Source organism: Microchirus variegatus (assembly GCF_963457635.1).
Source record: "Microchirus variegatus genome assembly, chromosome: 9".
NCBI lineage: Eukaryota > Metazoa > Chordata > Actinopteri > Pleuronectiformes > Soleidae > Microchirus > Microchirus variegatus.
In genome coordinates, this window is record NC_139810.1 from 16,861,178 (window position 1) to 17,005,356 (window position 144,179).

General features: G+C 40.3%; 8 protein-coding genes across 10 annotated transcripts; 6 read left to right on the forward strand and 2 right to left on the reverse strand.

The window, feature by feature from the left end:
• Window positions 1–215: 215 nt before the first annotated feature.
• Window positions 216–31,542, forward strand: mgll (monoglyceride lipase; the record flags this gene model as incomplete). Its single annotated transcript, XM_083894522.1, has 8 exons — window positions 216–343; window positions 6,127–6,259; window positions 15,751–15,857; window positions 20,134–20,270; window positions 27,360–27,470; window positions 27,746–27,835; window positions 30,396–30,611; window positions 31,432–31,542. Exons 2-8 carry the CDS (start codon window positions 6,138–6,140, stop codon window positions 31,540–31,542), a joined length of 894 nt encoding a protein of 297 aa, XP_083750648.1. The 5' UTR covers window positions 216–343; window positions 6,127–6,137.
• An 8,017-nt stretch (window positions 31,543–39,559) lies between these two features.
• On the forward strand, window positions 39,560–76,019 carry prkar2aa (protein kinase, cAMP-dependent, regulatory, type II, alpha A). Of its 2 annotated transcripts, none has more exons than XM_083894498.1 (11): window positions 39,560–39,627; window positions 41,894–42,169; window positions 63,505–63,540; window positions 68,106–68,242; window positions 68,616–68,722; window positions 71,575–71,716; window positions 72,058–72,159; window positions 72,260–72,334; window positions 72,499–72,564; window positions 72,946–73,084; window positions 74,795–76,019. In XM_083894498.1, exons 2-11 carry the CDS (start codon window positions 41,926–41,928, stop codon window positions 74,917–74,919), a joined length of 1,173 nt encoding a protein of 390 aa, XP_083750624.1. In that variant the 5' UTR covers window positions 39,560–39,627; window positions 41,894–41,925; the 3' UTR covers window positions 74,920–76,019. The 2 variants fall into 2 exon arrangements, with proteins under 2 accessions (XP_083750624.1, XP_083750623.1); XM_083894497.1 differs by lacking the exon at window positions 39,560–39,627 and adding an exon at window positions 40,265–40,863.
• Window positions 76,020–78,773: 2,754 nt separating this feature from the next.
• Window positions 78,774–80,221, forward strand: naa80 (N-alpha-acetyltransferase 80, NatH catalytic subunit; the record flags this gene model as incomplete). Its single annotated transcript, XM_083895444.1, has 2 exons — window positions 78,774–78,785; window positions 79,379–80,221. The coding sequence occupies 2 exons, from the start codon at window positions 78,774–78,776 to the stop codon at window positions 80,219–80,221; spliced, it is 855 nt and encodes a 284-aa protein (XP_083751570.1).
• Window positions 80,222–81,001: 780 nt separating this feature from the next.
• On the forward strand, window positions 81,002–85,138 carry hyal3 (hyaluronidase 3; the record flags this gene model as incomplete). The annotated part of the gene is made up of 6 exons (XM_083895445.1): window positions 81,002–81,271; window positions 82,472–82,907; window positions 83,125–83,266; window positions 83,370–83,496; window positions 84,530–84,619; window positions 84,851–85,138. 6 exons carry the CDS (start codon window positions 81,002–81,004, stop codon window positions 85,136–85,138), a joined length of 1,353 nt encoding a protein of 450 aa, XP_083751571.1.
• Window positions 85,139–85,208: 70 nt separating this feature from the next.
• Window positions 85,209–88,732, reverse strand: LOC310931400 (uncharacterized protein). 2 transcript variants are annotated; one of them, XM_083894537.1, is made up of 4 exons: window positions 88,418–88,732; window positions 87,808–87,965; window positions 85,988–86,206; window positions 85,209–85,872 (listed from the first exon to the last, which is right to left on the reverse strand). In XM_083894537.1, the coding sequence occupies exons 2-4, from the start codon at window positions 87,941–87,943 to the stop codon at window positions 85,733–85,735; spliced, it is 495 nt and encodes a 164-aa protein (XP_083750663.1). In that variant the 5' UTR covers window positions 87,944–87,965; window positions 88,418–88,732; the 3' UTR covers window positions 85,209–85,732. The 2 variants fall into 2 exon arrangements, with proteins under 2 accessions (XP_083750663.1, XP_083750662.1); XM_083894536.1 differs by having other exon boundaries at window positions 87,808–87,979.
• Window positions 88,733–91,234: 2,502 nt separating this feature from the next.
• amt (aminomethyltransferase) lies at window positions 91,235–98,493 on the forward strand. The gene is made up of 9 exons (XM_083895232.1): window positions 91,235–91,433; window positions 93,684–93,851; window positions 93,946–94,026; window positions 94,155–94,286; window positions 94,408–94,486; window positions 95,037–95,182; window positions 95,291–95,471; window positions 96,108–96,263; window positions 96,436–98,493. Exons 1-9 carry the CDS (start codon window positions 91,284–91,286, stop codon window positions 96,609–96,611), a joined length of 1,269 nt encoding a protein of 422 aa, XP_083751358.1. The 5' UTR covers window positions 91,235–91,283; the 3' UTR covers window positions 96,612–98,493.
• Window positions 98,494–99,097: 604 nt separating this feature from the next.
• On the reverse strand, window positions 99,098–110,078 carry ifrd2 (interferon-related developmental regulator 2). Its single transcript, XM_083895373.1, has 13 exons — window positions 109,588–110,078; window positions 108,279–108,335; window positions 105,440–105,559; window positions 105,043–105,127; window positions 104,786–104,910; window positions 104,522–104,679; window positions 104,372–104,425; window positions 103,558–103,736; window positions 103,354–103,462; window positions 102,861–102,995; window positions 102,639–102,767; window positions 102,081–102,170; window positions 99,098–101,221 (listed from the first exon to the last, which is right to left on the reverse strand). The coding sequence occupies exons 1-13, from the start codon at window positions 109,628–109,630 to the stop codon at window positions 101,141–101,143; spliced, it is 1,365 nt and encodes a 454-aa protein (XP_083751499.1). The 5' UTR covers window positions 109,631–110,078; the 3' UTR covers window positions 99,098–101,140.
• Window positions 110,079–110,857: 779 nt separating this feature from the next.
• On the forward strand, window positions 110,858–119,500 carry LOC310932357 (acylamino-acid-releasing enzyme). Its single transcript, XM_083895664.1, has 21 exons — window positions 110,858–111,186; window positions 112,387–112,522; window positions 112,860–112,935; window positions 113,020–113,095; window positions 113,192–113,292; window positions 113,373–113,507; window positions 113,627–113,718; window positions 113,873–113,910; window positions 114,001–114,122; window positions 114,212–114,272; window positions 114,630–114,724; window positions 115,123–115,174; window positions 115,945–116,048; window positions 116,710–116,842; window positions 116,934–117,017; window positions 117,096–117,176; window positions 118,098–118,186; window positions 118,405–118,598; window positions 118,688–118,790; window positions 119,142–119,248; window positions 119,365–119,500. Exons 1-21 carry the CDS (start codon window positions 111,069–111,071, stop codon window positions 119,462–119,464), a joined length of 2,097 nt encoding a protein of 698 aa, XP_083751790.1. The 5' UTR covers window positions 110,858–111,068; the 3' UTR covers window positions 119,465–119,500.
• The last annotated feature ends 24,679 nt before the right edge of the window (window positions 119,501–144,179 follow it).

Below are 144,179 nucleotides of genomic sequence, written 5' to 3' on the forward strand. Positions count from 1 at the left end.
AGACATGGGCTGATTATAGTATTTTGTTTGTTTGTAAATGAATGGAAGTCAACGCAGTGTCCTAGGAATGAATAGCTGCGCAATGTGTGTGTGGTGTCCGTGTATGTGTGTGTGAGGGGGGGGGGGGGGGTTGAGGGTGAGGGGTGTATGAGTGAACACTCATTTAGTTTCTGCTCAAACGTCTCTGGCTGCATTCTTCTCTTGGCGGTGGTGAGAGCAAAACCTCGGCTCTCATTAAGAGAGACCTACAGAGAGAGAGAGAGAGAGAGAGAGAGAGAGAGAGAGAGAGAGATTGCGGAGTCCGAGAAGAAGCTGGAACTTGACTGTGGAAGCTCCTGCTCAGGTTGGACAGATAATCTTAATCCTAATTCTTCAAATACTTGTGCGTGTATGAGTTAAAGAGCGTCTCTGTGTTATCCTGCGTGCGGACAGGGTTGGTTTATTTAGTTTGCACCGTTGTTGTCATCATAATAATAATATTCCTCCAGCATTTTGCTTCCATTCAGAAGAACTTTTCTTTCATGTAACCATGATCTTCGCACGCGCAGCATGTGCGTATCTTGCGTTATTCCAGCGCGTGCTCGTCTGCAGAGACGCAGGCTTTGGTTCCACATGCGGTTTATTTCCTCTCTTCTGGGAAACATGTCAGTGAACCATGCTGTGGCATCCTTGTCTCCAGCTGTCCGCGGGCTCCTCTGCGTGTCTTTACTGTGTGTGTGTGTGTGTGTGTGTGTGTGTGTGTGTGTGTGTGTGTGTGTGTGTGTGTGTGTGTGTGTGTGTGTGTGTGTGTGTGTGAATGTTTGATGGCAGCACAGATGAAAACAAACAAAGCCATGTTTCCCCGCACACATGGACCGCGCAGGAGCAGTTTGCCACAATGATCCCTGCGCGTGCTATAGCGGTTGTTTATGCTCATGTGTGATGATGATGATGATGATGCTTCATGGGTTATTCTGTGAGCAGCTGACATGAATGAGAGAGAGAGAGAAGAAGAAGAAGGACACCGCTGTGTCAATAATAAACATCAACAGCAGTAATAACAGATAGTTAAGACATGAAGCACTCATCACCTCCTGGTTTTCCTCGGCTGCCATTTAGCTGATTGATTCATTCATTTAATCGACGGATTATCGAGGACTATAAATACTGAAGCGCGAGCTTTTCAGGTCACTCGACCTGAAAGCTGACACCGAAACCCAAGGACACACACACACACACACACAGGTTTGCACAGCTATTCTTTTCAGGACACTGCGATAACACAATACCCAGTAATTATTGAACTTTAGCCTATATTCACAATTCCAATCCTAGCCCAGAACCCAGACCTAGTTCTAATCAGGTTCTCATTCAGCCTCATTAGGACCAGGTTTTGGTTTCTTGACAAGATCTTATTCTAACCCTAAAAAGTCTTAAAGCCTTTTTAGGGGTGTCAGAATGTGAGGACCAGCCAAAATGTCCTCACTTTCATGTGTATTTATAAATGTGTTGGTCCTTGCAAAGGTACCTATACAAGAACACACACACACACACACACCATTACTACTACTGCTATTTTTTACCTCACTCACAAACCCTCCTCAGAGAGAGAAAGAGATCGTTCGTTAGGACTTGGGGATACTTAACCTTTATTTAACCAGGTTAATCCCATACTGAAACAGTTTTTCCCAAATAAGGATGATCTGGCCAAGATGGGCATGCAGCAGCAGCACATAAAAACACAAATAAAGTTACACAATTAAAACAAATAATAAAAAAAAAGACAAATAAATAAACAAGGTATGAGTACATGTGATGGAGTCAGCCTCAAATACTCAAGTCAGTTGGATTTAAAAGCACTCAATGAAATCAATTTTGTCATTTTCCAATCATGTTCCATGGTGCAGAATGGACAGAAAGCAACAAAAGAAAAAGAGTAAGGGGCAGTACTTTGCAGTGCAATCGGGTCACAAATATCCACATGGTAATAAAGAATCACCTTGTGGATAAAGGTGTACCAGCGGCTGAGCCTTCACGGTCATTCCTCACACTCACAGTGACAGCTTGTAATGAACCCCCGATGAATCGTGAGTCCACCATATGAAGACAGTGAGCAGGGACATTCTTCTTCAAAAGATCACCATTGTCCTTTTTTAAACACCATTTATCATGGAAATAGAAACCACAATTTCAGTTTCAACAAGTGGCTCGAAAGTGAGGGGGTCGTCAATTCAGATATTTATACATGTTTACCACCTCCAGAGTGGCAACTGAAGGGATTATGCACTGAGTAAGAAGTGCATTTCTTGTGTTTTGTTTTACCACAATTAATTCATGCAGCTCGAATGGTTTGGGATTGTGAGTGAGGAGAGGTCAGGAGAGTGGGAAGCTGAGGTTAATAGTCTCGGACACTGTCGGGCTCTTCTGACCTCTGAAATAGGGTTCGGGTATCGCTTCCATTTTAAACTGCATGTGTTGTTGTGCTCTTTAATTTGTATTTGTTTTTCTGTTATCACTGGAAGGCCACGCACTAGCCCTACATACTGTAGATGTGGCACAGTGCATAATATCCTGCTGTAATGCAATGTGCAAACCATTAGGTATTTTCTCACACGATGGATTATTGAGCGCTACTTCCAGCCCAAACCCCTGAGACTATAAATCTCTGACAGTACAGGATTCATAAATGCTCTAATGAAAGTGCAGTCATGATTATAAATTTGATTTGGATTAGTTTGTGTGTGTGTGCGTGCATGTTTATTTCTGTTACCTCTTTAGGTCATTGCCTGGCTTGACCACTGAGTTATTCAGGACTAGCAGTCCTAATGAGGCAGAAGCTCATTCCTGACGCTTTTGAACCTGTTTTGATGTGCGGTTGTATGAGGTATTGACGACACATTACCAACCCAGCTGCTTCCGTGGATCTACACCTTTTTAAGTCTATAGTTTAGGAACAAGTTTGCCACTTTGACTCAATGTCATTAGAGAAAATCAGCATTTTTCACCTCATAGAGCAGGGGTTCTCAAAGTTTTGATACCCAAGGGCCAATTTAGGAACCCAACATTGGACTGAGGGCCGCCAAAGGAAAAAAAATAGAAAGAAATCCCATTTATAATAAATTTCAATGACCAGGTTGCAGTTCTACAGTTTACACTTATTGGTTTGTATCCAGTAATGTCCAATAAACAATTAACAAGCTTAGTAGCTCCTGGATAAAAACTATCAACTGTAATTCATTGCGGGCCGCCAGAAATGTTGCTGCCATTGGCCCGCGGGCCGCACTTTGAGAACCAATGTCATAGAGACACAGGAGCTGCTGGTCTACTGCTGCCTCCTTAGGTAAAATTATGTCACTTTATCGAATATATCGGCATATCGAATTATAAATCTTCTAGAATAAACAGCTGATGTGTTTGTTTTGTTCATTATTATTTCTTTTTTCAGATCTTTTACTCATATACCTTGGATTAATAGACTGAAACACAGTGAAGAGCAGTGTGGGGCTTTTATTTTCTTTGAAGAACGTGACTTTGATGTCGACTTGTTGACAGTTTTATTTAGTGCTGGGCACACGTTAACGCCGGCTACGCTAACGAACATGACGCGATTCCACGACAACTGACCGGAAAGAAGACACGCGTGAGGTCATGTTTACGTGACTCTCGATTGTTAAAATTAGTCTCTAAAATAACGCAGTTTTTCGTGCTGAGGCACCGGAGTCCAGGCACTGTTTACCAGTTAGCTCCGTTAGCTCTATTAGCTCCTTTAGCGTGGTTTCGCGCACACCTACAGTCGAACTGGAGCGGTCTGTTATATTAAAGGAAAAGAGCAGTGCTACAAATAACCAGAGTACCTGTGTACTGCGTATGTGTGCCTCTGTTTTTAAAGTTTAGCGTTACTTTCGGGAGTCACGCAAACATGACGTAACGCACGTCTTTTTCTAGTCCGTCGTCATGGAAATGTGTTACGCTGGTAAAGCCATTAATGTTCCCAGTACTAGTTTTATTACTTTCTTTCAGTCCCAACTTCCTCTCTTGTTGTGGGAATGAGCCGTGTATCTCAGATCCTGGAAATTAGTGGAAGAAAAAACAAAATATTTTATGGGTGAAGGGGCCCTTTAAAAGCTCTTGTGCCCCTTGATGTAAAATCACTGATTTTCTTGTCAAGCTTTCGTGTGGAAAGTGTGCAGTTTACAAACTTTATTTATACAGGTTATCCCATTGAAACGGAGACCTGCCAAGGACAACAACACGTGGATAAACAGATTAAAATATTAGGAGCAGGACCGAGTTCCTAAATATGGAACAGTGACTCTGAAAGATTTTGAATCTCTAATCTTTAGGGTGAATTCCAATTCCTTGCTTAACCCCCAATCTTAACCCTCAATCTCAAAAATGCACACTCCCACTAGTGCAAGTGCTGTCCCGTTTCTCAGAAAAATTAAGTTGAGGGCCAAGTTTAAGGGCTGTATCGCCCTCAATATTGAGATTTTCCGAGACCACCCTTGGGAGCAAGGGCTACCCAGAATGCATTGCGTGTTTTGCCATAACAAAGATGGCGCCGAAAGCAGCAAAACAAGTACGCTACAATTGTTAATAGAGATATAAAAAATTATGAAAACCATTGTATTATCTTAGTTTAGGCACATATGGCACATATGGATTACTGACGTCATTGTTGCGGACAATCGATCGTTTGCTATCGTTTACTTTTCAATAAGCCGTGGCGTGTGCGGTAACTGTCAGCTGAATATGTCCGTGGTTGTGGTATTTGTATGAGTATCATCTTATAACTGACAACCTAATAACTTGACTGACAAACGGATCGTAATAAATAATTGTGACGTAAATGTGTTCTTCTTCTTCTTCTTTTTTGGAGTTGACAGACTGGACGCAGCTTTCGCGTTATTCTGCCCCTCGCAGTCTGAAGACGTATCTGCATTTAAGGGGTGTCCCATTTCTAAGTGACAAAATAACCCTCAAGATTAAGGGTTGAGCTTGAGGGTTAAGATAGGAATTGGAATTGGCCCTTAGACTCTGCTGCAGCTTGTTCCAGGTTGAGGGGGCAGAGTAGGAAAATGCCTTTTTGCCAAGCTGTGTGTGGACAGAGGGGACAGTAAAGCCCTGGGAACGTAAGCTATGACTGACCTGAGTGTGTAACGTGTACAGTAGGAGGATAAATATGTAGGCAACGGGGCCAAGGGTAGATTTATCAATAAAATGATACCAATGCAAGAGATCTGTTGGAGTGGTCATGTTTGTTTGTGTTGTCTTTTCATTCGGTGACACAATGGAACACGCTTTGATCTTGTAGTTACATTACAGTCCTTTGATATGATCTTACACCTGTCAGACGAGAAATCAGAAAGAAGTGTACATGCGGCGTGTTGCCTCTCACAAAGGGAACGGAAGTGATAGAAGACAAGGTAGACGGAGATGAGTGCTATTATGCAGATGCTGGAGTGCTGGAGAGGATTAAGCCACATGCTGAGGAGCATCAAAAAGAAAGAAGGTAAAGGCAGATAGAGGAGGAGTAGAGACAAAAGAATCAAGAAGTAATGGACACTTTACATTCCTAAAAAGGCAGTAATGCAACATTACAGGTGCCAAGGATGGTTGTGGTGGTGTTTTATGACAGTTGGCATCGGTGATTATTGCATTACTGCTCTTTTCTCACATCAGTCATCCATTACTTCTCTTTTCTTTCCACCTTATTCGTTGTTAAGTTATGTTAAGGCTTTAACTGGGTAAGTTTAGAGTAATGGTAATGGTTTATTAAGGTTATTGAAAAAGGGTTTAGTTCAAAAACTCTGTCTGTGTGCTTGTGTGTGTGTTAGAGAGAGAGAGCGAGAGAGAGACCTTGTGTATCACTGGCCATATGGTCTCGTGACGTAACGCTCTGGCAACCGCTTGTGTGTGTATGTGTGTACGCGCTTGCGAGCGAGCATGTGTGTGTAGCCGAGGATTATGTCCGACATATCTAAGATTCACACATTTGCATCTCAAATCAATGCAGATTAAATAGACGTCAACAGCACAGAATGGAGCGAGTGACTGTCGCCGCCTGCCTGCTCGTCGCCGGCTTCAGCTGTTACCTCGGCGGCGGCGGCAACGTGTTTTTATCGCTGTTTCGTTTCTCTGTTTCAGAGCCGTCATCCATGCCGGAGCCGGGAGTGCGGCGGAGCCCGCAGGGAGTTCCGTACGCCGAACTACCGCACTTCGTCAACGCAGACGGACTGCACCTGTTCTGCCGCTACTGGGAGCCCGTCAGTCAGCCAAGGTGAGTGGAGAACAGAGCGGAGATATCAGCTGTGTGTGTGTGTGTGTGTGTGTGTGTGTGTGTGTGTGTGTGTGTACTCGTTTTGGTTCCCCTTTAGGACCTTTAGGATAAACCCTACTTTTCAGGACTATAGGTTAAAGCTGCAGTGTGCAACTTTTGTAAAAAAAAAAATTTGGGGGGGGTTATTATTCTGCGATTGTCTTGAGATCAGGTGATCTGCTGAGCTCTAACAAATGTGTGCATTATTATGATTATGGTCTGTTGATCATGTGACCAGTGGTAGGGCGTAGAGTTTAAGATTCTCTGCCCAAGCCCGACCTGGCTCGATATTTCCCGCCACTATCCTCGGGCCGGGCCCTTGATCACAAGCCCTTGATCAAGTATTTGTGTTTTTTCTCCCTCGTCGTGTTCGCGTGGTATGTTATAGCACGTCGTATTGTGTGAAGGTGTAAAAACCTGCAGCCGTGAACGCGTCATTTAAAAACCAGGAAGTGTATCGTCATTAGCAACATAATGCGTTCATGGAAGCGGATCTCAGTGGCTCTGTTGTTGTTGTAAATTAGACTGTGGCAGCAGGTACAACAAGCTCCTGCTGTGGGGAGGACGTGGACGTTTATTTACGTAAAGCGTACATTTTTTACGGCTCACATATTTAAAAAAAATGTCGGGTTTAAATCGGGCTCGGGCTCGTAATTACGGTTAATGTGTCGGGCCGGGTTGGGCTCCGACACAACGTGCACGGGATCGGGTCGGATTTTTTGGGCCCGATCTAAGCTAGGGCTAATCTAGGGCGCGTGGAGGTACCAGCCTGTAAAAGTCCAGCTGGAATATTTTTGCACTCCCAAAAGTTTTTGTCTTTTTTTGAATCCTCTTCTTCTCTGGTGCTCCACAGCAGTCGATATAATACTATATTTAGCCTGACATTTATCTGTCAAATGAAACTGACAACTTACTGGTCACTCAATGCCATGATCGGAAACAGCTTTTCAGGTAAATCGCTGCAAAGTATGATGTTTTCACACTATTTTTTTCATGGTTATGGTAAACGTTCCACGTAGCACGCTACAGTAACATCGGTATGCGTCATATATCAGATTTAACTTCTGTCTGTCTAGCCTTGCCTGGTGAGTGTCATAACTTTACCGTATCTCTGGGAGTTTAAAACAGTACGAGTTTTCCTTGTTCCCAAGTAGTTGCAGTCCTGTCAGCCTACTTCTGTTCTGTTTAAATAGTATATTACTAGTTATCTAAATCTTCATATGGGTGCATGCAAAGTAAAATCAACCAATTTAGAAGTGTGGCCTATCATCACACAAACAGCACCACATTTTTTTACATACTACCAGGAAACAACAACAAAATGTCATTAGAAATGAAAACATAATCTTCTTCTTTCTTGTTCAATGACCTAAACTAAATTCATGAATAACATGTTAACAATGTTAATCTCTTTGTATGCATTAGTGGCTCATATTGGGTCGTGACCCCATTAAGAAAAAAACAAACACCAAATACGTTACAATGCACAGTTCGTTTTGTTCTGGGTCTTAAAAGTACCTTAAACCTAACAAAATAATGAACCAATATAGGTTTTTGGCAGTGCTAACATCACTCTCCTCATACTCAAAACCCTTGTGTCTTTTGGATGTTCCTTTTAGTTGACTGTGACTGTACTGCACTGCAGAAAGATGTAGATGTTGTCCTACATTTCTTCTCAACCAAAGGCTGCCTTTCTGTCGTGTTTCCACTTTCTCTCCTCGTGTTGTTGATGCACACACGTCACTTTCAGCCGATGTAACACTGGTGCGTTCAGGGTCTTTTTCTAGCATGGGAATTTACATGCTCGCCGCGCGGCGCATTAATCGTTTTTTTTTCCCCGATTTTAATGTTTTTATGATCGCGAGAAGCCAAAATCGTGGTCACTCTATGCATTACGGTGAAACTCAGTAACAACGGGTAAACGTACATTACTATGGGGTATATGGAGTGGGGGTTGTGACGACCGTGCATGACAATAGGTGATAAGTGGCGACACTCCCCTGGAAGCAGTGGTTGTGTGTTTACCTGGGTCCCATTCACATGTAAATGACCAGGCACAAAACCGAGCGTTCTGAAAAAGTTATTGAACTGCTATTGTGCTTCATCCTTATGATATTTTGACTAAAGCATGACACAGACATGTTCATCAGGGCACCAGGACCTAGTTTAACTTGGGTTAATAGGGTATAATATGGGACCTTTAAAAGCATCACATTTTCCACAGGCTGCCCTGTTTGTGCACTTCTGGCAGGTTTTAGTGCAAAGAACCGAATACAGATGTCATGCTTAACTCGCTTACAAACCACATTGTTCCTGTGCACCGAGGCTGAGAGCACAGAAGGGGAAAGATGTGACACAAACACCCACAAAACATCTGGTGTCAAGATATTGCCCATTAAAATGCAAGGTTCACAAAATCAGAACATCCTCTCACACTGTATATGATATATTTGTAGTTTTTACACGGTGTGTGTCTAGGGCTCTGTGTGTATTGGCAAGAATCTGGCGATATGATATATAGCCCGATACAGGAGTGACGATACGATATGTTTTGATACACTGGGATAATATGGTGATATTGTTTGATTTGTTTCAACCCAAAAATATCAATTTTAAAACTGTTGGACAACCACTGTGAAGATAATACAGAGCTTCAAAGAAACTACATTATAATGACATGAAATTAGAGCTGCAACAATTATTCAATCGATGTGATCGATTACTAAATTAATCATCAACTGTTCTCTCTCATTTTTCAGCTTCTTAAATGTGTTTATTTTCTGGTTTCTTTGCTCCATATTACAAAGAAACCATAAAACTAAATAAAACACCAAAGATGTACATCATTAATTAAGAAAATGATAAAGCGATTGATCGATTATGAAAATAATTGCAAGTTGCAGCCCTACATCGTATAGATATTTTACCCCATGTGTATCTCTTTGATGCAACTGAATTTCTATACCTAATGTACTCTCCTGATAATGTGGAACCAACATGTGACCATATTTTTGCCCACAATGCCACTGATGATTGAGGCCACACAGAAGCCCTTTTCCAAGCCTTTGCCACCCACGTAAAAAAAAAAAAAAAAAAAAATGTATGCATCTACCTGCTCACACTCTGCAAAGTATATGTTTTAAAAATAAAAAAAAACTGAAAGGTTATGTCTTAAAATAGCTGCATATATCTCTCTGCTGTGAGCCCAGGCTTTGTATCGCTTATATAAGAGCTTTTTTTTCCCCATCGTAGGCAAGTCGGTGACTTTGTAAAAAAAAAAAAACACATGCTGTCATGTCGTGTGGTAATGTCTATTACAGAGAGACATGCTGTACTACATGTTGTATGTTTCATGATGTTTTTTAAGCAGTGTTCATTGTCACACATTGTAAAGATTTCTCCAATAATGGAGCACAATCCCAGTCAAAAAGTCTCTGCAGCTGCATTGAGATATTCTCCACTAAAGAGAATATGGGTTATTTTCATGTTGATTTTACTGACTTACATGACAATGATATTTTAAACATCACAACAAGTCATCGAGTCAGTTGTGCATCATCATACATCCTATGTGAAAGTCATTTCTCATATACACACTTTCTACCCACCCAGTTAGTTAAGTAATCCAACACAATGTGTCACAGCAAGTCAGAAATCTATCTGAAAACATCTGATGGCTCATGGAGAAGAATTTATCATTATATAAGTGGCGATTAGTCATTGGCTGGAATTTTAAATATTCTTCATTCTAGATCGTTTCAGGGGAAAAAGAAGATTTATAGTTTGCATTTGTTTGACAAGGTTTCAACTACTGAGATTTACTGTGTTCAGCTGCGGTAATAATACAATAGCCTGCAGCTAAAACTGACAGACATTTCAAAGGTTATTATGACGTATGATAACGTAATGTGGGACAATAGAGTGAAGATGCCAGTCTAGAGTTGCAGATAATAATGTCAATGTTTTTTATGAGGTGACTGCAGAATGTTACAGTCAAACCCTCTGGAAAATCTGGTTAAACGAAACTGTTAAAGCCTAATCTCAGTAGTAGTTAGCCATTCATTTACTGAACTTCCTTCACCAGTGGTGAGTCAGACAGTTAATGTGTGCGGAATGTTTGTTTAGCAGAAAAGGGGAAATTCCACAAACCGTTTAATCTGAAATCACACAGTGAGCTTGAAGAGAATGCAAAGTATGTTCTCAATGACCTGCATGTGAAACAGTGGTTGAAAGCTTTGTTTCATTAAGGGCAATTTTAACATGAAAACTAGTTCAATTTGTTTGTTTGTTAGAGTAAATTTGGTCTATTTTTGATTTGTTTTGTTCACACTTGTTTTTCTATTTTCATTTTATTTTTATATACACAGTCAATTCTGAGCTAATAGGACCAAAATGTGCCAAATGTGATATGGTCATTCACTTTGCACATGGTTTTTAGCATGGCTGAGGACAAATATGGATTGTTCATCCATCTATAAATGCAAGGGCCTTCTGTCCATCTGTTGATTGCATAACACCTCTTGATACTTGGGAGGTGAAATGCCATTTAAGGTACATATTGAACAGGCACATCATACATATATACATATATATATATATATGGATGGATGGCAGAGTATGAGCTGGGCTGAAAGGTCACCAGAATCAGGAAGTAGGTGAAAGGTGGAGGGGGGTAATGACTGACATTCCTCCAATAAACATCTGACTGAGGCTTTGAACCCACTTTGAGACCTGCATACCAACCATAATGCACTGCTTATAACTGACAGCATGTGTATGGATCGTGCTGTAGTCGATGTTTTTGCTGATGGTGTCTGGATGAGTCTCGTTCCCTCTATGTTTCTGTGGTGCGACTAGTTTACTTAATTTCCTAGCTGCTCGCTGACGCTGTATCGTCTCATCAGTCGATGATACTTTGCAAAGTAAAAGCTTTGCAATTGTTCGTGGTTTGGCCTCGGGCCAAAATGTAATAGAGTAATGCAGTGTATAAAATATTATGGCCACTTCCAGGTGGCAACTGTGATCATTTACTATAAGTTAATGTGAAAAAGGAAAAGGAAAAAAACATGTTATGGTAGTCCTCAATGCTTTGAATAATGATGTAGTTATAATCCCAGCATTCACGTGTATTAACGATTAGCAAAGATGAAATATAATTAGATTTTGCCTGAGGGGAGATTATAATGTTTTGACACCAGCGACAACATGCATCAACAGAAATATAGTTACATCAGAGGACAAAGTTCCGCAAAGTTTGAATTCAGGAAAAGTAGCATCCCCAGAGGCAGTTTCATTCAATTTCCACGACAAGCAGATGTTTTTGTGACATTTGATGGAACGCCATCACAGGCTTTCATTCTGCAGCAAAGAAAAAATATTTGGTTTTATGTTTCAGGCGTACTAGCTGGTAGAATGAGCCAGGATCTTCTGAGTGTGACTCGGGAATATTGTCATTATAGTCTGTCACTTCTCTTCTGTGTTCCTTTTGCATTTTCACACATGTGCTGTCCCCCATCTGCCGTCTGTCTGCCTCCATTTCATCCCATCACACAGCAATATACTCTGCGTCTTTCTCATGTATTTTCCCACCACTGACTCACACACCTATTATTCAGGGTTCCCAAGTTGTCCTTAAAAGTTTTTGAGAATACACATGGGTCATTGAAAGTTATTGAATTTAGTGCAGAAAAGAAGTGATGTTGATATTTAGGTCCCTCACCACCCATGTCCCCTTGTTTATTACGACGACACCTACTATTTCATGCGCACTGCATTGCTTGATGTACATAGACTCGGCCTACGCAGAACAAACGTCAAGTCGTAATTACTTGCAGTGTGATGTGAGATTCCATGCAGAACATTGAGCGAGTAAGGTTAAGCACCAGGACTCCCTGGAAGAAGAGATCTTCTATCTCAACGGGACTTTCCTGGCTAAATAAAGGATAAATTAAAATAAAGTCAGTGAGAGCAAAATGTGTGATGCCTGAAAAATGCAAATTCCAAGATCTCTCGCTCAAAGAAAATTACGAAGACTGGCTTGCCCAAGATGCTAAATGCAGAGTGTGCTGCAAATCAATTAAATTGAATCCCAGGGGCGAAATAGCTCTTTAAAGTTAATAGTTTCCCTACCATCTTAAACTGTGGCAGCACATTCAGTCCTTGAATTTGAGGAATTAGTTCTTTAAAATCCTTGAAAAGTCCTTGAATTTGATGCCAACGAAGGCAACCAAGGCTCAGACACCATCTCATTTCCCACCTGTCACATTGCTCTTTGCTATCATGTCTATTTTGTTTTGCTCCAAATCCTGGCACCAGGGAGTTCACAGATTCTTACAAAATCCGGAGGTGTCTGAAACAGTATTATGTCTCTCTTGAAATAAATAGAATACAAATACTGTACTGTGTTATGGCTTCACATGCCCTGTCAGGATACTGTTATACAAAACAAGGGTTGCAGCGTGAAACTACATTGTGTTGCTTTAAAGCATGTTTTCATGTAATTTACTTTAAAGGGGATTGGCTTTCCTCTCATAAGTTCCCAATAACACAACTGTGTAAACATACTCTACTGAGGCCCCACAAACCTGGACTCAAACACAGAAGCACACAGAGTCTAAATCCACTAATCAGATTAACATGCCAGTGTTTGGTCCTTTTGTTTTGTTCTTTTGCTCCTGTTTTTCCCAGGTGTCACAATCAAAAATAGGTGCTACTAGAATAGAATAGAAGGGTTTCAAAGCCTTGTTTACTTGTAATTCAAGTGAGAGGACAGAGGGTTTTAGGTATTTATTTGCAGACTTGAGTTAAGTTGAGTTAAGTGCTTGCATACATTCTTTGGACTTTATCTGTAAATTGTACATGTAGAATGTGGCATTTGTGAGGAGAATTGTGATTCAGCAGCATAGCATTGAGGGGATTAGGGGATTGGCTTTGTTTTGGGCCTGTGCTTGTTTGAAGTATCTGTGAGTATGGCCAGAGGGAGGACCAAACTCTCACTCACTGAGTGTTTTAATAAGGCTAGTTACAAGCCGTGTTGTTCCAGTGACTGAAACAGTGTGGGAGACAAGAGGATCTCCAGTTCCCATGAGAGAGAGTGAAGAGAGATAAAAATAAGAAAAAAAAATTAAGTATTTCTGCTCTGGAACGTTCAGTTACGCCCAAAATAATGAACATACCGTACTGTTCTGTCACGTTAGCTCCGGTTGTGTGCATTTGTCCACTCAACAGTTTAGTTTGATGTCTCGGTTAAGTCGAGAAATGCTAAATTGTGCCGGTCTATTTATGCAACACTTGTTCCAAGCGAATGCCTCTTGAGTCTCACCAGACCACACTCCTCAGATGAGTGGAAAGTGGCTCTACAGGACTGAGCCAACATACTGCCGCCGATGCCTGAATGTTGTCTCTGGTCCGCAGATGCCTGCAGCTGAATGAATGCAGACATCTGTGAAGATGAGCTCTGTCGATAATTAAAACCCTTTCCGAGTTTCAGAAAATGCCGACTTTATATCTCCTGCAGTTACTGCCAACAGGCATTTTGGATGGATGGAGACAATGTCGCATTACAGAGCTGTTCACTGTACAGTCTTCTTCACAGTTGAACCCTGATTAGCCCCCATTAAACCCCTGCTGCACCCCTGACATGCACAAAGACACTCTTTCACATACATGCACACTTGCACATACACACCCGCGTGCACATACACACACACACTCACTGAGCTAACAAGTACGGGCAAGGTCTTATCCCATGGCAATGGCTTTGTAAAAGAAGGCAAGGAGCTGCAAGGGAAAGTGCTAATGTGATGTGCTAATGAAGCCTGATGAGCAGCCACACCAACACCACCACCACCACCACCATGCTCTCTGCCTTGCACTCTCACTCACTTTCTCCCCTGTTTTCCCTCCATTCCTCTTTTTCTCTACTGCTGAATACATTTGGACTAATTGTCTGCGGCTGATGACTGAAGCTTTTACAGGCTTCTCAGCACTGCTGCTAATTAGAAAAACAAGTCTGCAGAACATGCACTGATAGAAGAAGTGGAACATTAAAAAACCTCGTCTCGGAGCCGCCAGAGGCAATAATTCACAAAAGGTGACAAAAAGACAAGACGTTTAACTTTTGTAATGAAGGATATCACTTGTTGAGCTTTTCTGTCCCTGTCGTCATCTGTTTGCCCTGACTGGACTTTAATTTAAATGAAATTATAATGTACTAACAAATTATAAGCTTTTTTTTCATATTGACTTAATGAAAAGAGCATGTTTCCCTGTTTGTGTTTGCTTTACCTTTAGAGCATAGTTAACAAACAATGAATTAGTGTGTGATGGGATTGATGAGGTGCATAAAAGCAAAGTTAGACAAAGTCTTCATTGGAAGTCATCATCATCATCATCATCATCATCCGAAAATGTAATTTCCTGTGTTGCATAACAGAGAATTGACACACCATCACACCACTGTTTGCTCAGTCTGCTTCACTCTTTGCAGTGCAGTACACAAGACACTCATTTGATTGAATCAGTATTGTAATATATATAATGTGCACCACTTATGGCGTTTTCCACTATACACTTCTGGCAAGGCTCGGCTCAACTCTACATATGTTGTTTTTTTTTTTTCTTTTCCATGCTCTGACGAGGTTTCAAAGTGAGCTGAGGCGACACTAAATGTGATGTCAACAGACTGCCGGCCACTGGCAGAGTCATGAGCACGAAGACCGACACGAGTTCAGTTAAAAGAGACATATTATGCAACATCAACTTTTTAATCATTTTAATACTTATATTTGGGACTCTGGAGGTCCTATGAGTAGTGGCCTAGTGGATGGTGGCCTCTGTCAACCAAAGCCCTTACCTTGAGTTTAATCAATGAATTATACGAGTCATGTGTGTAAGCAACAATTCCAAGCTCAATGGATAAAGTTGTCATCCACAAAGTTGTAGTCTGATAAAGCAGCTGTAAACAAGTTTGTAAGATGTTGGACTTACAAACTTGTTTCCTTGCAGCTTTCTGTCCTGAATGTACTATGAATCGCTGTTTTAAGTATCTGGACATGTTCAGTTATGTTGCATAATTTTTGAAGCATAGATTCCAATATTTCGTCAGTAGTGAATACAGAGAATAAAGAGAGCGGGGATGTTTTTCTGGGTCACAATCGGTTTTGCTGAAATCCCTCAGTGTCTGTTTTAAGTCGAGCCGGCAGTGTTGTGTGCTGAAGCAGACAGACTGACAGATGGATGGATGCTGCTGTTTTTTTTGAAAACACAGGCTGTCTCGCTCTCTTTCTGTCCTATACTCAGGGACCAGCAAATTAAGGAAGCGCAGTACCACACCCCATGTCGAAATCGTTTGTGTATTCCTTGTGTCCTGGAGATAAAGAGATAAATCCCAGCCTAATGTAGGCATGAATAAACATTCATGCATAATGTTTGTTTCTCATGTCTCCTCTCAGGGCCCTGGTGTTTATTATCCATGGAACCGCGGAGCACTGTGGGCCGTATGACGAGATCGCACAGAGACTGAAGGAACTGTGCCTGCTGGTATTTGCACACGACCATGGTGAGTCACAAACGCATACCTTGCATCCCATCAATTCTTGCATACATTTACACCTACACTCAAGGTGGCGCCTGTATTCATCAGAGGTTCGCAGACAAAATTGCTTGTGCAGAGAAGAGCCATCGTTGCCCCCACACTGTCCGATAACAGTCTTTCTTTGGTAATTATTGAGTGAATTAAGTCTGTCACACACAATTATACTGGATGCAGTTGTTCTTTTGTTTATTGTTCTCCTGTAATTATTGTATGTGTGTGTGTGTGTGTGTGTGTGTGTGTGTGTGTGTGTGTGTGTGTGTGTGTGTGTGTGTGTGAGAGAGAGAGAGAGTGAGAGGGTGTGTGTGGGTGGCATGCTTGGCTGTTGGTTGTGAGTTTGAATGGAACCTCTGGTTGAGGTTTCAGTGAAAGCACAGGATGAACTGGTTCTGAGCTCAGACAAGAAACACCAGTCGTACACTAAGGGCACATGAAAGAGGTACAGTGTCTCCTGTCAGCTTCAAAGGCTCAGACACCAAACCCAGCCAAAGATCACTAAGACAAGAATAGAAACAGCTTCATACCACTTTTTATATCCAATACCAATACTGATATCACCACCTTCAGTATTTACTAATATTGATATCAGTCTAATAGTGTATTTTTACCCATTTTTTGTGCCACAAAGCGAATAACCAGCCACTTTAGGAACAGTAAGTGTGTCTCAATAGTGTGTCCGCCTCACTCATGTCCGATATTTAGTGGCTGGGTCACATGGCGGGAGAGTGGAGAGTGGATTGTTGCCTCACCGTAAAGAAGGTCATGACCTTTCTGTGCATGTTCTCCTTGGCGATTAATGAGTGAGTGAAATGATATCGATCCCTAGACAATAACTTCAATTGAACTGAGGGATCTTGCCATTAAAGCTCACATAGAGTGGTCCTGTTGCACATATAGTTATGGAGGTCTACTTACATACATTAACTTGTTTTTATGGTCAAAAACCTCCTAGTTGCTGCAAACGAGGCGATAGAAATCTTTCAGACATAAATCTCACACCCAGAAGACAGAGTGTGTTGTGATTGGCCAGCCAGTGTAGAGCCTTCTTCACGACTCCCCGCCGCAGTCCCTTTTATGACTTTGACCCAGAGTCAGAAGACACTGTCGCTCGTGAAACACCTCCACAACGGACGTTATTCTTCTTCTGCGGTTCAATGTGCGCAACCGGATGTGCCCGGACTAGTGCCCGGAGCAGGACGATCTGCTGTTCAGGAGAACTGCTGTTTACGTAACCAGACCGGGTTTTTTCAGAGATCCCGCTGAGCCCGAGATTACAATAAAACACAGCGTTCTCAGCAATGGCTGAACTGTTTGTTTCAAAACTTCAGGGCTTCATAAACAAGGTAATGACACAGATACACACTAAAAAACAGCGTTAATTGGAACTTCCGCTTTAAAAGTTTGAAATATCGTTTTCTGCAACTGAAAAAAAGAGTCAGTCGCTTTTTTAATCCAATGGAATTGGACGGAATGTAATGTAGTTTTGTAAGAACACCCATAGGATAGTGTTTACACAACTTCAGGAATAACTCACAGTACAGTCCTTTTTGCTTTATGACCATATTTTGGCACAACAATCCCATCAGCCTCAGCCTGAGATGTAATGAGCAGAAATAGGGAACATTATAAATCTTTTTTTCTGGCGTCAGCACATTAGTATTGCCTTAAGCCAAATACATACAATTCCACACAGTCTCATAGAGCTCCTGAAGAAGCATGATTGGAAGGCCTTCGTCGTCTTTTTCGTGTGGGGAAAATGTTATCTATAAACCTGCCTTTGCTTCACCATTTATTGTTTTCCCCCCAACAACATCTTCACTTCGGGAAGAAATGTAGTGATGGACTCAATAATGACAGGGGAGAAAGAAAGAAGGAAAAAGAGGGGGAAAAAGGCACAACACAACCTGGTGACCTTGTAGTAATGAAGTCAATGAAAGCCTGTGTCTTCACAGTCGAGCTCAGAGGCTTAGCTCTGTCGTTGTACTCTGCAGTTTTTAGATACAACAGGAATGTGTGAACCCACCATGTGACTGTGCCACTGAGTCCGCTGTAAAAGAGCAGCCGTTAAAGTCTCACAGAGGAGAGACACGGCGTGAGAACACAAATAAATGACGCATCACCTCGCGTCGTGAAAATATTTATTCAGGTAGTGATTTCAATGAAGAATTGATCGAGATAATAATAATAAAGGAGGGACGTGAATTATGAGTGAACGACTGAGGCTGCACACAGATACGCCATTTGTTCAGCGGCTCACTGTAAAATGTCAAACTGCTAAATAGAAAATACTGAACTGGAACAAGTCCCTGCAGATACCACTGAGTGTCTCATCTATCTTTCTGACACACATGCAAACACACACACACGCACAGAGAGAGCTTTTGATTGAGTTCAGCAGTCAAGATCTTTAACGTGTTCTTCTTATGTCACATTTTTTTTCTTTCTAATTATAGAATTTTGAATTCCTTCTCATTCATAGCCTGTTCAGACCAGAGGTTTCATTCATCTGGTACTACACTGCACTGGCAAAAAAAAACACACAAAAACACTTACAGATGGATTGTGGTAATTATTATTTTAAATATAAATGTTATATCAAGTAAATAGAAAGTTTACACAATGCTGATTAAGCCTATTAACTCCTTAAGATATTTGCTGCACACAGGAATGAATAGAATGCAATGAAATATTGCTGTGCTTCTCCGGGCCAGTGCAGCAGTAAGTATAAATACCATAAATAAGAATAAAATACAATGTATTCTATTCTACTTCCCACTCATAAATAGAACAAAGTGATTTCCTCCGTCAAGTCTGATAGTATTGCTTGACGGAGACCAAACAGATGCAGAACAATAAGAAAACAACAAAAAAAAAATGACATACTCAATTCATACAAATTATTTTCAAAGAAAGAAAAAAACATACATCAGAACGTGGTGAAAACAACGTAATATATTTTTGTGAGGTAGGCTTCAAAGCCAATTTATTAGGTACACATTGGTCACCTGATGTAGTGGAGCCTGGTGTTGTTTTCTACTGCTGCAGACCATGTGCTTGAAGTTTTGCATGAAGAGATGATCTTCTGCATACCTTGGGCACACGTGGTTATTTGCGTGACTGTTGCTTTGCTGTTCCTCTCTAATCAGCCTGGCCTATTTTCCTCTGACTTAAACAACAAGGCACATTCTCTGTATTCCCTGTAAACTAAATGGTGGTGCGTGGAAATCCCAGTAGATCAGTTTTTTCAAATGCTCAGACCACCACATCTGGCACCAACAACCATGCCACGTTCAAAGTCTCTGCATGTGTGTGTGTGAGATTTATTGCAACAGTAGAAGAAGTTGACTGAGTGGCGTGTGGGGTTATCGATCTGACATGTAGAGGGGAGGATGTATGGGGTGCATCGATGTGAAGTTTGCAGCTCTCCCATCACTCACTGCTGCTGTGATTGTGTATTGATTCCCACTTTGTCACAATTTCACGACTGATGAGCAGACGAATGTGTAGGATGAAAGACATGCTACCACATAGTTTCCGAACACACACACACACACACACTCGCACACCCCTAAGGTGGGAGCGGCGCATATGGCCAATGTTTTTGAGCTCACATGTGATATTGATTTAGTGGTCACCATGGAAACCAGCCTCACCTCTCAGCCACTGCCACAGAAAGCAGTATGTCACTGGTTGGTACATAATATATATATATATAGAATATGCATATTTGTGTTGCTTGTTGTCTCCATCTGTCAGCCACCTTATTTTTCCTGTCATCCTGTTAATCCAGCCTTCTCTACAATTCTGTTTGTCATCTTTCATGTTCTTTCTTCTTCCTCCTCTTCGTTTCCCCTCTATCATTTTCCTCTCTCATCCTGATTCTTCATTGTCCTCCTCTCCATGTGTCTTTAAGACTTTCCTCACTTCTCATCTCTTTTTCCTTTCTGTGTTCTCATCCCCACTTCCTATGCATTCTTCCTCCGTCATCATCTCCCATGTCTCTGCTTCCATTTGTCTCTCTCCGGTTTTTCAATCGCCTTTCAAAGTTAAAATGAAGACAATGCATCAGTCTGTCCACTGCGATGAAGGGATGATCAATTTTGTCAACTGTTGAGAAGTAATTAGCACTGTTTCTGTTGCAGTGTGAGAAAGAAGAGCTTTGACTAACAACTTTTGAAAAAAGAAAAAAAAAAAATCACATCGCTCATTCACTCTTGCTCTCATTTTCTCATTTCCCGCACAGTTGGCCACGGTCAGAGTGAAGGAGAGAGGATGAGCATCAAAGACTTCCAGGTTTACATCAGAGACTCCCTGCAGCACATTGACTTGATGAAATCCCGCTACCCCAACCTACCAGTCTTCCTCGTGGGTCACTCCATGGTAGGATATTCTAGATTTGACTTGAAGTATTTTTAATAGCAAACTTTTAACTTTTAGCTTTTAACGTAACAAAGTATTTGTACTTCGTTATATTACAACACTGCTGCCGAGAAATTACACAGACGAAAAGAAATTGATGTTTTCTAATGAATCCGTTCATATTTGGTTTAATGCTTAACAGCAACTAGTCAACGAATGGTTAATCATTAACATCCCTCGTTGGTGCAAGAAGCAAATATTACTACAATAACAGATGGGGCATGACACATTGTTGATCTTGCTGTGCTCTGTTTATTTACATCTTCAAAGTTCCACCTACTGCTTATATTGGTCCACCCAATATTTGCTTAACATCAAGTGTGCTTTTCATTTTACCACAAATATTCCAATACATTTAAATGGAAACCCAGCTATTGACTTTGTTTGGCTTGGCTGTATAGGACCAGATATTATTTATCCACGATGGACAAAGTTCATAACGCCTCTGCAGGACGTCCGTTCAATAATGTCCGATGTTGACCTTTTACACAGTAACTCCGATTGTGTTTAACCTCCAGCTGCTGGTGGCGATCACTGTAAATATCCAGCAGAGAAGGTGCAGGTTCAGTGACCTGCTGAAGGGCAATGGGGCTGTATTTGTTGACGGAGAAGATTACGTGTCCCCTCACAGCATAGAAACAGCCCAGGAATCCGTTTAATGTCCCGAGTAAATATAACCCTAACGGCCTGTGTTATTCACTTTGTGAATTCTTGATATTCTTGATATAAAATGAGTGAGCGCTGTCCCAAGTTATAAAAAGTAAGGTTCAGTAACATCCAGGAGTGCATTGTAGTGGTAACCTGGAAATGTTGCAAGGAGAAATGTGCATGTTCACCCATGTCTTGCTTTCCCACTAATGCTGACGGGAGCCTCAAATGATAATAACCCAGTAATTTGACTTTCGGAGTGAATGCCGATTTAATGCATACTTACTGATCAAAAATCCATTTAAACTTGCAATTAAATGGGGTTTTGTGGAGTTTAATACAACATGGACACAAAAAGCAATTTAAAGGGGACAAAATTAACTTTTTAATAATTGAAATACTTACATTTGGTACTCTGGAGGCCCTATGTGTAGGCAAAGTGTGGAAAAAAGATGACTTTTTTTGTTGTCCGCCTCAGTCTAAGTACGGGAGATAAAACACGCGATGTCGACTTCCGCACTCGTTGCTACGTCACAATGAGACATTCCTGGAATTGTTGTCTCGCGGAGCTCCGCTTTGTCCCTAAAAATGCGAGAGGGCAGACTAAGAGGGCAAAAGTGTTCTATTCTTGGTTGCACAGTGCAGCACAGAGTTCTACACAAACTTCCAGCCTCAGAGGATTATTTTATGTGTCCAGTGGATACATGTTATATATATGACGGCAATGCGACGACTAGAGTCGGCAAATGATGGCTTTTCCAAATGTTAGCTGCCGGAAGCCTCAGTGATGCTTACGTAGTTTCCTGTGTCTCATTTGCATTTAACGAGACAGGCACTCAAAACCGAGCGTTCTGAACAGGGCTGTTTTGGCAGGGTGATTGAACTGCTGTGGTGCTTCAATTTGTGCTCAGTGATCCACTGTCCAGTTAACAGAGCAAACAGCAGTAATCAGATACTTCATGAGAATGGTTCTTCTCAGTGTTTGCAGGTTGAATCCATATACAAGCCTTCAGCTCCACCTTTGCTAGTCCTAAAGATTTCAGGCTAAACCCCAATACACAGTTTCGTATTCTATTATCTCACAGCTGGAAGAGCCGTTTTTAAACCAGAGAACACAGAGGAGACGAGACGTCCAGATTCATTACAGGCGTGGGGAGTGTTGTTATCTCGCAGCACAGTAGTTGTTCTGTGGGCGTGGTGGCTTCAACTGAAACGATTTGTGGGGAAAATACACACACTATATGTATATGTCGAGGAAAAGTTAGTAGCAAAAGCTTGATGCACTGAATATACATTAGAGACAGACTTGTTTATGTGTAACCTCGTATAGTAAGGCTTCATTTATAAATGTTTGACATGAGTGTATGTCTTCATTAATGTTTCTAAACAATGTTATCATACCCTGTGGCTCAGTAAGACAAACTTATGAGAAATTCCCTTTTATGGGGAATGTTCTCCCGCAGCGGAACATTAACTTTAGCGTTGTATTTATTTGAACGCTCATTTTTGGCTGTTGCATCATGTGCAACTGTTGGGGAAAAGTGCTCCAATCCTTTTATGGATGTTGTCTTTCCATACAGTTCCGTCTCCCGTTGTGTTCAAAACAAACTGAGGATGTAGGAACACAGACGTAAATAGTTTTGAGTAAACTTAATTGCCGGACCCCAGGTGGAGGACAAGCATGTGTTTAAATATGGTCTAAATATTAGGGCAATGCTCTCTGAGCTTACAGTGGCACCTTCCTTTTTGTCCTGTCTTCTTCTGTATTTATTTTTTCATACCCTTTGCTGGCATCACTTATTATAAGTATCAACCTGTCTTTCCTCTACACTACTTAACTGTTTTCTTATCTGTCTCCTCTTGTTTTGATTTGAATCCTCTCTTTCGTCACTCTTGTTTACTTTTATTACATTTTCCTTGCCTAACCTTGTCATGGAAACGGACCAAAAAGTGCAGGAAGCCCAACCCAAAGCAAATGTCATGTTGCTCTGTTTTTACAGCCATCGTTTCCCAGTGTTATGACTCCTCATCCTGTTTCTATTACGCTGTTCTTGTATGGATATCTATTTAATTGGCCCAGGAAAAGCACACACACACACACCACAGACACAATGGGAACCACCTGTGGTGGGTGTTACGTCCTTGCTCCAAAGATAATATCCTGAGGAGAGTGTGGTGCAGTTAGCCATGAAGAGGGATGCTTAGTAGTTTGTTTGATCATATTTAGTAAAAAAAAAAAATCTTCTAACACACTGGTTAAAAACAGTGGCCTTTAGCACTGACAATGGTTATTGCAGTCCCAGTAGAAGACAAAGAAAACCAGTAAATAAGACACTTATACCAAGCGACAGGTGGAGATTGGACGTGAAATATAAACAGCAGTATCGTTTGTCGTCGCCTTCTTTTGTATCATGTAACCAAACATGCTTTTTCACATGCCTGTACTTAAGAACAAGTCAAAAGCACTTTAGTGTTTTCATTTCATTATTTTTTATACTCTCTTCTGCACTGTGCAAACATTTCATGTGTCTACTCTACTAACCATACACCTATCAATCTATCTGACAGCTTTATTGACAGTATCAACAAGCCTTTAAAATACACACCTTTTTTTTTTTTTGAAATGCACGCCATTTCATGTTTAAGATGCCTATATGAGCTTCTTCACTTCTCACATGGCTTTGGTGCAGCACAGAGAGATGCTTGTTTAATGATTAGCTCTCTGTTCCTGTGTTTTATTCACTATATAGGCTCTTCACATGGCTATAAGGTCCGTATAATGGCAGCACTTTTGCTCCTCGGGCAGTTTATGTCAGCTGAAGTCCACCCAAAAATACAATACCAGCATTCATCCTCTCAGTCCCAGTTCAGAGAAAGTGTAAGAAGGTCTTTGATGAGCTTCTTAAATAGCTTCTCTGTTCCACTCCTCCTTCTGTCTCCTCGCTCTCCCTTCTTCCACATTCACGCTCATCCTTCCGTCATTCGATGAGACGTGCGTATGTGTCTGGGTGTGTGTGTTTTTTTCCCAGAATGTACCTTTTGTCCAGATAACATTCAGTGATCCTGATAAATGTAGTGTGTTCAACCAATCATCAAGCAGTTTGGGCAGAGGAAATGTCACCATTTGATTGAGCAACATTTGAGTGACACATCATGGATGTTGAGTATGTTTTCCCCCGGCTCAGTGTGTTTTGTAAGGACATATGCATGCAAGCCGCGCTGTGTGAGTGTGTTCCTGTGTCTTTAGAAAGTGCATTTTTCTGTTGGGGAAGGTTTTGTCTTCCCCCTACTCAGTGCCTCCTTTCACACAGCAAAACTGTCATTGGCCCCAGACTAATGAATATTCACACAAGTGACAAAGGAAGCTCACATAGGCAACGCTGAAGCCAATTAGTCTCTAGAACGAGAGAGAGGAGGATAGATTGACCCATGGAGAATCACTGTGTGTTTGTGTGTATTTTGTTACCTCCTCTGGACCTGTTTGGCATTAACGATGACCTTGCCAGGACCAGTAGTCCTCATGGAGAGCCAAAACCTGGTCCTAATGAGGCTGAACCTCATTTCTGAGGAGCTGGTTGAGTTTATATGGAATTAGATGTGGGTCAATAGTTTCAGACACTTTTTAAAGGGGACATATTATGGAAAACCAACTTTTGAATCACTTTAATATTTATATTTGGGACTCTGGAGGCCCTATAAGTAGGCAAAGTGTGACATCAGACTGATAAATTCCTGGAATTGTTGTCCTGCTGAGAATTCTACACAAACTTCCAGCCTCAGAGGATTTACGTGTGGATACATTTTATATATGACGGCAAATGATCGCTTTTCCAAATGCTAACTGCTGCTAGCTGCTGGAGCCTCAGTGACGCTGACTCCTCAGGGCTGGGCTGAGCTGTTTTGGCAGGGTGATTGAACTGCTGTGGTGCTTCATCCTTATGGTATTTTGACCAAAGCATGTAACAGACATGTTCATTAGGACACCAGGAACTAGGTTAACTTGGAGAAATAATGTATTATATCAGTCCTTTAAGAAGCTGTCCGTCTGGAACTCGTTCTCCCAAGTTTTCCCCGTCGACATCTGACAAAATAATTCTAAGTATTTTGGTGCCGCGGGGTTCTTCTAATAACTCCTCCAAACAAGAACGATGGCACGACCGACTGACTCGCCTTAAGGCCCTTTTAATTTCTCAACTTCGCAGGGTGAACACAGTGAAATAATATTTTCAGGTGGAAAATAATAGGGAAAACACACTCGAGGCTATTTATAAAAATGTATCTGTATACAAGCAAGTAATGAGCAACAGTTCTCCAATAACTCTAAATGTAACCGCAAATGCAGGTATTAGTTTCTCTGTAACCAACACAAACACTGCCTACTGAGGCTCTTAGAAGCCCCCATCTTACATCTCATTTATTAAAAATAAATGAGATTATATGAAATTATATATTTTAAAGCTATTTACTCAGTTCCAGGACCAGGGATGAGAAACTAGTCTAGGCTGTCCAAATAAATGGAAGTGAATGCAGTGTCTTAAGAAGACTACCTGGGCAAACCTGTGTATGTGTGTGTGTGTGTGTGTGCTCACATGCCTGTGGTGCACACAGGCTTCACAAGCACTTGCACCTGTCGCAGGAAAGCGATTTCACACCAGAACAAGTTAACCGTGGTAAATGGATTAGTACATTGGCCGTCTCGGAACACCCAATTGTTATGACCTTACCGCAAACGATTTTAATCACAATCACAAACGGCACCATGGGTGAGGCATAATGACAGTAGACACTGTGCCCCATGAGCTACGTGTTCACATTTCTCTCCCTCCCAGTGTGTGTAGGACGACAGAAAACAAAAGAACAGGGTGTAAACTCGGGCCCATCTGAACAAAAGATTTATTGTTTTGTGTTTGTCTTGACCTCTGAGGAGTTTTCCCACTGCTCCTTGCATCAGAATCTCACACTTTGTTCAGCCCTGCCCCAGCCCTGAAGAAAAAACACTCTCGCTCTTCTGTTCTGTTAATCATGCATTTTATCTCTTAAACCTGTTTTATAAGTTTATATTAAGACACATCTCTCAGAGCTATTGTGTGACACACACACTGACCCAGCTACACATGATTACGTGGCAGACTTAAAATCGCACGTCTGGGTGGCAACTCTACACTTAAAGGAACAACAACAGACGGCAGCACATGAGAGCCAGTGGATGCAATGCAGGGTTCACAGTGTGTTGAGTGTCGGGCAGAGGCTTCACTCTAAAGAACAAACTCTGTTGACTGCTACTCTTGCTGTGTGTCTTTGGTCTGAACAGTTGATTTGTCTGCTTCTCCCCTCAAGCTTCCCACATCAGAAATCTAGACATTCAAATAAAAAAGAAATTTCAATTTACCAAGAGGCAATGTCTAAACTAGGGCTGTCAATCCTCCCCTCAAATCATATTCAAATTTGTAATGCATCTTATGTTAAATATTTGAATAATCAAATTTTTTTCATCATTTTTCTGCTTTTTATTACATCCTTACACCGTTACCAGCTTATTAATGGGCAATACCTCCTGCATCCACTAGAGGGCACTTCAATCTCATCGATTATGTAACATTTGCAACAAGTTTTACCAACACATGGCCAGAAATGTATAATAAATATATATAAATAGATAAGATATAACGCCAGAAATATTCAAGTGATGCTGTTTAATGAAGAAGCTGATAGAGCTCATGAAGAAGCTCAAAGACAAGCAGGTCATTTTATTACCACTCCACTATTAACACATGGATTAAGTAAGTAAATAAATTCAATCATATCAAAAACAAAAACAGAAGTGCTTATGGCTGCAGCATTTAAAACAGCAAAGTTTCAAACAACACTGGTTTATTGTCTGTACGTTAATGCGTTGAATGGAGGTGTGCGTTCATGTTGCTCGTAGTCGAGTGGTACTTTAACGATTTACAGTATAACTTGACTGTTTCTCTGGAAGTAATCTTCCCGGTTCTCCCGATGGAAATCCAAAATTTTTCCACACGACGCTTTTTAAGTTTTCAGGAGTTATGCTTTCCAGCGCTGCGTCTGTTGGAGCGCTGCTCCCCGCCATCTTGTAAACACAATGCCAAACCGCAAATCAACGTCGTGCGGTGGCCCGAACGTCACGAGGCACAACGTTGATTTGCGTGGTTGCTATGTGTGGTTGCTTAGGCAGAAGTTCGAATGTCAGTTTCCAAACTCGAATCTTCTCATTTTTTTGGAAAAATTCGAATTGTGTTCGAATAGCGAAGTTGGTTTTGACAGCCCTAGTCTAAACCCTTGAAAAACTTAAACATGTCAGATAGATTCTTCTCCTTGTCATTTGATTACTTCTCCTAAACAAAGCACACATTGTTTTTGTTGTTGTTTTTTCTCACACAGGGCGGTGCTGTCGCCATCCTGACTGCCTGTGAGAGGCCCAATGATTTTGCCGGAGTGGCTCTTATCGCACCGCTGATCAAAATGAACCCAGAATCAGCCACGCCGTTCAAGGTGTGACATAACGACACTGTGTACACTGCTATCCATTCTAATCACCAAAATCTGTCATGTGACTTATCTCTGCCTCATATACCCTTTTTCCTATTCTTCTGGTTATTATTATTAATATCATTATACTGTGTGTTTGATATTTAAGAATGGATTGTGCCCACTTAAAACCGAATGACTGTTACAGTAATTAGTTGCTGATTACAAAAATAGAGAGCCTCTACTGGGAGGCGCTGATGAGAAGATTAATTTTCCTTTGTTTTTTTTGCCGTTTGCAGGTTTTTCTGGCGAAGGTCCTGAACCACATGCTTCCCAGCCTCCCACTCGGCAGCATCAATTCCAAATGGCTCTCAAGGGACAAGTCAAAGGTGAGAGACAATTGTTGTGCGTGCGTTTGAGTTGTATTTGTAATCTGTGAATGAAATATCAGGTGTGGGCGTCGCACGCAAAGTGTGCAAATGCGTGCGAAAATGTTCTGGACAGTCCCAGGATGAGTGACCACCGCATGACCCCTGTTTCAAACTTAGTGTTTGTTTGTATGTATGTTTGCATGTGTTTTTTTAAAAACAGGTGCCCTTCATTCTTCATTTTTGTTTTGATAATGTTCAGCTGTGTTCATGCATATGACATGAATTTCCAGCTCAGCTCCTACACTAAGGCTAAAATACACTGTGTACAGTGGTGTAGTGTGGTCTACTGTAGTGGGTTTACTGTCAGCACAGGTTGCCAAACCAGCAGTACAATAACCTACAGAAAGAACATGCATATGATGAAGTTTATTATATTTAGTGTTTATAATGAAATCGACTGTCCACCCTACTCTTTATTTGCAAAAACAAATTACATGAGTATAATTTCTGTCAAAAAACAGAGCTGATATGTATAAATGGCCATTTTTAAGTTATACCGAAATCCTGGCCTTTACGTTACACAAAAAATATGCCCTATTAAACTGCCATTTTTGATCTCACTTCAATTAGAGCATAATTTGTGCATTTTATTGTATCAGGATGTCAATTATCGTGAAAAACATGTGCATATTATGGTGGCATCATGACACAAACCTGGCATTTAAATGGTTAAAATCTTAATTAAAAAAAAATATATATATATATTTTATTTAAAAATATATTTTTTTGTTTGTGCAGCAGGATGAGTGTGAGTATTTGACACTGCACAACATCTGTGTTGCTTCTAACCATTGACAGATCCTAGTCTGTAATAATACAAACCAAAACATTTTATTTTTCTTGTAGTATATATAAAAAAATAAAGTAAGATTTTCTGATTTTTCCTCTAAAAACATGGTGGCATCATGATCAAAATCTTGTTTAAAAAAACAAAACAATTATTAGCATTTGATATGTAGGTGGAAACAAAATCAGCTCAATGAAAATAGAATATACTAATGTATAATATTGTTTACTTTTAAAGTGGTAGTAATATTAGACCCGGCCCTTAGAGTTAATGTGCAGTGTGTGCTTGGTCATTATGTTTATACTGAGTCACACTTAACATTACATTTCAGTAATAACATGTTAATGATAATAGGGACGTAATATGACGACACTATCGTCTTTCCTATGTAATGTCCAGGTAATAGCTTTGTTAGTAATAGTGCATTAAAACTAAACACAAACAGGTGAAATAGGAATTTCTAGATGGTTATTTCTCATGGTTATTTGAAACTAAACGTGTTTGTGGTGCGTTCAGTAAGGGAATTCCAACTTAGTTATATTGTAATGATCACTTTTGTTTTCCAAGCATTTTCATGTTTTTAAATATACTCAGGTTATTGTAGTTGTGTTTGTGTGTGGTGTCATTGTGTGCACATCCTGTAACAAAAAAGGTACAACCTGTAACCATATGATCTCATCCTGCTCCCCCCGCCTCCTACGCTGTGTTGGAGGAAATGGTGTCGTCACATCTCTCAGGTGCAAAAGATTCAGTCGATTAGAAGAGCAAAGTCATAGCAGTAGCATAAACGATGACAGGGTTTTGTCCAAACTAACGCTGGTTATGTCATGTTTTAGTTACAACTCGACATGAAACCAGTAGTCCAGAAGACACTGGGGAAAACATTCTGGAGTTCATTTATGGCTGAGCACGTGAAGTGTTTTGTAGACAAAAGGTTTATGGGTGACCTTTAAAGTCTCTCTGTGACATGATATTTATGGCGGTGTTTGTGGACGTGTTGTCGCCAGCGCATTCGGAATTCAAAGCACGGCAGTAAATGGTGGTCGGAGAGAAGCTGCTTCTGTTGGAGTGGGCCATCAGCCGTGTTTACATACAACATGAATGTAGTGTATGTGGGCGAGTGTGTGACTTATGTTAACGCTCATATGGAACTTGAACAGTTTTACTGTTTTAATGTCAAAGGAATGGGGTGCGTCCTCTTCAGTGCAGCTCTGATCCACTGCTTGTTTCAATGTCCCCATCAGCTGTGTCTCTTTCATTTTTATTTCCTTGTTCCTTGAAGCCATCCCCCCCCCCCCCCCCGCCATCCATTATTCAGACTTATCACATGTGCAAACTCTCGTGGTTTTCCCATGATACTTGTCTTTCTCATGAACTTTCTGTCTGTGGTGGAACCAGCACTTCCCTATTTGGGTTCAACGTCAGCATTTGCTGTGTTTTACTGATGTAGTCATTTAAGTAACCTCACACAAAACCACTTAAGAACTTAAGCCCCTATAAATATCCAAAAGTATGTAGTTGATGTGGTTAAAAGAAAAAAACCCGCAGAAATGTTTGAAAATGGACAGTTTTAACCTTTCTCTTTTGAAGTCGCGTTCTGTTTTGAGGTTCTTGAGATGACGTAGAGGAGCTGCATAAACCTTGAAAGCTCACATCAAAGTTAAAGGAAAAGTGGGGTTATACTTAAGAACCATCTCTCCATACATCTCATGTCCGTCTATCTGCTGCCAGGTGGAAGCGTACGACGCAGATGAGCTGAACTACCGCGGCGGGATGCAGGTGTCGTTCGGCATCCAGCTGATGAGGGCTGTGGCTCGCATCGATAAGGAGATCCCGTCCATCGGCTGGCCCTTCTTGCTCTTGCACGGCGACGCCGACAAGCTGTGCGACTTCAGGGGCTCCATGGTAATGTTCGAGAATGCAGTCAGCACAGACAAGAAGATCAAGGTTTGATTATGACAATATTTATTTTTGTTCTAAAATCACATGTTGTATTATTGCCTTATATATTTCCACACTGTTCCTTTTTCCCCTTCTCCGTTTCCTTCACACAGAGTCAGCAGAGTAGGTAACGGTGTGACTTGACTGTTCAGGAAGTTGCCACATTTTTAGTCAGAAACATTGATGCTTATGTGGCTGGCTGATAGTCCAACAATGTGGAACTGGAAACACAGTTTAATACTAGGGGTGTATTGGTTCTGAACCGAAACCCGAAAACTTATTCTATCGTCCCGAACCTCGGTTCACTCAGAATAACTTCCCGAACCTCGGTGGCGCTCGTCCTCTGCCTCAGCTTCAAGGCGCCGTGTCTCTCTCACAGTGCTGTGTAAAATCTCAATATTTAAGCAAAACCTGACGCTGTATTTCAGCCCAGTGACTTTGTCAGACGGCGTCTGTGCTCCGGTCATGGAGGAAGTACTGAACAAATACTTTTAATGAACTGATTCTGATGATTCAGTAAACATTACATTCAGAAAACAACTGCTTTACAAGTCACTCGTCCCTAGTTTGTGTGTATCGCATGTAAAACGGCCGTGCTGTGATGACTATTATATTGAATGAAAAACCAAGCAAACCGTGTCGAGGCGAGGCGAGGCGGTACTACCTATTGGAAAAGCGCCATAAGTGTCTTACATATAGCACCTTTAAAGTATTTAGTACTTACGTATATAAGAGAACATGATTTACTGTGTATTTGGTGCTAGATACAGAGCTGCATTCTGTCTCTCTGACTCTTTCTCTGTCTCTCTCACTTATTGTATCTCAGGTCTTTGAGGGAGCCTACCATGCCCTCCACCACGAACTCCCAGAGGTGGCCCAGTCTGTGCTGAAGGAGGTGACCAGCTGGATCTCAGAACATCTCCCGCAGCGCTTTTAAAATTGTAAACTTTTACATTGGGGCTTTTAAACAGACCTGAATTCCTCAGTATACAAAATATGTAGGCTACTGACGGCAGTCTCTGGGCATATAGTTGAAATTAGAGATTGCCAGCCCCCCTCTGTGTAGACTACCTGTCAATCAGCCCACTGATTTAAAGTGGATCATGGGTCCCAAAAACCACTTGTATTGTAGATACTCAGTAGCGGTGTCGGTTTGCCTGCAAAACTTACAACTATTAATCTCAGCATGGGGGATTTTATTTGCTCCCCATTACGTCATCTCCATTATCATTCCTTTCATTATCTCCAGAGCAGTAGTGTGTAGACATTTCAGGGTGCAAGGGCTCAAGTGAGAAAGGGCACTCCCCCCCCCCCCTTACAGTTATGAACTGGAAACATAAAGTTACAGCAGCAAATCTTGTACTCACACATTTATTTATTTCAATGAGCATACACTCAGGCAGATGCTTAATAAGCCTAGTCAACAATTTTCTAAAGATTTCTGTACAAAAAAATGACTGAAATTGCAATTGAGCATTTTCACACACGTTTTATTGAGAGTTGATGCTGCAGGCCATGTAAAAAAGTAAAAACTATAACATTAGAAAAGTAAATGAATAAAGATGTATTTTTCAAAAGGGCCCTTTACTTGGTCAGAGGGCAAAGGGGCGCAGAGGCTTAAACACCACCTGGGTTCAATCTGTGCACATGCTCGCTCCATGGTGAAGTGATGTTTAAGCTACAGTTCCAAAAGTGCAATAATGAGGGCTTATTTTGAATGTTACTACCTTTTGTTCATCCTGCATCTCCAGACAGATTAGCGGGCAGGAACAAGGTCAGGATTAACCCTCTGGTGGAGGTTAATTACTTGATAAAATGGCTTCTCCTGCTCTTCAAAGAGTAATAGAAAAACAGTGTAGTAGAAGAGACTTTGATCTCTTTGAAACTTTCTTCTCTGCATGAGACCATCTCCTCTGTCGCAGTTTAAAGGTCCAGTGTGTAAGCATTAGTGACATCTAGTGGTGAGACCAGGGATTGTAACAAACTGGAAGACATTTCCACTCACCCATTACCTTTTCCAAGCTCGTCACAGAAATACAGTAGCCTTCTTTCACGTTTGCTTAGATGGTGACATCTGTAAAGCAAAGCCCTAAAGTACATACAGAGGCTTTTTCTAAGGCTAGAAAAAACAGAAATGTTTTATTTTTTTTGAAAGCAATCAAACACTGCCAATAAACCTTCCTAAATTGTACACACTGGACCTTTAAAAACGTAAAAATTGAGTGGCATTGTCGGAATAATAATATTCAATTAGCACATTCCGTGTGTTTTGCAATGAGAAATATTCAGTTCTTTTTACATCACACACAGTGAGGAGAACTTCCCCCGCCACCACCTTGACTGAATGATCGGTGGACACATGTCCTTCTTGATGATTTTCTTAATTGAGTGGAGACGCACTAAACGAGTTAAGCTGTTTCGTGTCTTCATCTCTGCAGTTTGGAGTCAGCGGGAGAAAGCGGAGGTCAAGAGGCCACAGTTTTTTTTTTCCTCTCTGTGGCATGTGACCTTTTAGGTCACCATTGACCTCACTGTTCAGGGGTTGAGAGCGTAACTTCATTAATCTCAGGCTGCAGGACTTGCACCACAGCCGGGAAACAAGAGGGATCAACTTCGCTCACATATAGCATCTGTCTCTTGGTGGACACTTTTAACCAGTTCACTTCCTCATAATAAGGCTGATTGACCGCAGTGGGAATCTGGCCTCTGTCTCTCTCTCTGTGTGTGTGTGTGTGTGTGTGTGTGTGATGTTCGAAAGAATAGAGTACAAAAGAGCAGGAAGTGGGAACATTTGGCTTTGAAATGCCCTTGAGGACTGCGCCTAAACGCCACAGCTACTCCATATGTTATGTATTATTTTATCAGGTTTTAAAGAATTATACCGGGACAGTGCTACCGTTGGTTGAATGTGTAGTTTTCTGAGCGTAAAATTAGAAAACTCCTAATTAAAATCTACTCTCAGGCTAAAGTCTTTGAGTAAAAATAGTGTGAGGCATTTCTCAAACCTTTAAATCTCACCTGCAGCAGGAGTGTTAAAGCTACAGTAAATTAAACCCTGGCTTCAAACAAAACGCAGCAATAATGTCACAGTAGCCTCACTATAAGCTATACAGACACACACCGAGCTTTATATTGTCGGGAAGCCTACTGTAACTAGCAGGTACTGCAACGACGTGTGCTTTAACTTTTTACGTTAACGTTTGTCCACAGCCAACATTGAACACGACTGTGGCAATTTATGACACCGGACGCTCGAAATATGTGTGTCCTATAGATAATACATCCAGTGTTCGGTTCTGGGGAACAGATTTAACTGTGCCACACTACTCATGTTTTAGGTTTTTATCACTCTGAGTTCAAAGGGACTCATGCAGAGAGCGAAGGGAAGGCACAGTATCCACGGTGACCATTCCTCTCTGTAACCATGACAGCTAACTGGCATCGAGGGATTTTTTTTTTTTTTTTTTTTTTTTCCATCTTATATGTGTCGTAACCAGGGTGATCACTCTGAGACTTTTTTTTTTTTTTTTCCCGCTTGCTGTTGTGAGCAGTGCTCTTTGTTGTGTCCATCTCAGAGGCCCTTGTTCTACAACAGAACTTACACTGTCAGCCACCCACACTGTCCCCAGTGGCCAATTATCAGAACTGCAACAGCTCAAATTGCTTCTTTTGCTTTTTTTGGCCTGTTGTTTTTCTGGTTCTTGAGGACTTGAGCACCCACTAGTCGAAAATAGGGGACACACCTCTTATCCCCCCCCTGCCACTGACTCAGCTAAGCAAGTTTACAGTGATTTTTTTTTTGTTGTTTTTATCCAGGTTGCAACAAATGCATCAAAAATTACGAATAACAGCACATTAACAGACCATGAAAGGAACATATGAGGATGTAAGCTCCCTCTTCTCCTTTTTCTCGGGCATTACGAGACATTTTGACAGATCAGGTCATGTTGCCATCGGCGCAGTACACACGGAGATGTAATGTATTCTTCACCCGCACTGAGAGTCACAGACAATTCAAACACAATCCACTCCTGATTGTACTGCGGCACAGCACAGCACAGCACAGCACAGCACAGCACACGTAGAGGCTATACAATCCCAGTTGTATTCATCTTTCTAATAGCACCCCCGCTGCACTGCAGGCTCTAACCTGACAGGAGCCTATAGAGCAGAATATTTCAAAAGTCCCACCTGTCAGACTACACAAGTGCATATTACTTCCACGGTTAGTGATGCGGGTGGTGGAGATGGAGTGAGAGGAGATTAGAGAGAAAGACAAGAGGGAGGCCTCCAGTAACCATGGTAGCAGACCCCCCCCCAGCCCCCCACACCCCATCCAACGCAAAATTAACCTGTGAAAACTGTATTTGTTACCGGTGCAGGATGAACAGCAGACGCTGCTGCTGCTGCCGCTGCTGCCGCTGCTGCTGCTGCTGCTGCTGCTGCTGCTCTTCTTTCAGAGCTGCTTGTTCATTTGCTCCTCTCAGGATTTTTGCTTTTGTGTGAGCGTTGAGATGAACAGCATCTGCTCACAGTCAACAACACAAGGTGCAGACGCTCACTGAATTCAAATGAGGCCAGTTCCCGCTGTTCGCAATGAACATTTCCCATCAAGCAAAGAAGCATTTCTTTTTAGATTTTTAAGGCCAAATTTGTCTTTTCTAATAACTTAATGTATTTTTGCCGACATAGATTACTTGTCCTGATTAAGAAGTGGTTGGGGAAGTCGTAGGAAATTAGGAGGCCGCCTCTTCACTTTAGTTCACCTTGTAAAGCCACGTAGTCCTCTCTGCATGCCTATATGTTTTCCTATTGGCATGAATATTCACACGTCATTTGTGTGCATGTTTGCCATATGGAGTGAGAGCCATGTGGAAAATGCAGTGTGCTCTTTCGTGTGTTTTGTTTTTTCAGGACAGAAGGGCCTTTTTTTTTTTTATGTCTGTTTTGTCATTTTGACTTTATGACTGTTTATAAATAGGGTCAGTATATATGACGCAGGACTAAGGGTCACAGACCAGGGATTAAAGTGTACTGATGTCAGTGGTCACACGATCAGTAAGAATTGGAATTGAAGTCCTCTCTAAAGTGCTGTAAATAAAATAAATGTATTAATCAGATACATGAATTAATTCAAAATGGCCTACACTAAAAACTGTCTAATTGCATTTTGGAACAACCCCCTAATTCAAACCTGCTTTTTTTTTGTTGACTTTATTTGTAATTACTGGTCTGCTTTATTACTGAACATTATTATAAGACACTGTACAATAGCATTGCATTCCTAAAAACACTTGATGGAAATATAAAGGTCTTTTATTTATCTTGTCTAAAGTATGTATAAGAGTTATTTTAAGTATGGGCTACTATGGCACTTTTTATACCATAAACCAGACACCTGTGTCATTTTTACTGTTGTTCAGCCACATGAAGATTCATAACACTTTTTTAAGAACTGGTGTCAGCTTGTACTCGTGTATGATCAGGAATCCCACAAATGAATGACTATGTTTCTGATTATGGTTTTGCAGAGAAAGATATTTTACTACTGTTTGTTTAAAATTGCTCGAGTCTCATTGCAGTTTGTCAGTGAACGATAAATGTTGAAGAAGAAGAAAAAACAAACCTGTTATTGAAATGTTTTTTGTTGTTGTTTTTAACAAACATGTTGTTATTTCTATACAATGGTGTTGTACTTTCCCAGTAATTTGCCTTAGAATTAAATAGATATGACTTCCAGTTGTATCTCTTTGAGTTTCTGATAAAAACCTAATAGCAAAAACAGTTTGATCAAAAACACTGTTTATTTCTGAAAACTAAATTGCAAGTTTCAGGTTGTCTCCTAAAAGCAGCTCAGTAATAAAATGCCACGGATTAATTTCATTCAAATTAAAATCCACATTGTTATGAAAAAAATTGAGGTGCATGTTTGTCTTTTGTGGCTTTGTGTTGTCTGTGCACTATTACTGTGACAGGTGTGTGTGTGTGTGCGTGTGTGTGTTCGTACTTTAGTACCTTGCCTGAACACTGACCTTGTCCTGGACCAGTTGTTCCTCACGGAGACTGAAACCTGGTTCTAATGAGGCAGAACCTCATTTCTGAGGAACTGACTGAAGTTAAGGGCTAAGATTTGAGTTGTTGTTAAGGGATGAAAACGTTAGTTCAGGCTGTCCAAATGAATCAAAGTCGGTCCAGTGTCCTTGATTTGTGTATACGAGTCCATCAAATCAACGATCTAAGCAGGTTTTGGTAAAAAAAAAAAAAAAAAACTTTTCAGGCTTAAATACAAGTTAAATAAAGTGTTGTTTGATGTTATGCAGAAACACAAACGTCTTTAAATTTAGATGGTTTTTTATCCTACATTATTTTCCCCTCAATGGTTTCCAACAGAAAACAACATAGATATGGGTTTCTGGGTCATAACTGTTGCATTTCCAACTTTCTGAGTCGATCCAGATGTGATGAAAAGGCATAAATTGGACATTTTTATTTTTAGAACGCTATGAAAATTCACTTTTCAAGGCTGAAGCCAGAGCACTAAGCCAAGTTAAGTTTTCACAGAGCGCTTTAACGTTGTCCAGTTGGAATTATCTTTTTGTGGTCATTTCTTGTCAAGATCCCCGTCTTGGTCGTGGTCTTTTCAAATCAGCTGTGGAGGGAAAACCCAGCCGTGTGATGTAAAACCGGGACAGATGGATGGTGACATTTTGAGAACGTTGATGCTCATCCTAGCAAAACATACCGTACAAATGTGATTAATTTTTTGATTTTTCAACACACCATTGAATCATAAAACAGTATCAATGTCACTCTCAAGAGGAGAGTTGATGTTTTCAGGCAGCATCACATTCTTGAGTCTTGTAAAGTAAATGTTTTTTTATATACATATATTTTACTGAATACTAAATGATAATTGATAGAAATGGTCTCGTGCTGATCAAGTGGCAAATCCAACTAAACATTAATACAAAACTCATCACACTCTCCTAGTGACATCATAATGTATATAACATAATACAATAATGGACCTACTGTACTTCTGAATCTGAAAAAACTGCTTATTAGAAAGTGCAGTTTTTTTGTCAACAATCTCTTGCAGAATAAACAATATGACTGTTTAATTGTACATCCTGACTGGAATGATTTCACATCTTAGCTTCAACATTCAGTTTATTGTTGGAATGGAACTTTTGACCATTCAGAAAGCACAACAATAAGCTAAGATCACTGTGTTAAGAATACTCTATGGTGGGGGAATCCAACTTCTTTGTGTCGACGAAAGCAAGCTCTATATGCAATATACAGAACACAAACAACCCGTTTGTTTTCATATAAAGTCATTAATTTATGTATCATAAAGTGCCATGCATTTATTATTATTTTCTTGGTTCTGTCAGTGAAGGATGGGTTTATTTATTTCCTAATTAATTTAATTCCATTCTAATCGTTGGGCTTATTGTTATGCTTTATAAGGCCAGTAGATGGCGATGTTGCTTCACAGAAACCATTGAAGACGCACTGGTTTCTATGAATGTAGTTTCTACAGCAGCATCCCAGCACAGAGGAAAACCAGGCATGAATAAAAAAGTCCAATCAGTGGGGTCCTGCTCTCACAAAAAAAGGTGCAATAGTTTACTCATTTGAACTATTGCAGAAAATATCACTCTATCACTAAAATCATACATGATTAACATACTGTGTTAATGTTTTGGTTGTGTTTTCGTCTGTACTGTGTGTGTGGAATGTTGTAGTCAGTTTTACACATGTATATTTGTTTAAAATTATTAAATGTCCTGAGGAGCGGCCTTTTTGGCTCCCTACATTGCAGATTAAAGCACAAATTAGAGAATATTCAGGATGAAATGCAACAGGGTTTCAAAGCCAGGCATACTGTAAGCTACAATGCTCCAAATTATAGTTTTTTTCCCCCTTGAGTAAATCTGTCTTCACTCATCCTCCTCCTCATGCGTCCTTATGTCAGGAACTGTCTCAGGTGGAGACTGTTGGAGAGTGTGGTTAATTAAACATGTACAGTACACACATACATCCACAGATTTTTCACTCTGTAACTATTGCTGCATCTGCTTTCCCTGCTCTATCTCCATCTCTCTCTCTGGAAATGTAGGCTATCAGTTCACCTTTGTCCTTGACACATTTGTTGGCATTTGCTCGAATCACATTGTAGTCAGTCTCAAAGGAGGATGGGATCTGGTGGCAAGGAAAGACCATTTTACATGTGGATTATTTTCCTCGTGGTCAATAAGGCTCTCACTGCCGCTTGTTTGTGTTCCTGTGGGTCCAGGAAATTGTTCCACAATAAAACGTGTTCCCGTGGGGGTTATCCTGACACAAGGCTTATTTTTGATTAACATACAGCAGTGATTATTCATGACCAGGGAGAAGCTTGACTACACCAGTTTAATCCACCATCCTCTGACATGTGAGATTCTAATGTATCACAACTATTTATGCAGTTTATTTTTAGCAGGTTGTGTTCATATTAAGTTTAGACTTGAATCTGTGACAAGAAATCAATTTTTTTATTGCACTTTTTTTTTTTTTCCTGAAGTGTCTTCTTCCAGCAGAGGGAGCCACATGGTCTGTTTTCCTGTGTTTGGTTGGATTTACAGACCTCGACCTGCAGCCAATCAGAAATCGGTTGGAGGAATTTAATCTGGGCTCGCTGTGACCATGGCAACGGCTTTACCTCTGTGACAGCGCGAGAATGGAAATGAAAGAGAGATGCTCCACGGGCTGTGATAGTGCTTAGCAAACCTCTACATCCACCCTCAGTGAGTGTGTTACACTTCAGCTGTTTGTTTGTTTGTTTCCTGACCTTAGACTGTTAAGTAGAAACACATGTTGTAATGCACTGATGCAGCATGTGCAACAAAAAAAAGTACTACAAAGGACAACATCATAGTGTCCTGTCTTTACCTTAACAGACTTGCAAATAGCTTTGAAGGTGTGGACAGAAGGAGCGGACAGATGACAGATGAACTGTGGGTTAAAAACAAACGAGGTAAATACTCATTTTTGGACTCATTTAATAGATTCAAGTCATTGAATCTGTGTTCCAGCTTTGACAGCCCTCGGGATACTGCAACAGGGCCTCAGACGTGGTTATACTCATTCTCAAATTAAACAAATTGAATTAAACACATATTCTTTGTATTGGTTAAGAACATAACTTAAAAGATATTGAAGATCTAGTGTGCAAGAATAAAAAAACACATCACACTCAACACTCTTTTCCACGTGCATCAGAGAACCACAGTGACAGTTGCATGCATAATTAGTGGCAATAGGGACAAAATGTTTTAAGTTACACGTTTACGTGAATGTACAAATGTGGGCGTGGCTCTTGGTAATTTTGCATATTTTTTAGGGAATATAAACTTGACAAGGCCACCTCTGTGGGTGTGGCCCTTCTTTGGCTGCACTAATAAGGCTTGTGTCCCCGTTCCCGTCTTTATTTGCATAACCACATCCAATTGGCTGAGGTATTCTAAACTTCTACTGTGATTGGCCAACGCTTCCATCAATCAATGTTAAGCGCTTTCAGCTCACTGACCACGCCTCCATGTGCTTGCCAGTACCAGTGGTTCATTCGTGCGTAACCAAGTGTAGGGTGTCTCCTCAGAAGGGAGGAAGAGTGTTTCAAAGATAATTTTACAGGCTACTCTAGTTGTAATTAACTTGTTACTAACATACATAAAATAGGCGTTTTCAGTCCGTACTTCTGGCTGTACTACCCAGTGGTGTGCCACTGCGTGGTTAACGCCGGAGTCAGCGTTTGTCACCTAGCAGCAGCTGGATTACTTGTGTTCTGATGAGAGGGGGAGTCGCGAGACACTTGCTTAAAGACAACAGGCAGTTGCTATCTAGTACTTAGCTAATTAGCCTGTCAGCTAGCCTGCTCTCCCCACAGCCTCAGCAAGTCCCACCCTCCCTCACCGAGTGCGTGGACGTCGGAGAGGCTGCAGCGTTGAAGTCGAGTGTTTATTCCCTCCCCTTGTCAACTTATTCAGCATCGTCGTACAGCTGGTTGACTGGAAAAACGAGTAGTCTGCGCGTTTGCTAACAGACGCTAACGTACATTTGTTGGATTTACGTTGTACCAATGTATTGTGTGGAGGGATACGGTTGGTATACTGGCAAATAGACTGGCGAGAAAGAAGCGACGAAGTAAGGGATAACAAGGAAGACACCAAGAAGGAGGGGACTGGCTAATTTAGCCGGGGAGACAGAACCGCACGTAAGTGACACACTGTTAAAATTCTTAAATTAGCTTAACACGCGACTTACCGGTGCTGTTCAGCTAACTATGGTTGCATGTCAGCGTTTATCCGTGGCTTAGCTCCTGCAGCCAATGCGAACGCACTCAACATACAGTAAGTTAACGGGTAATGCATCGTTGAAGGTGGCACACAAGCTAGCAAGATAGCCACTGTCGTTTCGGCTTAAATGAGATTGCTCTTGACGCGTACCTTGGTGATTATTTATTAGAATACTTTCACCCAGATCTGTAAGCTATGTCGAGTTTTCAGGTCATCTGTCTAAGATCAGCAAGCTCGGTAAAGCAGCTAGACGACACGACTCTTAGCCAATTAGCTGCTTAGCTAGCTAGATTCAACCGGCCACCCACTTAAGTTGACAGCTCAGTTTCTGACGATGCCAAGCGGTGATGTTATTGACACTACAAATGGATGCAACGTACTATCTATCCAGCCCACAGAAAGCTGTTTGGCTCATATCTGCTGTGTGCAGTTGTGGTGTCGGTGCGTTCATTGGTTCATCATTAGATAAAGTAGAAGCACAGAAACACTGTCACATCACTCCTTGATAAAAGTCACTTCATTTCCCTGCTTACACTGTAAATACATCCATCGGGACTTGCAGATGTGACACTCACTTATTTTGGGTCGCCAGATAAAGTTAAAACTATATAAATGATATAAAATCATATTTGTTGAACATTTGTAGCTTGAAAATAGCTCATATCATCGAGATGATACATATGGACTTATATAAGTCAAGCTTCAGTATTGCTAGAATTTAGTAGCCTATGTTTCCCCCCATTTCATGACACAGTTACATCTCTGTTGGTACTGACAGCTGTCATTAGTCAGGTCACCTACCGTACACTCGCAGTACTGGCTAAGTAAAGGTCGGAGTCAAACTTTGAGAGTTTCAACTAGGCAGTTCATATTCACGTCACAGCCCTTGTATCATAACGCAGAAATGACTCTGTACCAAAGCAGTTCTTTCTCTCCTTCAACTGATAGATTGCAAACACTGCCACTGAGCCAACACAGCCATGAGTATTGAGATACCAGTGGGGTTGACAGAACTGCTGCAAGGCTACACTGTGGAGGTGCTTCGACAAAGGCCGTCGGACCTGGTGGAGTTTGCAGTACAGTACTTCACCCGTTTGCGGGACACCAGAAATCAGGATGGGGCTGGTGGGAAGATGGGGAAAGGAGTGATGTTTGATGGGGAGCCAATGCAAACAGAGTCTAATGGAGAAGATGACGAAGATGATGACGATTCTGACTTTGAACGTAAGTAGATGTTTGGTTGACATGATCATCACATCTGCTGTTGTGTTGGACATTTTCTGTCTTTGTTCATGATACTTGAAAGAATGAGACTCGGTTCATATGCGTCTGTGTTTAGTATAGCGAGGGTGTTACATGGGAATGAAAGAATGTGAAAATGTGTACTGGAACTTGTCACTATAATATTGTCAGAAATTGTATCATCAGATTTTGGTGTGTGTGACAGAGACCAAATTTGCATACTCACATTTGTGCTAAAAATCCAATAGAGCAGGGAGTTTATTAAGGCAGCACTTATCGTCTACTCATTTAATCTAAGACTACATCCATACTATGTTTCCTTTGAAAACAGTTTAGATGGTCATTTCAGAGGTAATCTGTATTCATACTAACACACCCGAAACCATATCTACTGACCAATCAGGTAGACTGTGCATACATACTTTAACAGTATGTTCTCTGGAAGAAAAAAAATCATGATGAAACCTGTGTCTGTTTTTCCTATACTGCACAACATAACCTTTCAATCCATACAGTCAGTGTTTCATTCAGCAGAGTGTTTCAGTTCTGTTTGACTGAAGTGGCTTCAGTGATCAGCGCTACTGAAAACAGCATCCTTCAATAGTTGATGAAAACAATGTAATTTTGTTTGGAAGCTGCGTTTTTCCAATTCTTAGACATTTTGTACCATATTTCCTTTTTTTAATAATTTATTTTTGGACTGCATTGATTGCAATACATAAACTCTTGGAAACAAAACAAGCAAAGCACCTTTTGCTGTGTTCATCAGAGTAGCAGATGTCAGAATACTGACGTTCTGCGATATATTGTTTGATCTGTAGATTTAGAGTAGTGCACAGTGAAGTCTGCCAGCTTGATACCAGCACCGGCACTTTTTCTGCCATCATGGTGCTGAAAACAAACTGAGTCATGTGACGTCTGGAGCTTTATATCACATTAAAGTGTGGTGGTGCCAGGAGCTGTTAACTTGTGAATGGGGTTTTAAAGTATAGGGTTCACTCGATGAGTTGTTTTATTGTAATGACATACCTGAAAGTCATAGATTTATATTTTATGCTCAGTTGATGTACAGTGCACGTAATCTTTTCAAGCTTGCGGCAGAGTTTCACAATGTCTTTTATTGATAAGCATAATCCAATCCGTTTTAGTAATGTAACGATTATAACTTCAATGTATGTCTCCTCCTGTCATTGTTCTTCGCAGATACTTAGCTCTGGTTAGTTTCCAAATACTAAGATATCATTGTATATTTTGGAATTCATCTGGCTTGTTTCTTGGGAATCAAGTAGTGCTTTTAAATTTGTTCTGGTTTTACACTTAATTGGTTTCAGGTGAACCACATTCTTTGTGACCGATATGCCTATATTAATCTCACCTTGGGCTGCTATATCATCGGTTTGAGTTTTTCTTTTAAAAATGAAAAAAATGAAAATAATCGACATATTAATCTATCCTCTCACAAGTGGTATTTGGTTCCCATCAAACAGCTGTGACCTCAGCTGAGTGAGCTGTGTGCATGTTTTTGGCAGTGCGTGTACCTACCTGCATGCTTGTGAAAGCAAGCAGTTGTGCTATAAATGATTTCACATCATTCAAACTCCAGCTCGTTTACAGCATAAAGCAATTCTTCCTTGTACATTTTGTTTAGTGATCACTTGTTGGGTATTTTTATGCTTAATTGGAGGTGGCAAAAAAAGACAAAGACGTGTTATTGTTGTAACCTTTGCCTGAATGCTGTAGGTCACACACACATGACATCCATGACATTAGATTATCCAGTCAGGCTCATGTAGACTGTCCTGAGGCATTTGTTTGTGATGGGAAGAACATAGGCCTGTGTCGTCAAAGACATCATGTGCTCCTTGCTGACTACTGTTGTAGCCTAGAGGTATAAAGAGTACTGGAATGAGAACACAAAGACAGCTCCAAAGCTGTTGAGACTTAAGCAGAAAATACTAAAATAACTTAAACAGGATTGCAGAACAGACATGGATATTCTTGGATATATTTTCCATCTGTGACATAACCAGTGTGTTTTCATCTGTTCTATACTATGCTGATCAGGACATTATACATTCATAGTGAATTTGGCCACTAATGGCAAATACTTTATGCTATTCATTCGAAGATTTTCGGATATTCCCCATCCCAGCCCACACAAACACGATACATTTTTTTTACACTAACTATTATTACATGAGGATAACTCATCTGTGATGCCTCTACTGCTGCTCCACTCGGCTGGAAATTGCAGCTAAATTGACAAGTGAGTTTGCAGAGTTGTTTCTTACTTTTTATTCCATGGTGGTAGAACCAAAATACTTCCACATACTGTTTTGCAGATGCTTTGTTGATTGTCCAATCAGAAGGACGGTTTAGTTCGCTTGTGTCCGCTATTTGAAGGAACATTAACACCATTGTCTTATTTTTCTGATGGATTAAAGTGGTAAGGTGTTCAACTAAGTTTAATGGGCTTTTAGGCTGTATATTTTTTCACCATGCCTCAGGCACACTGTTCAATATTTTATAAAAAAAAACCTTTCATAACTTTGAAGTAGAAGGTCTTCAGATTGTACTGACCAAATCTGAAGTCAGTGTGATAGATCCTTGAGGCGGAGTTCTCAAAAGTTCAAGGCAAAGTGAGCTCTCTGTTACTCTCTCACCCAGATATGCCAAATTTCCCACTGTTTGATTTAATCTGAATCGGTATTTGGTTGCACTGACATGCTTTGGTTGTTGTCCTTATTCTGGTCCCAATAATAGGCCTCTACGGCTTTACTTTGATACATTCTTTTTCAGGTTTGAAAAATAATTTGGCTGCAACATACAGTAGATTCACTAAAACATAGACTGCTTTTGTCATGTTGTGACTCACTGGAAAATAGACACATGACAAACATTGGGTATTTACTTCTTAATTCAGGAAAACGCCTGTTGCCTAACATAAATACAATCAGTGCCCATAGTATATGAATGTCTTACAGATTTGTTTTCTGTTATCAGGCTACCTAGTTTTGAGGATTCACTAATTTGTGCTCAACCATTTGCGGTATTTGTCACTGTGTATTGAGTGTAGCTGCTAAACTCCTAACCAGATACGTACTCCCAACCAGATAACTACTTGTGTATTTCCAAAATATGGTATTCTACTTTACATGCCTTGTTTCCCTGACTCTTGCAGCCTAAATCCACAGTCGGATCACCACACAAGGCTAAGCTGCTCAACAAAAGCAAGCATTGTGTTCAATACAAACTGTTGTACCTGCATCTTATCTGGTTGTGACAGGCAAAAGATTTTTAAGTAACCCTTTCTGTGTTGAGGCTAAACTTCTGTAAGTCAGACATTCTCCCCCCTCCCCCCCGAGGACCACCCTACAAAATTATATATATATTTTGGGACCCCATCATATATTTCACATGAAATAATCTTACTTTAAATGGTATGATTAATAGAAAGTTTCCTTGGCTGTTTCATATTACAAATGAATGAAATGGAAATGATATACTGCTCGTTGTACTCTGATACCTTTTGTAAAGTTTGAAAACCAACCAAAGAAAAAGTAGACCGAAAACCAACTCTTAATTTATAGCTCATGTTTTGCTGACCAGTTAATTGAGACTAAAGCATTTATGCTGCCAAGACTAGTAACTGAGTGCTAAATATCAGGTTCACCTGCTGTTTTTGAATGATTTGGTCAGGGAATCCAAATGAAATGTGGCTTTATTAAAAAAAGTGGCATAAAAAGGTCTTCCTAAATTGTCTTTTTGTCCCTTTAGAGCTTGTTTGTGGAGTGTCCTTATGAGAGAAACATAAAATGAATAGATGCGTTTTACTGGAACGAGTGGGGCTTTTTTTAATAAAATATGCATCAAGGGATATAGGGAGGAGTCCCAGTGATGATAATAGAGATGAATTGGAAGGAAGGCAGCAGGGCTAAAGCTGAAGATAAATTAAAAAAGTGATTGATAAAAAAAAAAAGAAGCCTCAAAATAGGGAAAAGGCCTGAACAACATTTGATGGCAGTCATGTGAACACATGACAGCTTCATGTGTCCTGGTTTTTTGGACAGATGAATAAGACATTTCAGCTACCATTTATTCATTCAAAAATTCTGACATTTATGTCAGTGTTATCTTCTCTGTGAAGGAGTGAGTCTATATTTTCAAAATCCTTTCTGTGTGTTGTGTTGATCATTTTAAACCACCTGTAGAGATCTTGGTAAAAATATCAACAAAAGCTTTCTAAGTGTTTTTGTTGTGGAAACCCATTAAACCAGATGGTTATCCAGATGGTCAGTATTCATTGTGGATGAAAATTCTTTTGTTGATGTTAAACACAAGTCCAGTGTTAAATGAATACAAGCAAAACCAACCATGTCCTTGGAAAATGATCATGATATACAACTTCCTATGCTAGTTGTGTTTTCACGTGGTAGAAGTGTTACATGTACTGACAGATGTCAGTGTCATCTTCTCAAATCTTTAAGGGCCCACTGTACTAACAAGTTAATGTCTACAATAACAGATACTGTGTTTGTTGCTTGTTTGTAAAGTCTGCGACTTAATGATGCTTTCACAATATCTGTGAAATTCTCTTTCTGTCTCCTCCCTTGCCATGTTAACCACTCCTAATTACTGTTCTGCTTTCACCCCTAATATTCTGTTTCCCTCCTGTTTCTGAATTTTCCTTTACCTCTGATACAGTAGTGGTTATAGTAAGGCTCTATATGTTTGGTATATGGAGGAACTCATGATTGTCATGTCATCCGTAGAAAGGGCAAAGACATCTTTTGTATTTCGCTTTCATCATTATTTCTTCTCTGTTCTGATGTTATTGTACTCTACTCTAATCCACATTAGCGTTGTTAAGTTCTTCACTCTGGAGGTTTGGTTTGTGGCATTTTCCTTTTTGTTGTTTGATAAATGGACATTCATTTGACTCCCAATGTGCCGAAGATTACTGTAGTAAGCAGAGCTGAGATGTTTCTATTGATTATCATGCTTTTGTGTGTTTGTGGGTGTGCTCTATGTATTACGTATGTTGCAGGGATCTTAATCCAAAGTCCCCACAAGTAAATCACCACATCATCAAGTGGAGAACAGGTGGCGTATTTGTACATGCACAGGGTTTCCCCCAGAAATCCTGCTCAGCCCCGTGGTAGGGCCTCTCGGGCAGCCCACCTGCGGCCCACTGTGTTTTTGGGAAAAAAATTTCCCAAAGAAATTTGAAATTATGACTATTATGTGTTGTTGTAAAACATTTATTAACAATACTTAAACACCAACTATAGAGTGTTACAAAAAGACACACTCTTGAAATTAAAATAAATAATATACATTTTTTTTCACTTAAATTAAATACTAATTAAGTAATTGGCCATTGAATCTTACAACAAGCCATGCAATGGTCACATTTAAAAATAAAATAACTCGCCATAAATAAAAAAAATGGTAGTGGCCCCTCATCTGCCTCATCTATTGCAGAAAAACGGCCCTTTTATATCTGCACACCGTCCCTGTGTTGTTCTCTTCTCCCTCTCCTGCGCCGTTCGTCGCTCCTGCGCTTCTGCGTATCCAAGCGAGCTCTCCGTATCCAACATAGACTGGATCCTTTCTCTATGTGTTTTATCCCCACATACAAATAATGATATTTATGACGAGGATCACGATTACATGGGGGCGAGTCTGGCAGGGGAGCAAGTAAAGCTTATAATGCACTGGGGGAAACCCTGCATGCATATTTTTATCATTGATTTTTACAACAAAAATAATATATTTTGTGTACAAAATGAATCTATACAATCGCACTATTTTGATTACATTATACAATTCTGAATACATGCGTCTGTCTGTATGGGTATGTGTCTGTGGCTGGTCTTCGTGTAGTGTTGTTCAACAGGTGACCTGATTAGCAGGCGACAGTGCGTTTCGCTGTGTGCCTGTAGCCTGCAGACAAATCTAATACAGCCTGGTTTACCTACAGTACTAAATGGAAAAGCCTTCAGACAGCTTATACAACTCATCTGTCTCTCCGTCTATTCTGTTTGTATTTAGCACTAACAGAAAATGTGTGTGACCCTCTTTTCCTTTTTTTCTTCCTCTGTTTACCAGAGCACCAGTAGGCCTGTCTGTTTCTCTCCCCGTTGTTCATCCTCTGTGTTTGTCTTTTGTTTTTACGTCATTCCCCTGTAAGTCAGTCTGCTGGTTTGTCTACTCTCCTGCCTACCAGCCTTCTGTCATCCTCCTTTGTCTGCCTTATCTTTTTGAGTTTCTTTTTCTTAAGTTCTTGGTAGCCTTATCTCTCAACCTTTCTGTGTATCTGGTTCTACTTGTCCCTCTTTGTCCTTTTGTCCTAATTTTAATATACCCTTTTCCTGTTCGGCATGATTCTCAATGTGATTTGGGTATTTCTTGTATGTCTTTGAATCTCGTTTAATGTATCAGGTGATCCTATTAAAATCATTGTAATTACTAGAGGGACAAGCGTATTGGGCAGCTTAAATACCAGATGAAACAATGTAATTGAGGAAACGTAATGACCAATTCTTAGGCACACTTTAAGTCACAATGACACTTTTGAGACTCGGCACAGAGGAAGCAACGCACGTGTTTGGACTTCCTGATCAATTTCGATAAAACTAAAATTCTACAAAATAGCCGATACAATTGAGAAATTGGTCTCAGGCTCTCAGACCTCTCTGTGTGTCCTATCCATGAACTCAAATTATCATGTATTGATCCCAAATGCATTACCCCATGTCACATGTATTTCAGAGAATCTCTGTGCATGTTATGAGTCGCATCTAAAACCATATATAATAAAATGCTTACTTTGTATCTACCTGCAAAGTGACAAACGCACATTAATCAGCGCAAATTGTGCATTCAAAGTCTGAACATCTTGTAGTTACCTTTTATCTGTGGGGACATGTCTGTGTATCCACTGTGACTTTTTTGTGGTTAATGAAACCAATAGATACAGAGCAGAATATTCATTTGTTTATTATGACTCCATCAGGCAGTCTGGTCTTTTGTAAGAGTACAGAGACGGTGGAGGAAAAGAAAAAAAAAGTACAAGAACATAATGAATTGGGCAGAAAAATAACAAAAAGGCTTGAGGACAATCATGAGAGATGGGTAGCTTGGCTACAGTATAACAGAACAGACTATGGTACAACCTAGTTTTGCACTTTGGTGCTTCCTCATTCTCTCTCTTTTAGCCATCTTTCATGGCAGTGCAGAGATGAGGAAATGGAGGGGTTTTGGCAGGGCTTTAGCAGTGGCTGTAAGTCTTCCTCTAATGCTCCTGTTTGGAGTTCACATGCCTCTTTGCTCCAATAAACACACACTCTTGTGCTCATGATGATTCTGACTGAGTGAGTGAGTCTGTAGTTCTTAATTTGTTTTATTTGTGTAGGTAAAACCTTATCTCCACATACTTATACTTATCTCATTTGTGCAACTTTGACGTTAATGTGTTTAACGTCAATGATTAGCCTCAAAGCATTGCAAAATTGGGGGATATTAAAGGAGACCCTCAATGTTCCTGGCCCCAAATTGACCCCCATTCCCATCTGTTCAGAGGAACGGGGAGGAGGGGGGAAAACAGGGATATTTATGGTTTTGATGAGGAGAGAGTTGGGCTAAAATTGTGTCCAACTCTCAACAATGAGGATAAAACAGACCTTATACAGTAGTTCTCTGTAACTATTTCACTATTGTTCAAATATTGGTTGTAAAAGTGTTAATGTCAGTACTAGCAGCAGAAATGTGCCCATGTTTTAATGTTTTCTCTGGAGAAAGGAATGGAGGGGTGGCATTGCATGGAATATGAGCAAAGCTAGGTAGGGAGAGGAAATGCAAAAAAAGAATGAGGAGGAGGAATAGATAACCGCTAGTGGATGTAGGAAACAGTCTTTCAGCAATCCGTATGTCTCCACATAACAAGGGCTGTAAAAGTTTGAGATCAGTCGACAAGAGGTGTTTACATATACTTAATTGTATAATATTCTCTGCCTTACAAAAAAACACCACAGTATCTCAGTGTTAAAGAAAGTGGGGAAAATGCTTCTGTTTCAAAGGATAGTGGGTTCTCCCTTGGCCTGTTCCTCACCCTCCCACAAAGTTTCCCATCTGTTTCATTAGTTTTGCAGTCCTGATGAAAGACATTTGGACTGACAAACAAACAAATGGCACCAAGAGCATAACCAGCTTGGTAGAAGTAGTGAAGGCTGAGTTCCATTTAGTTGCATTGTACAGAGTCGTAATGTTATCAGTAAGACCTGTACTTTTCCTTTGATGGCATGCCAAAATGTGTGCTGTGAAAAAAAGCCATACTTCACTCTCATTTGGAGGTTTCACAGATCTGTCAGTGTAGCTACTTTACAACACATGTCAAAGATCTTCACTTGTGATTTATCTTCAATTCTGGCATTTTAAAATATCATCTACTCTTTGAAACCCCTGTAATAAATTGTGTGTAATATATACAGTACCCCGTAGTATATTCGCCCATCCGCCTGTCAGTCTTTTTATATAATTCATCATTCATTTATCCAGTTTCTTCTGAACCTCCGCTGTCATTTCCTCAACCCATGGTCTCACTTGCTCTTCCTTTGTTGGTCTTGATGTACGGGCCTATCTCATTAGACAAGATGGCTGAGAGGAAGAAGGGTTTATTATTGTGGTTTAACAGACTCGGCTTTGGCACGATAAGAAAGAAAGAATTAACAAGAGGGAGAAGTGAAAAAGAAGGTAAGTGTTAAGGAAGGAGGAAGAGATTGATGGAGAGAGAAAGTATTGGGTTAGAACCTACATTAAACACCTGCCTTAATATTGATTTGAGCTGCTGAGTTTGTCTGCCCTTTCAGTCACTTCAGCAAACAGAGTGCACATATCATTTAGGGATTTTCTTAAAAAATATTAGCATCTTTCAATCTTTAAATCTTTCCCAGCCTGCACTAATATCCACTAGGGCTGTAACGATACACAAACTCACGATTCGATTTGTATCACGATTTTTGACCCACGATTCGATACATTCCACAATTTTTTTTAATTTAAAAAACATTTTATTTAAACAACATTTAATTATATAGCAACTTAATGTAACATTTAATAATATTTTGGAACACTGTGAACAGATTTGAACATAAATAAAAAAATAACCAAAGATTTCTCTCTTTTCTGTAACAAAATAATACTCTTGAGAAATACAAAGTAATGATCAATCAGATTGGGATTTGTCCCCAAAGCATGCTGGGAAGTGTAGTTCTTCATTAGAAGCATGGATGATTAGAAGCAGTTTTGTTCCGGTGGAAATAACTTGTTTTGATAAACAGCAAAGGTAAGACAACATTTCTGCTTGTATTTCTTGAAAGTCAGTTGTTGTTTTGCTCTTATTTTGGGGCTGGATCCGTGAATCTTGTTCGTAGAGTGATACAAATCTGTGAATTCTCCGCTGTTTACATAATCACGCTGACGCTCCGGTGCCGATTTTCATTGTGTGCGCTGGAACGGGTTTTTTCCGCTCCTGCGGGTTTCCATCGGTGTTTTAACTGTGTTTGGTGAACATAAGAAAGGTTTATATGAGCTTTTTAGCATGTCTGTGTTTGTTAAAGTTAGACATGGTTTTATGACGCTTTTGTCGCTGCATCTGACGCTGTTCTGGTAGCGGGGACATCAGTAAAGAAGAGATTAACGCGATTAAAAAAACACAACACATTAATGATGACTGTAATTAATTCATCACAATTAAAACGATAATTTGACACCCCTAATAAAAAATAAGTTTGTTAAAGGCGTGTCGCGATTCTGCCTTCTCACATCGCGACACAGGTTCGTGGCTCTGAGTATCGCGATTTCGATTTCGATACGCATATCGTTACAGCCCTAATATCCACCTGTCTGTCAAACAACCAGCCAAATCACTCAATCCAGCTGAGGTCATCCATGGCCTCAAGTGTTTGCAAAACACCACAAGGTTCTGGATTTTTGGGTAAAGACAAAAGTATAGTATACAGTATTGTAGGGTTAATGAAATGTTATGTAGGGCTGCATCAATTAATAGATGCCAAACCAAATGTTTTGATAACGGCCTCATTAGCCTGAGTGAGTTTTTTATAAAATAGAAATCTATCTGATTTAATGCCTAATTGATCATGAAAATAATCAACAGATTAGATTAATTTGAAAATAACTGTGAGCTCTAATATTTCGAGTGACTTAGTTATGTATGTATTACCTCAATACGTTGATATTGTTTGACCTCACCTCAGACTATTAGGACAAATGAATGTTTATGTACGCTTATGATCATGGAGAGTGAACAACAGTGTTTCCAGACTTCAGCCAGTATGTGTTTTTAGAAAGGGATGATGGTTGGTTTCCTGCCAAATTGGCTCTTGGAGTAGACAGCTGAACAGACAAAAGAGCAGCATTGTAGCTGGTGGTTGTATCACACTATGTCTCAGACATCATTCTGACTTGTGAACTGAACAGTAGAGCACACGTGAAAGTGGATTGTATTTTATAAATGCTGCACCATATCTGCAGCTTCTTTTTTGCCTGGACATAAGATGGTTGCTTGCTTCCACAGAATTCATTCATACACATGGTTTAGGTTGTTCATTGCACCGAACATCCTGCTTAACATGTACACACAGAAAATCATGACTGAAAACAAAGTCCAACTGGAGGCAATGCAAGGCTGTACATCTGTCATTTAATGTTGTATCATGTGTGTATCATGTGTGTATCATGTGGATTGTGATTGGGCTCTCCACATGGCTCTAAATATTTTTTTACTGGCTACCTTGTGGTGAAGACGGTAGAAAAGTTGCAGAAGAAAAATATTAATTTGGTGAACTTTCATATCATATTGGCACATCTATAGTAACCACATTTGTTAGCCTTGAATTTGCCATCAGCTTCAGCCTTGGTTGTTGGTGATAGTGACAGTGATCGGCCGTGGCCTTGCCAAAACATGACTCTGATAAAGAAAGTCTGGAGGTCACTGTTAGTTCACAGCCCTCCTCTCAAACAAGTATCTTATCAGGATATTTACATGGCCTTTCATATCTCTCTGTCTTTGTATTGCAGTTCTGATAATGTGTTTGTGCAACTCTCTTGTTTATTTTTTCAAGTTCTTAAAGGGCAGCTGCACTGTTTACCATCTGTCACAGAAAAATAAAGTTGTCATTGGAGAGAGAGGTTGGATTGACCTTCCTTCCTTCCTTTTACCTTACGTACCAGCTGTGTTACTTGAAATCAGGCATGAATACACTAGGACTGACCTGATCACTCGACTTGGGTATCTGGTGAAACATCAAATGTTTTTGTCAAATGTCTGTTCTCCCTGCTATCAGATTCAAAATAAGGAATTGCAATGCTACATTCTTCATTTACATGGCATAAATAGTAGTGCCCACAAGCTTTTAGTCAAATCGTAATGCATTCAATGACCTCAGTCTAAACAACCATTTTTTTTTTTACTGTAAATAGTCACGTAATTGGTGACCAGATTGGCCGTGTTTACTGTACACCCCAGTGATTTGATGAGAGTACGACCCACCATCCTGCTCACAGACTGGCCATTGATGTTTTTCCACAGTTTAACATTTACCACCACTCAGGTCTTCTTTGGGTCACATATTTTGCTGTATTTAAGTGTTGTGGGAAGCCAAAATGAATGAACTGTGTCATCCTAAGGCGGTCATTTGGCAGCCTCACACTTTAGACCCAGATGTTTTGGTTAGTCGGTTTAAGTCAGTGCTACATTTTGATTTGAAAAATGGCATTTTCAGTTAAAATCTATCACCATCCAGATGAGTAAGTAATCTGCATCTGTACTGGCACACCTAAAAATGCATATCACCTGACCATTCGATACACTGTGCTGTAATATACTCAGAAAAAGCCATTGCTAAATATGCATGTGTGTGTAATTGTGTAGCTGCTGTAATTAACATCACACTGCAGGTGTTAGTAAATACACCAGGTATTTTTTTAGATAAGAAGTGTCGACTGTATCTTTAACATTAGATTCTACCGCAGCCATCCTTACTCACTTGTAGTGCCCCCAAAGGTGTGTGCAGTGTTTCCCAGTTATTACCCAGACGTTGGTGGCCAACCACAGTCCGATGTGTCCAGCCCCATTTTTGTAATCGTCCTAATATTTTTCACTTCTCATAAAAATCAAAGATCTCCTATACAGTTAATTGTAGTGCTGTGTGCTCTTTGTCTTACTGCTGACTTTATAGGCTTTGTATTCAACAGTGGGCAAGTTATGTTATTTATCTGTTTAATAGTGTCTTAACTTATTTTTTGAACATAGTAAATGTAGTATGCAGTTAGTAAATTCAAAGTAATGTCTTCAGCCAGGCTGAGTTACTTCTACATTGTTTATACCCTCCTTAAAGTGATGTACAGTGTGTATGTGTGTACTTGTATTCATTACCTTTTCTGGCATAAACATTGACCCTGTGAGGACCGGTATTCATGAAGACTCAAAACCCCTTAGGAAGTTTAGGGCTATGGTTTGAGCTGTAGTTGGTGTTAGGTGTTGATGGTTAAGGGGAGGGATAATGCTCTGTTTAGGCTGTCCAATGTAATGGATGTAATTTTCTTCCCACAAAAAATAGCTGTGAAAACCTGTGTGTGTTTGTTTGACAAAATCTGTTTTAACCATGTATAACATCAATAATTAAAATAGTCATAATGTCTTCCCCTATTTGTAACAGTGTTGAAGCAAACACATTGATAAATATAAGAGATGGCTGCTCGTCTGACTTAAAGGGTTAATTGGCATCAGCAAACCTGATGACACTGGGAAAGGGTTAATAGCAATGCAGCTATAAGCAGGACAGGGCTATATCCTTTTAAGGGCCTAAGTCTTGTGGAAAGTTGAGTGAGAGAGGGAAAGAGAGAGGGAGAGCTGTGAGACACAGGGAATGAGAGTGAGACGGATATTGGGCAAATGGAGAGAACAAGAGACAGTTTTGTGGGAGGCAAATAGAGAAAGTTAGATAATGGGAAAGGTAAAGAGAGTGACGAGGGAGTTACATGGTGGGAAACAAGGGCTGAAATAGTGCAGAGCGTGAGAATAATAATGAAGAGAGGAAACTCGATGACATGGTAGAGGGGAGGCATAGGCTGATTAGAGAGACCACATTCTTTGGCGAGGATAGAGAGGGAAAAAATGAGTTTTGCTCAAATGGAGAACAAATATATACAGTGGTTATAGCAAATAAAATGCAAACATAAAACTGTACAGGGGGAGGAAAGGGACAAACAAAGAGTAGATAAGGGAGTCCTAGTACTACTACTAGGCAACACACTTGTTGCGAGAGAAAGGCTGCATGATGGAGGAAAATTAAAGACAGGCGGGGTCAAAAGTATGACATGAAACAATCAATTGGAGAGACACGCTGTTATTTGATTCGCTGTTGGATACCTGCTATTAATCTGTCACAGAGACAGCTTAAAGTGTGTTTGTGGGTATGCCTTTTGTGTATTTTGGTATATGTAAAGTGCAGACATTATTTACAGTATATCCTTGTTAAGATATATATTCTCCCCAGTTTGATGATGTTGTGAAATCTTTGTAGCTCTGTTTACAACTTCAGTGTAATAAATTGTACATTCTCACTACCATAAATCATAGAGCTGGGAAACTGTTTATTGTAACGGGAAGATTGGTAATTTAACTTCTATGTACTGTATATCACACTCGTGTCTTATGCTCCACGTATGCTTGTGTGTCCTTGAGTGAAAGAGAAATCTCTATTTGAAAGCACACAGCAGGAAGGCATAACCCTGTAACCTTGTAACATGTTAACCAATTCTAAAACTTGACTCTACCAGTTTGTCTTGTTAGCCTTCTATGCATAACCGATGTGTGTAATTATGGGAGACGTATTGTACTTCAGTGTCCTAAATAGGGTTGGTATCGTTTGTTTCTTTCCAATAGGTGTTTCACTGATAAAACACTGCTTGTGCTGAAACAGTACCTGAATAGGTACATTTTAACTACAACACAAATATCAACAATTTTAAAGGGTGACTGTTTATTTTTTAAGAAAATGTGAACTTAAAATGGGATAATAGCCTATATTAACACCTTAATACAATAATATATTGATGTTGTGGATCACGGTCTTGCAGTTGAATGAATTCTGCCGAGATGCTTATGTTAAAAGCTTGTATTAATTTACTGTCTGTCTGTCTGTCTGTCTGTCTGTCTGTCTGTCTGTCTGTCTGTCTGTCTGTCTGTCTGTCGTTACATAACTCTTCGGTCTGTTGTTTTATATGGCGGGGACACCACAGTATAGATAATTATCTGAAAACCCTTGTCATTTATTCCTTAGCTGATTGTCATATGATACAAGTAGATGCTGGCATGAAACAGCCAAAACTAATCATACACTCTACCATACACATAAAGGTGAAATCCACTGCAAAATTGCTGTTATCCAAAGTACTCTCGGACTGTTCAGCATTTTGAATGTGGGCTCAGCTCACTTTCTAAGGCCCCAATTTGCCTAAGGCAATAATTGACATGTTTGACTGTGATTATTTGTGTTTGGTGTGACGCATGGTTACCAGCAGACATAGTACGTCAGCAGCCTTGATACCTGCCTTGCACTACATATTTTGCCAAGGTGATTCAAGAGATGTCACCAGGTGTATTATCTGTCTTCTCTCTCCACTGCGATGATTATAAGAATTATTTTTCTTTACCGTTTGCTAAAGAAAATAATCCATAACATTAACCCTTTTTTCATGTGAATCTTCTACAGTCGTCACACAGCGTACAGTATGTAACTGTGAATTACATGTCTTTGATGAGATTTCTGTATTGGACTTATTGTATTGAAGCTGTAGAGCTGTGAGTTAGTGCTGCTTGGATCAGCATTTCATTGCACATTGTCTCTGACTGACATACAAGTCATGTCTTCTCTGGAAAACACAGGAGTCAGGTTTATGTCTGTTCCTGTGTGTAGGTCTGGGAAGTGAAGAAACAAAGTAAAAGAAAATTGAAGCACATGTTAAAAAGATAATAGGTAACAGATTATGATGAGGGGAAAATGGTATTTACTTGGCAAAAGGTTCAGCATTGTAATCAGTTTGCTGGAAATGCAAAATTCAAAAAAGTATAAATGCTGTTGTTTTAAACGGGTTAAAAGTTGTATCTTTCCACATTCAGCTACTTGTGTATGTATACAATAATATTTATATAATAATACAATGATTCTGCTACAGAATCCTTTCTCCTCCCTAATAATGAGCTACATGTGTGCATTCTGAAGGCATGATTCTGGAGGGATTTCTTTGTATACGTGGGTGTGTAGGAGGATACTGGAGCTGATGATGTGCTTTATTGTGTCAGCTTTCTAGCTGGAGTTGTGCATGTATTGTATTTTGTGTGTGCGAGAGAGGGAGAGGAAGGATGCTTGTGTTATTATTGTTTTTATTATTATTTGTTTTGGTCGATCAGCTGTACTGCGAGTCCAAGTGCAGGATTGAACTGTTACGTGTGCATGAGGGTGCATGCCAGCAGAGGCTGAGAATGACTTCCGAGGCTGCAAGCACTGTGGGAGAGGCAACACGTGAGAGAAGCTCTCTGCTCCACATCTGACCCTGTTGTTATCAATCATGCCTTGAGAGAGGAGGAGGAGGAGAAGGGGGAGAGAGGAAGAGGCATAAGCAGCGATGAGAGAGGCTGGAGGGAAAGCAGGAAAAAGATGGAGAGACAGAGTGGGAGGATAGAAGAACAGATGGTGGGGGCTGTTGCTGAGGAAGAGAAGGAAAATGGGGGGGCACTGGAGGTGAGGGAAGAGAATGGAGAGTAGATGAGATAGCAAGGGAGTTTTCTGTTTCAAGGGATGTAAATCTCTCAGCACCTTAATCCCATCTGATTTTGATTGATGGGGCTTTGATGCACTTAATAAACGTTCTTTATTTTATTTATTTTCAAGAAATGTACTTCTGAATTAATTAAATCAGAACATTATTACAATTGAGTCATATGTTAAACATACACTGTTTTTTCTCAAAACGTATATGAACTGTTTTGGCAGCTTAGTAAGTGGTCACTCTGTGCTACATTGTGTCTGAGAATCAGGGAAAGATGAAATAGGAAAATGCCTGGAAAAGTCAATTTTTACAATGGACACAAATTAACAAATGTACCGCTGAGTTGTTTCAATCAAATTATATACACTGTCTAAATGTATTATTCTCACAGGGACATCTGCAGTATGTGTGCCAATTTAACTGGTATGGTAATAGAGTTAGAAGAAAGGCTTAGTTAATTGCATTTAATACAACAAATAAATAGTTAGTTACTATTCATAATGTGACTTTTTGCATCCATTGTGCTGTCACTATTTTATTCTGCCAAATAGATGGAATATTCCAAATGTAGGTTGACTTGCTGCCAAAGTGACACAGACAGATCTATCCATTTAAAAGCCAAGATTGTCTTTTTTCTCTTCCATTTTTGTTCCAGTAAAAGAGTGGAAAACTAGGAGGTGTGAGCAGCAGCAGGTGGACAGACAAATAACAGACCTGTCCAAATTGACTCCAATTGGCCAAGTTTTCCTTGAAAGCCCCCGCTTGAAAGTCAACTCTTCGCTGCTGTAAAGTTGACATGAACGCTCATTTAATTGTCACCGAAAATATCTTTTAATCTGCATTTGTTGTCTTGGAAATATAGTCAAAGATAATATTGTTACTGTTGTTTCAAAGATATGCACATTGATATTATTGAGTAACTGATAAAACACTGAAACTCCACACATTCCCAGGAGGATTCAGTCACATGACCTCTCATGAGCGTCATCCCTGCCACACAGGTTAGCCACGTGTGGTTATGATAATAGGGAGAAAACATGGAGACACCAGCCCTGGCAACTAAGTCTTTGAAATAGTTTTATTGTTTGTTTTTGCTTGTGTGCTGCACAATTTACTTTATATTAGAGCATCTGAATGTTTACCTAGAGTTCAATGTTTTTACACAGTAGTTCATTTATTAGTCCAAGTTTAAAGAAAGTACTTGTTTTCCTGAATCATTTGTCCATTGATATAAAAATACATCAATAAAAATACAATTTTAAATGATATTGAGTAATTATTGTCATCGTGAAATTCCCCTAAATATTGAGATATTATGTTTTGCCCATATGATAACTTTGCAATCATATGAGTATTTTGCCACCTTGTTAGTCACATTCATTCTTCCCTCCAGCAAACTGGCTGATATATTGATGGACTGAGCAGGCAGAAAGTCACACACTGAGCTTGGCTATGAGAGAAATCAATGGAAAACACCTTATTCACTTATTCACTTAGTGGGCTCTTCCTTCTCTCTCTTTCCCTCTCTCTCTCCACTCCCCCATTGATTATTTCTCTCCTCATTTGTGTTGGTTTGTGTTTGTTTTTGTTGAATAATTGGTTATCACATGCTTAAGTCACTCTTATCCCTTTATCTGCCTCTTTCTTTATATCTACTCATAACAACCACTTGTCTTTCTCTTTATGGTCCCCTATGTTTAATTTACAGTAGCATTCTACATGTCACTTTCATGAAATTTTTTCTCACTTTTTTTGGTCACTGTTCTTGTCTATTAAATCTCCCCCCCCCCTTAATGTTCTCTTCCCTCTGTCTCTCTCCATCTGTTAATGCCGTTCTGGCAGTGAGTGTGAGTATAGGGATGGATTGAGAGAGTTGGAGGGAGTTAGAAAAGGCGGGATGATCTACCGCTCGGTGCAAACTGGATAGATGAGAGAGGGGAGTGAACGGGGGGCGAGGGGGGGGGGGGGTTATTGTTATGGCAATGAGATCTTCTTTGTGTTAGGTTGCCAAGGCAACTTCAGGCGAACACTTGATACAGCCACCATCACCTACACCCCCCAGCCACATGACTGTAGGGAGAGCACTTCATGCATTGCACACTCAGACTTACGCACCCACACACCAAAACCACGTGCACACATTTTAAGTATGACCGCCTGCTCTTAACAGAAAGGCTGCATTTTGTGTGACTTATGGCGACCGTACATAATTAATTGATGAGAAAATCATTTTTGGTCAGGTAGTCAATTTCTGATTTTGGCTGAAAATGTTCCCCAAAACAAGTTCACTTGTTTGTCGTGCTCTTGACTTTTATTCCCCCTCAAACAAATGTGTAAAATGTGCAGGTTAACAATTTTAATTGTATAATTAGTGGACAAACTTGATGTTAAACCAGTGTAAGATGAGCCCAACAACCTCTGTACAAGGAAGATGTATTGGAGAGGACGTATAGTAACTATGTTAAGAATAAGATAACAGCAAAACAACAAAAATACATGCAAATGTGTACATAGTAATGACATTTTGACTTGCAAATGCAAATCTTATTTAGGTTCCTTTATATTGTTCACTGTACCACAACATCTGTGCTAAATGAATTATTTCCTGGTTTTTAGGTGCACTTGTTGCTCTTCATTACTCTGTGTGTTCCTCAGTCATATTTCCTCTTCGCTGGGCTGCCCACTGTGATCTGACCTGTTCATGAATTTGATGTGAATCAAAGCAAATCATTTTCAGCATTTTGGAATGTGTCTTCCCAGTTGGTTGTTATGTGGGGTGGGGGGGGGGGGTACTTGATACTATTGTTTTCTCTTTTAAAACTCTGTGAAAGGATATAACATTTCTTTATATATTGCTTTTTTTTGGTAAAGAATAAATACAATCCGTCATTTTCATCACCAATGTAAAAATATGGTTTTATTTTTAATTCCAAGTCATGGGATGTCTATGTCAGGGAAGATTAAACTGATGAGTAACAGCTGGAAGGTTCTGTGACATTAAATGATGCCACTGTATATGTTTTTGGACATATGACTTCATTTTCCCATGGAACTTATAGTCATTTCTGTAGTTTATCCTTTTCTTTAAAAAAAAAAAGACAGACGGAGGGAGGGAGGGAGGGATTTGTGACGCTTTTGGAGGAATATGGAGGAAGGTCTGAAAGTTCAGCGTAAGCAGCCAGAGACGTCTTTCACCCGGGTGTGTCTTTGTTTGATCAGAATCCAGATCACTGTGTCATGGCAGGTTAAGAAAAAGTCACGCACTGTTTTTTTATTTTTTTTATTTGAATGTCTGTTCCCTGATATTTAAAAATAAAAACATTTTTCCAATAAAGCGGTACACTAAAGATGGTACCATCTGTACATTTTACCTCGTAAATTGTTCCCCCTTTTATGATTAACAATCAACTGTTTTTCTTTTACAGTTACACAAAATTGACCAGTTTTTGGCATTGTCATAAAAATAGCCTGATGTAGGTGAGATATATATATAAAAAAAAAAAGTTTAACGAAGAGTTATTGTTTTTATACTCTGAAATTCCTCGGTTACACCCTCAAAGTGCTTGTTGGTAGAAGTGTAACTAATGTGGGAGTTGTAGTTTAAATAAATACAGATTTAATAGCTATTTAGTGCTTTGGTAGAACTTTTGTTGGTTTTAAAAGTGCTATATCTGCAACATTTTATAGAGCTGATGCCACAGTGCAGCAGAACCTAAGACCATGCTTTGGCTTGCTCTGTGTTGAGGGATACTTTGAGTGATCTCCACGGAGAGTGAAATGTTAAACTCCGTCTTTCTCCCCTGGTGACCAGGTGAAAGTGGTGTGTATGCGTGAGTTTCCCCCAGGCTGCTGTCTTCACAGTCTAGATCTAATGGACTCTGACAGGACAATAATAACGTAGCAATGGACATACACTGTGCGTGTGTGTATGTGTGGCAGCAGTGAACTATGTCCTTGCTGGTTTGTGTCAGCCCAGTGTGAGAAAGCAGGTGTTTAGGACCCTGACCTCACCCGCTTGTGTGTTTAAATTAACACCCTGTTGCAGCAGGCACACACATTCACAACAAGGACAGAAACACCCAAGGATACGATGGGCCTTAAACTTTACAAACATTGCACAACGCCAGGATTCATTATAGACAGCAGATATACAGATGTTGTCAAGAAATCCGTATAATCTAATTTTGTATTAAATATGTTTAATTTGAATGCTTTACAGACATGTACAATACAAGTCTGTATTTGCTAGCTTGCTACCAGTTGCCTCAGGCACAGCCTGAAGCCAGTTCTAGTCGGTAAGCAATCATGCAGACAGGAGGACAGTGTCCTCTTGGCCTGTGTTCACTCAGTGGGGCTCAGCTGTGCGAAGTTTGAAATTTCAAAGTGGAGCTGTTCAACACCAGCAAGAGGGGCCTCTGCATTTGCCGGGATGAGTTTTAACAGCATAGGACTGGTTATCAACTAACTTAAAAATCCAATTTCAAATATTCATGCAAGAAGTGAATGTTTGCATTTTTCTGCTTTGTCGTACTTGGTGTGTATGTGAATTTCATCTGAAACTTCATTAACCATTACTGTCACATTATAACAAAGAAATTGTTACAGCTGAATAATTTTGGTTTGTGGATCAAATTTGAGAACATTTTCATTTCAAGCGATTTTAATTGTTTCAACATTTTCTGACATGTCATGAACCAAACAACTTATCGATGAATCAAGAAATAAGAGATGAATCAATCATTCAGCTTTGTATGATAATGATAATATAAACACATTCAATTTCACAAACAAGGCAGTTGGCTGTAATCTTTTGTAAGGGAGGACATTTACTTTTCAATTACAGGGTGTGACCTACATGCCAGGCTTTGAAAGAGCAGCAGCAATGAGCTGGGCTTGATTAACAAGTAGATGACGTATTACTTTCTTGAACAATTATTTAATTTTTGTATTGTTCCAGCTTACTCCCATAAAATTATAATTTGTAGTTTATTGTGCCAAAGGTTAGATTATGAATCATAATATTAAGGCAGAAGAAGTGTTATTGGTCTTGCAGTTTGTATCTTGAGTCAAAAGTGTTTGTTTGTTGTTTGTTGTTGTTGTTTTTCTGGTGCCGTGTCTGATTTATAGCTGTCACAGTCAGCTGACTCATGACAATTTTCATGGACTTGAGGTTGAAATTGTGAAGTTAACCTTCTTTGTCTGTCTGTCTTTGAGCATGTACTACTTTTTATTTTTTTTCTCGTTACCTCTTTTGCCTTCATCTGTTGATCATCATTGTCAAACCATTCTCTCTCCAATGCTGGCTGTCACTCTGATTCACTGTCTTTATTTTGTGTCCGTTTCCTTTTTTTGAATAGTTTTCTTTCACTTCAGACATTATTAGGAATTGGAAAGCAATCACAAAATTGTGTTAAATGTTATGCAAACAATGATGCTAATTTCAATTCTCCCTCTGTCTACAGCTCCACCACCCAGCAGATTCAACAGAAGAGTGTCAGGTATGTGTGTGTTTGTGTGTTTGACGTCATGCTTTGTGTGTAATCCACACCAGGGCCAATATAGTGTACACAATTATCCAAGTGTTTCACCTGCAGCTTCCTTTTGCATTGTTGTGTCAAGATCAAGAGCTACCGTTTTCGCACAACTATGCTGTTCAATAAGATGATTGTCAGGGAATTGGTTTGACTTAAGTGCGTCCACCTCTGCTACATCAGGGTGCAATACGCCTCCCTTCAGTTAGTGCCATTCCGAGTGTACCTACCATCCATGAAGTTAAAAATCTGCAATTCTTTAAGCTGACAGAGCATAAAATCAGTTTCCTCATAATACTGGCCTGAATTGGCCACAGCTTTAGTCTGACTCTGGCCCAACTGAATGTATACATTGGTAATTTGACTCCCAATTGCATTATCTTGGTGTGTTAGTCCAACTCGGAAGTTTTTTATTTGGAACAATTTCAGTCGGACTAAAATGTTTACATGTATTTTAAAAGTATGGTTTTCATCATACCAATATACTTATTCAGGTATCTCCAATGTCATGTGAACAACGCTCTGATTGCTCTCGCTCTCTCAGAGTCTATTTGCACATGCTGTGAATGTAAAACTGAGCTGCTGTTGTGTATTTGTGCTGTCTCTGCGTCTGAGTTGTAATCTTGTGTGTACAGTGCTCTTGTTTTCTCACGCTCTTTGTAGTGTTTAAATTTGAGTAAATGAATGTCAACCGTCCTCTCACAGCACTGCGCTTCCATTAGTCCCTGGGTGTGTCAGCTGATTATCTTTACTGTTGTCCTACTAACATTGTTGACCCACCTGCCTTTATTAGTGACTTAAATGTGTGATGTTGAGGTAATTATGTGGTTTTAAACTTTATAGGTGTCGCTTGTTCATGTATGTTCGAGATGTTACTACAAAAGTAGGTGTGTGGGAAAAGTAGACCATTTTAAAAGATGGTCCTGATAAAAACACCAGTTTATCAGTGTTTATCAGTTTATTTCTTAGTGGTGGGTATTAACATTTTTAATGTTTTAGGAGTGTTAAAGTATTTCAGATCATTATAGAACTGGACCACCACAGTGTTGGTAATTCATGTGAAACACACGGCTGGTAAACAATAAACATGGTCACAGCTCAAGAGCCAGATCTTTCCAAATGAATCCAGTTCAAATTTTAGGAATGTACATATATGAACAGGCAAAATTGTTATTGATAGACAATAAACAGCATGAAGTTGTGCATAGCACAGTTTGTAGTGTAGAATGAACAGTAGATAAAAACGTAACATTGCTTGTGTAATTGCATTAGATTCAATCACACCTCCAGATTATGAGTGAAGTGGGGCTTGTCAGCGGAACACAAACTAGTCGTTTGTTTATTTTGTGGTGTCTTAGTATATTGTTTTACTGCCCAGGGTAGGGAGTGAGGGTTTGACAGCATTAGGGAAATGAAGAAAATCTGATACTAACAAGTTAAGCAGAACATGATGGACCTGACTGCACTTTCTGTTATCTGATTTTGAATTGTGTTCATACCTGTGAAGAATGCAGCAGGCAAAGCTGAACACTTACTCAAACATCGCTGTTTTTTTGCTTTAGAGTTATGTTTCCTGATCAGCAGCATCAATCAGATTCAGACATGCCATGTACCGTAAATGGTTTTTTTTTTTGTTTGTTTTTTTACTTTCCCTTGGCTGTCACTTCATACAAAATCAAGTTTGAACATTTATATTGACCTGTCATTCATTCAGAAGCGCTGCCATTGCCACTCCCCCATTACTCCACCAACGTCACAGGTTCCATTACTTTTCTATGGATTTTTATAATTGTTGCCTTAGTATCAGTGCTGCTCGTGTTGTAGTATCCATATCATACAGCACTCTGTAAAGTAGGATGGAATAAACCCGAATGGGAAATCACTGAGAACAGGAGGAAGCTCCGACAGCTGTTAACTAAAATGTAATAATGTTTCATCGGTTCTATGTTAAAACATAATTTCTTGATTTCTAATATCACTTGCTAGAAACACAAGTCAACCTGACAGACCTGACTCCTGTTGTAAACAAAAATGCCCCTCAGGGATGATCAAGTTTTCCCAATCCAGTCCAATGATCCAATGGTTTGAGTGTGGCTCTCTTTTTATTTACAATATTGGATGGATGAGAACACTTGCTCAGAGTGCACGCCCTCACACACATAGACATTTATGAGCCAGCTTTGATAGTTGCAGTTACTTGGTCTCTCCACCAAAGCAGTGGCTTGCTCTCTGCAGAGAGAGGAGTTTCTCTCATGAGGGCTTGCATCTCCAAGATGCTGTCGCTGCTGATGCTGCCCACCACCCCCAAACACACACACACAGAGTGAGAGAGAGCGCAGCTGTAGAAATCTACCCTGTAGTTGTGCATCTTTTTTTTTTTTTTTTTTTTTTTTTTTTACTTCCACCATTCTCCCTCTCTAATACTCTCCTTCGTTGTGATTGTGTAACAGTAGCTGTAAGGCTTTAATGTCATTCACTTTCCCGGTTGCGTTTGACTGCATTAAACGTGAACTTTACACCCCAATAGTATCAAATTTCAAATAAAAATTGACAGCTCTATTATCCACTGTATTAATCTCCCTGATTAAGCTGGACAAAAGGAGTGAACACATTAACAATTCAGCAGTTATGCAGTCCTTTTGTATGATTGTTGTGAATGCTGGAAGATGAGATGTAACTGAGGACACATAGACACACACTTAGAGACTCATTTTTGGTAAATGTCATGTAAGAAGTGTTGTGAAGTATGTTTCTATGCACCTGCAAGAAACGCAGCTACTCGGTGACAACTTCAAAATGACCTTATCAGTGTTTGTCTTCCGAAGTGGCAAAACATGTCCTCATGCATGTATCGTTTCCTCACTTTTGGGCTTCTTTAGTGTCCTGTAGTGCTGATGTCCTCCTCTCTCCTGTGGTCCATTGTCTCACTTTGATTGTCCAATATCTGGAAACACTTTATTTTAAGCTCTTTGTAATAAGCAGTAATTGACAACAATATTACGTTCTTATAAATATAAGTAAGTCCATTACATTGGTATTCAAAAAATGGAATGAACACATGTATTTTGTGAAGACACTTATTGGCCCTTATTAGAAACATTTGAATAGTTAATATAATTGTCGTACATGTTAATGAGATGGTTATTGCAATCTTAAAACATTTATTGTTTCTTATTAGCAACCTTACTCATTCAGTTTTATAGTGTCTCTCAATATCTTTCTTTGTGCCTTACCTTCCTTGTACGTTGTTTACACCAAGTGTTTGTGTGTTTGTACCATGCTTCTTTATATCTTTTGCATTTTGTGTCCACAATACAAGTTGTCTGTTATTATGATGTCACTATCTGTTGTGTATAATCTGCAGAGGTTGGATTTAATTCCACAGTCTTGCCTGTCTGCACAAGTGCAAGTTACTGGATAAGAACCTGCCAATTTTCAGTCATACCATTGAAGACACACTGTTGGACTTTGTGTCTTGAATGTTTTGCGAATAGCCCAAACATGCATTGAAGGCCTGAAAATGTGATACTGTTGGTCAAAAACGCCAAAAAGCTTTTGAGTCATTCAGTCCAACACATTTATTTCTAACAACTTGGCAGAGTGTGTAAGCAAGAAGGAGACAAAATATCTGGTGGTGGGGGAAAAAAATTTGTCTACTACTTCCTTGAACTGGGACATGAAGATTGTGGATTTCAGAATCATTTTGAAAAAGGAGGATAAAGGGAACAGGTGAGGGTATAACTACAGGAGGTAGAGGAGAATTCTGCTGAATTATCAGCAGATGAGTTAGAATATGAAAAGAAGTGGTTGGTGAGGCATCTTTACTCTTTAGTCCAGCTCAATGTTCTCTGGAATTTTTTTCACAAGTTTTCCCTAAGCATATCAAATCATATCTTAAGGGTGTGATTATTGCATGCAGTAGTCACCAAAGATATGTCAAATGTAGTAATCGTACATAATACTGATACCTCATGTAGTTAAATTGTTATGAAAGTGTTTATTCATTCGATTTTTGTAATTATTGCATTAAAAATAGTGGTATAGCTTGGTTTGATTTTGGTTGTTAAAAGCTGATTTTTGAGGAGAGCGCAGAGGAGATGTGACAGACGGATGAAGAAGATGAGAGTATCAGATTGGTAGAGAATAGACTGTGTTAATGCATTTTGTCATAGCTCAAAAGGAACGGAGTGTCCCACCTCTGACATTAATTTGCACTGGGTTAAGCCCTTGATGTTTCAACATCCTAATGATGCCTGTGGTGGTGGTAGTGCAGTTTTTTCCAAGGTTGTCACTGCTTGAGCTGCCAGCAACATTTGTTGCTGCTATTTGATTTATTTTGTTTACATATCCTTGTTTTCAAGGTTATGTGGAGGCTCTCATAGCATTTACACGTAATTACTACTGTGACTTAATTCATCTCTGGACTGTATGATACTCTCTCACCTGCACTGTTTGCTCTGTCTAATTACAATGTAATCACCCAGGACATGTTATTGCAGTGTGTAAAGGGGGATTACGTGTCTTCTCTCTAGTGTGTGCGGAGGCGTTCAACCCAGATGAGGACGACGAGGACACAGAGCTCAGAGTGGTTCACCCAAAAACAGATGAGCAGCGCTGCAGACTGCAGGAGGCCTGCCGAGACATCCTACTCTTCAAAACGCTAGATCAGGTAAACAATACTTTGAAACATACAAAGGAAAATGTGTGTATTCAGACACATGTTGGTGCAGAAAACAATTCACAAACATTTGAGTGTAAGAAAATCATTTCTACAGTAATAAGATCCTCAGCGACCCATTCAGCAGCCCCATTAAGATTAACCTTTTCTTCTTGCGTATTTACATTGTTCCTTTGTTTTCTGTATCTAAAATCTGGGTGATATTATTTGCACTATGTTAACTGTTCACATTGGTAAAGTATTACTCATTACATCTCATTAAAATACAATATTTTTTTATTGTATTTAAAAAAATATATATACCCCATACTTTCTCCATTGTACATCACACACACTGACATCCTTCCTTTTTTCCACCATACAGGAGCAGTTCTCTCAGGTGCTTGACGCCATGTTTGAATCAGTGGTTCAACCCCAGGATCATGTCATCGACCAGGGAGATGATGGAGACAACTTCTATGTCATAGAGAGGTAAGAGGCATTCACCCATGCTGGGTCATTAAAGCTGGGTTAGTTTATTCAATCTGATACTACCAGGTTGTTGTAGTCAGCTTTAATGACTGAAAAAAATAAAGAAGCAAATTTTATATAGCCCAGTTACAGAACTGGCTCAGTTGAAGAGAATTAGATTGACTCAAATGGATGCTCATTAACATACACAGAGGAAAATATAATATTTGCAAATAGTTACAGGTTTGTAATCTATTGGAAAAGTGCAGCAGCCAGTTTGGTTGTCTTTACTGTTGGGGTTATGGTTCTAATAGCTATTACATGATTATGGTCTGTGTGCATTTCTGTTTGGTATCTTTGAAGGCCATGGATGTAATTTCCCTCCTATATTGTCAATGTAAACAATGTGAGCTGCTGTGTACACAGTGCGTTGAAGGCCATAGAGGTTTTGTTACATGGATTGGAAAAGAGTAATATACTGTGGCAGTAATAAACTGAGTGTTCTCAAGATGTGAAAAATGTATACTTGTAAATTAGTATTAATAATTATAATTACAACATTGAAATCAGGTAAAATGGTGAAATGATTGTTGACTTTGATTTTAAATTAATTTTGACACATTTTCTTGTGAGTCCCTGAGATTTCACTGTGCTTAGAGGAATTAACATTTATCCTTCATGCGTCAATAGTTCATGTGATTACTTAACATAAAACAAGATGGTGGAAGTTTTTAAACTCTGCCACCAAAGAGAGAACAGACCTACCAGTGTTTTGCTCATTGCTTACTGTTGATCCCAACCCAGCAGCACCTTGTCATTCTTGGCATGGCACATATCACTCAATCACAGTAGTTTTAGTTCCACTTGTTGTTGTGCACTATCTTTCCATCTGTGGACACACTGTATAACACAGTGTGCTCCCTGACATGAGACATGCATGACCTTTAAGAGCAGCACACTCGCCTGGTCATATACTTTCCCAGAGTTTCCCCTGGCCTGTTAAAAAGCATAGGTGGTAGTTAATGTCACCCGCAGGGTGGGATGTGAGCATGGACACACACAGAGATGGGAGAGATAAACTAAAAAGAAAAGCAGGAAACAAAACAGGATAAAGTACCACATTGTTCAGGTTTTTTTTAATGAAGTCTTTTTATTGGGTCATTAAATCTGATATATAAAGTTACTTTGCTTGGTTATATTAGCCATCAATATAAACACATGGGTCTCTCGCTGTTGGCTGTGAAAGCTGCTAGCGGTTTCAAGGCACAGCTGACTCAAAATGATAAATCTCAACACAACCATGCCCTGTAAGCATTTAGCTGCCCTCAGTTGTGTAGTACTAAACTTAACATAAGGACCAGCTTTTACAGACAAATGTGAACAATCGTGTTTGGAGACCTTGAAGGAAGGAAGGAAGTGGAGTTCACTCAGGGACCTGGAAATAAATGTATAATGGGACTGATGACGTGTAAATTATGTTCATATGACCATTGTGGCACTGAGTTGTGACTGTTTTGACAGGGCTTTAATAGCTGCATCTGCCACATCTAAAAGTCATTATAAATAATATAGAAAAATTAGAATGAACTGCTTAGCTTCCTCTGATCTTCTTTTTACCATTGTACTTCATTGTATCTCTCATATGACACTGAAAGGTCTTCATTGTTTACAAATTACTGAGAAGCCAACAAACCCAAGAAACATTTCTTTTTTTGTACTTATCACTGAGGGCCATGCCCACGGGTTGACAAGAAAGATAAAATCCTTGTTATGCACACATCCTGTCTATGCCGGAAGTTACAACCATTTTGTCCTCTGGCTTTAATGGCACACTTTGAAGTAGTGCAGCCTTATTCTCATTTTATCCGTTTGTTTGAGTGTGTATTTATCCACCTCACATGCTTGTTGGTTGTAATAAATAATGAGAAATTTTGATGACTTAAAACTCAAATGAGGAACTTTAAAATATAAGCAACTATTATTTTGCATTCAAACCATTGTCAAATCACTTCATGCAGTGATGATTAAGCCCAACAGCTCCACACGACAAACAGTGAGTTTCTCAATGTAGCAGTGTTTAGATCTTTTGTTGCTGGGCAACATTCTCATGGTGCACACAGGAAGTGATTTATTTTGTTTCAAGACAGATGGAGGCAACAGTAGCATTGTGGTAACGCAAAGATTTGCCCATGAACATTTTTAAAAAGTGAAATCTACAGCTCAAAAAATACGTCCATTCCGCAGTTAGACAACATAAATGCTTTCCCCGCCCATCCTTGCACTGCTGCTGTATACGCACAAACGCTCCCACAATCAGTTCTGGTAGTATTGTTTGTGTTTCCCAGTAAAAAAGGTGTTTTATTTTTTGGTCTTTTTCTTTTTAATCTCACCTTTGAAATCAAATAGAAAGACTTTTATTAATTTGTTAAAGATTCGCTTTCATAGATTAAATGATGCCTTAATAAAAATCACAGGCAAGTAGTAGGTTTGAATACCGGTAAATTGAGTTCCGCTAAGTGACAACACAAATGACCATGGTCTTCTCGTCATGGTAATCCAGTCTAACTAAGTAAGTGTTAATACTCTACTAGTGACATGGGTTTAAGCCCCCTCATGAAGCAAATGAGAGGATGGGCTAGCTTTCCAGCATGACAAAATCATTATGGAAAGCGATGCTGCAAAGTTTTAATCCTAAATAACAGGATGGGACACCTATATCATCTTAGATTTTGGTTCAATTATATAGATAAATTATTATTGGTAGTAGTAGTATTTTCTTTGTGTGCTTTTGGACTTCATTTTATTTCTCTGTTTCTCATTCATTTGGTTTGCCTCATTCCCTCACACTCCATTGCTGTCTCTTCTCTCTCCAGGGGTGTGTATGACATCGTGGTATCAGGAACGTGCGTGGGTCAGTATGATAATAAGGGCAGCTTCGGGGAGCTGGCACTCATGTACAACACGCCACGTGCTGCCACCATCATTGCCACTCAGGAGGGAGCATTATGGGGTCTGGTAAGACATCCAAATAGAAAAAAATCTGCATAAATTGTAAAAGCAGACAACATGATATGTGAGTTGTTGTAGTCTTACTGTATTAAGGTAATAAATACCATTTTATAGTTGTTTTTTGAGCACATAACCCAATGCTGGGATTCATGTGAAATTATCCATGTTGGGTTCCTAAGGCATGATTCCTAACATGCCCAACCATGTTAAGAATGGAGTCCTGTTATCTGTGAATGGAGCCAGTGTTCTGCCCTGTTGTTTATGCTGCTGCTCCCCCTAGTGGTTGTTCAGAGAAGGACCACACAGTCAAACTGTCAGAGAGGCTTACTCATGTTTGTTGTCCCTAGGACCGTGCCACATTTCGTAGACTCATTCTGAAGAACAATGCCAGGAAAAGAAGGATGTACGAGTCGTTCATCGAGTCGGTACCTTTACTCAAATCACTGGAGGTGAGTTTATATCTAACATGCAAAGGTTAACCATCGACAGTTCTGCCCATTATTTCTCTCTCTCAACTTCCCAATACAACTCCCTCTTTCCTCTATGCAGGCAACAGAGAGGATGAAGATAGTTGACGTATTAGGAGCGAAGCAGTTCTCAGATGGTGAGCGTATCATCACACAGGTAAGAACCAGTAATAGCTGAATTAGGTTTCATACAGGGAGACAGTGACTCCCTCCAGCATTTGGGGTCTCCTCATTTATATTAATCAAGGCCTAATTCCTGCTGCTGAGGAGCTGTTTCTTAGTGTATAAGTGTGATAACTTGACTGTTTTCTTCCTCCTCAGGGAGATGGGGCTGACTGTTTCTACATTGTAGAATCTGGAGAGGTCAAGATCATGATGAAGAGCAAAGTAAGATGCTTCTCCTTGCATTCCTTAATTTTCTCCACTGCCGCTCTCTGCATTTTACATTTTTACTGTGAATGAGAACTTGCATCCAGAAGAACCCATTCATTAAAGGCTTTTAAATATTCTATGTTTTTGTTGGTTCAGGAATATGCATCAACATAATAGTGGTTTTATTCTTCAGCTAGTTACAATGCAGAGGATTCTGATCGTGACAACCCACACTCCCCATTAAAACCCACCAGAGTACAAAAGTGTTTTTGCCTAGCAACAGCGGGAATCGCAATTGTCTCAGCTGAGTGCGTCTCTCTGTAGGGGAAAAAAGAAAGAGGCACTCGGACGTCCCTAACCTTTAATCCCTCTCCTGTTCATTTCCCCTTCCTGCAGACGAAGGCGGACCATGCAGACAATGCGGAGGTGGAGATTACACGCTGTAACAGGGGTCAATACTTTGGGGAGCTGGCCTTGGTCACTAACAAGCCCCGAGCTGCCTCAGCCTACGCAGTCGGCCATGTCAAGTGTTTGGGTAAGACAGAACACCCCACACAGTGCTCCGTAGAAATTTTTTGCATTTTGACTTTAAACCAAAATAAAACTGATAATAGTGTGTCAGAATGTGATGATTTAATCCAAAGTATGTCATTAAAGTAAATTTTCACTTTGTTCTATGATATAATACATTCTGTTGCCCCTTTCAGTTCATTCATTCTGAATGAGATGCCATGTATATTTAGTTGAACTTCATGTTAAGAACAAATTAAGAGCAATACAATTTACATAATAATGCCTAATTCCGACAAAAAATGTTTGTTGTAATAATAATCGAACTGTTAAGTAGTTTGTCGAGAGATATCAAGTGTCACTTGTGTTTTGATTAATTCATAGTTATTCTGTGGTTCTTCATGTCATCTGCCATCACCTTGTATTTTTTGTAGATTTGAAGGCCGTTCAGTAATTGTTTCTGCTTTTAATGTGGGTTCAGTATTTCAACCTCTACAGCGTATGAGCAGCTCTTCACTTTTTAAAATGAACACTGGATTTTTAATGGGTTGTCGTGTTTTTCTGTCACCACAGGAAATCAGCTTTCTATTTTTTTAATTCGTTTGTTCCACAGCTTTGTTTTTCATGGTAGAAGTAATCAGTCAGTTGCTCTTATTCTTGTCCATTATTTCTGTAATGTTTTTTTGTTGACTAACAGCTGCTCAGCTTTGAAGGAGAGGAAATGCCGCTCAGTGGTGTTGTAGCAGCTCGCACATCTGTTGTCTCTTTTTGTCACACATATAAAACACCTTTAATCAGGAATAACAAACAACTAAGATCAAAATAATCAGCTGTTGATCTTTGTTTTTTACGTCACCACCTACTGTTTCATGTACCCTGCTTTATGAACGTAGACGTGGCCTACGCAGAACAAGCGTCTAGTTGTAAACAATGAGTGGGTAACGTTAAGCAAGATGGGGCAAATTATGTGATGCCTGGGAAATGTAAATTCCAATATCTCTAGCTCACCAAAGAAGATTACAAAGACTGACTTTGACCAAGATCCCAAGGACAATCACTTGCCAGATGCAGAGTGTGCTGCAAATCAATCAAAGTGGACGCCATGGGCAAAGCAGCTCTTACAAGTTGCCCTCCCACCTTAAGCTCTGTCGGCACATTAGGTCCTTGAATTTGAGGGAATTTATCCTTGAAAAGTCCTTGAATTTGCTGTGGTGGGGAACCCTGGTTGCTGAACGAATACACTGGACAAATTGGGTTCTTATTTCTTCTATTACTGCCTCATTAATGTGTCTGTGAATCCATCTGTCTTTCTGGGTTTATTATGTCTGTCTTTTTTTTTTTTCCTGTAAAGGGCTGAGTAGCAGATGCTTGTTACTCTGCTTCATCGTGTGTTTGTGTTTGAGTGGTTTCAGATCTACACGATCCCTGACTCGATTGTAGTGGTCCACTGACGTTTTACCGTTTTAAGATTTTCTCGGAGGAAGCCTGAGTGTTTCAGGTTGTTGTTGAAATTTCTGCCAAAAAAAACCCACAGGAATCCTCAGGATCTTTAACTATATATGGGATGACAGACTGGTCATGTTATGCGTTACTGTCAAACAAAGACAGACTTGTTGGATTGTTTTTATTTGTTCAGTGTTTTCTTATGACATTTTAATACATGAGCAGATGAACTGAACCACACCTACCATCTTTCTCTCTCTCCTGCTCTCACGCTCTCTCTTTCACCTTGCAGTAATAGACATCCAGGCGTTTGAGCGTCTCCTGGGCTCCTGTAAGGAAATCATGAAGAGGAACATCGCCCACTACGAGGAGCAGCTGGTAGCTCTGTTTGGCTCCAGCATGGACCTGAGAGACTGAGCCTCTCACACCAACCTCCGTGCCTTCTTTTACACACACACACACGCACACACACACACTCCAACCAACATGTCATGCAATGGCTATACAGACTCATCACTTTTACACAGTCAACACATGAAAGCTGTACTTGGTTCACCTGAAGCTACATGAATCCACACACACATACTTTTATACTGAAGCCTGTGCAGGTACTGAGAGATGCCCACATCACTTAGTTTGCTCACCCTCATCCAGAAAACTAGCTCGACACACTCCGTCTTAGCCTCACTTTGTGGAGAAACACACACACACACAAAGTTAGCTAAAGGCTGCACACTTTGTTTATTGAGCCAACTCAAACCTCTCAGTATGAATGTTTTCACTGCAAAGACCTTAATGGAGGTTAAAGCAGTGTAAGAACACAAAACACACATATAAAAACACCATCATGCTATATATGTGCAAGCTTCACACGAGCACTTAAACAACTCAAAATTGTTCCAACAATCCTCAGCCAAGGACTCATCAGTACATACACGGATACACACACACACATACAGATTCTCATAGGCAACCACACTTGCAAAAACGGACACGTTGTGGTAAAATGGAGACAAAAAAACGAAGAAAAAAATTTATCTGAAAAATGCAAAAAAAAAAAAAAAAAAGTGATATGTTTAAAAAAGAACTTTTAGAAATGTTTTATGAAGATAAAAAAAACAGAAGCTTTGATAAAATATTATTTAAATAAAAAAAGTGTTTCCTCTTCAGGAGGCCGGGGTGCTGAACTTTGTCAGTGCGCTCCATTTCTTCCTCTACTGTTGTTGATTGAGTTGAGTTAGTGATGGTGATTCTTGCAGTACCACAGAAGAAGCAGTGAAAATAATAACAACCCTACGTTTTCTGGGCCATTGTTATTCTATCATTGACGCCACACTTCAATGTATTGAATTAATTATTAATGTATTGTTATTATGTATTCTTTTTTTCTTTCTTTTTTTTGCTTTGACCTATTCAGATAAAATTCAACATCCATCTCTGACAAAATGTAAAAAGAGAAAAAAAAATTCTAATAAACTATAGTGCTTATTTCTCCTTGATTATCCTTGAATGAGTTGTCCTGGATAAGAAAAAAAAAATGAAAAAAATAAAGAAAACATTTTGTTAGAAAAATCTTTCTCTTCATTGAAATTCTACTTGCACTCGTGTGTTTGTGGTAAATCATAAAGCTGAAGTGTTTAATTAAAAAACTAGTGTCCATTACATTCAAACCATTGTCAAATGAGATCACACGATGCTGATTTGTTTTGCCACGTGACCCTCTGTATAGTGGTGTTTTGTTGTTGTGTTGCCCGGGGACATTCTCTCACTGCAGCCAAAGCGACGAGTCATGGCTGACTGAGGGATGACGGAGGAAACCTAAAAGCTTTTGCAGTTGGGTTTCCACTCACCACTCACCTGCGGAGAAGAGGAAAGTCTGATGTCAGTGGGTAGTGATGTTATTAACTCGAGCGTTCATACGCAGTTTCAGCCATACATTTCCAAGGGTTGATTGGCAGAAATTGGATATACAATTCTCAAGTATGTTTAAGTGTTTAATTCCTTCAAGTCAAAAGTTATCATATGGTTCCATTTATAAACTTGTTTTCTACTTTCAGCTCCTATAATTATTGTATTGTTGTTTCAGTCTGAAAATGTGTATTTCTCAAGTGATAATATGCATATTGACACATTTATCTAATCTCACATGGTTTGTAAAATCTTTGCAGATTACAGGTGAGTGTTTTGAATTTATTCTACACTAGAAGTATGCACAGCATTGATGATCATCCTGTCTGACTAAAATAGAAATCGTTTCTGTCGTACCACCCCAATCCGCAGGGAGGCAGTCGCGACCACGCAGAGCAAAGCGCCTCAACGGCAACATTTCCTGTCTCAGTGCAGACATTTTGGCGGTTGAAGAATGACTGACCGAGGATCAGATATTACCGCTGGGCAACTGCTGCTAATGATCTGTGGGGCAGTGGAAGTTAACCGACTGCAGACCAGCTGTCAAATATACACGAGAAAGACGAGCGCCGGCCACGAACTGCGTTCACTAACCAACATGTAGGTACCGTTTAATGGTGGCGAGAAGTGCTTGGTTCACCACACTAACACTAATGTTTGTATAACTTTTAGTCGGTGTGCTGCTCAAGTGTGTTAGCTGGTAGGAAGCAAATGAGACTGTTAGCATGTAGCCACGACTCCCAGCACTGTCACTGTCGTAATTCACCTAATATGGAAGTGGAAGAAAAGGGGAGGGCTAATACTATTAAAAGTTACTATTATGGACTGTGGTTTACAGCTATATTGTTGTGGATGTTTCAGACAAAGTAAGAGCAGGGAAATTATTACACGACTGAAAACGGAAGTATTAACCTTTGATACAGCTGCACGAACGATTATTTCCGTAATCGATTAATCTGCCGGTAATTTTATCGAGTAATCGTTTGGTAAACTTGGAACTTATATCAAATGTCTTGTTTTGTCCACAAACCATTTTTCAATTTTAATGATTTCTTTTTTATTTGAAGCAAATAAACCACCAGATAATATTCACATTTAAGAAGATGTAAAATCAGAAAGCTTTTTTTAATTATTGAAAAACTTCACAATGGATTTGATATAAGATTAATTCTCATTGCAGGCCAAAAACAAGCCAGGATTATTATTAGGTATTAGGTTATACATTTACTTACTATACAACAATACTGTATACTCAACAGTGAAAAGGTTGTCGTATTTTCTCTTTTGCCGAGCAAAAATGGAAATACATAACATTTAACTGTGTCAAAAATATACCAAACACTACGTTAACAACAGAAATAAAAGAAAACTGCTGAATCAACGTGAAGTTATTGTAAAAAATAACTTCAGAAATGCTGTTCAAGTGTCAGGTGATGGTCACCACGATCATAGTTGTCAAATAGTTGATACAAATGATGTATTTCAGTTGTCATACTCAAAAAAAAGAAAAAATTGAGGTTGCTCCAACTTTCCCAGTTTGAAATCTGACCCTTCCAACTTGGAAAGTCGGAGCATTCTCACCAACCCCAACATAGGATTCCAAGATTGCTAGCACTCAACAAATACTTCTACCTTTACTGTTACTGTTATTTGTTCCACAGTAAATTAGTCTTTTATCCGTGGACGCTGTTTGCGACACCGTTTGTTGCTACACAACCTGTTTTGTAAACGGTGTCTCAAGGCAAATCTAGTGGTTCTCTTATCTTCTCTGTGATTATCACGCAACTGCTAGTTTACTACATTTGTGAAACATCCTCTTTTTTTGGGGGGAAAAACAACTTAGTAATTATTTGGTTCAAAAGCAGCATTTCTCTCTCTGGGTGAGTTGTTGTTTTTTTTGACAGCTTATATGTATTCTTTCTTGTTTTGCCTCTTTTCAATACATTGTCTGTTTATTCTCAGTTCCCCAATATTAATTTCAGCAACAGAATATGCAATTCAATGCACATTGTCACATGTTTTCCTCACAACCTCAATTCTGTTCAGCAGCCTTTAAGTTGAATTTACATCAACTACCCATATCATTCTCATAACTTAATGATGCCTTATCAATGTGTGAAAGCATTACATGTAACGACACAGCTGTCCATTCATTTATTCAATCAGCTTGAACTACATTGGAAAATAAGGGTCAATCATTTTAAATTATAAGTTAAGTGAACATGGGGCTGGATTATGAATTGATAAGTTTACACGTTTATCATGTTTTAAAAATGTGACGAACAATTTGTTGGAATTCTGAATAGAACTTTAGAAAACAACTACTACTATAACTAAAATCTTTTTTTAAAAATCTAATTAAGATGCAAAAGGAGGTGAGCGATGTCGTCGGGTAACTTTCCATATTTGAGATATTTGTGATTCCATCAGTTACCAAGTCCCTGTAAAACACTTGTCATATGTTATGTATGAGATTTATGACTCATGTTCACACTTAGGTTTTACCTTTCATCCATTAATGGAGTGTATTTTACAAGCAAAGCTGGACAAATATTACTAACATTTGATTATAGACAGAGATAAGACAGAGAGAACTGAGCTTTGGAGCTGTCAGTCAGGAGGCAGGATGAGCAAAATGTCTTTATTCTGCTGTCTAGATAATATGTCTGGTTTATCTAATGTTGGGTTGATGTAAGGGCGAATGTATTTATTTATTTTACATCTGCTCAATCTAACAGTTGTGTAATAAAGACTGTGATGTAATCAGACTAACCACAAAACTGAAGAAGTGCATGTTCAGAACCTTTTTCTCATATTTAACACTCAGCAGAAGGAGGTGAATGAAAACTGACTTTAGCTAAACCCTGATCACCACAGGTCTGAAGCATTAACATCTGTACTTTCCAAACGGCTGACTGAAGAGGGGCTGAGCACTGATCTGCGCCACATCCCCGTATCGCACTGTCAGACACAATATGTTGAAAAAGTCTGTGAGTTGTCAAAAGTAGATGGAAACTTTGAAGAGAAGCCTTGCGCCGACTCCAAACAACCAGGGAGGATCCATTCGGTTCCGATCCACCGGCGTCCAGATCTGCTGGTTCCATGTGCTGACCTGGTCAATTCTGAGTGGCAGAGGAGTCAGGCCGCTCGGGTTCACTCCCTCCAGAAGTCCTGTCCAGAGTTCCCCGTCTGTCTGGTTCTTCTGCAGGGACACAGAGAGACGGAGAGGCTGCTCGGACACGTCAGACTGTCCCTGGTCGTGGGTCACAGGAGCAGCCTCTTCGTCGAGTCGGTGGTTGTGTCAAAGGTGGAGCGAGGGAAAGGCTATGGCCGGACTTTGATGGAGGAGACTGAGCGCTATGCAAAAAGCAGAGGCTTTAAGCGCATGTGCCTCACCACCCACGATAAGCAGCACTTCTATGCACACCTTGGCTTCGTGCTGTCGACGCCAGTGCAGAGCGCTGGCGCTATGACATCGTTTGTTCCCATGGAGACACTTCTGAGGTTCTCCAGAATGCAGAGTGTAGAGATGAACATGCAGAAACTGACACCGATGGCTGCTCAAATACCACAAGGAAACGCAGACTCTCAGGGTTCTAGTGTTGTAGGGTCACCTCTGTCTTCTAGTTTACCTCCCCCTCCTCCACTTCCTCCTCCTATTTCCATGCTTCCTCCACAACCTCCTCCCATCATCCCTCCTCCACCACCTCCCCCTCAGTCTGCAGGGCAGCTCGTTGTACAGACCTTGACTGAAACTCCCTACAGAGATGCCAAAGGAACTCCCATCTATTGGATGCACAAAGACATTTGATGAACATACAGCAGGATATGCTTGGACATAGGCTGGCTGGCATCAGTGCAAACATCAAAGGGGAGGTTACACATATTAAGTACAGTGTGGTTAAAACTTCAAATAGACTGTAACACCTCGGTAAATAAACACATGCATTTAGACATATTCACAGTTCTTCACTGAGGGATAAACGGATAGAGACATCTGCAGTGTTACAGCACCATGGATGGTAAACAAATACAATAAATTAAAGGTAATTAATAGATGGTCAAAAGATGCATTAAAAAGTAGATGGACAATTCACACATAATCACAAACCGAAACGCACAAATTCATAATGGACAAGACACAAAGGTTTCACTATAATGCACAGCCATGTAATTTACTGTGAACTCTCAAACCTATTCTACTGAAAAGAGGAAATTATAATTATGTTGCAACCTAAAAATGTGTTTATAATATTCTCTCTGTGAGCTGCTCTGCAACTCCATTCTCTATTTGCTGCTGTTACATTACTGTAATTTTATACTTGAGGTTGGAATGTGCCTTTTTAAAGTTGTTTTTCACTTATAAAACTGAGATATAGATCATTATGTTTTTCAAAAGTGAAACATTAAAATAAAGATAATGCATTAAAATGTTCCTTTTTGGTGTTTAATTGATGTGTTTTCATGATTGTTGTACCTTTGTCCTCACAAGGTTTCACGAGCACACAGAATCTTAATATTCCTCATCAGAGCGTCTTATTGGCACCTTTCTGTCTCCTGTCAGGAAGGAGACGTCAGTTTGTGAGCAGCCATGGTGCTGCCTCACCTTCCTCTCTACATCCTCCTCCTCTCTCTTTCTACATGCCAATGTACCTCACTGTCAAATAGCTCCACCCATGAAGATCCTCTCCTCCACACACCACTGGCCTCTGTGACCGCAGCAGGACCCATCCTGGAGGGCCGTCCCTTCGTTGTCGTGTGGAACATGCCCACAGCACGCTGTCGGACACGCTACAACGTTCACCTGAACCTGGGGGACTTTGACATTGTGGAGAATCGGCGGCAGAGATTCCAGGGACAGGTGGGTCAACACGACAGCGACCTCTGTTTAGTAGAATGTGATGCTTTTGTGAACCACCAGGATAAAGTAAAAATACACAGGATTTGATGTTTCTCTTACTGTAAGGGTTCGAAGATCAATTTTCTGCAGTTAGTGCATATAAACATTAAAGTTGAAACCCTAAAATTTAGGATTACAATCACATTGATAGCCCAGAATGGACTTTCAAGACAGGCCACAGATATTAATTTACTTTACATGTAAATCTCTGTGGTTCATTTTTGTTGAGTTAGATTTTTGAAATGGGATTTTGCAGTGTTATTTCAAAATGTACTTCAAATGTACTGCATTAGTAGAGACTAGTACAGTCCGACAGATGCTTCCTAATATGTGTTTTGTCTGAATGGGACTTAAAGGTCCACGGTCAATGTAAGAGGATCTTTGGCATGGAATGGAATGTAATGTTGTTTTCATTGCACTACTGTATAATCACCTGATGCTAAGAATAGTTGATCTAGAATAAGTCCTCCCTATCTGTATCGATCGCAGGTCCTTTTGCGTTTATGTCCACTGTATTTCTTCCAAAGCACAGACGGGTCAAACCAAACTTAAAGATCAACACGGGTTCCCCGAAAACACACATACTTTATTAACCCCAAACCAGAGAAACGTATGATGTATGGGTGAGGTGAAGGGTATTCGGTTGGTTGTGAATGTACAACTTCGCCCCTGGATTCGACATGAAATTCTGTTAAACCAGACATGTCCAAAGTCCGGCCCTCGGTCAGATTTAGTACAGCCCCCTGCTCCAGTTTTATAAAGTATTATTTACAGCCTGGGGTGGACTGTCCCGAATAGAAAGTGTCGAAACCCCACTTGTGTCAGGTTCATGCATTCTCCCCCTATGTTATGTTGTCATGTTATTTGACTCCAGCTGTGAAAGAAAGGCAGAATATTTTTCATTTTCACTCCTGTGTGGCTTTGATTTCGTTGATTATTGTAAAACGGTGCAATTGTATGTAACTTTAACTGTTAAAAGGGTGTGAAGGGTCCATTGGCCCCCGGAAATCTTCACATTATCAAACCTGGCCGATAAACCTCCAACTTGTCATTAACTCTGCCTTTGTGCTGCACCACACATTTGAAAAAAACATTTTTTAAAAGCACCTATAGTCTTAGATGTTTTTGTGATGATTCTCTATGTTTGACTCAACTTTTCAGAAAATGACCATCTTCTACCGGGACCGCTTGGGAAAATATCCATACCTCTCTGGAGATGGCAGGCCGGTGAACGGAGGAATACCACAGCTTGGCGATCTCGCCGCTCACCTTTCCCTCACTGGGATGCAGATGTCCAGTTTGCTGCAGCCAAACTTCACAGGTGTGGGCGTCATCGACTGGGAGGAGTGGCAGCCAATATGGGAGACGAACTTCGGAGCCAAGATGGAGTACCGCAGGCTGTCCAAGGAGCTGGTTCGACAGAAGAACCCCGATTTGTCGGACGGGGCTGTGACATCACTGGCGAGGCAAACGTTTGAAGAGAGCGCTCGGAAGTTCATGGAGCAAACGCTGCAGTTGGCCGTCAAAGATCATCCCAAGGGATTGTGGGGGTTTTATGGGTTTCCTGTCTGCTTTAATAAACACAAGAGAAAAACAGGTAGGGCATACAGCTTTTTGGACAGAATGTTTGATGTCTTATAATTTAAGTATTTTTAAAACACAATATTTATAATACCACAGTGTGATTTTATCTTATTTGTTGAAATGCTTTTCACGTCCTCTTCCAATGAACTCTCAAATGAGTCCTCAAATACTGCATATGCTGGACCGTCAATAGATGATGTTAAAAGGAGGTTTGTTTCTCGTGTGACCAGATGAAAGCTACACAGGACGCTGTCACAGGGGGACGAGGCAGCACAATGACCGTCTGTGGTGGCTCTGGAGACAGTCCACTGCTCTCTATCCCAGCATCTACCTGCCACAGAGAGGAGTGACTGACGCAGCTGTCATGGTCAGGTACTGGGAATTTGTTCTTTGCCTGTTACTCATTTATTAATTTAACATGCGAGTTCTATTCTAAATGAAATACTGATGAAGGTTTTCTCTTCTCTCCGCTCAGACACCGTCTGCTGGAGGCTTTGAGGGTTGCATCACTTTGGCGCCACAGCAGCAACACCAACCACAGCACACCGGTTCTTCCCTACGCCAGGCTGGCATTCACACACACGCTCAACTTTCTCAATAAGGTAGGATGTGTCGCAGCCCGCAAACATGTACATGGCACATAAAACTTTAAATCATTTACAAAACAATTATCAAAAAAAATTATCTGTATAAATACAGCAGAGGGCATCCAGTAACACTTGGGGCATTTATGATGGAGTTCAAAGTCCATGTGTGAGTGATGAGGTTAAGGGCTCTGCAGGGTGGCTGCAGGTCCTTGAAAAGTCTTGAATAAAATGTTGAAAAGTAAGTTGTCTTACTTCTGATGAGAGGGAGTTATTGTCTGGTAATGTTATTGTTCTTAGAACATAATGTTTTTGTATTTTCCTTTTACATTCAACACATTTGTACAATGTACTAAACTTATTACTGTCATTCGTGCCTGCGTCTGCAAGGCATACTAGTCAGAACTCTGTAGAGTTCTCACGAGAATGCATTGCAGCGCAAGCATCTGTTGTTATTCAGCGCGTTTTTTGCTTCTTGATATTATTCCTCCTCTTCTTTTACGCGGCAAACTTTGGGAGTTTTGAGAAATCTGCCACAGTTTTGAGAAAACCCTCAGGCAACATATATCAGAACGTGTGGTTTGATCGGTGATCGTGTGCTGTGACTTTTCTAAGTGTTTTCCGAGTAACCATGGCAACAAAAATCGTAAAAAAAACTCTTCAGTTTAATGGTTCAATCCATTCTTTCACATTGTATAATGCAGATGTTAAAAACAGATGTTGGGCTTATGAGTCGGTCTCTTTCAAAGGTTGATTCCACAAAAAATACCACTTTGCCTGAAAAATCAGCAACAAGAAGTAGGTCACGATTAAAATTTCACCACGAGAATGTTCTAGTGTTAGATTACTGTTCGTTTTGAACAGTGTGTGTACCTAAAACAGTGGTATTTTCACATTTGGTGTGAATTTCCATTTTACCTTGGCAAAGCGATTGGAAGACAATAAAATGGGTACAATGTGCCATGTTTGACAAATGATTTCATGATTCACATTAAAGTCAGTGTTAATTATGATATTAAAACATTTTTTTCCCATATGCATGTGTACGCAGACGGACCTAGTGCATACAATAGGGGAGAGCGCATCATTGGGAGCTGCTGGTGTGGTGCTGTGGGGAGAGCTGAAATTTGCCAAATCCAAGGTATGTATAGTATAGTTCGAGAGAAAATAATAACTTATTAGGCACGCAGGACACCTCAGAAAGTGGTAGGAGCAGCACTCCGTGTGGTCTTCTGCATACCTTTGATCTTTGAGTTAGTGTTACCTTGTTATTGTTTCAAACCAGTCTGATCATTCTCCTCTAACCTCTGGCATCAACTAGGTATTTTCACCCTTGTGTTTGTATTTAACCCTCTCTCCTTCTCCCAAACAGAATCAGTGCATCCTCCTCAGAAACTACGTCCGCACCGTCTTGGGTCCCTTCATACGAACACTCAGGTCTGACACCTTAAACTGCAGCCTCCAACTTTGCCATGGCAATGGTCGCTGCACCAGGACACGCCCCACCTCTAGTCACACGGTTTCGTTAGGTCAAGCTATGATCACAGATCCTCGTGACTTTACCAGTAGAACACCATTTCATGGTCACTTCAAGTGTCATTGTTACCCAGGTTGGACAGGACAGAAGTGTCAGGTGATGATGAAGGATGAAACCGCATAGAACAAAGAGTAAACCACACTTTTCATGTGAGAACAAAGACATAACACAGTGTCTGCTCCCTGTGGGGATGTCAAGGTAAAATAAATACATTTGGAAATGTATCTGTTTATTTTTGCATGTATTTCAAAAAGGTAAATATTTCACACGAAATGTGTAAAAATCAGTGACATATAACAGACGTACACGTAGACATCATGAAAACATTACTATCTCCATTAACTCATGAATAACTTTGTGAGTTGTACTGTGTACTCTTCCACCAACTGTTGAGATGTAGTAAAATATGTCCCTTTACTCAAAAGAGAACATCTGCTTCAAGAGGGTGTCATTTGAAAACTCCTTGAGTGGCACAGATGGCCGACTTCACCCCATTCACGCAACGAGCCTCTGGTGCCCTCTGCTGGTCATAGTGGCAAGTGCAAGTGCAGAAACACGGACAAACATTCACACAGAGCCGCCAAAAACAATACTTCACTCCCACTCATTTCATTTACATCAGATTGATTTTGAGAAACAAAAAAACATTTAGAGAACATTCTAACAAAATTCGATTCTATAGTGTATGTATGTATACTGTGTGTGTTTGTGTTTTCGTCATGTCCCTTGTCCTCTCATTGATGTCAGGTTGTGTCTCAGTGCTTGCAGTTCTTGGATCAGCAGTGACAGCTCTGTGGCTGCAGCCTCTTTCTCTCTCACTGCCTCTGTTAGCATCTGGATTGCGCCGCCCTGCTGGACTGGAGAAGGAGCAAAGACACAAGTATAATCTCAGATACCACACTATAGTTGAAACTGAAATGAAACCAACAGCATAACAAAAGTGTGATTCATAGAAACTGGAGATCATCTCACCCAGGAAATAGAAGATGAGGAACACCGTCAGCAGAAGCAAAGTGATGACAGCACAGCTCATGGCATAAGCACGAGATGAACTGGGTGTCAACAGGTTCTGTAGATGGGTCTGCCATTTGCTGCTGACTGGATGGCCTCTTTGATTGACAGCTGACATATCACTCGTGTAAAGGTTCCCATGTTGTGAAGGCGTGTAAGCAGGACGAGGAGGCCTCATCCCTGAAATCATACACAGATGAGTCACTCAGTGTGCATGTGTGTTCCACAATGGCTGTGTTCACAGTATTTGTGTGTGTTCCACTATGGCTGCGTTCACAGTATTTGTGTGTGTTCTGTTATGGCTGTGTTCGCAGTATTTGTGCGTGTTCCGTTATGGCTGCCCTCACAGTATTTGTGTGTGTTTCCGGTATGGCTGCCCTCACAGTATTTGTGTGTGTTTCCGGTATGGCTGCCCTCACAGTATTTGTGTGTGTTCCGTTATGGCTGCGTTCACACAGTATTTGTGTGTGTTCTGTTATGGCTGCATTCCCAGTATTTTTGTGTGTTCCGTTATGGCTGTGTTCACAGTATTTGTGTGTGTTCCGTTATGGCTGCCTTCACAGTATTTGTGTGTGTTCCGTTATGGCTGCCCTTACAGTATTTGTGCGTGTTCCGTTATGGCTGCCCTCACAGTATTTGTGTGTGTTTCCGGTATGGCTGCCCTCACAGTATTTGTGTGTGTTCCGTTATGGCTGCATTCCCAGTATTTGTGTGTGTTCCGTTATGGCTGCGTTCACAGTATTTGTGTGTTCCGTTATGGCTGCCCTCACAGTATTTGTGCGTGTTCCGTTATGGCTGCGTTCACAGTATTTGTGTGTGTTCCGTTATGGCTGCGTTCACAGTATTTGTGTGTGTTCCACAATGGCTGCCCTCACAGTATTTGTGTGTGTTCCGTTATGGCTGCATTCCCAGTATTTGTGTGTGTTCCGTTATGGCTGCGTTCACACAGTATTTGTGTGTGTTCTGTTATGGCTGCGTTCACAGTATTTGTGTGTGTTCCGTTATGGCTGCCCTCACAGTATTTGTGCGTGTTCCGTTATGGCTGCGTTCACAGTATTTGTGCGTGTTCCGTTATGGCTGCCCTCACAGTATTTGTGCGTGTTCCGTTATGGCTGCGTTCACAGTATTTGTGTGTGTTCCACTATGGCTGCGTTCACAGTATTTGTGTGTGTTCCGTTATGGCTGCCCTCACAGTATTTGTGTGTGTTCCGTTATGGCTGCGTTCACACAGTATTTGTGTGTGTTCCGTTATGGCTGCCCTCACAGTATTTGTGTGTGTTCCGTTATGGCTGCGTTCGCAGTATTTGTGTGTGTTCCGTTATGGCTGCGTTCACAGTATTTGTGTGTGTTCCGTTATGGCTGCGTTCGCAGTATTTGTGTGTGTTCCGTTATGGCTGCGTTAACATTATTTGTGTGTGTTCCGTTATGGCTGCGTTCACACAGTATTTGTGTGTGTTTTCCGTTACGGCTGTGTTCACAGTATTTGTGTGTGTTCCGTTATGGCTGTGTTCACAGTATTTGTGTGTATTCCATTATGGCTGCGTTCAAAGTATTTGTGTGTGTTCCGTTATGGCCGCGTTCACAGTATTTGTGTGTGTTCCGTTATGGCTGCCCTCACAGTATTTGTGTGTGTTCCGTTATGGCTGCGTTCACACAGTATTTGTGTGTGTTCCGTTATGGCTGCGTTCACAGTATTTGTGTGTACATTTGTGGCTATGTCTATGTTATTTGTGTTAGTGTACCTGTGTGTGTTCACTAAATGTCTATGTGTGTGTGTGTACCTTTGTTGCTGTGTTCGAGGTGTGTTCGGTGGAGGTCGTTGATGGAGTCCACGGAGTGAAGCTCTATCTCGGTGAGATCTCTGTCACTGACTCTGTGGAACTGAGGTGTGGTCTGGGAGGAAGGAGGCCTCGACATCTCGCCTCCTCTTGAGGGGAAACTTCAGGATGAACACTGGTCAGTAAATCACAACCATAAAAGTCCTTAACTCGTACTCATTAACTAGGTAGAAATGGCAATGTGGTGTGTAAGAATTATAGTTCATTGTATATTCTGTAAAGACAGCTGTAGTTCAGGATGTAAGGATGTACAGGAGGTTATTGAAAACCCTGGTGTAAATAATCAGATTGCCTTTTACTATGAAGACAAGACAAACATGTCAAATGAACAGCTAATTTATTCAAAGCTATTATTAGACCTGGTTGTCAGGCCTGTAAAGACACAATGCTCATGGAATTTCAGTCAAGGGCCAAAGGACAGAACTATAGCCCCTAATGACTAACTGACTGACTGAATGAATGGATAATCAATGACCTGATTTACAACTCAGACTGTAGACAGACCAGATATGATGGTTAATCAAACAGGCCGAATAAATACTCTTCCACTTACCGTCTGTCACCACGAATATGAAGTGTGTTGGATTTTGTTTCTCCTTGCTTGCTCTTGTCTCATCCCGGTCTCACACGCAGACACTCAAACTGCAAAAGGAGCAGTGGACTATCATCATCATCATCATCATCATCATCATCATCTTAATATCCAGACTTTATCCATAGGCCAAACTCAAAGTGATTCCTGTAAAATCCTTGAAAACAAAAGGAAACTCCAGGTTTTGCTTCCTGCTCCTCGTGTGTCACTGAGCAACTGTCGGACACTTTCTACCAGCTATGTTTGTGTGTGTGTGTGTGTGTGTCCATGATCCACTTTAGCCCACCCTCGCTGCTCTATAAGAGAGGTGGAGAGAGCTCGAGACATGGAGAGAGAGAGGTGAAGCCCTCTCAGGCCCTTTACCCCCCTCCAAACATGCTCACACACCCCTCAACCCCACAGGCCCTCACAAACTAAAATAGCAGCACAGACACGGGGGTATTATTAGATCCTCTGGCTAAAGGATGACTCAATGATCTGCATGGAAGGCAGGATGGGATATAAAGGGATAAACGCATACACACAGATACCACAGGGAGGAGAGTCACAGAGTTTACAGATTTTAAGTTTAAGTTTAGATCAACCAAACTAAACTAAAGTAAATCAACTTGCCTAAATCTGAACTGCTGAAGATATGAAAGACCTGAATGACCTGACATACACAGATTCTTCTTGTTGACAATGAGCTTAAACGAGATCAGAGAATTCAATATGTAATGGTTCATAACTACATAACAGTGTCTTACATCTGACTTTCACATGAATGCGACTGTCCTCTGTCCATGTGTTCACTCTCCTCCATTGTTGTTTAGCTTTGTTGCACTACTGGTGGCGCATGAGACATGCATTTTATTGGGTACACCTGTTTCTAAGTGCAAATACTGTATCTGATTAGGAGAAGAAAGGTGATTTTGAATGTGGCCATAGTGGTCGGTACCAGATAGGCTGGTCTAAGCATTTCCAAAACAGCTGATCCTCTGGGGTTTACAGAGAGTAGACAAACAAAAGAGAAAATCTCCTGGGAGCAGCAAGTGAAAATGTGACCAGACCAGACTAGTTTGAGATGATAAAAAGGAAACGGTAACTCACATTAACACTCAATGTATGCAGACGATCGTCTTTGGATATTGAAGCTAAAAGGGCTACATCAGAAAAAATGGACCAAATAATGTGGCTGGTGATGTGTATGTCAGACCTGTGACATCTTCATGTGCCAGTTGTGATGGATCTCCATTGTCTTGTGCAGCTGCGTTAGTCTTGTATTTCACCTCCTCTCATGATATGGCCATTTGTTTTCTCTCCGTCCAAGTTATTCTTTCAAAGTTATTCTTCTGTATGGCCATATTTCAAAGGCATCAAATTTGCTTATCGTTGCTTTTTCTCCAAATTTCTGCCCCTTATCGTAGTGTTGAACAGATATACTTTGCTATGCATGATCTTTCTTGATTTCCCCAGGTTCTATGGCTTCCCCCCACAGTCCAAAAACATGCAATATGGGGATTCGGTAAATTGGACACTCTAAATTGATCATAGTTGTGAGAGTGGATTGGTTGTTTGTGTCTATAAGTGGCCTTATGATTGGCACAGCTCCCTCCCTGCAACCCTCGTGTGGTGGATAAAGCGGTAGAAGATGGATGGATCTCTCTTGATGTTAAAACTGCTGCCCTATTGTCATTTGCAATTCTGACCACATACTGAAGTGATACAAGTCAGATTTCTGTGTTCACACTGCTCTGAAAAACAAATCCAGTCTGCTTACAACAATGGAAAAAAGTCACTTCCGCCTGCTAATGTAAACACTGTCAGAGTACCAATATATATGTATATATATGTATTTTTTTTTTCTTCAAATTTGTAATCTGCAATCGTTCATCGATTAAAGGTGCCACAAGTAAGAATGTGGCCAAAAACGGTTACTGCATTCAAAATTCAAAAACCGAGGTCTTTTAGGTTTCGTTTTTTGACGTAGCTGTCAACCCGTGGTTGCTGAGGCTCTACTGACTGCAATGATTGGTAGACAGTGGTAGGTGGCGCCACATACCAAAACATGATTTCAAAACATAAACATGATTTGCAGTCTGCAAAATATATTTTTTTTATGCAAGTATTTTGGCTTTACTGTTGTTGTTGGTGAGTTCAGTTTGTTATATGAACATCATTCCTGAGTCTCTGTGACATATTAGGAGGATTTTATGGCCAGTTGCTTTAGATTTATTACATAATGCACCTTTAACATTGTTAATCTATGAATCGTTCATAGATTAACAGACAAACACTTGTTAGATAATATATAATCATATTTTACATGGGATAATCCCCAGATTATACACTATACCATATAGGGAAATATTTTGTTTTATTTATTTATGTATTTATTTATTTATTGTCACGGATGGATGGATGGATGGATGGATGGATGGAGAACTAACACAATTTAAACGGATGTTTTCTCCTGAATGACAAAACAAACAGTTAATTGTGGTTTCATAGGAAATGACAAACACTTGTTAAACATTGAGAAACATTTCACTGAGGTAAACCATTGACCACTGTATGTATTGTGATACATATTGTTGTTGCAACACCATCGTTGAACCTCAGATCATGTGACCACATGAGCGGCTGGAGGCCTGGTGGGAATAACACACTCATTGACTACATTTCCCACAAGTCCGTGCTCCTTCCCGTTATTAGCTGTCTTTTTCACGTGTGTTTTTTGCCAGGCACAGCAGAGTCCCTTCACCGTGCGGTGCCCAGAGTTTGGTAACAGCGGAAGCGTTTCTGAGTGAGTGAGTGTGAGTGACTCTTTAGCGGGTACTCGGCTGACATGATGTGGACTCGGCGGTTGGTTGGTTTCGGGGTGTCGGGGCTCGGGCCGCGGCTGGTTTCCCGGGACTGTTTGCTGCGGGTGAGTGGAGCTGGATGTACGGGGAGGCTTCGGCAGCAGCAGCAGCGGAGACAAGCTTCAACTTCAGAGGTGAGTGGTAAACTCAACTTCTGCTGCAACTGTGAATTTAATCAAAGCAGCTCAGTGCTAGTTTGACTGAAAGAAGAAGGGTAAAAACAAAAACTCGTGTTTAGTTAGCAGTGCAGTCTCAGTAAAGCAGTCATAACCATGTCTCTGTGGAGCTCATTTTGACATTGTCCTTATTTCTGGTTCCTCATTTTCAGATATCTCTGATTTTTCCTCAAATATTCTGTTCTAATGCATTTTAATGTCATGATAATTTGTTGATTACAGTTATTTAGGATAATCATGAATGTGGAAAATGGCTCACCAACACATAGTTCTGGTGATTTATTTTGAAGTGCCACAAGGGGGAGCCTGCACTCACTTAAAAATGTCCACTACTAAAATATGTGTACTTATTTATTTTTTGTATTCTGCTTTTGTAAAATTACAGTTTAATTTGGCAATTTGAATCATGTTGCGTAACATTACAGTATACAACACAGTTTCTTTCGATAAGGCAAGTCATGTTTTGTTTGTTTGTTTGTTTGTAGCGTTGGCGTCACATGTAGCTGCGACATCACTTTTTAACATGTGACTAAAACATAACACAAGTAATGTTTGTAACATTTGTAATATTAATTCATATGTTATTCTGGTGTCTGTGTTGGTGCACAGTTTCTGAAAGCTTACAGATACAAACCAAATGATGATGGCGTGCATACAGAACGCTCCACCCATTATGTTTACAAATCTACAATTTTATAGCATATTCTTAATACAGCATAGTTTAAGAATATAATAAATAACTATTGTTTGGCTCATGATAACTGTAGCAGAACATGTTCCCGTGTTTACTGCTGTGTTCTAATCCAAAGATGAAGACGTTTTTGAACGATAATCCAGAAAACCTCAGAATAAACCATTTCAAGTTGTTCTGTGTTGCTGCTTATTTGCAACACTGTACAACTGGAGCTAGTCGGACATTTCTGTGAGCTGCACAAGATGATTTTATTAAAACCACGAGTGACCGATTCTGTTTCTAATCCTGTGATGAACTTTCATCAAACCTCTGAACATTCACCATTCATAATCTGTTCAGCTGCATAGATATTGTAAATATGTGTTGATATATTTGTGCTACAGCTGCAACAATATGCTGAGCTCTGACTTTGAACTTGAACATTTCAGGGGGAGAAAAAAGCAGTCGAGTCTTCTGTGACATGCCAGCAAACTGTATCCCATCATGCACTGCTGCTGCCGTTACACTGATAAGCTTCTGTCACTGGCTGGTTCAAAGGCCAGAGGTTAGGCAATAAAGAACAGGAACATAACAGACACTTGACTGTCTATTAAACAAAATATGTGCTATTGTGTCAGTTATCAGGGTCGTATTTGCAGATCACACCGTTACTATAATGATTATCTGGAGGAGAAGGGAACGCAGTCTGGCTATGATATTCGCTTCTTCAGTTACTCAGAATAAAGTTGAATAATAAGTTAATACATTATAATAAACAAAACATCTTAGAAATGATTTGGTAATTAGTTGGTCTCTCATTTTTGATATTTCCTTGGTGAAAGAAATTCATTATTTGCTCATTTTTGTTTTGTTGTACACTGTTGGAAATCAATAAACTGGTGTTAATCCCAATTATAGGCATTTATATGGTGTAATTTAGGGAAAAAACTGTGACATAATGTTGTGTAGATTAAAGAATTGTATGTCATGATTGATGGAGGCAAAGTAAAGTCACAACAGTGATGGACTTTGCCTTAAAATGTCATAAATAGCCCACAGCGAGTAGCAGGAAAGGATTTTACTGCTGAAAAAATAAACCTGGACATTCAGTAGGACTTCATTATCGTATTTTAATCATGATCACCATTTTGGCTTCTCTCCAATATTATCATCCGGTATTGAAAAAGCGTTCTCAACAAACAGAATGCGAAGCAGATCTCTAAACAACCACCTACATGTTCAGTCACTGCTGCTGTTCCTGCAAACATGCAGCTCCCAAGTTTCCTGGATGCGGTATGAAGGATTCAAAGAACACGTTTAAAACAAAACACAGTTGTCTAACACAATCTCGCAGATGGAAAAGAGCTCCGTTTCTCTCGGTAGATCTGTATTTTGCTAAATCCCTCTGAGGTCCACAGGGGGGCGATAAAACTTCTGCACTGGAGCTTTCAGCTTTCAACTATCAAAACTATCTGGTTCCGTCTGTGTTTTTTAATATTTTGCACACTGAGCACAGTGTTTTGTTTATTCCACAGGCCGTGCAGAAGAAGACTCCGCTGTTCGACTTCCACAGAGAACATGGAGGGAAGATGGTGGAGTTTGCAGGCTGGAGCATGCCAGTCCAGTACAAAGACAGTCACATCGCCTCACACATGCACACCAGAGAGCACTGCTCCATCTTTGACGTCAGCCACATGCTGCAGGTGAGAGAGAGACGAGAACACACGCTGACACGTGCACACAGACACTGCTGAACACGTGTTATCACAAACACCTTTTTTTTTTTTTTACTGTCAGACCAAAGTCCACGGCAAAGACAGAGTGAAGTTCATGGAATCTCTGGTGGTTGCAGATATTGCAGAACTCAAGGACAACCAGGTGAGACCAATCGGCCTCATGTTCACGTTGATGATCCAAAAGAAAAACGGTGGTTCTGAAGCTTCATTAATGTTCACATGCCTGTACTGTCAGATCCTCACTCTCTCTCCCCTCTCCCCCTGCCTCAGGGCACTCTGTCCCTCTTCACCAATGAGAAAGGAGGGATCATGGATGACCTCATAGTAACGAGGACAGACCAGGGCTACCTCTATGTCGTGTCGAACGCTGGCTGTGCCGACAAGGACTCGGCTCACATGAAGGTGAATAATAGTTATGCACAAAATACACGTCTTTCTCCGACTTGTAATAGAATCATTATTTCGTGACTTACAAATGTGTTGGATAAGAAATTAAAAATACATTTTGTGTGTGTGTGTGTAGAGTAGATTGGCAGAGTTCAAAGCTGCAGGGTTTGATGTTGATCTGGAGTTCCTTGATGAATCACTGATTGCTCTGCAAGGTAAGACTTTCTCATTCTTTGTCCCTCTGTGGAGAAAATCTGCAAAAGAACAAAATGTCAGATAATAAACCTCTTGCTAGACCATTTACATCATCGGGAGGAAGAAAATAGACGAGGCCATGGATGTAGATGCTACTTTTGTGTTGTATACGATTATAAGTCCTGATGTTTAGTATGAGATAATAAAGTTACCTTTTTAAAATCAATACATTTTTTGTCTCGCTTTTACCTTCCTTACTTTGTGTAAATGTGTTTCAATTTTCAATTTCAAAGGACTTTATGGCAAATAAAAACCATGGGAAACATACGTTTACATTGCCAAAGCATAAAAATAAAACGAAAGAAGGAAAAAGAAAATGCTAATATTCTTGCCAAACTTGTTTTTTTTGGCCCAATTGACTTAAACTGAAATGATCTGCAGCCCACCAACTCCTTAATTCTTCTTTAAATATCCAATATCATTAAATTACCCATAATAATCCACACGGTTCTATTTATTTGTTGTGAAATGTGGATGGCAGATTCATTAATAATCGGTCGTTTTTTTCAGGTCCGTCTATGGCAGCTGTGCTGCAGCAGGGTCTGAAGGACGACCTCAGTCAGCTGACCTTCATGACCTCCGCCCTGGCCACTGTGTTCGGTGTTCCTGGCTGCAGAGTCACTCGCTGTGGATACACGGGAGAGGACGGTGTGGAGGTGAAGCGCTCTCGCCTCTTTTTTTTTCGGTTTTACATTTGACTTGGCAGTGTGTCGAGATGTTTTGGCCAGAGTCCTTTAACTCCCTTGTGTGTCTTTGTGTCTCAGATCTCTGTCCCTCAGTCCAGAGTGGTGGAGCTGACGGAGAAGCTGCTCGCTCACAGCGAGGTGAAGCTCGCCGGCCTTGGAGCCAGGGACAGTTTGAGGCTGGAAGCCGGGCTTTGTCTCTATGGCAACGACATCGACGAGACCACCACACCTGTGGAGGCCACCCTGGTCTGGACCATAGGTGCAGCTTTCATTTGACAGAAATTGTCCTCTTTCTCATTCCTTCCTTGCATTTGATAAGTGCACAGTTGTCACATTTTCCTTTCTCTAATTCAGTATTTGTTTATTGTGTATTTTCCTCTGTTATATCTAGAGTTATGTGAGAAAATCCTATAGTCCTGGAGGAAAGTGCTAATGTTCCATCCTGTTTGTCTCTTTGTTATTGTTTCATTTTGAGCGTTTCTACCACAACCAGAACCTTTTGAAACAAACATGTATGAGTCCTTATGTTACATACCATTAGTTCTCATACAACAATTAATGAACATAGTCTTCTAACTTCCAAATGAACTCTATTATCTTAACTTTTATCACGTGTTCCTTTTAGATGATACCAGCTGTCAATCACACAGGTGTCCACTCATATATGTGCTGTGCTATGTCTTCTATTTCTCTATAAATGGGAACATCATTTCCAAAATTGACATCATGGTCTATTGAAGAAGATATGAAAGTAGTTATTGAGATCAGTAACTCCTCAGGAAATTTTTTACTGACATCGAGTGAGAAATGGATTATTTTCTCAGTGACTTCCACTCCCACTTTTTCTCCAAAGAGTCTTTCTTTTATAACTCCTCAGCTGTTTGTCCACGCTCAGGTAAACGTCGACGTCAGGCGAAGGATTTCCCCGGCGCTAACATCATCGTGCCGCAGATAAAAGCCAAAACGGCCAGGAAGAGAGTGGGTCTGGTGTCCAGTGGCCCCCCCGTCAGACAACACACACCCATACTCAGCCCTGAGGGGAAGGTTATAGGTGAGGGACGAGTGGTTGTGTTCAAACAAAGCAAATTTCAGCATCACTGCTGATCAGATTTGATGTATAGTTTATAGTGTTTATCAACACTGACTTTGTCAAGCAGCCATTTCCATTGGAGGTGATGTAGACGGTCAGAAAACCCACATGTTTCTGTGCTGTTTTCATGTAGGTGAGGTGACCAGTGGCTGCCCGTCTCCCTGCCTGAAAAAGAACGTTGCCATGGGTTACGTGGAGTCGGCTTTCGCTAAGAATGGAACAAACATCCAGGTTGAGGTCAGGAAGAAAGCCGTGCCGGCCACTGTCAGCAAGATGCCCTTCTTCCCCACCAACTACTACTCTGGATAAGAGTCACACACACACTGTACACACACACACACACACACACACACACACACACACTGGAGTTCCCCTCTATACTTTGCCTTATGTAGAAATGCTGCCCCCTTCTGTTTTATTTACAGAAGATGTCAGATAACATGGACAGAAGACAAAACAGATTTTTAGCCACTTCACCAAAGGCTCACCAAATAAAATCTATGCCAGTTTCATCATATTAATATACTTATGTATATATAGACCTTTTTCACACCTTTAAATTGTCTTTTCTGGTTGAAAACTGAAGCTTGTTAAGCTTTCTCTCTCTTCACCAAAGTCCAGAGAGAAAACTAATGATCGGTCGTTAATCCACTGCTGCCTTCATCACTTTGTTCAAATTTGTCATCGAAAGACTTTGCTTTGATTGACCTCAGTGACACACATTTACCAGATTAGCAGGTCCTGTGTCCAAGCAACAGCTTAAAACGCTGTTTTTCTCTATGGACCTTGGTGCAGGAAAGTGAGTGAACTAAACACATTTTTGTGTTTTTGGCTTTTAATATTGTATCCTTTTTTCATGCATAGTTTTTAAAATTGATGCCAGGTTGTGCTTTTTGGGGTTACTATACTCGCACTAAAACACCTACACACCTAAATGTGCTAATTGAAACTCATTCATCACTATTTTTGATGCGCCACTATTAGAGCTGCAACTCATGATTATTTTCGGAATCGCTTAATCCGTCGATAATTTTCTTCAAACTTCTTCAATTTGCTTCAAACTGATTAATCGATTATCAAAATAGTTCCACAGCTTTAGTCAGCCCAAAAACTTGGCAATTTAAGGGTTAAAAATTTATTTTTAATGAGCACATTTTGGTGCTCTAGGTGTGTTAATGTGAGTATTTTATGACATTGCAAACATATAATAACACATATTATACACAAATGTTTCTGCTGATCTTTCACTTACACCAGGCTGCAATGATGAGAACAAATATAATTTAAAGTATTTTGAAAATAATAAATTAATTTATATTTGATATGGAAAGGATTGAGTTTGGTTTAAAGCATTAAACAATTTTTATAGCTTATTTTTATGAGCACATTTTGGTGCTCTAGGTGTGTGACTGTAACGTTTTTGAAGGCGCAGGCATAGACTTTATATGATGAGCTTGAACATTAAATATGTGGACTAGTTTAAGTCTCACTGTCTCTTCATACACAGCCAGTCAGTATTTTCGTGTGTGTGTGTGTGTGGTGAAGACTGTTTGACCCATTGATGATGAATGTGTGAGCAGTTCTCATACGACATCCTTGGAATGAATTACAAGCGGTGTTATTGCGTCTGAGACTGAACATACACGTATGCTCTGTAGTTGAAGATCTGTGTTGTTTCAGGAACAAAAAACCCTGAGGATGTGTTAGAGACACTCAATAATTATTATAATTATTATTTTTTTTTTAAATCACTTTGTTGAAGAATGCAGGTTTTTGCAGATGAAATATGACGCCATGTTCATCTGCCTCTGGACCAAAAACAAACAAATGACAAAAATCCAAATCCTTTTGACAGTAATAATCTACATGTCTGCATTGTTTTGTTCTGAAGGACTTTTACATATCACAGAGCCAAATTACTATTAATATTTGTGTTAGTTATGAACACTTTGATTAAATGTGAAATCCTACCTAACGTAAACGTCCCTGCTTGAACGTTAATAACACAAACGTGAGAGTCCAGTTTATGGAAATAGCTATTTTTTGTGTTCATTAGAAAATTTAACATCTAAACCACAATTTTGAGGGTTTAAGAAAAAAAAAAAAAAAACAGATTTATGTGTGTAGTATGAAGTTTAATTATGATTAAAAGACGTTAACTGTTCTCTGAAGGCCACTGAAAGAATGTAATTTCTTTGGACTTAAAAGCTGAAAATGGAAATAATAATGCTGGAATGAAGGAGTTGTGTGTGTGATATAATATTTTTTCTAAAATGTAATAAATTTCTTTATTAATATTTTGTCTTTGTTTTACATAAAGTGTAAACTATTGGTTAAGTCTATGAATAATGTCTTTATTTAAAGATTTTTCCACATTATTTACAGTCAACAAAAATATAAACGCACAAAGAAAAATTTGTAGTTATTGTTATGTGACAAAACAGAATAACTATCCAAAAATAACAGTACAACTTTATCAATAAAGTGGCTTTAATTTGCGAGCATTAGGATCAATTTCAAAACAAAAGTCCTGGAGTAATGGCAGGAAGAACACAATGAGGGTCGATGATCCAAGTTCAAAAACTTCAATAACGTGTGTCCACCATTAGCCTCACGCAGAGCGTTACACCAGTGATGCATGGACATCACCAGGTTGTCAATCGTGACCTGGGGGATGTTGTCCCATTCCTCCTGCAGAGCCACTTGAAGTTGGCGGCCGTTCTGGGAAAATGGAACTTGAACCCGCTGGCGGACACGCCTATCCAGAACATCCCAAAGGTGTTCGATAGGTGACATGTCTGGTGAATACGGCATTCAGTTGTGTTGGCACAGCTGTAACACTCAGCCCAGCACTCAGCATGCCAATGGCACGCTCCCTCGTGATTTGTGACATCTGTGACAAAAGTCCACATTTTGGTGTGCCCTTTTATTGACCAGACCACAAGGTGCGTCTGTGTACTGGTCACACATATTGACCACCATTCTGCCATGCTCCATGACTCTCGTGAGTTGAAATACTCAATCTGAGATTGTAGTCAATAGGAGTGGCCAAGTGACACTGGACTACTGGGTTTGAGCAAAACAAATCATTCCATAAACAAATGCATCAAGAATCTGAGCAAATGTCAAGACATTCTATTTTTGTTCACCATTTAAAGTTTGTGCGTTTATATTTTTGTTGAGTATACGTACATTTAAAATGTCTCCTCCTAAACTAATTGTCTTTTGCTGTGAATTCATGATGCAGTTTGGTGCTTTTTTTTTTTTTTTACATGCTGTACAATTTGGCATTTAAATGGCAAAAAAATACCATAGTACAGTATGTGGTGATTTACAATGTCATATTCTCCAAAAGCCAAAAATATAATAATTTTCAAAAAGACCGTTCATTGTAGTTGTCAGTTATGTCGGTCATAAAGCATAAAAAAGTAAGATAATTTATGTACATAATAATTTTACAGAACTAAAACCTTCATATTTAGAAAATATGGGAAAAATGGAGGTTTTGACCTCTATGAAAGGTTGCTGCAAATGCTTTTTATATTTCTATTTTACATTTTTTAATCGAGCTCCAAAATCTCTCTCAAAAACATAAACATTTTCTTACTTCTTAAACCAATAACTTAAGACCTTCTTTAAAAGAAGTCTCTCCAGAACAGAAAGATAAGAACAATATGATTACAGACAAGAACGAAGTGGTCACATACTCTTTTTTATTATTATTATTATTATTAGTTCACTTGATCCTTGTGCCTCGACACCAGAGCAGCTGATCAGACAGATTATGTGAGGTCAACGGCTGCTGAATCAGGAATATCTGAGAGTAAAACTGATGAAAATACCACAAACAACCTCTTATCAGCAGCTCTGGTTCAAGTGGCTCGGATGGTTTCAATGATTCAAGTACATATTTCCCCCACAGTGGGAGAAAGAAAAAAAAAAAAAAAACCTTCATATGTTCTTCCCATAATTGTATGTAAACAGTTCTTATTCCCCTTAAAAATGACACTGTCCTTTGAATAAATTAGAAAGTGAAATAGAATTACCCATCAGAGATGATTAAAATGCATTATTCCTCTCAGAACGATGGTGCATACACAGATGACAATATTAACTCAATGATTTCATTCCATTTAATCAGTATCATGTAGTTTTTTTTTTTTTTTACTTATTTAATGAGATTAAATAAAGTCAAATAAAAACACACTCGCACACATTTTTCTTTGTCAAGTCATTTTGTGGTTTGGCAGCTGAAGTTAGTGACTCTGGGTGTAAAGGCGGGATATGAACGTGGGTGGAAGTTTTTGTTTTTTTTTGGTTTTCAAAGATGAACCGAGACCCGTTTTACGTCCAGAAAAATGCAACAGAAATGAGGTTTAAAACAAAGTTTGACTGATGTGTGAAAACACAAGAGGTGGTCAGCAGCAACGACGACAAACATCAGGTTTTCAGTGAATGTTCTTCACACTGTCATGTTTTTGAAATGTTTGACTCTTACTCTAGATTTCATTTTAAACATGATTCTTTTTGTTTCCCTACATAAAATACATTTAGCCGTGGCTTAAAGTTTTTACTGTGGAAAATACTGTCAGCAACTATTAACCCCATTTTCTGCAAAAAAAAACAAAAAAGCAAAATTGTTCCCGATTTAAAATAGTGACCGTCTTGAATTAAGTAGCGGGTGAAAAGTGGAAAAGCCCTGTTATGGATCTGCAGAGTGAGTGTGTGAGAGACAGCTGAAGCATTGAAGGCCTCATTTTGTATCCGTCTCAGCACGGCACCACAGATTTCCTCCTTTTATTTATCCCTTTTCACGTCGTCCTGATCCTCTCGCCGTCTCACATCACGTCAGCCCGTTTGTCCCTGACTTTGCTCCTTTGTTTAGTCCTGGCCTTGAAAGCAGCCGAGTTAAAAAGATGCTGTGGATGAAAATGAAAAGACGTGAAGAGATGAGTGTCACATTTTTATACTAAAGGGCCATGGTTATTATTTAAAAAGTCCATTAGCGTAGCGAAGAAACCACTGTACTGTTATCAGCATCAGATCAGACTAGAATGGTGGATCTCAGAGGCGGGACTTAGAAAATATATACTTGTGATCATGAGGCGTCCATGTGTGTTTTAAGATCATTTGAGGCAAGACATTAGTCATTAAGAATTTAAAAATGTGGTCAGAACAAGGGCCTTACTGCATTGATGTTGCGCGTTCTCTCCCCGTGTGTGCGTGGGTTTACTCCGGGTTTTCCGGTTTCCTCCCACAGTCTAAAAACATGACCATAGGTGCGAGTGTGAAAGTGAATGGTTGTCTCTGTGTGTCCCTGTGATGGACTGGTGATCTATCCAGCGTGGACCTCGCCTATCGCTTATATGTCGGCTGAGATTGGCACAGTGACCCTCATGAGGAGGATAAAGCGGTAGAAGATGGTTTATGTATCGAGATGCAGAGCTCCACAGAGCAGCGGTACTTCGGCCCTCCGTGTTGAAATTAATCACTGGCTCCGGATCTGATTTTTCGGCAATTATTTGAATAATTAGATACAACAGTGATTTTGCATGGAATGCCCATCCCTAGGTATAATCACCAAGAGGGACTCCACATTTAAACTCCCAGTGTTTACATTTCAAAACGGTTCAAAACAGCATGAATACAATCTGTCAAAATATGACGATAAATATGCGTAGTTAATGTTTCTCACATGAGTTGATGTTTGAGCGTGTGACCCTGTTATAAAACAATATTATGACAACAGAGTCGGGAACGACGATGCTGCTCGTTTACCTTTTCAAACCTGGAGATTTTGACTTTGATAGTCCCGTCTAAGATGAGGGGGGCACCGAGGCCAAAGATGTCTCTCAACAGTGGGTTGAACTGCACCGCAACAACAAAAACATACACACACACACAATTAGGCTCATAAAACGTCAGATATCATTTCCCGTCTAATGAGTCATTACTGGTTACATATTGCAGTACAAGTACCACTCAGCTTAAGTGCTGGACAGTGAATTATGTTTGAGCTGATGCTTTATTTATTGCACTCATCGCATTTCACCCACTCAAATGTGGGTCGGTGACTACACTGTGTCGACCAGCACAGATCACAGTTAGATGGATAGACTTGAAAAGTGCTATATAAATACAGACTGTTTATATGGAAGAAAAAAGTCAAAAAAGTAGTAAAAAATAGTGCAAGACTTCCTCCATCTTTGCGTGCGTGTCATCCAGAGGCTGCTCTCACTGAGCGCCTTCACAGCTCGGCTTACATGTCGGATTTCACTACTAGGCCACACTCTTTTTCAAAGCCTCAGAATAGGGCGTTTAGTTGCGTTTCCTGACCTGTAGGTGGTGTCTGACTCCAGACTCCAGGATCTCTTTGAAAGCGTCGTAGATTCTTCTCCTCATCCAGCCGTCGATGTAAATGCTCTCCACTCCAAACCTAATCTTCTCCTCGGTGAAGTCTTCGCTCTGCCAGAGACGAGAGGCGACTGCGAGTTCACGTAAATTGTCGCGCGACACATTATCACAAATATCGTTTGATTTGCAGCTCTAAAAACATACCTCTATATAATGTAGCACCTCTCTGAAGATGGAGCGCTGTTTCCTCCGGTCGTTCTTGGCTCGGTGTTTGTTGCCGTCGGTCGCTAAACTCTTCAAACATTCGCACAGACTCTCGCTGTCCTCCACCTGAAATCCCTGCACAAGTGCGACAGTATCACATTAACAACACCGCTATTGTAGAACCACAGGTATGCATATCTGCAATGGAAAACGGATTAGGGCCAAGTAGATTTCCAAAAAAAGGAAGTTACCGTTTTATTTCATAGTGTGTGTTTGATTGTGCACACGTGTGCCCTTTAACTTTTATAAATAGTGTTTGTCTTGTCAGAGTTTTTGACATTCTGACGCTGAATGTTGCTGTGGGAAGTTGCACGTCTGGCAAGTTTGTTTGTTGCAGGCTTTGATTCATCAGACACAGTAATTACCGTCTTAGCCTGTGTGTTTCCTGCTCTTCCTGTTAAACACACATTTAACTACGCGTTCATGTGTTTACCTCGTCTATTTCTCGGCCCAGCTCCACGAGCAGGGCGATTGTCTCTCCCACTGCGATCCTGTAGTTGACGTCAATGCTCTCTAGACACGCCTGAAGTTTGGGGAGGTGACTGCGGGTCAGAAAATGGAGTGAGTTAATTACTTAAGGATGTGTACACCTCTGGACATTAACAGTGAGCAGTGTGTGTTCTTTTTTTGCACTCACATGTCCAGCAGCACGCTCAGTCTGGATGCAGGACAGAGTGTGACCAGCAGTGACCAGGCCTGCAGTGCAGCACTGTAAAGGCCTGCACTCCCAGGTTTAGGTGTGGGCAGCGCCCCCTCTCTGTTGGGGTAGGAAGACATGAATATGCTCTCCAGAAGAGCCAGGGACTTGATCAAGTCCTGTGACAGCAGAGCACAGAAAAAGAAAGAGGAAACAGACTCAGAATCAGTTTTACTGGAACAACAGTTCTGTCGCCTATTGTCCGATGAAGATATTTTTTTTTACAGATTTTTCAAAAAACCGAACATAATCAGTCTGTTTTCTGTTACTGTGGTCTTATTATTCTGTGTATCAGCTTCTTCTATTATTTCAGGGAACTGTGGCACATGCGCAAAGCAAGTTAAATTGGTGTTAGGCCGACATTGAGAAAGTAGCACAAATTTGGGTAACACTTTAGATTACCCCACACATTATTCACCATTAACTAGGTGCTTACTAACGTGCATATAAGTAGCATACTAGCCCTTTATCAGTAATCATTAAAGCATGTATTGACACCTTATTCTAAATAACCTTATTCTACCTCTAATACAACATGAATTAAGATTTTCCCTACATAAGGTGTTAATATGTGCTTAATATTTACTAATAAAGGGCTAGTATGCTACTTATATGCATGTTAGTAATCACCTAGTTAATGGTGAATATGTGTTCCCTAATCTAAAGTGTTACCTAAATTTCAGTTGGAGAACCAGGTATTTTCAAAGTCCAGTTTTGGTTGGGCACAATAATTTAGTTTATTCTAAAGTCTCACCTCTCCGTCTTCAGCAGCAGACACATAACAGCACATCCCCAGAGCTCTGGCACACTGTAAGGAAAGTCAAATAACGACAGATGTAATTACTTTCGGTTAAACCTTCAATGTTGTCCAACAACGCTGAAGGTTAACGACGGAGTGACTCACACTCTGTCGGGCGACTATGCTGGCACCGTTGTCATTGAGGATGGCAGTGAGAAAGGGACGAAGCATCTTGAAGCCCTCCTCTGCCTCGTCTCCGCTGCCCAGCTGGATACAGAGCAGCGCGAAGACTGAAGCCGCTGCCGCCTGCTCCTCTCCACTGCCTGGACACACAGAGGGGCGGTAAAAGGTATCAGTTATTGCAGCTGATGTTTTACTGCCAACAAGATATTTATTTATTAGATATCTATCCATATTGTCAACTCTAACCTTTTTTAATGCTTCTTTCCAAGCAGTCACTTATGGTGAGGCGTCTCTCTGTCAGAAACTCGTACAGCACTTTGGAGGAGAAGGCCTGACGCAACGACTCCAGGGCAGCGAGGCGAGTTTTAGCACTGAGTGAGAAAAGCGAGGGAAAGACGACATTAAGGTGAGTGGTTTTTCTTCTTTAACAAAATCACTTCCTGGACTGTTTTTAGTAATACATATCTTCCTAACAAAACAAAAAAGGGGAAAATGTTGCCCACCTTTTATCCATCAGGTTGTCTATACACTGTTTGAGTTTGTCTTCCATTTCTTCTTGGGCAGTCAGCTCATCCACCTGCTCACCAGCTGAGTTTGGAAAACATGCACAATTCATTATATGAACAGTTTCAGAGAGCTGCATTTATTTACTTTGGCTCACGAAAACAGCACCTGTGTCAAAATAATACAGTCATACACACTGACACTCACTCAAATATTTTATTGGACCACCTTGTGCAAAGCTATTTTTTCACCAATATGTATGAGAGTAGGACCGCTGTCTTTTCCAGCACATTGTAAAACCTGACTAACTGAAACAACCCCAGATCATACTGCTGCTTGTTGAGTATGTGACTATTTTTGCCTGGCAGTGTATATATAGTGCATTTCGGAACTAACCTGTGCCCGTGTCTTCCAAAACCGATGCGGTTTCACTGGCACTGCTGCAGTGGCTAAGTATATCAGATGTCAGCTCATCATCACTGGCACCCGACTCCCCTTTCACCCCATTTTTAACACCTAGAAGAGGAAAGAGAGAGAAGAGACATGAGAAGCATATTACGTTTCGATGAGAGAGATACTGATGATAATGATGTCAACTGACCAAATGTGAATGGTTCACCTCTAATCATGACATGACACAAAAGGCCTGTATGTTACATAGATAGTCCTGCTGACAATATGGCAAGGTCAAAGGTGATTTAACGTCAGCTGATCTCAACAATGCTGACTATCTATGTCGTGACAAGACTGAGCTTGGCGCCAGCAGTTGTTACTTGCTGCTGCTGGAAATAATGAAATGGAAAAATTGTATCTGAATGATTCCAGATCAGCGTTATTAACTAGAAGAGCTTTAATTATTCCAAAATGTTCTGTATGGTCTTATTTTCTTCAGTGGATCTGTTATGTTGCTGTAAAAAAGTAGATCCCTGCACCACATACAATGGTAACATTTTTGGCAGAAATAGAGTTTTTATTTCACTTCAGTTGTAATTTGGGCCATTGTTTATTACACAGTGAAAAGGCACAACATTCTAATGTGACTTGTAGTAGCCAATGAGAGCTCTAAAGTGGTTAGTTGGCACAAGATGAGGACTGATTAACAGTAGACAAAATTGACCAGAGCCCAGCTGGTGGCCATTCCCCAGTGAGTAACAGCAGGTTAAAGGAGGCCGACTGTAGGCTTTTCCTCTGCTCAGCTGTCTTTTTATGTCAGTAACAGTACACCACCAGCAGAGTTCCTCTTATGCACTGGGACACATAAACGCACAGGGAGGAGCGACAAAGCCTGCCTGATTTGTCATTCACAAACTTCCGTCACTCACCAAGAGCTCACAAGCTCTCTATTCTCTACAAATCATCTGACCCATTACTGAGACCTTGAAAAATGTCTGTATGTATATGATTGATTCTTACTGATGGAGCCTCCTCCAGCTTACACATAAGTTATTCAAACAGATGTGTAACTTGTATCTGCACTTATGTGAAGTCGTTTACATTTAACATATCACACATCTTACAGTAGGTATAATTCCACATTCCACCTCCATGAAAACAGATGACATAATGATGTATGATGAGCAAATTCTGTCGTCTTGTGTTTTTATTGGAAGTATTAGACAATCTGTGTCTCAATGTTTGCACTCAGCAGTAACAGAATAGGGAGTAGAAGCCAGGCATGCTAACAGCCAGGTTACTGCTGACTCGGTGCGGTCTACTGTTGGTGGGATTACTGGAGACCAGAGTGAACATGCATTCACTCACTAATTCACTGTATACAATCCAGAAGAGTCAGCGTCACACACAGTTTGTGTGCATACTGTATGTGTGTGTGTTTGTGCTCAGGTCAAACGGTACATTTGGGGTAACACAGAGGTCACTGTTACAGCAAATGTGACCCAACAGTGTCAGTCCATTTAACAGTCAGTTACAAAACTGAATGTTTAAATGTTTGAGTGCTGAGCTCACAATACAAACATAACCTCAAGAGTGGCTTGGCTTTTATAAAAAGGGTGGAAACTGCTGAGATCAGCACTTTATAAACACTTGCTCAGCATCAACAGACATTACAGCAGTCAAATGTTTATGAAGGAGTTACAGGATAGCGCTCCTTTAATATACAGTACAATTTTAACTTGTTTCATAATCTTTTTATGATCTCTTTAATTAACAACCATTTTGATGTTGTTTTACAGCTAACCAAGCACAGAAATCATATTTAAAAGCCAATCAAAATTCTGTCTTTTCCACGGAGGATAAACCTAACGGCAACCCTGACTACCCTTCTTTTGTAATTAAGCATGACTGTCTTTGACGAAACAGCCTACACGCTGTCACTCACAAGCCTAGTGATAAAAACCTGTATTAGCCAGTTATTTCCCAGTCATCATCCTTGAACTATTGGCCACTGTAAAGGTTAATAGCCTACAGCTTTCCACACATGCTGTATGTGGGAAGGCCTTCCCACGCAGGCCTGTGCCCACACACACACAGCACAGTTGGTGTGTGTGAGCTCCCATGCTGTAACCACTTTGCTACTTCATGCAATCGGTCACACAACTCCAACAGTCTGTTAGTCAGAACCTAAAGAAGACATGTTTTCTGACAGATTAAGCTGAGCCAAAATGGTGGTAGTCTATTTGAGTCCCCCTGATCACGGACTGGCAGTAGAAGCTTTACATTCGAGACACCCAACTTCAAATTAGACTGTATTACTGCAGAACTGAAATCACATGAATACTAGTCAAACATCCTGGAGTTTACATAAACAAATAAGTCTCCAGGAAGCTTTACTTTTGAGTCAAAGTTTAGTTCAGTATTCACTGTGTATTTGATTGATGATGCGATGATGAACCTCATCATCAAAATAGCAACTACTCGATGGCCTATTGCACGTAGTTTTTTTATCTTTTTTTTTTTTTTTACATAATATCAATCTCAACATGAAGTTCGGGATTCAAGTGTACCATAAGGACAGTGAACACCTGCCAGATGAGTGATTATGTTACTGCTGTACTGCAAAAACACAAATAAGCAGCGACACAGCCAGACGGTCCTTTAAAAAAGGAAGCAGTTATAACACTTTCGTGCAAGCATTAAAGAAAAAAAAAAAGTAATAAGTGAGAGCGGGACTGCCGAGGTTCCTGCATGCACTTGACGTTCAAGCGTAGTGATGTTCTGACCAAGCCCCAAGTTAGACATGAAGCTGAGGTCTGGAGTCAAAGGGCAGAGGAGTTACCTTTCAGAGGTGTTTTAGCCGACAGCTGCAGCTGAAGAACCTCCTGACGTAGAGAGCCTGGAGATGATGTATGGTAGGAGGAGGGATAAAATAAAGGGTATACACGGTGGAGGAAGAAAGGTGGATGGATGGAAAAATGGGTCAAATGCAGGAGTGACCATAATGGGGAAGAAAATATCAGAACTGGGCTCCAATTTCCCAGTCAAGAGTTTGTATGAGACTGAGGCACAGTCAACACAGAGTTTGCAATCATACTACTACTAGCCCCTACTTCTTGAGTTTAAATTTACACTAAACAGGAATATGTGCGTGTGTGTGGTTGTTTTTGTTTGGAGGTCCACCAACCAAATGGCTGATGTCAAACTTAAGAAATAAGGGCATTTAATGACTGATTTATGATGCTTTATTTGGGTCAACATGTTTTACTTCAGATCAGATTTAAAAAAATATATAAAAAATTACTAAGTGAATATACTTTATTAACCAACACTTTCAAAAATGTATTGTGTGTGTATTACAGTGAATGTATATTTTGAATTAAAATTATGTATTAACTAAATATTAAATAACTTACATTGGTTTATCATTTTCAGCATCAACATCAGCCAGTGTGAGTGAGTTGAAGAACATTTCCCAAACCTACGCTTACATAATTATTTTTGTTATGGTTCCTTCGCATGTGACAAATGAATCCTCAGCTGATGCAACTCTTCTCTGAGAGTGTGTCTATAAGACAGCACGTGTATATTTCCCAGAGAACGTCACTCCATAAAACGTGAGAGGGTAGTAACGCCCCAGCAGGCACATGCACGGTCCACACCACTGTGAGCCATGCGTGTGCCTGCGTCAGTGCGTCTGCTTGAAGAGTGAAGACCCTGTAGCACTTGTTGCACATGTGCTGTGCCTCTTCCCCTCTCTCTCGCTCTCTCACACACTCGCTTACCTGTTGAATGTGGCCTGCAACTGTAGCTAAAATTACCACACAGTTAACCACACCTCGACAGGTGCAAAGCAGTGCCAGACACCTTCAGTGAAACTTAAATGCATGACATTTAAGCTAACTGTGGCTGAAAACTAAATGTCACACTGCTGAGCAGCAGGACTAATTTTGAGCCACATGGATGTGACGCGTCATGACAGGCTGAGGCGAGGGGCTTCAGAGAACACTCATTCCCTCTCATTAATACTTTGTTTTGTGGATGTGTTAAGATGACAGTGTGTGCTATCACTTCTATCAAAGCTTGTCATATTCCGTCACGACATTCCTGTTGTTTTCAATACCAGAAAGTGTGTTTGGAAAGCGACTTACCCGATTTACCGGAGCCACGTTTCCCCTTTTTACTCCGTGGCATTTCGCGCAGCGCTTTGATCCACCAGTTCACAACAAAGCTAGCTGGAATGGGCTAGCTAAAGTTAGCCTACTTTCTGTCCAACAGCAGATTCCGCTCCTCACAGGTTTTAGCACCGCTGATATGGAGGAGGCAGCGGCCACCGCAGTGTGACCTCCGTGGGTTATATGGGTGGAAAAATTCCAGAAAAATGCCGGTTCACTCTTGTGTTGACACTTGAGCTAAAGGCAACTAGCGTCCTTCTCCAACGCCAACCGCCACCACGTTCAGCAACTCTCCGCCCTCTTTCCACTGAGATATCGAGTTGTCTGGAGAGGAAAAGTCAATTTCCTTCACGGTCCTCGCCGACTATTATCTGTGATTGTCCACGGGTAATCTGTATCTAACACCAGGTTGAGATAGTGAGGAGTTTTCAGAGTGTTTAGGACGGAGTTTTGAGCACGCTGCTGTCACGAAGTCCACCATCTTCCTCTGTGTAACTATACACCAGACCGGCAGCGGGGTTGCCAGGTTTGTCATGTACTGCTGCAGTGGTATATTTGAAAGCCTAACTTGACTAATTTTTGTGTATGTTTGACCATTATTATTCATAATTGCCTATCACAAATATGTTTGTAAATGACATCACTTACAAATAGGGATGGGACATACCATTTTTTGTATCCGATACTATATTTGTCTGATACTGTCATTTTATATGATTTATGAACTATGAAGTTGTTAACAACACATTTCTTACACATAATTATCCAACTGTGTAACAAATATTGCTCTGCCAAATAAAAAGAAATTAACAAACACAGGTTTTACATAATTTATTTGTCTGACATCCGATGCAGTGATTTTGACCAGTATCGAACCAATACCGATTCCCATCCCCTTACAAACTATACTGAAGAATACATACAGTGTTGCACATAAAAATGCTTTTATATGAATGACTACAACGGCATATGATTGCATACTGTAAACGTGTTTACAACTTTACTATTTGTCAAAATAGCGGATTAAAGTTGAACTGTGGTCTGTTACCATTACACAGCGTGTTTGTAAAGCTAAAAAAGTTTCGAAACAACAATGTAATTCTCTGCCGCCCCCTTACTGCCACTGTCAGGCGGTTCACCCCTCTAACCACACCGAAGTGGTATCGTCCATACATGGAACCAACATGGAGGCACTGATTCTGTATTGGTCGAATGTGGAGTAGAAGTAAATGAGAGAGTTGTGTAAATGACTTGATGAACTTGTCTGTTATCATTCGAGGCCGTTGCCTGTTATAACAATAATAACGGTCTCATTAGTGTCAGGAATGAGTTTATTCTATGACGCTATGACTTCTATTCTATAGTCTGTCAGTGTCCACTGTCCACCTGCACTTAGCGTCTCTGCGGTAGTTGAGGTTTAGCAGGTTATTCTAAGCTGTGTGCGGCAGCAGGCACGCATGGAGCCCGCACACATCACCGGTGTTTACGGAGAGGTCAGCGGCGTCCCTGCTCCTGTTTCTGCCCATGTGAAGGAGGAGCAGCTCGCGGGGCTCCAGGTCTGCACTGTGACGACAGGTGAGCAGAGCTGCTACTGCTAACTACTAACTACTATGCTCAACCTTTATTTTGTTTATAAATAATTGTTCTCTGCTGCCACCGTACGGCCACTCTCTGCCAGTTCATCTGTGTTTGTGCTCATTTTCAATACAACTACTTTAAAACTTATGTTACAAAACCATAGGGGTTGGCATTACAAAAACATTTAAATGTCACAAAATGTTACAATGTTACAATAACATGTTAGAGGATTTTAAACATTAATGTGAAAATTAAGAATCTCAAATGTGGTCATTGTAATTCAATGACCACATTAACTATACTCAAGAAAAATATAAACGCACAAACTTGAAATGGTGAACAAAAATAGAATGTCATGACATTTTCTCAGATTCTTGATGCATTTGTTTATGGAATGATTTGTTTTGCTCAAACCCAGTAGTCCAGAGTCACTTGGCCACTCCTATTGACTACAATCACTACAATTGGCATGCTGAGTGCTGCGTTGAGTGTTACAGCTGTGGCAACACAACTGAATGCCGTATTCACCAGACATGTCACCTATCGAACACCTTTGGGATGTTCTGGATAGGCGTGTCCGCCAGCGGGTTCCAGTTCCATTTCCCCAGAACGGCCGACAACTTCAAGTGGCTCTGCAGGAGGAATGGGACAACATCCCCCAGGCCACGATCGACAACCTGGTGATGTCCATTCATCACCGGTGTAACGCTCTGCTTGAGGCTAATGGTGGACACACGTTATTGAAGTTTGTGAACTTGGATCATCGACCCCCATTGGGTTCTTCCTGCCATTACTACAGGACTTGTTTTGACATTGATCCTAATGCTCGCAAATTAAAGCCAGTTTATTGATACATCTGTTATTTTTGGATAGTTACTCTGTTTTGTCACATAACAATAACTACAAATTTTTCTTTGTGCGTTTATATTTTTGTTGAGTGTAGATTTTGTGCTGAAATGAAATTAAGCCACACATTTCTTCCTCCAGTAAAAAAACAACAACATACACATATCCAAGGATAATGTCATTTTGCCAATGAGAACAAGATAGCAGACTATAAGTTTGGCATACTGAACAATACTTTGTAATATTGTAAACGTGGATGCATTGGCATAACCAACATTGGCATAAGTTTGGTTTGTTGAAGTAACAGACATGAATTAACTTTTCTCAATTCCTCACTGTGTCCACATCCAGTGTGGAGACAGAGTGAGCTGGTCGAAGGGTCCAGACTTCACTTCTCCAAGCAGTGGACTTTAATCGCAGAGGGCAATGACCACAAGAGCATTAAGACTGTCCTCCCCCCCGGACCTTCCACTCCTATGTCCAGAGAGTGAGTTGTGCTGTTATTAATTTAAATCACAGTAAGAATTTTGAATGTGTTTCTCAGAAAATCAAAAAAAAAAAAAATGTTGTGGCTCTTTGGGATAAAGACAAATTTGAACAGCAGCAAAAAATCTTATCTTTGCTGACCTTATCTTATGTCTGCAGGGATGTAAAAGTGTGTTAAAGGTGCAAAACGGCTCAGATAACACTCTGACACAAGTATCAGGGATGTTAATTATGATAAGACATTATTTTTTTTAACCAAAGAGAGCAGTAAAACTTTTGTTCTGTTATATTTTCATTGTAGCCAAGCTGAACATAATTCTTTCTCTTCTGATCTTTAGGTTACTAAGTGGATTTTCTCCCATTCAAGGCCAGAAGGCGGTTGTCAAGGAGACCAGTGGCTATCAGTTCCTGGAGGTGAGAAAATGAGGAAACTTTTCCACACCATACGCTTGATGTTTGGGCATTTTGAACGATTCTGTTGTGGATGTTAATGTTTAGATATGGGACAGCCATGGCCTCAGGAGATGCCTCAACCTGACTGCTCTCAACAAACATGGCCGTGTATATGACGACGGTAAGAGGCATGCTCTCTGATTTTGCATGTGATTTGTTTTGTGTCCTGGTATTGTTATGTGTTTCTGTAATGACATAGCAATAATTGTGTTTCCAGCTCAGTTTGGCTGTCTGTCATGGTCAGAGTGTGAGAACAAACTGCTGTATGTGGCTGAGAAGAGCAAGGATACATCTGATGAAAAATCTGCCTGTGGGACGGTATTACACACACACACACATTTAACGTGATAAATATCGAACACAGTGTGTACGTTATGGATGTCACTGTGTCTAAACAGGACTCAAGTGTGTACTGCGAGGACTGGGGTGAGGCTTTGACCAACAAGAGCTGCCCAGTGATCTGTGTGGCGAATCTTCAGGCTGGCACTGTCAGTGTGCTGCAGGGAGTTCAGCCTGACATCTCACCTGGACAGGTAAGGATACATCAGCGTACGTAGCAGGATTTGGGTGGGATTTGGACTGTTACAGTGTGACTTTAGAGTCCTGGTGTATTCTGTAAAAATGACGTGTGTGCTTGTGTGTTGTCCTCCAGGTTCTGTGGGCTCCCGGGAGTCAGTCTGTGTTTTTCGTCGGGTGGTACCACGAACCGTTCAGACTCGGACTGATGTTCTGTTCCAACCGCAGGTCAGTTACAGAAGCTCAAGCTTGTTTGGGACGAGGGCAAGAAGCATTTACCTCCTCGATTATTGAGCAGTAGAATTCACCTAAGAAAAGTTTAATGGATTGTTAGAGTCAAAAGGATTATTCATTTGAGATCTCTCTTTAAATTGTGTTTCAGATCGGCATTGTTCAAGCTAGATCTGGACGGAGACTGTGGTGAGTATGTTTCTGTGGCCCTTGATTTATTAATTAAACTCGCTAATGAAAGTTAATCTGATCCTCGAATCCCCCTTCCGTTCAAACCAGAGTGTCTGTCAGAGAACAACCGGTCAGTGTCCTGTCCTAGGCTGAGTCCAGACGGGTCCACGTTGATCTACCTGCAGGGCCAAGTGTTTGGTCCTCACAATCAGTGCCTCAGTCTCCAACAGGTACCTCTACTCTCTCTCTCTCTGTGTCCCCCCTCTCTTTTTCTGTTCCTTACATCAACAGTTAAAGAGTCACTGTTAATCTCTCACAGCTGGACCTGAGGAGTGGGAAGACGTCCACACTATTAGATGTTGTCAACAGACCACAGAATGGTAGGTTATCGACTTATGGCTGGTGTACCTAAGTGACTTTACCCTTAGCATCACCATGACTGTAAGTCATGATGTAGTATAATAACTGCTGTGACTTCTCCTCTTTGGCCATCACTTTTTTTTTTATAACACTACTGATAAAAACTTGCACTTTAACTCTAATAATATCAGTTTTATCTCATGGTTGTCAGAGATTATTGATGAAGCTAGTACATTTTAATGAACTAAAATGAATTGAAACCTTTAGCAGAGTTTTAAAATCACATAATGAATACAATAAATGAAATGAATTAATGAAAGAGAAATTGGTGGAGGATGTGAGGTAAAACAAAATCTGTCTTTCTTGTTTCTCTTTAGATGAGTTTGCAGGTGTTTATGAGGCTCTTCCTTCCTGCTGCTGGTCTGCAGACAGTCAGAGAGTGTTGTTCAGCAGCGCCCGCAGGAACTGGAAGGTAACAACCATATAAGGAGGGAACAGTTTGATATTCATAGCTTTTTATGCCAACAGTCGATGAGAATATTAATACCACTTATATGTTGTTGAAGTAATTTATGGAGCCAAAGTCTGTTAGTTTATCCAAGCCAAGCTTCCATCTGTTAAGAGTTTACAAAGTATCTATGAAGCCTGGTTCAATATTAGGCACAGTCATGTTTGTAGTTTCCTTCTGTTTCCAGGATTTATACTCGGCAAAGATCACCCTCAGTCTAATTATAGTTCTCAAACTGTCACATTGTTCCTAAAAAAACACCTTCATTGCTTAAATGTTTCCACTGTTTCTGGTGCTTTTCCTCTCACTTTGGATGTGTGATTTCTTCATGCAAACATTTGGCCTCCACTTTGTCTTTTCAGGATCTGTTTATGGTTGACAGAAGATCAAAGAAAGTCACTTCCCTCCCTGATAGTAAGAGTCCATCCTCTCCTCCACCTCCTCTCTCTCTTCTGTCCTCATCTCCATCACTTTGTTTCCCTCCACCACCTCCTCAACTTTTCCATCCTTCCCTTTCTCCCATGCTTCCCCCTCCTCCTTCCCCTTGTTGGCTTCCCCATCTTCCCCCTGCTTTCCCCGCTCCACCTCCTCTTCCTCCTCTTACTGTTCCTCTCTCCCCTCTCCTATATCCACTTCCTTCTACTCCTCTCTCCCCTCCCCTTCCACCTCCTCCTCCTCCATTTGTTCCAGTTTCTCAATCCACCTCTGACTCTGTCCTTCCACCACCTCCTCCTCCTTTAGATTCCCTTCCTGATCATCCTCTCCCTCCTCCTCCTCCTCCTCCTCCTCCTCCTCCACATTTTTATCCCGATCATCAGGAGCACACGCATGAACTGAAAGGTATGACAAGACCAACAGACAACATCCTGCCTGGGAATTTCAAAATAAATGTCAACGGTTACAGAAACATGACTTGAACATCCACCATGAAGATAAACTTTCATTAAATTAAATGAATAATTATGAAAAAAAAATTAATATATATATTTGTAAATGAAGGAAATTAGCATTTTATTTCATGAATCTTCTGCACACCATCATCATCTGATTCTTATTTCTGGGGTCTTGACATAATGTCTGCCTGTGCAACTTAATGTGGTTAAATCGTTTTAAGATGTGATTTAAAAAAATAATAATTTAACTACTGTTTTCGCCAAAGTTCTGTCTGTTTTGTTTATCTGCAGGTCCATCTGATCGTTCCAAAATCTATGGCAGCTGGAAGCTGCTGACAGTCCATGGGGACTTGATGGTTGTCTGCTGCTCCAGCCCCAATACACCACCCACTCTGGTCAAACAACAACAACACACATACACACACACACACACTGCATTGACTTACATTCATTTCCTGGAGACTTACTCTCACCTTAACCATAATTACTACTGGCCTAATCCTAACCCCGACCCTAACGTTAACCCTACCCTTAAACTAACCTAATCTTCACCTTTAAATGTAATCATTACATATACATTACATTTGTACATTATGGGGACTTTTTGTCCCTACAAGGAAGACAAGTCCCCATAATGTGACTGCGTAAACAGCTTTCGGTCCCCACAACATTAGTAATATCTGTGTACATACACACACACAGGTTTTCACAGCTATTCTTCTCAAGGCATTGAATTAACTTCCATTCATCTGGACAGCATACAGTAAACACAGTGTTATCCCTAACCTTAACCACAAACGGTTAATGCCAACCCTAATGCTAACCTAACCACAATTAAATTCTTAGCCCTAAACTAAACCAATTCCCCAAAAAGTAGGTTCTATAATCAGGTTTTGGTCTTCATGAGGACTACTGAGAAATGTGGTCACTCACCCTAACCCACATCAACAACACATTAACATCAACATCAACTTAATGCCTAACACTAGTATAAACTCCTACATCTTACTTCAGACAAAAAATAATAATCAATTTGGTGTGTGTGTGTGTGTGCAGATGGTGGGTTTCCTTCCCTCAGCAGGTGAACCGGTGTCCTGGCGAACCCTGCAGCAGCCTCCTCTCAGCTTTGACTTCTACTGGACGAGTCTAGATGTTACACCGCCACCTGAGGAGGACAATGTTCACTACTGTGAGCGTTCAATCTCTTCTTCCAGATAAAACCTGCTCAGTCCTTTTCCTCTGTCCTCTTACCATGTCTCTCTCTCTCTCTTTTTCATTAGCTGGTCTGGACTTTGGCGCTGTCCTGGTTAAACCGTCTCATTCCCTCCATGTGTCCAGTATCCCTCTGGTCGTTTTCATCCACGGTCAGTGTGTTTGTATTTTTGCATGCAGATAAGACACACATTATAACTTATTTCTGTGTGTTTGTTTCGTTCCCTCAGGTGGCCCTCACTCACAGTTCCCTGCCGAGTGGAACTGCACCACAGCTGGATTGACTAAACTTGGCTTCGCTGTGCTCATGGGTGAGATGCCTCTGTTTGTATTCATGAGGACATCAGAACTGATCAGGAGGAGATAGGAGTATGACTGACAACATAAAGAAGTTCCTGTGAACATTTCAGAACTAGAGATAGACCGATGTTTTTTTCAGGGCCAATACCGATACCGATTATTAGTGTTCAAGGAGGCCGAGAGCCGACTCATTTGCAGTAAAATTTTGAATAATACAAACACCAACACTTAACTTTAACCTTTAAATGCCATTAAACATATGTTTATTAAACAGCTTTTCAGATTTGCAACATATTAAAGGTTTTTTTTTTTTTATCTTAGACAATGGCATATTTGTTTTAAAAAAATCTAACAAAAATCGCAGGAAGCTCCCAGGCTCAGCAGCATGTCTTATAAAGTTAAATGAAAACTTAAACAAATAAATAATAAATTGATCTCTTATGGGCCGTCGGATTAAAAAAAAGGCTGATGCCGATCTGCTCTAAAATGCCTAATATCAGTGCCAATAATCCGTCTAATGAAGTGAATTCGTCTGCTCAAAAAACATGGTGATTGAGGGGATAAATGCTTCTTGGACACAGCATAAAAATACTCTTGTGCCATTTCAGTTCATGAAGAGACAGAATCATAACATTATCAACAACAAAATCAGCAAAAGCAACTGCAGCTTAAAAAAAAAAAATTCAAATTGTGAAACATAAATTGCATTTTCTTGTCCTTTACTTTTACACAATTATACAAGGTAAACTGTAAAAGTTGTGGTGGGTTGTATTGTGATTGTTTGTATAAAATCTGTGTCGACATATTTACAGAAAACCAGGGCCTTTTGGTGGAACAACTGAAAAAGGGAACCTGTTGAATTCACATCATGTTTTTGGTGTTAACTTTTCAGTTTAGACTTTCTCAATCTCTCGCTCTCTCTCTATATTCAGTCAACTACCGGGGATCCACAGGTTATGGCCAAGACAGCATTCTGTCCCTGATTGGTCAGATTGGAAGCCAGGATGTAAAAGACGTGCAGGTAAGGGCTGTGACTCTTTTAGATCCAGAGACGAGGATAGAGGGCAGCTAAAAACAAACAGAAGAGTAAATATAACTCAATAGAAATCTGTAATATACATGAGAATCTAATGACTTCTGTTGACAGTTAGCAGCCTTTTCAGTAAGTCATGTGATGCACCTCAAACATCTTGTTGGGTTCACCTTGAAGATGATTTAATCTCACTGTTTTTCTTTCAGAGGGCTGTGCTAACTGCACTGGAGAGCGACCGGACCCTTGACCCCAAACGCTTGGCTGTAATTGGTGGTTCTCACGGGGGCTTCCTGTCCTGTCATCTGGTCGGTCAATACCCCGAGTACTACAGAGCGTGTGCAGCCAGGAACCCTGTCATTAACGCTGCTACTTTATTGGGAACCAGTGACATTGTGGACTGGTGAGACACGTGCATAATACAGACATCATTTTTTTTCAAAACTCAAACCACTTTGTACTTTGAATCTTCTTCTCTCTCCCTGTCTCAAGGCGTTACACCAGTGTAGGCCTTCAGTACTCACATGACCAGTTACCCACCGCTGAAGCTCTGGCTGTTATGTTGGACAGGTCACCCATCAAACATGCTGCTCAGGTCAGACACATGCATACTTAATCATGATGTACATGTTATACACGTGGTGTGAGGACATAATGGTTCTGTAAATTACAACACAGCATTATTAATGAGGCATCAAGAATGCAGTGACTGTCAGACCCCAAAATCTCTGACATAAGTTTTCCAGTCATTGTCTGAGATAGAATAGTGAAGAATTGAATGCTTCTCCACACATTCCATTAAAATCACACTTCACACTTTATTTCTTTTATTATAACCTGAAAGTTCACAACAAATTAGCCACTTTTGACACAAGTTAACGAGTGTCAAAAAAGGAAATTATACTTGTTTGTATTTATTCAACTGCCTTTACTTATCTGTATATAGATTAAGGCTCCAGTGCTGCTGATGTTGGGAGGCAGAGACAGACGAGTGTCACCTCACCAGGGTCTGGAGCTTTATAAAGCACTGAAGAGCAGAGATTCACCTGTCAGGTACGACAGCTTAGTATTTCCCAAATCCCAACAGTCCCAACACCTGACAGCAGAAATAAGTAGTTGTGTTTAACTCTGACGTACATCTCTGTCTGTTGTTATGTTTGTCTCTCTAGACTGTTGTGGTTTGCAGAGGACGGACATTCACTGTCCAGAGTGGGCACACAGGCCAACTGCTTCCTCAACATAGTGCTGTGGCTGCACAAGTATCTCTGAACACAAAGGTTACATCATTTTGTAAAATAAAAAAAGTCTGGTCAATGTACAATTCAATGTATATCTTCAGTCTATTTCATTTGGTCGCAAACACTTACAGAAATGCCAATTAATTACAATTAAACAATAATTAATTTTACATTGTTGCCCAATGTTCAAATTCTTAAAACAAGGTTTTTCTATAAATATGATGTGTCTGTGTAACCTGACAAATTTAATTTTATCCAGTATATCCATAATGTCCAGGAGATGGCAGTCTCTGCCTGTGCACTTACTGCTTTACTAACCAACGTAAATACAGTGCACTGATTAGCCACAATAACATTACTGCTAACTGGTTTTAATGTTGTTGTTTAGCACGTTGCCATGTTTATCACTTTTATCACCAAGCCATGAAGCCAAGGAGAATAATTCACAGTTGTTGGAAATTTCCTGCTCTGTCACATTAATAACAGTTACCTGTTTATTATCGGTTATTTGGGAACACAATTGTGACAATTAGTGCACCTCCTAAAAATCAGGACCTGGATTATTCACCATTAAGTTAGAATAACAGTTGTTCTGCATAAGTGCGACTCTCTTAATGGCAGCTTGCTTTATGAATTAATTAAATAATTGAGATCCAGAACTTTCTCTCCTCCACATGATGTGACATTTTAAGCCTTCACTCGGAAACACGACAGAGCTGTAAATCCCGCAAACCACTTGAAATCTAATCTGGAGCGTTTAATTGAGGCTCTTGACCAACTTCCTCACAGGACTGCTGAACAAACAGTCCTCTGTAATGCTGACCTTTAAGCCAAGTTAAGGTTTCTTCTCATAGTGATCACCTCTCGCCACAAATACTTGGAACACACTCATAAACACTCTCATTTGGATTCCATGTGATGATCATGGTTTGAAATTTAGCTCTCAATGCACTTTTTTTTTTTTTCACAAAGCCTTTGCTTCTCTTCCTAAAGACAAAAAAATATGATGAAATCTACATGAGACAAAGAAACGAGGTGACTGAGACGGTTGTAAACAAAGCATGTATTTGTTGGTGGCCTCGCTGAAAAGTCCCTCCACTTTGATTCTCCAGACAACACAAGTTGACATTCATACAAATTAATTGAACAGATGCAGATTTTCGAAAAAGATTAAGTGCCTGAGATGAGACGCGGAGGTGCTTTGATAGTTTCCAGAAGTTTCCTCCTCTCAGCAGTGTCACCCTGGTGTCCCAGACATGGCGTCGGTGTTAATCGTCCTCTCCACCAACGCGCTGCTTCTGTGGCCTCGACTGCAGCTGCCGCCTGGTGAAGTCACCGGGTGAGGTCACCAGTTTCAGAGAAGGGAGAGGGAGGGAAGGACGGAGATTGCGTTGATGAGGAAGCGAGGGATGAAGAAAAGAGTTAGACAGTGGTTAATGGGTGTTCCATGCGAATGAATGGGACAAATAGATGGAGAAGTTCATGCGTCCCTCTGTGGCATTCTGGTGTGGGCCGGGGACACAGAGATGAGGCTTTGTTTGAGAACTGAAGACGGGGAAAGACTCGTGTAGGAGGTAGACAGACAAAGGCAGGAAACTGTGTGTCTGCGTGTCTTCGGGTACTGTCGGACAAAGAGTCTTTGGAGTTGGTTTGTTTCTCCTCTGAAGTCACTTGTTGGGAAAGTAGAACAAAATGTGGCATTTCTGCCTGAGGGGGGTGTCGGATCGAAGCTGGCAGGCATGATGTTTGTCCTGACGCAGTGTTAGCATTCTTTACCTTTGCAGCAAGAAGACCCGGGTTCGCGGCCCGGTCAGAACAAGGGCCTTTCTGCATAGAGTTTCCAAAAGCAGTCCAAAAGCATGACTTGGGGGATTAGGCAAATTGGACACTTTAAATTGACCTTGAGTGTGAGAGTGGATGGTTGTTTGTCTCTACCGGCGACTGGCTGTCCAGGGTGTACCCTGTCTTTCTCTCTATTTCAGCTGATATTGGCACCAGCGACCCTCATGTGGAGGATAAAACGGTAGATGGATTGACGGCTTGTCCTGATAATGGCACTTGATGGGTCAACAAAGACATCAGGATTCTTCTTGACTTTATTATATTATATCTATTCATATCTTTATGTTAAATATGAAACTACTGAGGCCACGCGGTTGGTGTAGTGGTTAGCTCTCTTGCCTTTGCAGCAAGGACACCCGGTTGGAACAAGGGCCTTTCTGCATGGAGTTTACATGTTCTCCACGTGTGTGTGGAATTTCTCCAGGTTCTCCGGCTTCCTCCCACAGTCCAAAAACATCCAATATCAGGATTAGGTAAATTAGGCCCTCGAAATTGACTGTAGGTTTGAGTGTGAAAGTGAATGGTTTTTTGGTCTCTATGTGTGACCCTGCGATGGACTGGCGAACTGTTCAGGGTTTACCCCGTCTATCGCCCTATGTCAGCTGAGATTGGCACAGCACCCCCGCGACAGGATAAGGATAAATTGTTGGGTAATGATGGACGGATGAAACTACTGACAACAATGACTGATGACAACAGAACAACAGGTAGGCTGGTTTTTGTCTCATCATTTCGTGAAGCCATCACAAAATAACACTGAATATCACTCACTCATCTTCTACCACTTTATCCTCCACATGAGGGTCACGGGGGGGGGGCACTTCTGCCAAGCTCAGCTCACATAGGCCGAAAGGCAGGGTACACCCTGGACAGGTAGCCTGTCCATCACAGGACCATTCTTGGTAAGTTGGGATGTCCAATTTACCTAATCCTTAAATCTGCATGTTTTTGGACTGTGGGAGGAAAGCGGAGAACCCGGAGAAAACCCACGCACACACGTGGGAGAACATGCAAACTCTACAGAAAGGCCCTTGCACACTGAATATCAATTTTATTAAATAAAACCTGACATATTTTAGCACAAGGATTATGTGCCAGACAGTTTGTTGGCCAATACATGCATCAACATCCTGATTTTAAGACCTTGCAGCAGTTGTCTTAATCTTAAAAGGATGTCATTAGAAACGCAATTCTCCTTCTGCTGTAATTTAATTTTGAAGATGGAGCACCTCTAATTGTAAGGCCTGTTCGTGGTGGATGATTTAAACCCTCAGAAGGACAAATAATTGAATCATTGACTGAAGTTAAATCCACTGTGAGCAGTCGAGCTGGAGGAAATGGGCACTGAGACCTTGTAAAGTTATGGGATTGGGAAAGTAATGTCATACTCTTGGAATACAAAGTCCAAAGAATAAAAAAAAAAAAACTTTGACATGAATGGTCAGAAATTGGATTTGAATAGAATTTTACATCATACGACTTTTATTCTGATTTGAAAGGGCTGCTCGCACTTTGTTATGGCAACGTTTCTTCCAATCCCTTCAGTCATTACCTTCACCTGTGGACTTCAACTGGGTGTGTGCCAAGATATGAGGTGTTCAAAATGTGTGTGAATGTGAGCCAGCGTGTTTAAAGTCTGACTTCACATGAGCCAATAAATCGCTCTTTCCTTGTTATGCTTTCCCTTGTCTGCAGCCTCTGAACTCTCTTCCTGCCCGCCATCCGTTATATTCTTTGTCTCCTTGTTTTTAACGTGGAACAATTTGTGAGTGTACACAGCGTTTGTTCACAAGCCTGTGAATCCGAGCTTTAACCATCTCTGTTTCAATCAGCCTTTGACTTGTAAAGACTGTTTGAACAGTGAGGGCCTCTGCTCGGAGAGTGTGTGTGTGTGTGTGTGTGTGTGTGTGTGTGTGTGTGTGTGTGTGTGTGTGTGTGTGTGTGTGTGTGTGTGTGTGTGTGTGTGTGTGTGTGTGTGTGTGTGTGTGTGTGTGTGTGTGTGTGTGTGTGGCGGGGGAAGTTCTGCTCTGTCAGCAGTACATGTACTGTGACCTTTTAATTTTTCTCATTTTCTCTCTCTCATTCCCTCCCTTTGTCCATCTCTTTTGTTCCCTTCCCACTCCTTTTTTTTGGTAATTCTATCTTTACTTTGGTAAATTCTGTTTGATCACCGTAGAGTTACAGTCTGTACGTAGTTCTACAGTTGGCTGCGACTGTAGCATATTATGGCAGGTAGAGCTATTGTCTAATGAGCAGAGGTGGAAAGAACTATTGAAATATGCTACTCAAGTAAAAGTACCACTATTTTCGATACATTTTCTGATACAAGTAAAAGTACTGGTCTAAAAATGTACTCAACTAAAAGTGAAAAAGCCAAGGGTCAAAGGTCAACACTTTAACTTTATCACTCACTCAGGGATCTTAACACCAATTCACCTGTCCTCATCATTTACCTGTCCTTATCATTCACCTGTCCTCATCATTCACTTGTCTTCATCATTCACCTGTCTTCATCGTTTACCTGTCCCTTATCGTTCACCTGTCCTCATTGTTCACTTGTTCTCATCATTCACATGTCTTTATTATTCACTTGTCTTCATCATTCACCTGTCCTCATCATTCACCTGTCCTCATCATTCACTTGTCTTCATCATTCACCTGTCCTTATCATTCACCTGTCTTCACCATTCACCTGTTCTCATCGTTTACTTATTCTCATCATTCACCTGTCTTTATCATTCACTTGTCTTCATCATTCACCTGTCTTCATCATTCACCTGTCCTCATCATTCACCTGTCCTTATCATTCACCTGTCCTCATCATTCACCTGTCCTTATCATTCGCCTGTCCTCATCATTCACCTGTCCTCATCATTCACCTGTCCTCATCATTCATCTGTCCTTATCATTCACTTGTCTTCATCATTCACCTGTCCTCATCATTCACTTGTCCTCATCATTCACCTGTCCTTATCCTTCATCCATCTTCATCATTTGCCTGTCCTCATCATTCACTGCCAAAGTTTCTGATGCATGAAATTCTAATTAAAATTAAAATTAAAAATGTATTTATTTATTTTAATTCCCAGTGTGTGTGCACAGAGAATATAAAAAAATGCATGTCAATGGGTGCTCTGTGCTGAGTTCACAGTATCCAGCAGGTCATGGGAATCCTCTCTGCCTGTGGTTGTGAGCCGTCTGAACTCTGTCTCACACAAAGCTCTTTCATCCTCTCCTCCTTACATCCATTTGGCTCATCTCCATCTTTCTTTTGTCACATTTATCTATCCCAAGATTCCCATGCTGCGCACTAAGCTACTTTGTTGTACCACAGCCATGCAGGATAATATCGGGGGGGTGAGAGTTGAGGTTGTGCTGGGCAACAGTAATTACTTGTCTGACGCACGTTTCGGGCCTTTCGATCTTTTCTCTGGACACAACAATTCACTCAAACGATGACATGGTAACTGTAAACTTAAATGTAAACCATAAATATTACTTGACCTTGTTGGTTTTTTCTTGTTGATATTACTGTATGACGTAGGTATGAACGACCTGCCGTTTAGAGGATCTGTGATATGACAGAGGCCATTCATTTTGTATTTATGCAACATTCCTTATTTATTGATAAGGGACATAGGAGTTTATGAAGGTTTTTATCTTGTTGAAATGAAGAGATGGGCAGATGACATTGACAACAGTTATTGAGAGCAGCATTAAAGGGGCACCACACTATAGTTATATATAAGGGTTTTGTTTTGTCAGTCCTAATCTAATCAAACCTTCAGCAGCCAAAAGTGTCACATTTCCTTTAGTTCACTAACAGAGAATTCTCAGTCAATAAAATCCTCATGACTCGTATAAGGTGCACCTTAATTTGGATTCACTGTGTCTGTAAGCGCACAAAATATTGAAGCTGTGTGTGTTTTACAGCTTCAATTCTGCTGTGAGAAATAAAAAAAATTTACCTTTCAACCCTTTATTCCCCCAGCTTCTGGAGATATTTAGAATCCCTCAGCAGTGAAAGGAAATTACACAAATTACAGAAATAAACATACATGACCTTGTGATTGACTGACAACCTTATTTGTTCAGTCACCATCAGTCAGATAAACACGCACCCTAAACCCTGTGTTCTTCAGATTTGCCTTGATATGACGTTATCAAGTTTAAAAAAAAACAAAAACAAATCATAACATCTGTAACTGCAGAAACTGTCTTCCAATCAGACAAACATGAATGGACTCACTGAACTCAGATCTGATCGTCTGACGTTGCTGTAAGATCTCATGCCAGTGCATGGGAAACATCTTTGACCAGTCTTATCTCTCAATTTCTGTAAAGTTACTTCATTTTTAAAACAATATTATGACCATCTGTAGAGTTTTTTAAGTTTTTTTTATATGTACTGGTAAGGGTCATGCTTTAAGAAGGCCACCATCTTGCATTACTATTTTCTAGAGTAGAAGAAAGCTATGTTAAGAGATGCACGTTCAATACTTGATGCACTTTGTTCTCTATGTTGTGAATACATAGAGAAATCCTGCACTTTTGTCACTTTTCATGGACATTTTGTTTGCTTCAGTTAGACAGATATCATGATCTGCTATATCATCAAAAATTTGTGTTTCCCCCCAGGGGGAGGAATAAAGTCTTTCAATTCAATTCAATTCTCTTGCGATATATTGATCAAAGAATGAAAAGAATGCATCGCATCATGAGGCGATAACCGCCCGAGTGCTCCACATAAACCAAAATGCACAAACCAGCAAAAGATAAGGCAGAGAGAGTGGAAGAGTGAAGATCCTCTCTGGTATTCAACAAGGCCAACTGGTTCCCTGATGCTCTTAAGAAAAGCAGGGATGAGCAGAGGAGTCGTCCGTTTGTTGCACCGCAGTTTTAGCATTAGATGTAAGATGAACCAAAAAAGTCCCTGTTTCATCCCCATCCTTTGTCCTTGTCGGAAAATAAGTCTTTGTGAGAAATAAGGCATCATAGTGAGAGGCTTATCAGAAATTGATAGTTGAGTTGTTTGCTTTTGATAGTGACAGGTATTTATATATAGGTATTTTTCCGTTTCAGTTTTATGCCATCAAAATAAATGTTCAAAGGAGTTTTTTTTTTGCTCCTGTTGTAAAACGTGACCAAGTCATTAAATTGTTTTCAACACAAATCACTTCAGGTATGTTCTCTGTGTTCTGCTGTCAGTCTTGTTCTCCCTGCAGGTGACGACTCTACCGTTAACCTTTTGACTATTGTAAATCTGTAAAACACCGTGTTACTCACCACAGATCAGGCTCTCTGCAGGAAAACATGCACGTCTTCCACTGAACACTTCAGGCAAATAACGTAAGCCAAAATCTAACTGTTTCAGTAATATTAAATAATAATAACAATAACAAACAAGTACAGTTGAGTGGGTCACTTATGATTTCCATAATAATTAACAGAATCTTTATTATCTCAGTTTTTCATGTCCTGATTGCATGTCCGGTATATTTGCTATGAGTGTATTTATTCATTTTCTTTTAATCTTCACAAGTTTTGGTTTATTTCAGCATTTTTGTGTTGTACATCAGCATGTTTGAGTGTCTGTCTCTACATATATGCAAATGGTGGGGTGTGCATTAATAATCCATGCAGCGGAGCGTTTTGTAATGTGCGATGCATTATTCATTGATGAGGGATGGGATGCTCTTTCATTAGTCAAACCAAGTGGGATGCCATCCTGGACTCACCTATCATTACACTGCTCAGTGATTCATTCAGTGTGTGTTCGCATTTGTGTGTGTGTGTGTGTGTGTTTGTGTGTCACTTTAGGTGTGTCCCTGTGCTGACATGATGTATATAACTTTGTCTTCAACTAAACATACGCATATTAAAAGTAGCACGTTATAACATTTGACCGGGCTTGCTTCTGTGTGTAGGATTATGATGTTTTAATGGCTTTCACCTACAGTCACAAGGCCACCAAATCCATATTTTATATCACAGTGGATAAGTGGTTTGCTCCCATGATATCTGGGACCAGGGTTTTTAAGTCCCACGATAGGCTTTTCTCATTAAAGATGTGCCGGGCCACACATTTGGTGTAGTAGATAGCGCCTTTACCTTTGCAGCAAGAAGACCAAGATTTGCGACCCGGTTGGAACAAGGGTCTTTCTGCATGGAGTTGGTATGTTTTCCCTGTGTGTGATTGGGTTTTCTCCAGGTTCTCTGGTTTCCTCCCACAGTTCAAAAAACATGCAGATTTTGGGATTAGGCAAATTGGACACTTGGCTATAAGAGTGGATGGTTGTTTGTCTCTATGTGGCCCTGTGATGGACTGCTCCATCCCTGCCTTTTGCCTTAGCTGGGATAGGCACCAATCGCACCCTGTGATCCTCATGTGGAGGATAAAGTGACAGACGATGAATGAATAATGAATGAATGTGATGTGCTCCAAGTAACAAATTTGTCTCCATGCAACCAAAAACACAATTAATGTTGAATGTATAAGATTACCTGTGAAATGTGAAATCATTTCCAGAACCGAATGTCATATTGGTACATATACAAAAGTAAATTCCAAATATTAAATCATCAATGTAAAATGCCACAACCATGTGAGAAATCTGTCCAAATCACATTACAGTATCTTCTGTCTGATGGGCTCTTACTAATTATCTCATGTTAGTAACTTACAGTTTTAGAAACATGATACATGTCTCATTATGTCCAGATTCGTCGGATTGTCAAAAAGTTGAACTTGAATGACAACTTATGTTCTTGTCCATTCTCTCCTCACTCAGGTTCAGCTCTGCTCTGTATTGTGTCTTGTTTGGTCTGTCTGGAGATTAGCCTGCCATTTGCTGCTGAAGTCCATAACACTTTACCCATTAGCAGGGTGTTTGCCAAAGGCTTCAGCTCCTTATGAAGTGAATTAGAGAAAGAGAAAGAGAAAGAGAAAGGGGGAGCGCATGAATGTGTTGTTTTTGTATGTTGTGCACGCTCGTATGTGCGTGAACGTTTGCGCCTCCGCTCCCATCTGCGTCCATGAGCTTGCCCGGCGTATGGGTGGGTTTCAGACATTGAGAGTGTGTGAAAATAATATTGTGTAATGTCTGTGTGTATCTTTCATAAATGCAGGATTAGCCTGTTGCCAACCTCTGCACAAAAAACAAACAGACAGGACTTGAGTCCAACTTAATGAAACACTCGCACACAGAGAGAGTGTGATTGTGTGTCAATCTGTGGTCTCATCAAACCTTTAAAATGGGATCTTTGATTTAATTTTCAAAATGATCAACACTATACATTGTATAGATATTTACTGTTTGCTCCTATAAACCAGGAGCGTGTGTGGTGGTGGTCCTGTACGCCTGCTGCACATAAAGCTTTGTGTGTGTTTGTGTACGCTGCATAAATGTCCCACCTCATGTTTATTCATCAGCGGCCAAAACTTTACTGCAGTTTTCATTGAGCTCTCCCCCTCTTTGATCACTGGATCACTCCGAGAGGCTGAGTCAGGAATAAATCACACCGACAAACATGGCCTTACTACACACAGGCACTTACTACACCCATTTACTTTAATTATTTTGTAGCCGATTCAAACACACTCATGATAAAGCAGAACAAACTGCTCCAAACTAAATATTTAATGTGTGTATCCTTATCTCAATATTTCTGGGTTCAGAAAGTAGAAGAAAGTAGTTCAAAACTTGCTCTCCCTTTCATTATTTTTGCATTATAGATATATATATATAATTTTTTTTTTTTTTTTGCTTGGTGTTTTCACTGGGGAGTCGTGGTATCTTGGTGCTAACACCTGCACACAAATCCTTTTACCACAACATTGTTGTATAGAAATGTAATTTGAATTACGTTGGTGAACTTCTGACTTTGTCATGTGACACTGGTTGTGAGTGAAATGTATTTTACTCGCACCTATTCACCCCAGGATGAATGTTAACCATTGGGTTTACACTAACACTGAAATGGGTATGATGCGGTGTCTATAGAAGCCTCATCACTGCACATGTAAACATTTAATAGTCCCTGGACATTCAACTTACATGACAGTAAAACATCCAATCTTTGACCACATTCCTGAAGTGACAGAAGTTTAATTTAAAAATCGGGATGGGCTCGGATTAATGTGTCCACACACAGCCATGAAAAATATCGGTCAAATTTAAATAAATCATTTCCTAACTAGTAAAGCCAGTGGTTAACATTCATCCTGGGGTGAATCTGTATGAGTAAAAGACGTTTCACTCAAAACCAGGCTCACTCAGTCTGATCTGCAAAGCCAGCGCCTACTCTGTGATCGATTGCTTTTGTCTCCTCTGTGGAGAATCAATGGAGAAATCGCGGTGTCACGTTTACAACAAAAAAAAAACGTTTTTCCTCAGGAGGAAACGTCTCTGAAGAAGTTATCTCTACTGTTTCTCAGGTATGTTTTTTTTCAGTATTTAAATGAACCTCAGTGTCAAATGGCTGTTTGTGTAACACTCTGAGCAGGTTTGGAGTTTTGTAGAGGCTAGTTAAGTGTGTGTTAGCAAAACGGCTATTGAGGTTGATTGATGACGTTGTTCATTGACTTAGTTTAAGAGGTGGCTGAGCTGTCTACATGTTGTTTACAAGAAACTAGGAAAAATGAGGACTTTATGTAACAGCTAGCACTGTGTACTGTTGTTGGTGATGATGGACCTGTCCTGTTGTGTTAGTTTGTAAGTGAATTGTGCATAATGTTTTAGTTTTTATTTGAGCAAAGGAGGAAACGTCACGGTATAATATGTTATTTTGTCTCTTCCCATTACTTATTGTTTTAACTCAGAGCTTTATCATTTAAAGGTTGCAGTAGGAAGGTTGCCTTGGGGAAAAAAAGAGAAAGATTTTCCTAAATACTCACTTCATATGTGACACATGACCCAAGGAAATCTCTCCATCCCTGAAACTCTCTGCTGATATTAGGTGTGTTTCCTTCAGTAAGTTTCAATGTGCAATTTCCATTTGTGCAAAAAGTCTTGAAGCATCACGTTTTTATGCCTGGGGAGGTGGAAAAGTTGGCTTTTCGATTAAAAGTAGATATCAGTGAGTGCATTGGAAACAGGTTTATTGAACAAAAGCACTCATGTGTTCACCTGAAATGTCCCTCCTGCTTCAGCCTTTCGTTCACTGTAGTGGGAAAATAGCAGGAATTGCAAATACAGCAGGCGAGAGGAGGAGTGTGTGGACTGATGAGGAAACCACAACTCCTCCACTTAGTGCAAGAAGCAAATGTTGTTATAGTAATGAATTAAAGCAGCACGGAAACGGCACAATATACCAACAACAAGTTCTTTATGTCATAAAGTCGTGCCTTGTTATCCTTCTGAAGTGACATTGACTTTGGCCGCTTATTTCGATGAACCAATTCCCAATATTCACTTTCCAGCGATGGATGAAAATTAATTTTCAATATAGGAGATGCTGGGAGAAATTTGGAACCTTCGCTATTGACACACCTTTTTTATTGCATTTATTGTCTGACCCTTTTAGAGTCTTTCCCTTTTAAGGTTTCTTTGCAGTGCAGTTTTTTGCAGGACCTCTGTGCAGAGCAGGTGTAGAGCTGTGCCTTCTCTCTCGCTCTCTCTAAACTGCCAAGTGATTGTTACCTCCAGTCCAGAAGAGGTGCAAAAATGTTTTTCTCTCTCTCAGATCACTTGATTTACATTATGCTGAAATGTTATTACCCTAAAGTAGGATATCGAAGGACATATCCATATCCATTCCTTCTCTAAAAGTAATCTCTTATCACATTTGCACAAAAACATGTATTTTATTTTCCTGTATGTACTCATTTTAATTGACAACAATCTGAGGACCATAGCCCACTGTAATACTTATACTGTGATACTGTATAGAGTGAACAATAATGCCAGCAAACGAGGGAAATCCTGTGTCATCTGCATTTTTGCCAGGTTCATCTGTAATTTAGTTAAGTTGTCTGTCATGCATGGCAAACTCTGTAAGACACATATTTCTGTTGTTCTTGTCCACAAGTATCAGTTTACTTTTTCACATTTACTGTGAGAGTAGGAAACTTTTTTTTTTAGCATTTGTGTCTATGAGCAAGGTTGTTAAAGGTCACAGAATTGATGGTGTTTCCATGCATGGTGTTCGATGCACAGAAACACAGGGACTTTGATAAATATCTGATCAAGTCATTGACCTTTGAATTTGCGACGTCGTGCGCTCTTCCTCGCAACAATTTATTGAGTCACAAGGTGGTAAACTACGCTAAGTGGAAAACAACAGCTGTGACATGAGAACAGAAGTCTCATCTCAGTGAACATATGGTTGTATCAGATGCTCATTAGTGTTGCTAATGGATGGACGGTCTTTCATTTATCGTGCAAGATGTTGACTGGTCTCACCTGGTAGCACAGCTCAGCATGGCAGCCTTAAAGAGGAATAAATATTAATATAGGACAGATGAATGCAGTATCGCAGTGGGAAGCATAATGGATATTTGTCAGTGGGCTCAAGTTCTTTGTTCGGTTCAATGTCCTGTTTGTCCCATTTAACTGATTTCTGTTTTGCCTGCAGGGAGTAGAGGTTAAAGCTCCAGTGTGTAACTTTTATTACCAAAACACTACTCCTTCTTTCTCCTGTTCACCCCTCGTCTGTGTCACACTCGCACACACACCCACCACAGATTCACACACTCACACAATCTTCCTCTTTTGTTTCTATGTCAAGTTGATTCAAGTCGGAATTCAGGTTTTTACTCAGAAACCTCAGACCCAGGATGAAGATGAAGGAGTTCAGAAAGGTGAGATGGTACCAAACCATGAGGAGCTTTAGGAACCAACAATACAATTTTACAATAAATCCTAAAATGAATAGGAAGACAGTGGATGTAGTGCAACACGTGTGTTCGTTTCTTCGTTTCTCCAGTGAAAATGTGAGCGGCGGCGTTATGGACCAGCTGGAGTGGTTGGACTGGTCTAAACCCACAATAATCTAGTGGAGAGAAGCATGGATCAGTGTCTCTAAAACTTTGAGAGGGCGATAAGGCCTTCACCTTGGCCATGAGCCTGAGTTGAAAGAAGCTGAGGTGCTTTGGTAAGTTGTACATCTGTCTTTTAATGTAGTGTTACTTGTCAAGATTTCATCCAAGAAACTTGGAGCTACATGGTGCAGTGAGCTGCAGCAGCTGTGTTTTGTTTGACACATGCAGGCAGTTTGGGGAGCACTCATTTTTAATATGGGACGATTCCCGTGAAGCTTAAATCAGGATTGTGATAAAAGTAGGAATTGTGAAGTCCTACTGAACGGCCAGGTGGATTTTTAGCTGTAGAATCAACGACTAAAAACATTCTTGGGCACTTTTTGGTGCTGCTGTATGGAACCGTCTCTGCTATACTAGACTGAGAAATGTGTGAGCTTGACAGTGGTTGAGAGTGGCAATTTGTCATTTGACCACATATTTAAAGCACTGCAGTTTTAAATATGTGGATTTAAGTTTGTGTTTACATGTACTGTCTCTCGCCTATCGCCCTATGTCAGCTGAGATTAGCACAGCACCCCCTCCCCCCATGACCCTTCTATGGAGGATAAAGCAGTAGAAGATGGATGGATGTTCTGTCTCGTCCATCTTTCAAGCAATAAGGGAGCTGCTTTTATTCACCTATTATATTTGTCTATCTTATGTAACATGATGCCCAACACCTAACGTAAGAGGGAAGTAGTATTGCATAAAAAGATAAAGTATGTAAGCACTGGAGTGAAAAATATCCTCATAATAAGGAAGTTATGAAAATAAAGTCCACAAAGAGTACTTGTTCTTGGGCCATCTAAGGATGGTAATATTATTACGTTCACTACTTTTTTTTTTTTCTATGACAGCCACATTCTTCTGGAGCAGTGGCCTGTGTTTTCTGAATCATTGTCAGGCTCAGAGTGACATTTGTCCTCAGCTGCTGCACAGATACTTTGTCCTGCAGATTCTTCTGTTTTGTGTTTACTTATGTGTGTATATTTATATTTCAAGATGACAGAAAGCAAGCCAAATAGTGACACATAAAAGATGTAACATCCCCTGAAGCAGTCTTTCTGGCCGCTTGTTGAAAGTCATTTCAGATCCCAGAGAGCAAATGTTGTATGTTTTTAATATTTTTCATTTGGAGGACTTTTCAAGGGCCATGAATTCTATGATCTTTTGGGTGTAAACTTTTAGATTTTCATCAAAATATTTTTTATTACGATCCTAGTTGAACACCAATATTCATACTGAAAGTTTTTTCTATTTATAGGACAGTGGTTTATTTTTTTGGAAATGATAATGATAAAAGAGCCCCAAGACTTTAAACCATTATCTCCAGAAACCATCTGATGTGAGTTCAGTCTCATGCTCTGTAGATTCTTCATCTTGTGAATTGTATCAAAGGGACTTTAAATGGTTTGAGGCAAATATGGGAAAAGTAATAACGGCTTTGAGACTGTGAACTTTCCAAACATAAAAATTGTGTCATCTGATATGAGCTACAGTTTTCTGCAACAAGTTTCAGTGCCTTACATATTTCAATCAACACTGACATTGACATTTACAGATTGCATTCCCTCTTCGCCTTTCCCCCCAAAATTGTTTTACCTTTTTGCCCTCAAGTCAGCAGTTTCTTCCCCCTAACTGGTGTTTGTGGAACACATGAACTTTGCCTCTGTCTGCTCATCCCTCCATCTACTTTACTGTCATTCCTCGCTCCATCCATCACTCCTCTGTTTCCTCTGTCAGCTCAGTGAGCTATGAAGAGAGTCACTGCTTTCCAAACATGAACAGGGTTTTTACAGCACGTTCATATTCCATCCATGCCACCACCTGCCTCCCCATAGTCAATTTTTTTATCCAGAGAAAAGGAATGTTTGAACTTTTAGGAGAAGCTTGCATCTTTAAAGTCAATGTAAAGCTATGGGAAGACAAAATATAATCATTCTATGGGTGGCGTGGTTATGTGGAGAATAAGGTCGGGTCAGAAACTCAAGTGAAAATGCATGTGCATGTGGGCAATGCAAATTGAAGTTGAAAATGTTTTTATTTAGAGATAGACCGATATGGTTTTTCAGGGCCGATACCGATTATTAGTCGTCAATGAGACCGATATATGGAGCCGATATTCATTTGCAGTAAAAGTGAAAATATTGCCATCAAAATTTTGAATTATATGTTTATTAAACAGTTTTTCAGATTTGCAACATGTTAAAGGTTTTTTTTTTATATCTTAGACAATAGACATCTGTTTTAAAATTCTAAAAAAAAGTGCAGGAAGGCTCAGCAGCATGTCTTATAAAGTTAAATTAAAACTTAAACAAATGAATAGCTCCCTAAAGTTTTCCAAAATTTTAATATAACTGAAATGTTATTTTATCTTTCACTTATCTTAAGTTTTAAGTTCAAACAAAAACAAAAAGTGCAGGGAGTTCCCAGTGTCAGCAGCATCTGAACAAATCTTTTATAAAGCTAACTGAAATTTTAAATAAATAAATAAATTGATCTCTTATCGGCCGTCGGATTTTTGTGTCAAAATGACGAATATTGGCAGCGGTAGATAATCTGTCTTTCCCTATTTCTATTTAAACAAACTGTGCATCGAGATGAGCGATTGCATATTTATCACCTATTTTTACGTCATGTATGTTTAATGAATCATTTCAGAGGATCAGGATCCAGAGACATCCTTTAAATCTCTTCTTTAATGTTGAGTTTTGTTCAGCGACATGAAAGGAGTTAGTTTAAACTTAGATACATTTATTTGCTTTTTGGGCATAAAAACAAGTTTAAACATATCAGTGAGCTTTCCCTTTCTTTCTGTTACTCAACTAAAACAGATCCAAACACTACATAGACATGAAAGATGTTTTTAGTGCTTACAGAAATATCTTTGTCTTTATAGGAATAGTGATTAATGATTTGCCAGGTATGTGGAAACAGACCATCGCCTGACGTAATGTGTAAGAGTGGGATTTACTGATCCAGGTGATGAAAAATGATGTTTCAGGAGACAAAGAGAAGAAATTCTCAGCGCTAGTGGTACATTAATTCTCTCACAAGAATGCAATGACATAACGTACCAATGTGTTTTCTACTCACAGATGTATCTGTGAAAGTGACAGTTATTATTAGTCATATTCACAGCTTTCTGAGTTACTGAGTGTGTGGAGAAGTTTGACAGTTTTTCTGTGTGGTCGGAGGCTTGTTCCAATGTGGAAACCAAACTCTGCCTCTTTTTATGCAGTTGACACATTTTTGCTTTTGCTCTATGTAGCGGTGAGATCGAGAATGATGTGATGGCATGTTCATTTACCCGTGCACACAGTTTCTACAATACTGAGAGATATCTAGTGGCACTTTTCCATTTGTTCAGTCATTTGATATAATACCTGGTATGAATATTATTCACATCAGACACCTGAGAAGACTTGCAAAATAAAGAAGTTTTAAAAAGATATATAGCATTTATAAAATATTTGAATTCAAATGACAGTTTGCAGTGTAAACGATTAACATTTGAACTTTTATGCCTTCTCCTTCAGAGACAGATTTCTTTTGAACGAAGAAAGAGTTTTTAACTCTAGGGCAACAAATTTCAGTGACTTAAAAATGGATCAATTAATCTAACCTAAACTTGAGAGGCGCAGGCTAGGGCTGAATAATTTGGGTAAACTATCTTTAGTATTATATATACATATATATATGCAAAATGGAGCTTTACCACAGAAGGTGCGATCAAAATATAGGAGCTACTATATATTAATTAAAGAATGAGAATGAGAACTGATATACATTTTTTTATTATTGCCGTAGAACTTAGCAAATTCACAAATAAAGTGCTTCGTTTCAGCGCAGAAGAGAATGTGACCAGTGCAATGATGTTTCCAGTGCCACACAAATTTAAAATAGAAACTGTTCAGATATGTCATCCAAGTGCGAAACCTTAATGAAATATCTGTTTCCCTAATATTCATTGGTTTAACCAGTAAATCTTTTTCCGACTGCAGCCTGAAGGAGCGAGTGCTTGCCTGAACCTGTCTACATGCCGCAGGGGACGGTGACCACAGGTGGAGGGAAGGAGGCCCCGTGGATGCATGAAAGAGAGAAAAAAGAAAGGTGAAGTGATTAACTCAAAGACAGCGGCAGCCATGGGGTAAAAAAAACCAAAAAAAAAAACCCTGGAGCTGCTGTGAGATTAAATGACAGAGGAGGACAAGATTAACTGAGGGGTTAAGTTAAATGTGTTTACTCTTCATTTTCTCCATCCACCTCTCAGCTCATTATCACCAGAGTGGAAAATTTAGTATGTGACAGTTTCTTCTCTTTCTGGTTGCCTCCTTACCACACTTTAACTCGCGCTTCATTCGGAGATATGCAGTAAGCCTACAGCACAATATCTGTGAACCACAATTTCACCCGATACACTCTTATCACAACCAAAATGAAGAATCTGACCCTGGATTTCCACTGGACGCGTTACAGCCGCAGAACCGCGCCGCTGATGTTTTTTGCTTAAAGGGGACATATTATGCAAGATCAACTTTTTAATCATTGTATACTTATATTAGGGACTCTGGAGGCCCTATGAGTAGGGAAAGTGTGAAAAAAGATGACTCACTCTGTGGTCTGGTCTAATTACAGGAGATAAAACACACAATGTTGACTTCCGCACTCATTGTGATGTCACAATAACACATTCCTGGAATTGTTGTCTCGCGGAGCCCGCGCTTTGTCCCTAAAAAACACGAGAGTGCAGGCGAGGGCAATAGTATCTTGAAGAGTGGAAGTCTACCAATTCTTCTCTTCTTGCAACTCTGCAGCACAGAGTTCTACACAAACTTCCAGCCTCAGTGTCGCTGACGTAGTTTCCTGTGTCTCATTTGCATTTAAAGAGACAGGCACTCAAAACCGAGCGTTCTGAACAGGGCTGTTTTGGCAGGGTGATTGAACTGCTATGCTGCTTCATCCTTAAGGTATTTTGACCAAAGCATGTCACAGACATGTTCATTAGGACACCAGGGAACTAGTTTAACTTTAACTAGCTCAATGATATTATGTCCTCCATCTGCCTTGTTGTAAAACAAATGACTTCCTGTGTGCGGTGTGGGAATGTCACCAGGCGGCACATGATCTAAACAGAGTCATGTGGAACTGATAGGCTTAATTGCATTGTGTAAACTCATTTGTCAGAATGAGTTTACACAATGTCAGCGGTTTCTGAAAGATGAGAAGTTGCACGTCAAAGCAACTTTGTTGTGGTTATTAAGGTAATTTCACTCCTGCTGTTTCTGGAAGCCAGAGAATCTGGGTCTTCAGAGAGGAAAAAGTGGGAAAAGCATCTGTACATAGACGAGTTGAAATTTTTTGGCCTGTTTTTGCACATTGACACAAAGACTCAAAAAATGTTTATTGTAAATATGTTTCATACTGTTCCAAATTCAAATTTGTCATGCAAAATCTGTCCATTGTTAAAACAGTTTTATAACATGCTGTAAATTGTAAATAACTGCCAGATATTGGAAGTGGACCAAAGCACTAACAAGTTGCAGGCAGTGTGCGAAATACCCATTAATAATAGGAGGGTCCCATCTCCCTTTTGTTGCGCAATACTGTTTCACCACCCCAGGTGCCACGCTGCAATATTGGCTTTTTTCCCGGTCGGATGTGGGCTTGTGTGGGCCTTTTCCACAGCGCCATTTGGAAAGCAAATCATTAAAACATTAAAAATACAGAATTACACATAAAATATTTTTCATTTTGTCTGGTTATCAAGGATAAGAAAGCATGCAAAAGGGTTCGGTGTTAAAGAGTTAATTTTGAAAAATGTATGCTCTACAGTTTTAAATTCCTATTAAAAGTTTATACAAATGTGAGTCAGCTCGCAATATTGTATTTATGGTAGAACAGTAGTTTCCTAAATGTTCCTCTGCAGTTTGAGGCCCCGTGAAAAATATTCTCTTCTTTGTTGTGGTTTTACTGTAGGTGGTGTGCTGAAATGCATCAGAAGGAGCATCTTTCACCTCCGCAGTGATGTGCTGTAATCTGCCACAGCTGATAAAAATCAGGCAGAGGAAATGCAGGTAAACCTCTAAACACACATCATCGAAAAAATAACATCAGCATGACAGAAACTGATCACTGAGTGCAGTCTCCTAAGCGGGACCTTTCAACAAAGCCGATGTTTGTTGCAGTTACACTACAGATCCCATACAGGTAGATCCTGGTAAAGGTAACACAATTAAAGAATTTGAGAGTTGCTTCCCTTGTGCGGTCAGCTGTGGACATTTAAGTTTCCCAGACTTTCCCAGACCAAAGTGTTATACGTAGCTACATCAATGAGTTACATCCATGTGTGGTTCATTACAGATGTCCTTTTTCTTTGCGAAGTCCCACAGGTTATACCAGATTACACTAGTTTAACCCACATGCTGATCACAACTGACTGTGCCAGGAGTTGCATGTGGATGCTGGACTGTAATCAGGATATCCTGATGACAACACCGAGGCTCAAAACACAAGATAAAACCAGAACACCCTTTTTTTTCCACATCCACTGCTATTTTTTGCTAGCGAAGCATTTGCTGTTTTATTGATCATTTTACAGACATCCCTTTGGCTTTAGAATGCATCCATTATTTGAACAAAGGCCAATAGAAAAACCTGCTAACCTGCTGTAGTTGAAAGCATTCCATTTAACCTTGATTTCTGATGCTACATCAGAGAGTTTTCACTCTCTCTCTGAGCAATTAGCCATCCATATCTAGTTTCGGTATATCATAGATCATTTATACAAAAATAAAAAAATAACATGACAGTTTAATGTATTTTATTAGTTTGCAGCATCTCACAACACTCGATTTCCACATCAAAGCCAGTTTCCAACATCTCCGCCTGCATCTGACTGTCTGCCAAGAGAAACCTGTGGGTATGTGCGTGTGTGTGTATATACTAGCTATTCCTGCATGTAGTTAAGGGCTTTGAGGGCATCTGGCCATGTATAATTCATAACAAACTCATAGTCAACCACAAAAAGAAAGAAAGGCTTTCATTTAATACATCAAGTAGAGGTAACAGATGCTGCATTCCAGGCTTTCCTCTGACAGACAGGGCTACAGTAAATGTGTCCCCTTTACCAAAAGAGCGGTTCCACTTTTTGTCCCGTTGACGTGATGGATGGAGGCCTGTGTTGTCGGGTCATGTTTTCTCACATACATACTCATACACCTACAGGGGCCCCACTGTTTTGGTGAAGTCCTGTGTTCATAGGGATGTTGACAAATGCACTAGACCTGATTAAAGACTTGGTTCTCTATCTTCTCTGTGTATGTACTTGTGTTTGTTATCTTTGAGGGACTTTTTTTCACGCATAAACACTGACCTTGACAGGATCTGTAGTCCTCACAAGGCCCACAAGCTAGTCCTAATAAGGTAGAACCTCATTTCTGAGGAACTGGTTAAGTTTAGGGATAATATTTGAATTGTGGTCAGCTTAAGGTTATTGTTTGGCATTAAATTGTTATGGTTACAGGGATAGTGCTTGGTTTATCCAAATGAATAGCATTCAATGCTGTGTCCTCAGAAGAATAACTATGTGTGTGTGCGTGAGAGAAAGTGAGAAATATTGTTTTTTTGTTTACCACATGTAAAACTTATGGTGCCTAACGGTATACATGTGTGAATTTACATCCACTCACTGAACTCGGATTTCATTGTTCACAATAATCTTCCATCGTTACCTTTTGTGCAAATGAGAGATGCTCTTTGTACCGAGTTTGAGCACCTGCCAGGTCAGGAAAATAGATTTTCCCCATCACTCAGCTCTACTTTGTCTTCTCCACTTGTTGCTTATTGCACACCTTGTTTGTGCCATGGTTGGCTTCATGCGTGGACATCGAACGTGTGTGGGAGGGAAGGCTGTATCAACATTAGCTGGTTACACTAAATGAAACTTGTATGAACTGACTTCTGTGTTATTTGGCTGTGTGATGGTGAGCGCCTGATCAATGTATGACGCTACAATATAAACTGGCCTTCAGTGACTTGTTACACAGAACCATTTTGCATAACACATGCTAGCTTTTAACCCAATAAGGCCTGAAGCGCCTGGAAAAAATGCCTCTAAAACCTGAGCTTCGATGCCTACTAAATGACTGATTTCTCAGCCTCTGTAGCAGATAGGAACACAATTCAAAAAGTATTTGAGAGCTTACAGGTTGGGCTTTCCTGTGAAATTGAGTTTATTTAGATACAAAAATGTAAAAGTAAAGTGAATAACTATTTTCAATTAAAAAACAGTAAGACAATAAAGTAATATCAACTTGTGTCAGTGCCTTGTTTTAGTCCTGATGGAGTGTGAAGAACAAGAGCAGCATGTAATGACGATAACAGTCTGCTTCACATGTGACGGTGATAGTGCTTACAGCACTGTGGCATCTGCAGCAGGTAAATCCACTGTCACCCCTGGTGCGAGGTTGTAAACACTCCGTCGATTGCGGTGGTACTTATCGTCATTATCGCCGACCTCGTCGTCTTCAAACATAATTATGTCTTAACCACAAATCCCGGTCGATTAGTTCAGCGCGTTTGAAGTTATCAGCGATGACGTCATCGAAGACGAGAAATTCAAAATCACTGCCTTCAGAAATCTCTCCGCTGTCAAAGTCCTCCATGTTTGCTCGAAGTGATCAAAGAAACATTCACTTAAGAAACTGCCAATATCACTTTGCTGGTTAGTTATCTAATTAGCTGCTCAGGTGTGGCACATTAGATTAAAATTAATCTTACAAATTAAACTACAAGTGATCTCAATTTACGACTGCTCCACGTTTCCACATGTGCCTACAAGCCCTTGGTTCTGTTCATACTTAAACAAGGGCCTGTTTCAGTTTAAAATTCAAGCAAAACAAGAGAGTACCACCAACTGGACTGGAAAGAGTCATGCTGCAGGGAACTTGTGCAGCTGGTGTGTAGTGTACAGTCCATGTGGAATCAAACTGGAGCTGTGTGCGGATTCTACCATTGTGGAAGTACGTTGAAAATTGTTCTAGTTGTTTCTGTTTCTCTTCTATCAAATAAAATGTATTTTAATTTTTTTTTAAATGGAACAAATTCCCTAATGTCCACTCAGCTTGCCTATAAACTTACAGTACAGCATGGCTTTTTATTTCCCAAAATGAGCTGATGGGTGTTTTAACTGGTAACAAACACGGTCAAATTTTACAATTGTCATTTGAAATGTTGGATGACCATCAAATGGAGATATTTTACTCTAGATTGGAACAAAGACTGTAAGTGGCCAACATTCATCACTCTCCTTGTAGCACCACTGTCAGCATGGCTAAAAATGGTTAGGAGTCACTGCTGGAGTGTGTGTGAGTGTGTGTCAGCAGAGGACAGGTATTTCCTACAGCAGTGAGCCAAGAACAGTTAAACTAGGAGAAGGTCGAACAACAGGGAAGATGTGGTGAGAGAGAAATGGAGAGAGGAAAGAAAATATACTTGCTTTAGTATCCAGTTAATAGTAGTTTGGTTGTACCTGCCTGAAGTCGAAGTCAAACCTGTCACCCTTCAATTATAAGTCAGATGTGCATCTTCTTTAGAAAGGCAGTGAGACAAGTCTTGGATAATGACAGCCAAGAGTGGAAAAGGAATGTTATAGAAAGGCTGAACAGCTGTTGAAGTGCGTGTTTTAGACTAAGAAACACCAAGAGACTGATGGTCATATTTGGACAGTTGGAGGTGTGTTTGCGTGCTCATAGGCTTATTCGTTTTGTGTGTGCATGTGTCTCTTGGTGTCGCTCGAAATGGATGTTGAGTCTGCCATCATTAGAGGAGGAACAACGCTTTAGCTGACAGACTGTGACCAGCTGCGTTTGTCTGCCACAGTTTGTCCTTGGGATTCTGGGACAATGAGAAAAGAGATAAAGCATTTAGACATTTTTATTATCCCACAAAAACCAATTTCTCTCTCCCTCCCTTTTCCTCTTTTCTTGCAGCTTTCGCTTTGTGCAGTCTGAAGAACATCTGAAAGCCGCTGGCACTTTTGGATAGAATCCAAATATACAACTACTCTTTTTCTTTTTTCCATGGCATAAACAGCAGTTGTTGCATTGGAAGGACCAGTTTATCCCGTGTGTCTAACATCTTGACACACAAGTCAAACCTTTCATATCAAATTCTGACACTGCCTTATTTTGTCACATTTAATCTCAGTTTGCAGATAACAGGGAAAGCCAGAGGTATGTGTTGCTTCCTAACTGCTGAAACTATAAAAGATGACAACATGTACTCAATATATCTCCTTTCTTAGGCGTCTAGAGAAAATTCAGTCTGTGGGTCAGATGCCTGCTTTTAAATAAAGATAACTGACTTTGTCCTCCAAGTTGAAATGTCACACTACTCCCAGTGCTTCTTTCTCATTTCACTGTTTCTCTGGCACTGATGAGAGAGAGCTCATGTGAGGAAGATGTCTTTCCATCTCCATTATTTCCAAGGAGGTGTATCATTGTGTACTGCTATTGAAAGACTTTAGTGTTAAGTGAGGTCCTCTGCTGTTGCTGTATCTCATCTGCTTCAAGGTTCCATGTGTTGTGCGTTGATGGTCTTCTGCATTCCTGTATTACTTACTGTTTCTATCATCTGGAACTAGTCTGATTTTTCTCCCCTGACAACGGCCATTTCCACCTGGAGAACTGTCGCTCACTAGACATTTTCTCTGTAGATCAGCAGTTTCTGAAATATTCCGTCTGGCTGATTGTCTAGACCATATCATCTTGCCTGAATGCAATGACTTGCTGCCATTTGATTGGTTGATTAGCTATTTGTGGGAAGAAACCCTTCCCACAGAGTAAAAGGTTCAAACCCTCTTACTATAAGCTAGTATGGGCCACAAATTCATGGTAACATTTCATGCTGAGGCTGCAAACAGGATTGTAACACTTTGGCACACTACATAAGAGCACTCGGACCTATTTAACCAAGGAAACAGTTCCCCACTATTATAGACTGGAGTGCGGAACAAAGGAATAATCCCTCTAATTCAGCCCAAAGATGAGGGCATCCACTCAACAAAGAAGTTGTAATAACAAGACACTTTCTCTGGGGAAATTCCCATAAAGCTTCTCAGAATCTGATTATATTCCGTCATAAGAGATTTGTAGGAGGATTTTGAGAGTTATTTCACCTCCGCCTCCTCCTTCGTGTGTCCTCTGCTCACCTCGTAACTCCCTACTGTACTTACCACTGATTGGATCTGACCACACTCTGGCTTGATGGTGACCTTGTGTGCTATTGGTCAGTTTTCAGATGTAAGGTATGAAACCACCAGCAGAGCTTCATTAGGACTTGGATTGAAGTAGCAAATAGCCTGTTACATGCACCCACACAAACACAAGCGGGAGAGACATTCCTGTCATTCCCAGTCTTTCAAGGAGCTTTGTGGAACTTAAACACTTGGGACTTGAGATGTGAGGATTTTTTATACCCACAAATAATCCATTTGGCACAATCACTCGCTCTTTCTCTCCTTTCCCTTTTAACCCTAGGGAAAGTCGAAGGACATCGGAAAGAGGAGGGAGCACACAGAACGATAGAGAGGGGGAATTGGTAAAGTAAGACTCCACGGGTTGGCATCTTCATTATCAGGTGTTTACTCTGCAAGGTTACTACTATGTGTGTGTTTGTATTTGTTGCCTCTTTAGAACCTTATCTAGCATAAACACTGGCCTTGTCAAGAACAGTAGTCCTCATTGAGACCAAACCCTGGTTCTAATGAGGCAGAACCCCATTTCTGAGCAACTGGTTAAGGTTAGGGCGAAGATTTAAATTGTGGTTAGGTTAAGGTTAGGGATAGGTATTAATTGGTTATGGTTACAGTTAAGGATAATGC

Excerpts from the sequence above, each read along its gene's own strand:
- prkar2aa (XM_083894498.1), top strand. The coding sequence starts at position 41,926 with ATGAGTATTGAGATACCAGTGGGGTTGACAGAACTGCTGCAAGGCTAC. Across the intron at positions 63,541-68,105 it reads ATTCAACAGAAGAGTGTCAG|TGTGTGCGGAGGCGTTCAAC; the intron begins GTATGTGTGTGT and ends TCTTCTCTCTAG. Across the intron at positions 71,717-72,057 it reads AGGGAGCATTATGGGGTCTG|GACCGTGCCACATTTCGTAG; the intron begins GTAAGACATCCA and ends TGTTGTCCCTAG.
- LOC310931400 (XM_083894537.1), bottom strand. The coding sequence starts at position 87,943 with ATGTCGAGGCCTCCTTCCTCCCAGACCACACCTCAGTTCCACAGAGTC. Across the intron at positions 86,207-87,807 it reads CCTCGAACACAGCAACAAAG|GGATGAGGCCTCCTCGTCCT; the intron begins GTACACACACAC and ends GTATGATTTCAG. Across the intron at positions 85,873-85,987 it reads CCTCATCTTCTATTTCCTGG|TCCAGCAGGGCGGCGCAATC; the intron begins GTGAGATGATCT and ends CTCCTTCTCCAG.
- amt (XM_083895232.1), top strand. The coding sequence starts at position 91,284 with ATGATGTGGACTCGGCGGTTGGTTGGTTTCGGGGTGTCGGGGCTCGGG. Across the intron at positions 93,852-93,945 it reads ACGTCAGCCACATGCTGCAG|ACCAAAGTCCACGGCAAAGA; the intron begins GTGAGAGAGAGA and ends TTTTACTGTCAG. Across the intron at positions 96,264-96,435 it reads CCCTGAGGGGAAGGTTATAG|GTGAGGTGACCAGTGGCTGC; the intron begins GTGAGGGACGAG and ends GTTTTCATGTAG.
- ifrd2 (XM_083895373.1), bottom strand. The coding sequence starts at position 109,630 with ATGCCACGGAGTAAAAAGGGGAAACGTGGCTCCGGTAAATCGG. Across the intron at positions 103,737-104,371 it reads CTGCTGCTGAAGACGGAGAG|GACTTGATCAAGTCCCTGGC; the intron begins GTGAGACTTTAG and ends CTGCTGTCACAG. Across the intron at positions 102,996-103,353 it reads TGGGCCGAGAAATAGACGAG|GGATTTCAGGTGGAGGACAG; the intron begins GTAAACACATGA and ends GCACTTGTGCAG.
- LOC310932357 (XM_083895664.1), top strand. The coding sequence starts at position 111,069 with ATGGAGCCCGCACACATCACCGGTGTTTACGGAGAGGTCAGCGGCGTC. Across the intron at positions 116,049-116,709 it reads CCAATACACCACCCACTCTG|ATGGTGGGTTTCCTTCCCTC; the intron begins GTCAAACAACAA and ends GTGTGTGTGCAG. Across the intron at positions 117,018-117,095 it reads TCTGGTCGTTTTCATCCACG|GTGGCCCTCACTCACAGTTC; the intron begins GTCAGTGTGTTT and ends TCGTTCCCTCAG.